The sequence below is a fragment of the Oncorhynchus mykiss genome, unplaced genomic scaffold (genome assembly GCF_013265735.2).
Source record: "Oncorhynchus mykiss isolate Arlee unplaced genomic scaffold, USDA_OmykA_1.1 un_scaffold_218, whole genome shotgun sequence".
NCBI lineage: Eukaryota > Metazoa > Chordata > Actinopteri > Salmoniformes > Salmonidae > Oncorhynchus > Oncorhynchus mykiss.
The window spans coordinates 72,501-212,500 of NW_023493687.1; the positions used below are offsets into that span (position 1 = coordinate 72,501).

Sequence of the window (140,000 nt, forward strand, 5' to 3'; positions counted from 1 at the left end):
CCCCCCCCCTTCCCCCATCAGTACAGACAGCAGTAGATCACCCTAGGTGTTGGGCCTTAAGGTACAGCACCCCCCCCCCCCTTCCCCCATCAGTACAGACAGCAGTAGATCACCCTAGGTGTTGGGCCTTAAGATACAGCCCCCCCCCCCCCTTCCCCCATCAGTACAGATAGCAGTAGATCACCCTAGGTGTTGGGCCTTAAGGTACAGCACCCCCCCCCCCCCCCACCCCCATCAGTACAGACAGCAGTAGATCACCCTAGGTGTTGGGCCTTAAGGTACAGCACCCCCCCCCCCCACCCCCATCAGTACAGACAGCAGTAGATCACCCTAGGTGTTGGGCCTTAAGATACAGCACCCCCCACCCCCACCCCCCCCCCACCCACCCCCATCAGTACAGACAGCAGTAGATCACCCTAGGTGTTGGGCCTTAAGGTACAGCACCACCCCCCCCCCCCCCACCCCCATCAGTACAGACAGCAGTAGATCACCCTAGGTGTTGGGCCTTAAGATACAGCACCCCCCACCCCCCACCCCCCTCCCCCATCAGTACAGATAGCAGTAGATCACCCTAGGTGTTGGTCCTTAAGGTACAGCACTCCCATCAGTACAGACAGCAGTAGATCCAGATCCACTGAGAAAAGACAAAACTCTCATGAGCAGATGTGTCTCTCCCCCTCTGGTCAAACAGAGTTACAGTACTGGGATAGATTCATCTTTCAGTCGTAAGGTTGTTAAATGAGGTTAAACAACACTGATCTAGGTCACTCGGAAAAAAGGCAATTAATTGTGAGAAAGATGGTCCCTGAAGGACAACAGAGAGACAGAGACAGGAACTTAGAGGTTGGGAGATACAACTGGGTCACTTGACAGAGACAGTGTCCTTTATTCAGAGACCACTGGCCACTGGTAAAAAATAAATTACAAATCAGTGACTGAACAATGTTTTTCACGTTTTTAGATCAAGTTTGAGAAGAGTCACAATATTGTTGCAGAGTTTGAAAGGTGAAGGAGCACAACATCCTGAAACCGGGCATAGTGTAGTGTTATGTAGTGTTATGTAGTGTTATCTAGTGTGTTATGTAGTGTTATGTAGTGTTATGTAGTGTGTTATGTAGTGTTATGTAGTGTTATGTAGTGTTATCTAGTGTGTTATGTAGTGTTATCTAGTGTGTTATGTAGTGTTATCTAGTGTGTTATGTAGTGTTATGTAGTGTGTTATGTAGTGTTATCTAGTGTGTTATGTAGTGTTATCTAGTGTGTTATGTAGTGTTATCTAGTGTGTTATGTAGTGTTATCTAGTGTTATCTAGTGTGTTATGTAGTGTTATGTAGTGCTATCTAGTGTGTTATGTAGCGTTATGTAGTGTTATGTAGTGTTATCTAGTGTGTTACAGTGCCTTGCGAAAGTATTCGGCCCCCTTGAACTTTGCAACCTTTTGCCACATTTCAGGCTTCAAACATAAAGATATAAAACTGTATTTTTTTGTGAAGAATCAACAACAAGTGGGACACAATCATGAAGTGGAACGACATTTATTGGATATTTCAAACTTTTTTAACAAATCAAAAACTGAAAAATTGAGCTAAGCTAAGGACCCTGGGACTAAACACCTCCATCTGCAACTTGATCCTGGACTTCCTGACGGGCCCCCCCTCTTTCTTTCTTTCTTTCTTTCTTTCTTTCTTTCTTTCTTTCTTTCTTTCTTTCTTTCTTTCTCTCTCTCTCTCTCGGAGGACCTGAGCCCTAGGACCATGCCTCAGGACTACCTGACATGATGACTCCTTGTTGTCCCCAGTCCACCTGGCTGTGCTGACTTGTTGCACCCTCGACAACCACTGTGATTATTATTATTTGACCATGCTGGTCATTTATGAACATTTAAACATCTTGTCCATGTTCTGTTATAATCTCCACCCGGCACAGCCAGAAGAGGACTGGCCACCCCTCATAGCCTGGTTCCTCTCTGGGTTTCTTCCTAGGTTCTGGCCTTTCTAGGGAGTTTTTCCTAGCCACCGTGCTTCTACATCTGCATTGCTTGCTGTTTGGGGGTTTTAGGCTGGGTTTCTGTACAGCACTTTGAGATATCAGCTGATGTACGAAGGGCTATATAAATACATTTGATTTGATTTGAAAATGTCAGTGAAGGCACTTGCCAGTTGGTCAGAGCATGCTCGGAGTACACTTCCTGGTAATCTGTCTGGCCCTGCAGCCTTGTGAATGTTGAGCTGTTTAAAGGTCTTACTCACACAGTCGTCCGGAACAGCTGATGCTCTCATGCATGCCTCAGTGTTGCTTGCCTCGAAGCGAGCATAGAAGTGATTTAGCTCATCTGGTAGGCTCGTGTCACTGGGCAGCTCGCGGCTGTGCTTCCCTTTGTAGCCCATAATAGTTCACAAGCCCTGCCACATCCGACGAGCGTCAGAGCTGGTGTAGTAGGATTCGATCTTAGTCCTGTATTTGCTGGGCTGAAGAGACTGAGATTCAAAAACCCATTTGCTGGACTGAAGAGACTGAGATTCAGAAACCCATTCGCTGGGCTGAAGAGACTGAGATTCAGAAACCCATTCGCTGGGCTGAAGAGACTGAGATTCAGAAACCCATTCGCTGGGCTGAAGAGACTGAGATTCAGAAACCCATTCGCTGGACTGAAGAGACTGAGATTCAGAAACCCATTCGCTGGACTGAAGAGACTGAGATTCAGAAACCCATTCGCTGGACTGAAGAGACTGAGATTCAGAAACCCATTCGCTGGACTGAAGAGACTGAGATTCGGAAACCCATTCGCTGGACTGAAGAGACTGAGATTCAGAAACCCATTCGCTGGACTGATGAGATTCATGTGTTTGTACCATGCTTTGTGTTGCTGACATGTTGTGTTGCTGACATGTTGTGTTGCTACTATGCTGTGTTTTCAAGTGTTGCTCCCATGTGTTCTCTTTATGTAGTGTTGATGTGTGTTTTCATGTTGTGTTGCTGACATGTTGTGTTGCTACTATGCTGTGTTTTCAAGTGTTGATCCCATGTGTTCTCTTAATGTTGATGTGTGTTTTGTCCTATATTTTATTGTTTAATCCCCCGTCCCCGCAGGAGGCCTTTTGCCCTTTTGGTAAGCCGTCATTGTAAATAATAATTTGTTCTTAACTGACTTGCCTGGTTAAATGAAGGTTACATAAAGGTTAAATCAATACAAATACAACGCCAGCCCCGGGCTACATGATCTGTGTCAGTGTGCGTGAGTGTCTTTCTCTGTTTTCCTCCCTACCTCCACTGCACCTGATCTGTCTTTTTCTCACGGGCACAGACACAGGCACAGACACAGACACAGACACAGACACAGGCACAGACACAGGCACAGGCACAGGCACAGGCACAGGCACAGGCACAGGCACAGGCACTGACACTGACACTGACACTGACACTGACACTGACACTGACACTGACACAGGCACAGGCACAGGCACAGGCACAGGCACAGGCACAGGCACAGGCACAGGCACTGACACTGACACTGACACTGACACTGACACTGACACTGACACAGACACAGACACAGACACTGGACCAGCAGAAACAAATCAATCGGTTAATTTCACACATTTATCAGCTTTGGCCTCAAACTCCCTTTTGTTGGTCTCTCAACTTTTTGATGATGTGCTTTTGACTTCGAATGTGAATTTGCGCCACCTTAACTAGGCCACCAATGGTCAGCCACCTCAGCTCGGCCACCATTGGTCAGCCACCTCAGCTCGGCCACCATTGGTCAGCCACCTCAGCTCGGCCACCATTGGTCAGCCACCTCAGCTCGGCCACCAATGGTCAGCCACCAATGGTCAGCCACCTCAGCTCGGCCACCAATGGTCAGGCACCAATGGTCAGCCACCTCAGTACCACCTCAGCTCGGCCACCATTGGTCAGCCAAATGCTCAATACAGATCATTATTACAGAGAACAGAGAAATTGCGCAAAAATCCTTAATACAACTTTTTTTTAAACCAAATATATATATATTTTTCGACCAGCCCACCTCAGTCCAAGATGGTCCAGCCCACCTCAGTCCAAGATGGTCCAGCCCACCTCAGTCCAAGATGGTCCAGCCCACCTCAGTCCAAGATGGTCCAGCCCACCTCAGTCCAAGATGGTCCAGGCCCTCTGACAACGGCCAATCAGCCCACCTCAGTCCAAGATGGTCCAGCCCACCTCAGTCCAAGATGGTCCAGGCCCTCTAACATTTGGCAGAATTGCCAAACGGCCAATCGGCCCATGTCCTGAAATCCGTTTTCCTTCCCTTTAATCAATTCTCAGAAATGTAGTACAAATATGTTCCACTAGGTGGCAGAATATCCCTGAAAACAACTTGTCATCCCCCCAGAGAGCGGTCCTGTCCATCCACTTACTGTAGTATCAAAACTCTCTGGCTCAGACGTAAAAGCATTTACACACTGTGATTCGCTCATGTTAGGATGTCTCACCTTGTGTTAGGATCTAACTGATCTACCATCGGCAGCATCCTGGCTCAGAGCATCCCTAAAGATGCAGGCTATTGGTCAATAATTTTTTAATTTCACCTTTATTTAACCAGGTATTTATATATATATATATATATATATATATATATAACACCCTAACCCTTTATTTAACCAGGTAGGCCAGGTGAGAACAAGTTCTCATTTACAACTGGCCCTACTTCAACGAGTCGGAGGAACAGGACGTACTACTCACCCTGGACCAGGACCTTAATCCCAGAGACTCGGAAACAGAAAAATGAACTGGAATATCTGGTGTTTGTTGAAGTCGTGTCTGAATAAGGACATGGATAATATACATCTAGCTGGGTTTCTCTACGCATCGGCAGGACAGAACGGCAACGTCAGGTAAGCTCAACGGAGGAGGTGTGTGTGTGTCTCTTTGTTAACAACAGCTGGTGTGTGAGCTCTAATATTAAGGAAGTCTCGAGGTGCTGCTCGCCCGAGGTAGAGTATCTCATGATAAGCTGTAGACTTTCGTAGCTGTCTACTTACCACCATAAAGTGATGCTGGCACTAAGATCTAATTGGACGAGCTGTATAAGGCCATAAGCGAATGAGAAAAGGCTCATCCAGAAGTGAGCTCCTAGTGGCCGGTGTTTTTGACGCAAGAAAACAGAAATACCATTTTTTTTTTAGGTATTTACCTCATTTCAACCAACACGTCACCTGTGCAATTAGAGGCGAAAAAACTTGAGACCACCTTTACTCCAAACACAGAAATGCGTAGAAATCTCTCCCTCGCACTCAATTTGGCAAATCTGACCATAACTTTAACGTCCTGATTCCTGCTTACAAGCAAAAACTCAAACAGGAAGTACCATTCAATATGGAAGTGGTTCAATGAAGTGGATGCTAAGCTACAGGACTGTTTCGCTAGCATAGACTGGAATATGTTGCGGGATTCCACCGTTAACATCGAAGACGTCGACCCCAGAGTGACCGTACGTACATATCCCAACCAGAAGCCATGGATTACAGGCAACATCCGCACCAAGTTAAAGGCCATAGAGCTGCCGCTTTAAAGGAGCGGGACACAAATCCAGACGCTGATAAGAAATCCCGCTATGCCCTCCGACGAACCATCAAACAGGCAAAGCATCAATACAGGACTAAGATCGAATCCTACTACACCGACTCTGACTCTCGTCGGATGTGGCAGGACGTGCAAACTATCACGGATTACAAAGGGAGACCCAGCCTCCCGGGTGGCGCAGTGGTTAAGGGCGCTGTACTGCAGCGCCAGCTGTGCCATCAGAGTCTGGGTTCGCGCCCAGGCTCTGTCGTAACCGGCCGCGACCGGGAGGTCCGTGGGGCGACGCACAATTGGCCTAGCGTCGCCCGGGTTAGGGAGGGCTTGGTCGGTAGGGGTGTCCTTGTCTCATCGCGCACCAGCGACTCCTGTGGCGGGCTGGGCGCAGTGTACGGTGTTTCCTCCGGCGCATTGGTGCGGCTGGCTTCCGGGTTGGATGTGCGCTGTGTTAAGAAGCAGTGCGGCTTGGTTGGGTTGTGTATCGGAGGACGCACAACTTTCAACCTTCGTCTCTCCCGAGCCCGTACGGGAGTTGTAGCGATGAGACAAGATAGTAGCTACTACAACAATTGGATACCACGAAATTGGGGAGAAAAAGGGGTAAATAAACGAGAAAAAAAAACAGAAAAAAAAACAGGGAGACCCAGCCGTGAGCTGCCAAGTGACGCTAGCCTACCAGACTAGCTAAATGCTCATAATATATCATAACATAACATACGAATTGTAATTCAGAACATATCCTACTAAATGGATGATGGACATCCACAAATGAATAGATACGATATGAAGCATAACAAATCTACCCCTGAGTCCAGGTTGGGCTAAGGCCTGAGGCCCACCCGCCATGTGCATCAGGAAACACAGGTATAGATCTCTAAACACCAGGCTCCGTGTAACCTTCTAAACACCAGGCCCCGTGTAACCTCCTAAACACTAGGCCCTGTGTAACCTAAACACTAGGCCCTGTGTAACCTAAACACTAGGCCCTGTGTAACCTAAACACCAGGCCCTGTGTAACCTAAACACTAGGCCCTGTGTAACCCCCTAAACACCAGGCCCTGTGTAACCCCCTAAACACCAGGCCCTGTGTAACCCCCTAAACACCAGGCCCTGTGTAGCCTACAGACAGACACCCAGTTGGGTCACACCTCTCTAGGGCAGAGTTTAGGACTGGCAACATCATTCATCAAAGTTATTTTGGCAGAGTACTGGAAGACACTGAGACTGACATAATGCATCTGCTTCATACAACTCTATGAATCTGTGCCAGTCATTTCTCTCTCCAGTAATTTCCTTTCAGACCAGTGAAGTGTGAGAACCCCTCCCCCCTGAGTCTGAGGTGATAGAGAGTATTCTATATCTCCTCTGTCTCCCTCCCACCCATGAGACAACCTGTCTCCCTACCATCCATGAGACAATCTGTCTCCCTACCACCCAGGAGACAATCTGTCTCCCTACCATCTAGGAGACAATCTGTCTCCCTACCATCTAGGAGACAATCTGTCTCCCTCCCATCTAGGAGACAATCTGTCTCCCTCCCATCTAGGAGACAATCTGTCTCCCTCCCATCCATGAGACAATCTGTCTCCCTACCATCCATGAGACAATCTGTCTCCCTCCCATCCAGGAGACAATCTGTCTCCTTCCCATCCATGAGACAATCTGTCTCCCTCCCATCCATGAGACAATCTGTCCCCCTCCCATCCAGGTGACAATCTGTCCCCCTCCCATCCAGGTGACAATCTGTCTCCCTCCCATCCATGAGACAATCTGTCTCTCTATACAGTCCCTATACAGCCCCTATACAGCCCTTATACAGCCCCTATACAGCCCTTATACAGTCCCTATACAGCCCCTATACAGTCAGATAAAGTGTTATAGCAGATAAAGTGTTATTATAGCAGATAAAGTGTTGTTATAGCAGATAAAGGTGTGTTATAGCAGATAAAGTGTTATAGCAGATAAAGTGTTGTGTTATTATAGCAGATAAAGTGTTATAGCAGATAAAGGTGTGTTATAGCAGATAAAGTGTTATAGCAGATAAAGTGTTCTAGCAGATAAAGTGTTATAGCAGATAAAGTGTTCTAGCAGATAAAGTGTTGTTATAGCAGATAAAGTGTTCTAGCAGATAAAGTGTTGTTATAGCAGATAAAGTGTTCTAGCAGATAAAGTGTTGTTATAGCAGATAAAGTGTTGTTATAGCAGATAAAGGTGTGTTATAGCAGATAAAGTGTTGTTATAGCAGATAAAGTGTTGTTATAGCAGATAAAGTGTTATAGCAGATAAAGTGTTGTTATAGCAGATAAAGTGTTGTAGCAGATAAAGTGTTGTTATAGTAGATAAAGTGTTGTTATAGCAGATAAAGTGTTCTAGCAGATAAAGTGTTGTTATAGCAGATAAAGTGTTGTTATAGCAGATAAAGTGTTATAGCAGATAAAGAGTTGTTATAGCAGATAAAGTGTTGTAGCAGATAAAGTGTTGTTATAGCAGATAAAGTGTTGTAGCAGATAAAGTGTTGTTATAGCAGATAAAGTGTTCTAGCAGATAAAGTGTTGTTATAGCAGATAAAGTGTTGTTATAGCAGATAAAGTGTTCTAGCAGATAGTGTTGTTATAGCAGATAAAGGTGTGTTGTGTACTGGACAAATACCTTACTCTAAGTCATTCCCAAACACTATCAACCTATGAAAACGTGACAGTGACAATGACAGAAAATGTAAAAACAGCTGTCTTCCTGGGGGTGTACGTGAACACATTTGAATGAGATATCGGGTAGGAGAAGAGGGTAGGAGAGAAGAGGGTAGGAGAAGAGGGTAGGAGAGGAGGGTAGGAGAAGAGGGTAGGAGAGAGGGCAGGAGAAGAGGGTAGGAGAGAGGGCAGGAGAGAGGGTAGGAGAGAGGGTAGGAGAAGAGGGTAGGAGAGAGGGCAAGAGAAGAGGGTAGGAGAGAGGGCAGGAGAGGAGGGTAGGAGAAGAGGGTAGGAGAAAGGGTAGGAGAAGAGGGTAGGAAAAGAGGATAGGAGAGAGGGTAGGAGAGAGGGTAGGAGTAGAGGGCAGGAGAGGAGGGTAGGAGAGAGGGTAGGAGAGAGGGTAGGAGAAGAGGGTAGGAGAAGAGGATAGGAGAGAGGGTAGGAGAAGAGGATAGGAGAAGAGGGTAGGAGGGAGGGTATGAGAGAGGGTAGGAGAAGAGGGTAGGAGAAGAGGGTAGGAGAGAGGTTAGGAGAGGAGGGTAGGAGAGAGGGTAGGAGAAGAGGGTAGGAGAGAGGGTAGGAGAGAGGGTAGGAGAGAGGGTAGGAGAAGAGGGTAGGAGAAGAGGGTAGGAGAGAGGGTAGGAGAAGAGGGTAGGAGAGAGGGTAGGAGAGAGGGTAGAAGAAGAGGGTAGGAGAAGAGGGTAGGAGAGAGGGTAGGAGAGAGGGTAGGAGAGAGGTTAGGAGAAGAGGGTAGGAGAGAGGGTAGGAGAAGAGGGTAGGAGAGAGGGTAGGAGAAGAGGGTAGGAGAGAGGGTAGGAGAAGAGGGTAGGAGAGAGGGTAGGAGAAGAGGGTTGGAAGAATATTAATTCCACACATTCCAGTGGCTGCTTCGATAAGCTCCTATGTGTTTCCATGGTGACATAATGGCCATGTTTCCATGGTGACATAATGGCCATGTTCTGATGTAGGTCTCTATTTAAACAGCATGTAATGAAATCCTCCTCAATGCTGTGACTATTTCTCACTAGTTGGGTCTTCATTTACAACGTTAAAAGGACTGATGAGGAGTTAGAGCTGCTGATTGGCTGCTGTTTAAACCCTTAAATGGGTTCCTATTCGTCGTTGTTCCCACTTTGATGTAATCCTGTGTGCCAGGGGTGTCGTGATGAAGAGGGTGTCACGACCTGCTGAGGAACATGTCTGTCCGCCTCCTGCCAAACACTTCAAACCAGAAATCAGGAAGAGAGGTGGGTATCAGAACTTCCTCATCTCTCTCCTGTCTACACCACTACAGGGAACATCAGTCATGTCTCCTGTCTACAGGAAACATCAGTCACGTCTCCTGTCTACAGGGAACATCAGTCATGTCTCCTGTCTACAGGGAACATCAGTCATGTCTCCTGTCTACAGGGAACATCAGTCATGTCTCCTGTCTACAGGGAACATCAGTCATGTCTCCTGTCTACAGGGAACATCAGTCATGTCTCCTGTCTACATCACTGCAGGGAACATCAGTCATGTCTCCTGTCTACAGGGAACATCAGTCATGTCTCCTGTCTACAGGGAACATCAGTCACGTCTCCTGTCTACAGGGAACATCAGTCATGTCTCCTGCCTACAGGGAACGTCAGTCACGTCTCCTGTCTACAGGGAACGTCAGTCACGTCTCCTGTCTACAGGGAACATCAGTCATGTCTCCTGTCTACACCACTTCAGGGAACATCAGTCATGTCTCCTGTCTACAGGGAACATCAGTCACGTCTCCTGTCTACAGAGAACATCAGTCACGTCTCCTGTCTACAGGGAACATCAGTCATGTCTCCTGTCTACAGGGAACATCAGTCATGTCTCCTGTCTACAGGGAACATCAGTCACGTCTCCTGTCTACAGGGAACATCAGTCATGTCTCCTGTCTACAGGGAACATCAGTCATGTCTCCTGTCTACAGGGAACATCAGTCATGTCTCCTGTCTACAGGGAACATCAGTTATGTCTCCTGTCTACAGGGAACATCAGTCATGTCTCCTGTCTACATCACTACAGGGAACATCAGTCATGTCTCCTGTCTACAGGGAACATCAGTTATGTCTCCTGTCTACAGGGAACATCAGTCATGTCTCCTGTCTACAGGGAACATCAGTCATGTCTCCTGTCTACAGGGAACATCAGTCACGTCTCCTGTCTACAGGGAACATCAGTCACGTCTCCTGTCTACAGGGAACATCAGTCATGTCTCCTGTCTACAGGGAACATCAGTCACGTCTCCTGTCTACAGGGAACATATGTCACGTCTCCTGTCTACAGGGAACATCAGTCATGTCTCCTGTCTACAGGGAAAATCAGTCACGTCTCCTGTCTACAGGGAACATCAGTCATGTCTCCTGTCTACAGGGAACATCAGTCACGTCTCCTGTCTACAGGGAACATCAGTCATGTCTCCTGTCTACAGGGAACATCAGTCATGTCTCCTGTCTACAGGGAACATCAGTCATGTCTCCTGTCTACAGGGAACATCAGTCATGTCTCCTGTCTACAGGGAACATCAGTCATGTCTCCTGTCTACAGGGAACATCAGTCATGTCTCCTGTCTACAGGGAACATCAGTCATGTCTCCTGTCTACAGGGAACATCAGTCATGTCTCCTGTCTACAGGGAACATCAGTCATGTCTCCTGTCTACAGGGAACATCAGTCATGTCATGCACTATATAGGGAATAGGGCCCTGGTCTAAAGCAGTGCACTATATAGGGAATAGGGCCCTGGTCTAAAGCAGTGCACTATATAGGGAATAGGGCTCTGACTGACTGTTTTCTCTTTCTGACTGACTTCTCTACAGAGGCTATGTTCAGTTTCCAGAAAATAAAAAAATATTTATTCAATGAAGAGTAGAAGGACAGTATATATATATACCTCTCAATACAGAGTCATTTAGACAGATCCTAGGACCTCTCAATACAGAGGACCTCCTGTCATTTAGACAGATCCTAGGACCTCTCAATACAGACGACCTCCTGTCATTTAGACAGATCCTAGGACCTCTCAATACAGAGGACCTCCTGTCATTTAGACAGATCGTAGGACCTCTCAATACAGAGGACCTCCTGTCATTTAGACAGATCCTAGGACCTCTCAATACAGAGGACCTCCTGTCATTTAGACAGATCCTAGGACCTCTCAATACAGAGGACCTCCTGTCATTTAGACAGATCCTAGGACCTCTCAATACAGAGGACCTCCTGTCATTTAGACAGATCCTAGGACCTCTCAATACAGCGGACCTCCTGTCATTTAGACAGATCCTAGGACCTCTCAATACAGAGGACCTCCTGTCATTTAGACAGATCCTAGGACCTCTCAATACAGCGGACCTCCTGTCATTTAGACAGATCCTAGGACCTCTCAATACAGCGGACCTCCTGTCATTTAGACAGATCCTAGGACCTCTCAATACAGAGGACCTCCTGTCATTTAGACAGATCCTAGGACCTCTCAATACAGAGGACCTCCTGTCATTTAGACAGATACTAGGACCTCTCAATACAGCGGACCTCCTGTCATTTAGACAGATCCTAGGACCTCTCAATACAGAGGACCTCCTGTCATTTAGACAGATCCTAGGACCTCTCAATACAGAGGACCTCCTGTCATTTAGACAGATCCTAGGACCTCTCAATACAGAGGACCTCCTGTCATTTAGACAGATCCTAGGACCTCTCAATACAGAGGACCTCCTGTCATTTAGACAGATCCTAGGACCTCTCAATACAGCGGACCTCCTGTCATTTAGACAGATCCTAGGACCTCTCAATACAGAGGACCTCCTGTCATTTAGACAGATCCTAGGACCTCTCAATACAGAGGACCTCCTGTCATTTAGACAGATCCTAGGACCTCTCAATACAGCGGACCTCCTGTCATTTAGACAGATCCTAGGACCTCTCAATACAGCGGACCTCCTGTCATTTAGACAGATCCTAGGACCTCTCAATACAGAGGACCTCCTGTCATTTAGACAGATCCTAGGACCTCTCAATACAGCGGACCTCCTGTCATTTAGACAGATCCTAGGACCTCTCAATACAGCGGACCTCCTGTCATTTAAACAGATCCTAGGACCTCTCAATACAGCGGACCTCCTGCCATTTAGACAGATCCTAGGACCTCTCAATACAGAGGACCTCCTGTCATTTAGACAGATCCTAGGACCTCTCAATACAGAGGACCTCCTGTCATTTAGACAGATCCTAGGACCTCTCAATACAGCGGACCTCCTGTCATTTAGACAGATCCTAGGACCTCTCAATACAGAGGACCTCCTGTCATTTAGACAGATCCTAGGACCTCTCAATACAGAGGACCTCCTGTCATTTAGACAGATCCTAGGACCTCCTGTCATTTAGACAGATCCTAGGACCTCTCAATACAGAGGACCTCCTGTCATTTAGACAGATCCTAGGACCTCTCAATACAGCGGACCTCCTGTCATTTAGACAGATCCTAGGACCTCTCAATACAGAGGACCTCCTGTCATTTAGACAGATCCTAGGACCTCTCAATACAGAGGACCTCCTGTCATTTAGACAGATCCTAGGACCTCTCAATACAGCGGACCTCCTGTCATTTAGACAGATCCTAGGACCTCTCAATACAGAGGACCTCCTGTCATTTAGACAGATCCTAGGACCTCTCAATACAGAGGACCTCCTGTCATTTAGACAGATCCTAGGACCTCTCAATACAGAGGACCTCCTGTCATTTAGACAGATCCTAGGACCTCTCAATACAGCGGACCTCCTGTCATTTAGACAGATCCTAGGACCTCTCAATACAGAGGACCTCCTGTCATTTAGACAGATCCTAGGACCTCTCAATATAGAGGACCTCCTGTCATTTAGACAGATCCTAGGACCTCTCAATACAGCGGACCTCCTGTCATTTAGACAGATCCTAGGACCTCTCAATACAGAGGACCTCCTGTCATTTAGACAGATCCTAGGACCTCTCAATACAGAGGACCTCCTGTCATTTAGACAGATCCTAGGACCTCCTGTGTTGTATGAAATCCTAGTCAGAGTCAGATATTTAGAGTCGGGCCAACTTTTATAATGTTTTTTTATATTGTTGTAATTCTAGATAGTCAGTTCCGTATCATTGTTTAAATATTCTCCATGTCATGTTAATGGGGAGACAATATGGCCGCCGTAGAATGTTCTATGTCATGTTAATGGGGAGACAATATGGCCGTCGTAGAATGTTCTATGTCATGTTAATGGGGAGACAATATGGCCGTCGTAGAATGTTCTATGTCATGTTAATGGGGAGACAATATGGCCGCCGTAGAACGTTCTATGTCATGTTAATGGGGAGACAATATGGCCGCCGTAGAACGTTCTATGTCATGTTAATGGAGAGACAATATGGCCGCCGTAGAACGTTCTATGTCATGTTAATAGGGAGACAATATGGCCGCCGTAGAATGTTCTATGTCATGTTAATGGAGAGACAATATGGCCGCCGTAGAACGTTCTATGTCATGTTAATAGGGAGACAATATGGCCGCCGTAGAATGTTCTATGTCATATTAATGGGGAGACAATATGGCCGCCGTAGAACGTTCTATGTCATGTTAATGGGGAGACAATATGGCCGTCGTAGAATGTTCTATGTCATGTTAATGGGGAGACAATATGGCCGCCGTAGAACGTTCTATGTCATGTTAATGGGGAGACAATATGGCCGCCGTAGAACGTTCTATGTCATGTTAATGGTGAGACAATATGGCCGCCGTAGAACGTTCTATGTCATATTAATGGGGAGACAATATGGCCGCCGTAGAACGTTCTATGTCATGTTAATGGGGAGACAATATGGCCGCCGTAGAACGTTCTATGTCATATTAATGGGGAGACAATATGGCCGCCGTAGAACGTTCTATGTCATGTTAATGGGGAGACAATATGGCCGCCGTAGAACGTTCTATGTCATGTTAATGGTGAGACAATATGGCCGCCGTAGAACGTTCTATGTCATGTTAATGGGGAGACAATATGGCCGCCGTAGAACGTTCTAGTGTGTGTGCATCATAACGCAGGAACCTCAATGTCCCATCTAAACTCTTTGCCCTGGCCTATCTGTTATTAGTGAGTAGTTGGAACCAACAAACACGAGACTTGGAAAAAGAAGACACGATATCCGAAAAATTCGCGCAGAAAACTCGCAGCTTTAATTCTTGCATTTTAAAGTTGACCAAAAAAAAAAAAAAAAAAATCCTGTGTAAAAACAACTACAAGACTAAATACAGGACACCAATACAAAATCTACAAAATCCAAAGGGTTACAAACATTTTGTTCTACAGATCATTTGACAGTATAAATTTATACAATACTGTGTGTGTTTATTTGGCACATGACCACATGACACCATGGTTTATTTATTTCTGACAGAAATGTTACATCCGACAGCTAAAAACAATATAGAAATACATTGAAAAGCCATTCCAATGTGAAAATCATTGCAGTAGTTGTGATCCTCAGTTATTTTTTTTTAAAAATGTACTTTCTTTACAAAACAGCAGTTATTAGAAAAAAATAAAAACATTCCAAGATTTGTCCAATGAACACGAAGCCAACTGAAACCACTGGTTTTAGGCCCTGATCTGGGGCCTCAGTTACATTCAATTAACAGGAGACGGAAGGGTCGGTTTAATGGGGTTCCTGACTGAGCAACTGGTTTAGGCCCTGATCTGGGGCCTCAGTTACATTCAATTAACAGGAGATGGAAGGGTCGGTTTAATGGGGTTCCTGACTGAGCAACTGGTTTTAGGCCCTGATCTGGGGCCTCAGTTACATTCAATTAACAGGAGACGGAAGGGTCGGTTTAATGGGGTTCCTGACTGAGCAACTGGTACGGTATAACTGATCCAGGAACTGGTGCAGGACTGAACGCTGGGGGGGGGGGGTGGAGAACGCCTGTGAGCTCTGAGAGGATGTCCAATATTGTATGTAGTGTATATATGGAGATGACTCATACACTATACGTTACATACTCTGTGTGTGTGTGTGTGTGTGTGTGTGTGTGTGTGTGTGTGTGTGTGTGTGTGTGTGTGTGTGTGTGTGTGTGTGCACTACATGACCAAAAATAAGTGGACTCCTGCGAGTCAAACATCTCATTCCAAAAATCATTGGCATCAATATGGAGTTGGTTCCCCCCCTTTGCTGCTATAACAGCCTCCACTCTTCTGGGAAGGCTTTCCACTAGATGTTGGAACATTGCTGCGGGGACTTGAGCCTATTCAGTCAGCCACAAGAGCATTAGTGAGGTCGGGCCCTGATGTTGGGCGATTAGGCCTGGCTCGCAGTTTGTGTTCCAATTCATCCCCATGGTTTTCGATGGAGTTGAGATCAGGACTCTGTGCAGGCCAGTCAAGTTCTTCCACACCGATCTCGACAAACCATTTCTGTATGGACCTCGCTTTGTGCACGGGGGCATTGTCATGCTGAAACAGGAAAGGGCCTTCCCCAAACTGTTGCCACAAAGTTGGAAGCACAGAATCATCTATAATGTCATTGTATGCTGTAGTGTTAAGATTTCCCTTCACTGGAATTAAGGGGCCGGAACCATGAAAAACAGCCCCAGACCATTATTCCTCCTCCACCAAACTTTACAGTTGGCACTATGCATTGGGGCAGGTAGTGTCCTCCTGGCATCCGCCAAACCCAGATTCGTTCTTCGGTCTACCAGATGGTGAAGCGTGATTCATCACTCCAGAGAACGTGTTTCCACTGATCCAGAGTGCTGGATGGCGGGGAGCTTTACACCACTCTAGCCGACGCCTGGTATTAGGCGTGGTGATCTGAGGCTTGTGTGCGGCTGCTCGGCCATGGAAACCCATTTCATGAGGCTCTCGGCGAACAGTTATTGTGCTGATGTTGCTTCCAGAGGCAGTTTGGAACTCGGTAGTGGAGGGTTGCAACCGAGGACAGATTATTTCCCGTTCTGTGAGCTTGTGTTGCCTACCACTTCGTGGCTGAGCCGTTGTTGCTCCTAGACGTTTCCACTTCACAATAACAGCACTTACAGTTGACAGGGGAAGCTCTATCAGGGCAGAAATTTGCCGAACTGGCTTGTTGGAAAGGTGGCATCCTGTGACGGTGCCACGTTGAAAGCGCTTCAGTAAGGTCATTCAACTGTCAATGTTTGTCTATGGAGATTGCATGGCTGTGTGCTCGATTTTATACACCTGTCAGCAACAGTGTTGCTGAAATAGACAAATCCACTAATTTGAAGGGGTGTCCACATACTTTTGTAATATATAGACACACACACACACAGAGTCATTAAAACTCATTTTTCAACCACTCCACAAATGTCCTGTTAACAAACTATAGTTTGTCCTTCTGGAAGGTTCTCCCATCTCTGCAGCACTCCACCAATGAGGCCTTTATGGTAGAGAGGCCAGACGGAAGCCACTTTTCAGTAAAAGGCACATGACAGCCCGCTTTGAGTTTGCCAAAAGGACTCTGAGAAAATGAGAAACAAGATTCTCTGGTCTGACGAAACCAAGATTGAACTCTTTGGCCTGAATGCCAAGCGTCATGTCTGGAGGAAACCTGGCACCATCCTTACAGTGAAGCATGGTGGTGGCAGTATCATGCTGTAGGGATGTTTTTCAGTGGCAGGGACTGGGAGACTAGTCAGAATGGAGGGAAAGATGAACAGAGCAAAGTACAGAGAGATCCTTGATGAAAACCTGCTCCACAGCGCTCAGGACCTCAGACTGGGATGAAGTTTCACCTTCCAACAGGACAACAACCCTAAGCACACAGACAAGACAGCGTAGGAGGGTCTTCGGGACAAGTGACTGTCCTTGACGAGCTCAGCGAGAGCCTGGACTTGAACCCGATCGAACATCTCTGGAGAGACCTGAAAATATCTGTGCAGCGACACTCCCCATCCAACCTGACAGAGCCTGAGAGGATCTGCAGAGAAGAATGGGAGAAACTCCCCAAATACAGGTGTGCCAAGCTTGTAGCATCATACCCAAGAAGACCAGAGGCTGTAATCGCTGCCAAAGGTTCTACAACAAAGTACTGAGTAAAGGGTCTAAATACAGTTTTAAAAATGTCTAAAAACCTGTTTTTGCTTTGTCGCTATGGGGTTGCGTTGTCGCTATGGGGTTGTGCTGTCGCTATGGGGTTGCGTTGTCGCTATGGGGTTGCGCTGTCGCGAAGGGGTTGCGCTATCGCGAAGGGGTTGCGCTGTCGCGAAGGGGTTGCGGCCTAGGAACAGTGGGTTCAGGGGCAGAACGACAGATTTGTACCTTGTCAGCTCGGGGGTTTGAACTTGCAACCTTCCGGTTACTAGTCCCACGCTCTAACCACTAGGCTACCCTGCCATTGGTCAGTGGCAAGGCTTGAGCTGGTCATAGGAGCTGCTGTCTCTACAAAGCTTTGCTGCTGTCGACAAACCAGAGGAAAAAGTTGGTTCTCCGTAATAACACAGTGACTTTCACAACATCACTGGGCGGGAGGCCACAAGCTCGTCCATCACCACTGAAAACCATCAGCACATGAACACACACATGCACCATACGAACAGGAACCTGCTCCAAAACAAAGCCCCTCCTTTTAAAATAAACCCCTCCCCCCCAGATTGAAACGTGTTCAACATGTCCCAGTCGAAACATCTAAAATTAAATGTGCCGTTGTTTCTCTTCACAACATCACTGGGCGGGAGGCCACAAGCCCCTCCTTTTAAAATAAACCCCTCCCCCCAGATTGAAACGTGTTCAACCTTTCTGTTTCCTACTTTTAGGAGAGGGATCTCGTTCAACTTATTAACAGCCCATAACCGAAGGCTGTGAACAAATGTCTTGAAGGATCTGCTTAAAGGATCATTCTAACATTTTAAATGCACATTTCCATTTTAAAGTCTTTAAAAAAAAATTTTTTTACAAAACAAAAGTATTTAAGAGAAACATGTCAAAAATAACCACGTAGTTAACATCAATAACCACATTATCTGTGACAGGAAGTGTCCCAAAAGGGCCCTATTCCCTATATAGTGCACTACGGCAGACCAGAACCCACCCTATTCCCTATATAGTGCACTACTTTAGACCAGAACCCACCCTATCCCCTATATAGTGCACTACTGCAGACCAGAACCCACCCTATCCCCTATATAGTGCACTACTTTAGACCAGAACCCACCCTATCCCCTATATAGTGCACTACTGCAGACCAGAACCCACCCTGTCCCCTATATAGTGCACTACTTTAGACCAGAACCCACCCTATCCCCTATATAGTGCACTACTTTAGACCAGAACCCACCCTATCCCCTATATAGTGCACTACTTTAGACCAGAACCCACCCTATCCCCTATATAGTGCACTACTTTAGACCAGAACCCACCCTATCCCCTATATAGTGCACTACTTTAGACCAGAACCCACCCTATCCCCTATATAGTGCACTACTGCAGACCAGAACCCACCCTATCCCCTATATAGTGCACTACTTTAGACCAGAACCCACCCTATCCCCTATATAGTGCACTACTTTAGACCAGAACCCACCCTATTCCCTATATAGTGCACTACTATAGACCAGGGCCCATAGAGCTCTGGTCTCTGTAGTCTGCAGTAGTGCACTATATAGGGAATAGGGCCCTGGTCTAAAGTAGTGATCTATATAGGGAATAGGGCCCTGGTCTGCAGTAGTGCACTATATAGGGAATAGGGTGCCCTTTGGGACACTTCCCCTGGGGACAGTCCTCTTCCTTTAATTCACTAGAGGTACTTCAAACCATCACTAAAGGCCTTTAACAGTATCTGCATAGTACGATATGGAGACCCCATATTTAACTTGAGTCTGAAAAATACCAGCACAAATATCAATTCAAAATATTACAACTAAAACACAAGTGTATCAAGCTTGAAAAACACACCCACATATACATCCACATACTAACAGTAAAATAACTCAAAACAATTCTCTCTCATTCCCTCTCTCTCTCTCATTCCCCCCCTCTCTCTCTCTCATTCCCTCCCTCTCTCTCTCTCATTCCCTCTCTCTCTCTCTCTCATTCCCTCTCTCTCATTCCCTCTCTCTCTCATTCTCTCTCTCTCTCATTCCCTCCCTCTCTCATTCCCTCTCTCTCTCTCTCTCATTCCCTCTCTCTCATTCCCTCTCTCTCTCTCATTCCCTCTCTCTCTCTCTCTCTCATTCCCTCTCTCTCTCTCATTCCCTCTCTCTCTCTCATTCCCTCTCTCTCTCTCATTCCCTCTCTTTCTCTCTCTCTCATTCCCTCTCTCTAACTGTTTACGATACACACAAGAGCTAGGAGGACCTAGTTGAGGGCAGTGGGTGTGTCCAGTACGGAGCGTTGAGAACCAAACAGAGAGTCCAGTTTACAGCCTTAAAACAGGATGGTATACATCTCAAACTGCATCCTATTCCCTACGTAGTGCACTACTGCAGACCAGGGCCTACCGGGCTTAAGGTACTGCTATACAGGGAATAGGGTGTGATTTGGGATGTAAACCCTAGGACTTATCGAATACACGGCGAGTGGACTGGATCACATCATGACTGGGATCATGAGAGCCTGGAGATGTTGTCAGGTTGCTGCTGGGAGTGGTTAGAGGAGGAGGAGTCTGGAGAACATGGCTGGCTCTCATTGGCCCGTTGTCTTCAGTGTCATCATTTGAAGGCTTGTCTTCTTCATCAGTTTGCTCCAAAGGTGGAGGGGGGGAGGGGCTATTTGGATTCACCCAAATAAACACTGGAAATAGAATGACAAAGACTGGTTAGTGGAGGTAACAGACTGGTTGGTGGATGTAACAGACTGGTTGGTGGAGGTAACAGACTGGTTAGTGGAGGTTGGTGGATGTAACAGACTGGTTAGTGGAGGTAACAGACTGGTTGGTGGAGGTAACAGACTGGTTAGTGGAGGTAACAGACTGGTTAGTGGAGGTTGGTGGATGTAACAGACTGGTTAGTGGATGTAACAGACTGGTTAGTGGAGGTAACAGACTGGTTAGTGGAAGTTAGTGGATGTAACAGACTGGTTAGTGGAGGTTGGTGGATGTAACAGACTGGTTAGTGGAGGTTGGTGGACGTAACAGACTGGTTGGTGGACGTAACAGACTGGTTAGTGGAGGTTGGTGGATGTAACAGACTGGTTAGTGGAGGTTGGTGGATGTAACAGACTGGTTAGTGGAGGTTGGTGGATGTAACAGACTGGTTAGTGGAGGTTGGTGGATGTAACAGACTGGTTAGTGGAGGTTGGTGGATGTAAGAGACTGGTTAGTGGAGGTTGGTGGATGTAAGAGACTGGTTAGTGGAGGTTGGTGGATGTAAGAGACTGGTTAGTGGAGGTTGGTGGATGTAACAGACTGGTTAGTGGAGGTTGGTGGATGTAAGAGACTGGTTAGTGGAGGTTGGTGGATGTAAGAGACTGGTTAGTGGAGGTTGGTGGATGTAACAGACTGGTTAGTGGAGGTTGGTGGATGTAACAGACTGGTTAGTGGAGGTAACAGACTGGTTAGTGGAGGTTGGTGGACGTAACAGACTGGTTAGTGGAGGTAACAGACTGGTTAGTGGAGGTAACAGACTGGCTAGTGGAGGTTGGTGGACGTAACAGACTGGTTAGTGGAGGTAACAGACTGGTTAGTGGAGGTAACAGACTGGTTAGTGGAGGTTGGTGGATGTAACAGACTGGTTAGTGGAGGTTAGTGGATGTAACAGACTGGTTAGTGGAGGTTGGTGGACGTAACAGACTGGTTGGTGGACGTAACAGACTGGTTAGTGGAGGTAACAGACTGGTTAGTGGAGGTTGGTGGACGTAACAGACTGGTTAGTGGAGGTAACAGACTGGTTAGTGGAGGTAACAGACTGGCTAGTGGAGGTTGGTGGACGTAACAGACTGGTTAGTGGAGGTAACAGACTGGTTAGTGGAGGTAACAGACTGGTTAGTGGAGGTTGGTGGATGTAACAGACTGGTTAGTGGAGGTTAGTGGATGTAACAGACTGGTTAGTGGAGGTTGGTGGACGTAACAGACTGGTTGGTGGACGTAACAGACTGGTTAGTGGAGGTTGGTGGACGTAACAGACTGGTTAGTGGAGGTTGGTGGATGTAACAGACTAGTTAGTGGAGGTTGGTGGATGTAAGAGACTGGTTAGTGGAGGTTGGTGGATGTAACAGACTGGTTAGTGGAGGTTGGTGGATGTAAGAGACTGGTTAGTGGAGGTTGGTGGATGTAACAGACTGGTTAGTGGAGGTTGGTGGATGTAAGAGACTGGTTAGTGGAGGTTGGTGGATGTAACAGACTGGTTAGTGGAGGTTGGTGGACGTAACAGACTGGTTAGTGGAGGGTGGTGGATGTAACAGACTGGTTAGTGGAGGTTAGTGGATGTAACAGACTGGTTAGTGGAGGTTGGTGGATGTAACAGACTGGTTAGTGGAGGTTGGTGGATGTAACAGACTGGTTAGTGGAGGTTGGTGGATGTAAGAGACTGGTTAGTGGAGGTTGGTGGATGTAACAGACTGGTTAGTGGAGGTTGGTGGATGTAAGAGACTGGTTAGTGGAGGTTGGTGGATGTAAGAGACTGGTTAGTGGAGGTTGGTGGATGTAACAGACTGGTTAGTGGAGGTTGGTGGATGTAACAGACTGGTTAGTGGAGGTTGGTGGATGTAACAGACTGGTTGGTGGATGTAACAGACTGGTTAGTGGAGGTTGGTGGATGTAACAGACTGGTTAGTGGAGGTTGGTGGATGTAACAGACTGGTTAGTGGAGGTTGGTGGATGTAACAGACTGGTTAGTGGAGGTAACAGACTGGTTAGTGGAGGTAAAAGACTGGTTAGTGGAGGTTGGTGGACGTAACAGACTGGTTAGTGGAGGTAAAAGACTGGTTAGTGGAGGGTGGTGGGTGTAACAGACTGGTTAGTGGAGGTTGGTGGATGTAACAGACTGGTTAGTGGAGGTTGGTGGATGTAACAGACTGGTTAGTGGATGTAACAGACTGGTTAGTGGAGGTTGGTGGACGTAACAGACTGGTTAGTGGAGGTAACAGGCTGGTTAGTGGAGGTTGGTGGATGTAACAGACTGGTTAGTGGAGGATGGTGGATGTAACAGACTGGTTAGTGGAGGTAACAGACTGGTTAGTGGAGGTTGGTGGATGTATCAGACTGGTTAGTGGAGGTTGGTTGATGTAACAGACTGGTTAGTGGAGGTAACAGACTGGTTAGTGGAGGTTAGTGGATGTAACAGACTGGTTAGTGGAGGTTGGTGGATGTAACAGACTGGTTAGTGGAGGTAACAGACTGGTTAGTGGAGGTTGGTGGAGGTAACAGACTGGTTAGTGGAGGTTGGTGGACGTAACAGACTGGTTAGTGGATGTAACAGACTGGTTAGTGGAGGTTGGTGGATGTAACAGACTGGTTAGTGGAGGTTGGTGGATGTAACAGACTGGTTAGTGGATGTTGGTGGATGTAACAGACTGGTTAGTGGAGGTTAGTGGATGTAACAGACTGGTTAGTGGAGGTTGGTGGATGTAACAGACTGGTTAGTGGAGGTTGGTGGATGTAACAGACTGGTTAGTGGAGGTTGGTGGATATAACAGACTGGTTAGTGGAGGTTGGTGGATGTAACAGACTGGTTAGTGGAAGTTGGTGGATGTAACAGACTGGTTAGTGGAGGTTGGTGGACGTAACAGACTGGTTAGTGGAGGTTGGTGGACGTAACAGACTGGTTAGTGGAGGTAACAGACTGGTTAGTGGAGGTTTGTGGATGTAACAGACTGGTTAGTGGAAGTTGGTGGATGTAACAGACTGGTTAGTGGAGGTTGGTGGAGGTAACAGACTGGTTAGTGGAGGTTAGTGGAGGTAACAGACTGGTTAGTGGAGGTTAGTGGATTTAACAGACTGGTTAGTGGAGGTTGGTGGAGGTAACAGACTGGTTAGTGGAGGGTGGTGGATGTAACAGACTGGTTAGTGGAGGTTGGTGGATGTAACAGACTGGTTAGTGGAGGTTGGTGGAGGTAACAGACTGGTTGGTGGATGTAACAGACTGGTTAGTGGAGGTTGGTGGATGTATCAGACCGGTTAGTGGAGGGTGGTGGATGTAACAGACTGGTTAGTGGAGGTTGGTGGATGTAAGAGACTGGTTAGTGGAGGGTGGTGGATGTAACAGACTGGTTAGTGGAGGTTGGGGGATGTAACAGACTGGTTAGTGGAGGTAACAGACTGGTTGGTGGATGTATCAGACTGGTTAGTGGAGGTAACAGACTGGTTGGTGGATGTAACAGACTGGTTAGTGGAGGTTGGTGGATGTAACAGACTGGTTAGTGGAGGTTGGTGGAGGTAACAGACTGGTTAGTGGAGGTTAGTGGAGGTAACAGACTGGTTAGTGGAGGTTAGTGGATTTAACAGACTGGTTAGTGGAGGTTGGTGGAGGTAACAGACTGGTTAGTGGAGGGTGGTGGATGTAACAGACTGGTTAGTGGAGGTTGGTGGATGTAACAGACTGGTTAGTGGAGGTTGGTGGAGGTAACAGACTGGTTGGTGGATGTAACAGACTGGTTAGTGGAGGTTGGTGGAGGTAACAGACTGGTTGGTGGATGTAACAGACTGGTTAGTGGAGGTTGGTGGATGTATCAGACTGGTTAGTGGAGGGTGGTGGATGTAACAGACTGGTTAGTGGAGGTTGGTGGATGTAAGAGACTGGTTAGTGGAGGGTGGTGGATGTAACAGACTGGTTAGTGGAGGTTGGGGGATGTAACAGACTGGTTAGTGGAGGTAACAGACTGGTTGGTGGATGTATCAGACTGGTTAGTGGAGGTAACAGACTGGTTGGTGGATGTAACAGACTGGTTAGTGGAGGTTGGTGGATGTAACAGACTGGTTAGTGGAGGTTGGTGGATGTAACAGACTGGTTAGTGGAGGGTGGTGGATGTAACAGACTGGTTAGTGGAGGTTGGTGGATGTAACAGACTGGTTAGTGGAGGTTGGTGGATGTAACAGACTGGTTAGTGGAGGTTGGCGGATGTAACAGACTGGTTAGTGGAGGTTGGTGGATGTAACAGACTGGTTAGTGGAGGTTGGTGGATGTAACAGACTGGTTAGTGGAGGTTGGTGGACGTAACAGACTGGTTAGTGGAGGTAACAGACTGGTTAGTGGAGGTTGGTGGAGGTAACAGACTGGTTAGTGATCCACACAGCACGAGGGGGTCTTCGATCTCACACTAAGGGGTGAGACATACACAGGAATGAAACGAACAGGAAACCTAAATGAATAGAGTGTAGCCTCACATTGTCTTGACCCCCAAGGTAGGGCGGTTTAGAACTGCCCAGCGCTGCTGGGGTCACACTGTAACAGACGCACGATGGAGGGGTCACTTTTAGCCCCTTTAATGAACTCTTCCAGAGACAGTTTACCTGGAGAAACACAACAGGAGACAGTCAGGTTAGATTCACCTTTAATGAACCCCCTTAGAGACAGTTTACCTGGAGAAACACAACAGGAGACAGTCAGGTTAGATTAACCTTTAATGAACCCCCTTAGAGACAGTTTACCTGGAGAAACACAACAGGAGACAGTCAGGTTAGATTAACCTGTAATGAACTCTTCCAGAGACAGTTTACCTGGAGAAACACAACAGGAGACAGTCAGGTTAGATTAACCTTTAATGAACTCTTCCAGAGACAGTTTACCTGGAGAAACACAACAGGAGACAGTCAGGTTAGATTAACCTGTAATGAACCCCCTTAGAGACAGTTTACCTGGAGAAACACAACAGGAGACAGTCAGGTTAGATTAACCTTTAATGAACTCTTCCAGAGACAGTTTACCTAGAGAAACACAACAGGAGACAGTCAGGTTAGATTAACCTGTAATGAACCCCCTTAGAGACAGTTTACCTGGAGAAACACAACAGGAGACAGTCAGGTTAGATTAACCTTTAATGAACTCTTCCAGAGACAGTTTACCTGGAGAAACACAACAGGAGACAGTCAGGTTAGATTAACCTTTAATGAACCCCCTTAGAGACAGTTTACCTGGAGAAACACAACAGGAGACAGTCAGGTTAGATTAACCTTTAATGAACCCCCTTAGAGACAGTTTACCTGGAGAAACACTAGACATGAGTATATATCATTATCAAATAGAGACCTCGACGTTTGGACAACAATCTGAAAACCATTGAGTAAGTAGGTCCCCAACTGGTGGAAACCCTAGAAATCAGATGTGGGATTATTAACAGGTGGTAACCCTAGTAGTCAGATGTGGGATTATTAACAGGTGGTAACCCTAGTAGTCAGATGTGGGATTATTAACAGGTGGGATTATTGACAGGTGGTAACCCTAGAAGTCAGATGTGGGATTATTAACAGGTGGGATTATTAACAGGTGGTAACCCTAGAAGTCAGATGTGGGATTATTAACAGGTGGTAACCCTAGTAGTCAGATGTGGGATTATTAACAGGTGGGATTATTAACAGGTGGTAACCCTAGAAGTCAGATGTGGGATTATTAACAGGTGGGATTATTAACAGGTGGGATTATTAACAGGTGGTAACCCTAGAAGTCAGATGTGGGATTATTAACAGGTGGTAACCCTAGTAGTCAGATGTGGGATTATTAACAGGTGGGATTATTAACAGGTGGTAACCCTAGAAGTCAGATGTGGGATTATTAACAGCTGGTAACCCTAGTAGTCAGATGTGGGATTATTAACAGGTGGGATTATTAACAGGTGGTAACCCTAGAAATCAGATATGGGATTATTAACAGGTGGGAATATTAACAGGTGGTAACCCTAGAAGTCAGATGTGGGATTATTAACAGGTGGGATTATTAACAGGTGGGATTATTAACAGGTGGTAACCCTAGAAGTCAGATGTGGGATTATTAACAGGTGGTAACCCTAGTAGTCAGATGTGGGATTATTAACAGGTGGTAACCCTAGTAGTCAGATGTGGGATTATTAACAGGTGGGATTATTAACATGTGGTAACCCTAGTAGTCAGATGTGGGATTATTAACAGGTGGGATTATTAACATGTGGTAACCCTAGAAATCATGTGGGATTATTAACATGTGGTAACCCTAGTAGTAAAATGTGGGATTATTAACAGGTTGTAGTCCTAGAAGTCAGATGTGGGATTATTAACAGGTGGTAACCCTAGTAGTCAGATGTGGGATTATTAACACGTGGTAACCCTAGTAGTCAGATGTGGGATTATTAACAAGTGGTAACCCTAGTAGTCAGATGTGGGATTATTAACAGGTGGGATTATTAACATGTGGTAACCCTAGTAGTCAGATGTGGGATTATTAACAGGTGGTAACCCTAGTAGTCAGTTGTGGGATTATTAACAGGTGGGATTATTAACAGGTGGTAACCCTAGTAGTCAGATGTGGGATTATTAACAGGTGGTAACCCTAGAAGTCAGATGTGGGATTATTAACAGGTGGTAACCCTAGTAGTAAGATGTGGGATTATTAACAGGTGGTAACCCTAGTAGTCAGATGTGGGATTATTAACATGTGGGATTATTAACAGGTGGTAACCCTAGTAGTCAGATGTGGGATTATTAACAGGTGGGATTATTAACAGGTGGGATTATTAACATGTGGTAACCCTAGTAGTCAGATGTGGGATTATTAACAGGTGGGATTATTAACAGGTGGGATTATTAACAGGTAACCCTAGTAGTCAGATGTGGGATTATTAACAGGTAACCCTAGTAGTCAGATGTGGGATTATTAACAGGTGGGATTATTAACAGGTGGGATTATTAACATGTGGTAACCCTAGTAGTCAGATGTGGGATTATTAACAGGTGGGATTATTAACAGGTGGGATTATTAACAGGTAACCCTAGTAGTCAGATGTGGGATTATTAACAGGTAACCCTAGTAGTCAGATGTGGGATTATTAACAGGTGGTAACACAGTATCCACATGTTCATATCGTCATACCATCCTTCTCATCCCAGGATTTAGGGTATTACCGGTTTAGCACAGAAGGGGGCGCTGAAAAGCCCACTGGGCCTCTATTACCAGAATGCTAACCAAATTACCACAAACTAATAGCAAAATCACATTGACGCTGTTAGCTAAATGCTAACAAGCGAAAAAGTACATAAACGAATTGCAAAGACAAACAAATCCCTCTCATAAAGTTATACAAGCATAGTTAGTAGTTACCGGATGTAAAGATATACAAGCATAGCTAGTAGTTACCGGATGTAAAGATATACAAGCATAGTTAGTAGTTACCGGATGTAGAGTTAAACAAGCATAGTTAGTAGTTACCGGATGTAGAGTTATACAAGCATAGTTAGTGTACATCCGGTAACACTAACACGGTATACCCTATACCAGTACACTAACACGGTATACCCTATACCAGTACACTAACACGGTATACCCTATACCCTATACCAGTACACTAACACAGTATACCCTATACCAGTACACTAACACGGTATAGCCTATACCAGTACACTAACACGGTATACCCTATACCCTATACCAGTACACTAACACAGTATACCCTATACCAGTACACTAACACGGTATACCCTATACCAGTACACTAACACGGTATACCCTATTCCCTATACCAGTACACTAACACGGTATACCCTATACCAGTACACTAACACGGTATACCCTATACCAGTACACTAACACGGTATACCCTATACCAGTACACTAACACGGTATAGCCTATACCAGTACACTAACACGGTATACCCTATACCCTATACCAGTACACTAACACGTTATACCCTATACCAGTACACTAACACGGTATACCCTATACCAGTACACTAACACGGTATACCCTATACCAGTACACTAACACGGTATACCCTATACCAGTACACTAACACGGTATACCCTATACCAGTACACTAACACGGTATAGCCTATACCAGTACACTAACACGGTATACCCTATACCCTATACCAGTACACTAACACGTTATACCCTATACCAGTACACTAACACGGTATACCCTATACCAGTACACTAACACGGTATACCCTATACCAGTACACTAACACGGTATACCCTATACCAGTACACTAACACAGTATACCCTATACCAGTACACTAACACGGTATAGCCTATACCAGTACACTAACACGGTATACCCTATACCCTATACCAGTACACTAACACGTTATACCCTATACCAGTACACTAACACGGTATACCCTATACCAGTACACTAACACGGTATACCCTATACCAGTACACTAACACGGTATACCCTATACCAGTACACTAACACGGTATACCCTATACCAGTAAACTAACACGGTATACCCTATACCAACACACTAACACGGTATACCCTATACCAGTACACTAACACGGTATACCCTATACCAGTACACTAACACGGTATACCCTATACCAGTAAACTAACACGGTATACCCTATACCAACACACTAACACGGTATACCCTATACCAGTACACTAACACGGTATACCCTATACCAGTACACTAACACGGTATACCCTATACCAGTACACTAACACGGTATACCCTATACCAACACAATTACACGGTATACCCTATACCAGTACACTAACACGGTATACCCTATACCAACACACTAACACGGTATACCCTATACCAGTACACTAACACGGTATACCCTATACCAGTACACTAACACGGTATACCCTATACCAGTACACTAACACGGTATACCCTATACCAGTATACTAACACGGTATACCCTATACCAGTACACTCCCTCTATCGGCTGCCACTGTAGGCTGTAATGTGTGTATGAGATGAGATGTACCGTCTCTGTTGGTGTCCATCTGTCTGAAGATCTTCTCTGTTCTCTTCTCTGGAGTAGACTCATCCTCTGGCATCTTCATCACAGACGACACCATCTTATAGATCGCCTGGAGAATAAACACACAGACACCATCTTATAGATCACCTGGAGAATTAAACACACAGACACCATCCTATAGATCACCTGGAGAATTAAACACACAGACACCATCTTATAGATCACCTGGAGAATAAACACACAGACACCATCTTATAGATCACCTGGAGAATTAAACACACAGACATCCTGGAGAATTAAACACACAGACACCATATTTTAGATCACCTGGAGAATTAAACACACAGACACCATCTTATAGATCACCTGGAGAATTAAACACACAGACACCATCTTATAGATCACCTGGAGAATTAAACACACAGACACCATCTTATAGATCACCTGGAGAATTAAACACACAGACACCATCTTATAGATCACCTGGAGAATTAAACACACAGACACCATTTTATAGATCACCTGGAGAATTAAACACACAGACACCATCTTATAGATCACCTGGAGAATTAAACACACAGACACCATCTTATAGATCACCTGGAGAATTAAACACACAGACATCCTGGAGAATTAAACACACAGACACCATCTTATAGATCACATGGAGAATTAAACACACAGACACCATCTTATACCCTGAACAAAAATATAAACACAACATGTAAAGTGTTGGTCTCATGAGCTGAAATAAAAGATCCCAGAAATGTAAAAAAAAAATAAAAAAAAATGGAGTGATAATATTTTTGTTCAGTATAGATGTCTACAAATAACAATGAATCTCTAAATGTTCCATGATGATAAAATGAGATCTTCACTCTGCAACACGGTCTGGAAGGTTCTATTGGAGGAATATGGTCTGGAAGGTTCTATTGGAGGAATATGGTCTGGAAGGTTCTATTGGAGGAATATGGTCTGGAAGGTTCTATTGGAGGAATATGGTCTGGAATGTTCTATTGGAGGAATATGGTCTAGAAGGTTCTATTGGAGGAATATGGTCTAGAAGGTTCTATTGGAGGAATATGGTCCAGACTACGGCTCTGCAACACGGTCTGGAAGGTTCTATTGGAGGAATATGGTCTGGAAGGTTCTATTGGAGGAATATGGTCTGGAAGGTTCTATTGGAGGAATATGGTCTGGAAGGTTCTATTGGAGGAATATGGTCTGGAAGGTTCTATTGGAGGAATATGTTCTGGAATGTTCTATTGGAGGAATATGGTCTGGAAGGTTCTATTGGAGGAATATGGTCTGGAATGTTCTACTGGAGGAATATGGTCTGGAAGGTTCTATTGGAGGAATATGGTCTGGAAGGTTCTATTGGAGGAATATGGTCTGGAAGGTTCTATTGGAGGAATCTGGTCTGGAAGGTTCTATTGGAGGAATAAGGTCTGGAAGGTTCTATTGGAGGAATATGGTCTGGAAGGTTCTATTGGAGGAATATGGTCTGGAAGGTTCTATTGGAGGAATATGGTCTGGAAGGTTCTATTGGAGGAATATGGTCTGGAAGGTTCTATTGGAGGAATATGGTCTGGAATGTTCTATTGGAGGAATATGGTCTGGAATGTTCTATTGGAGGAATATGGTCTGGAAGGTTCTATTGGAGGAATATGGTCTGGAAGGTTCTATTGGAGGAATATGGTCTGGAAGGTTCTATTGGAAGAATATGGTCCGGGCCACGGCTTTGCCAGTGATAATGGCATTGTCAAGAAATACTTGAATCCTTAGTCAATTATTTTTCTCTAAGTCTTTCTCTGCTAGATACATGGCCATAGGAAAGTCTTTAGAGTAAATGACCTGTTGAAACAGTACATGTAGCAGAGGGACTGTCTGCCAGCGAGCTGGGAGCTCGGACTGGTCTGGGACTGGGAGCTAGGACTGGTCTGGGACTGGGAGCTATGACTGGTCTGGGACTAGGAGCTATGACTGGTCTGGGACTGGGAGCTAGGACTGGTCTGGGACTGGGAGCTAGGACTGGTCTGGGACTGTCTGCCAGCGGGCTGGGAGCTCGATCTGGTCTGGGACTGGGAGCTAGGACTGGTCTGGGACTGGGAGCTAGGACGGAGCTAGGACTGTTCGGGGACGGAGCTAGGACTGAGCTAGGACTGGTCTGGGACTGTCTGCCAGCGGGCTGGGAGCTAGGACTGGTCTGGGACTGTCTGCCAGCGGGCTGGGAGCTCAAACTGGTCTGGGACTGTCTGCCAGAGGGCTGGGAGCTAGGACTGGTTTGGGACTGGGAGCTAGGACTGGTCTGGGACTGGGAGCTCGGACTGGTCTGGGACTGGGAACTCGGACTGGTCTGGGACTGGGAACTCGGACTGGTCTGGGACTGGGAACTCGGACTGGTCTGGGACTGGGAACTCGGACTGGTCTGGGACTGGGAACTCGGACTGGTCTGGGACTTGGAACTCGGACTGGTCTGGGAGTGTCTCCCAGCGGGCTGGGAGCTAGGTCTGGTCTGGGACTGTCTCCCAGCGGGCTGGCAGCTCTAACTGGTCTGGGACTGTCTGCCAGCGGGATGGGAGCTCCAGCATCTCAGACATGCTCATGCATCTGTTCCCATCCAGGTCGTGCATACCGTGCCTACAAATAACTCACACCAGAACTACAAATCCCAGCTCTCTGTTCCTGCCTCACCTGTACGATCTCCAGCATCTCAGACTTGCTGATGTATCCGTTCCCGTCCAGGTCGTACATGCTGAAGGCCCACTTCAATTTCTGCTCCAGCTTGCCCCGCGACGTGACGCTCAGAGCGATGATGAACTCCCGGAAGTCTATCGTCCCGTCCCCGTTGGCGTCGAAGGTGCGGAAGACGTGCTCTGCGAACTTGGAGGCGTCTCCGTAAGGGAAGAAGTTACCGTAGATCTTCTTAAACTCCTCCATGGAGAGGTTCCCGCTGGGGCAGTCCCTCAGGAAGCCCTTATACCACTCCTGAATCTCATGCTCTGTGAAGTCCGTGCTCTCCAGCAGATCCTGCATCACCTCAGGGCGGAGTTTGCTGTTCTGCTTCCCCATGACTGGTGGTTACTATAGTAACAGCTGGAAGAGAGAGAGAGAGAGGGGAAACAGAAGCTGAGAAAAGGAGAGGAAGATGTCCACTAGTACTGAAGACCATGATGATAACAGCTAACAGAAAGAACAACATGTTGGCTGTATGTTGACGGCTGTACAGAGAAATTAGAGATGCACATCCTACAAGACACAGGAGAAGAAAAAGGACCCACAACGTATGTTTGGTTGTTTGCATATCACATAAAGCTTCATTAGAAGACTACTTAGTTATCAGAGCAGCAAAGTAAGCAGACAGAACAGTATCTCTCTACTGCTATGCAACCAAACCGCCTGTATCCTTCTAAGGTACCCTCATTGTGGAACGAGGGAGAAGTGTACATCACTGTGCCCAGGAGTCTTCACATGCTCAAATATAACCAAACATATTGTTCTGTCTGAAGTGATGGAATATTCCATGCAGAAAGACAGACAGACACAAATATGTCCATGTACTGAACGTAAGGCTGTAGAAAACACCTGGAGACAGACACTACTGAACCTACGGCTGTAGAAAACACCTGGAGACAGACACTACTGAACGTAAGGCTGTAGAAAACACCTGGAGACAGACACTACTGAACCTACGGCTGTAGTAAACACCTGGAGACAGACACTACTGAACCTACGGCTGTAGAAAACACCTGGAGACAGACACTACTGAACCTACGGCTGTAGAAAACACCTGGAGACAGACACTACTGAACGTATGGCTGTAGAAAACACCTGGAGACAGACACTACTGAACCTACGGCTGTAGAAAACACCTGGAGACAGACACTACTGAACGTATGGCTGTAGAAAACACCTGGAGACAGACACTACTGAACCTACGGCTGTAGAAAACACCTGGAGACAGACACTACTGAACCTACGGCTGTAGAAAACACCTGGAGACAGACACTACTGAACCTACGGCTGTAGAAAACACCTGGAGACAGACACTACTGAACCTACGGCTGTAGAAAACACCTGGAGACAGACACTACTGAACGTATGGCTGTAGAAAACACCTGGAGACAGACACTACTGAACGTACGGCTGTAGTAAACACCTGGAGACAGACACTACTGAACCTACGGCTGTAGAAAACACCTGGAGACAGACACTACTGAACGTACGGCTGTAGTAAACACCTGGAGACAGACACTACTGAACCTACGGCTGTAGAAAACACCTGGAGACAGACACTACTGAACGTAAGGCTGTAGAAAACACCTGGAGACAGACACTACTGAACGTATGGCTGTAGAAAACACCTGGAGACAGACATTACTGAACGTAAGGCTGTAGAAAACACCTGGAGACAGACACTACTGAACCTACGGCTGTATAAAACACCTGGAGACAGACACTACTGAACCTACGGCTGTAGAAAACACCTGGAGACAGACACTACTGAACGCTAGCTTGCCTAGAGAACACCTAGACACAGACACTACTGAAGGCTAGCTTGCCTAGAGAACATACTGAGTGGACTTGATAAAGGTGCTGTGATCATACTACAGAACTATAACAGTTGACAGAGCGATGAGTCATACTACAGAACTATAACAGTTGACAGAGCGATGAGTCATACTACAGAACTATAACAGTTGACAGAGCGATGAGTCATACTACAGAACTATAACAGTTGACAGAGCGATGAGTCATACTACGGAACTATAACAGTTGACAGAGCGATGAGTCATACTACGGAACTATAACAGTTGACAGAGCGATGAGTCATACTACGGAACTATAACAGTTGACAGAGCGATGAGTCATACTACAGAACTATAACAGTTGACAGAGCGATGAGTCATACTACAGAACTATAACAGTTGACAGAGCGATGAGTCATACTACAGAACTATAACAGTTGACAGAGCGATGAGTCATACTACAGAACTATAACAGTTGACAGAGCGATGAGTCATACTACAGAACTATAACAGTTGACAGAGCGATGAGTCATACTACAGAACTATAACAGTTGACAGAGCGATGAGTCATACTACAGAACTATAACAGTTGACAGAGCGATGAGTCATACTACAGAACTATAACAGTTGACAGAGCGATGAGTCATACTACAGAACTATAACAGTTGACAGAGCGATGAGTCATACTACAGAACTATAACAGTTGACAGAGCGATGAGTCATACTACAGAACTATAACAGTTGACAGAGCGATGAGTCATACTACAGAACTATAACAGCTGACAGAGCGATGAGTCATACTACAGAACTATAACAGTTGACAGAGCGATGAGTCATACTACAGAACTATAACAGCTGACAGAGCGATGAGTCATACTACAGAACTATAACAGTTGACAGAGCGATGAGTCATACTACGGAACTATAACAGTTGACAGAGCGATGAGTCATACTACAGAACTATAACAGTTGACAGAGCGATGAGTCATACTACAGAACTATAACAGTTGACAGAGCGATGAGTCATACTACAGAACTATAACAGCTGACAGAGCGATGAGTCATACTACAGAACTATAATAGTTGACAGAGCGATGAGTCATACTACAGAACTATAACAGCTGACAGAGCGATGAGTCATACTACAGAACTATAACAGTTGACAGAGCGATGAGTCATACTACGGAACTATAACAGTTGACAGAGCGATGAGTCATAAGTCACCACTAAAAGCTACCTGGCTCCTTCCTCCTCAAATTCACAAAATCCACCACTTCAGTGCAAGACACCACTTCATAACAAACTCAACTTCACAAAGCTCATAGGTCCTTTATCGCTCAAGAGAAACAAGACACACTAAGTTCCGCACCAAACCCAACTTCATCAAGTTCCTAAGTGATTTCCGGATGGAGACGGGCCTTACACAGTGCAGCTCTAGAGAAGGGCTGGTAGATCGTCTACTATGTACCAGACAGAGCTGAGGCCTTACACAGTGCAGCTCTAGAGAAGGGCTGGTAGATCGTCTACTATGTACCAGACAGAGCTGAGGCCTTACACAGTGCAGCTCTAGAGAAGGGCTGGTAGATCGTCTACTATGTACCAGACAGAGCTGAGGCCTTACACAGTACAGCTCTAGAGAAGGGCTGGTAGATCGTCTACTATGTACCAGACAGAGCTGAGGCCTTACACAGTGCAGCTCTAGAGAAGGGCTGGTAGAACGTCTACTATGTACCAGACAGAGCTGAGGCCTTACACAGTGCAGCTCTAGAGAAGGGCTGGTAGATCGTCTATTATGTACCAGACAGAGCTGAAGCCTTACACAGTACAGCTCTAGAGAAGGGCTGGTAGATCGTCTACTATGTACCAGACAGAGCTGAGGCCTTACACAGTGCAGCTCTAGAGAAGGGCTGGTAGAGCGTCTAAGCTGAGGCCTTACACAGTGCAGCTCTAGAGAAGGGCTGGTAGATCGTCTAAGCTGAGGCCTTACACAGTGCAGCTCTAGAGAAGGGCTGGTAGAGCGTCTAAACTGAGGCCTTACACAGTGCAGCTCTAGAGAAGGGCTGGTAGAGCGTCTAAGCTGAGGCCTTACACAGTGCAGCTCTAGAGAAGGGCTGGTAGAGCGTCTAAACTGAGGCCTTACACAGTGCAGCTCTAGAGAAGGGCTGGTAGAGCGTCTAAGCTGAGGCCTTACACAGTGCAGCTCTAGAGAAGGGCTGGTAGAGCGTCTAAGCTGAGGCCTTACACAGTGCAGCTCTAGAGAAGGGCTGGTAGAGCGTCTAAGCTGAGGCCTTACACAGTGCAGCTCTAGAGAAAGGCTTGAATGTAGTTTGCATACACTTAGGTTGGAGTCATTTAAACTCGTTTTTCAACCACTCCACATATTTCTTGTTAACAAACTATAGTTTTGGCAAGTCGGTTAGGACATCTACTTTGTGCATTACACAAGAGTAATTTTTCCAAGAATTGTTTACAGACAGATTATTTAATTTATAATTCACTGTGTCACAATTCCAGTGGGTCAGAAGTTTACATACTAAGTTGACTGTGCCTTAAAACAGCTTGGAAAATTCCAGAAAATTATGTCACGGCTTTAGAAGCTTCTGATAGGCTAATTGACATAATTTGAGTCAATTGGAGGTGAACCTGTGGATGTATTTCAAGGCCTACCTTCAAACTCAGTGCCTCATTGCTTGACAAATCAAAAGAAATCAGCCAAGACCTCAGAAAAATAACTGTAGACCTCCACACGTCTGGTTCATTCAATTTCCTGAAGGTACCACGTTCATCTGTACAAACAATAGTTACGCAAGTCTAAACACCATGGGACCACATTCCACATTCTTAAAATAAAGTGGTGAGCCTAACTGACCTAAGACAGGGAATTTTTACTAGGATAATATGTCAGGAATTGTGAAAAACTGTCTGAAGGTGAATGTAAACTTCCGACTTCCAACTGTATGAACCAGACAGCTGCGGAGTAGAGGAGTCTGTCCTCAGGAGAATGTGTTCATCCTCCTCTCAGCGGCCGGAAAGTCTGTCTCATATCACAACGTCTCTGACGTTTCCTACTTTCCAAAAAAAATAGACCCTTTTACGTGGTATCCAATTGGTAGTAGTTACAGTCTTGTCTCATCGCTGCAACTCCAGTACGGACTCGGGAGAGGCGAAAGTCGAGAGCCGTGCGTTCTCCGAATCACAACCGAACCAAGCTTCTTGACACAATGCCCACTTAATCCGGAAGCCAGCCGCACCAATGTGTCGGAGGAAATACCGTACACCTGGCGACCGTGTCAGCGTGCCCGGCCCGCCAACAGTCGCTAGTTAGTGCGCGATGGGAAAAGGACATTCCTGCCGGCCAAACCCTCCCCTAACCCAGACAACGCTGGGCCAAACCCTCCCCTAACCCAGACAACGCTGGGCCAAACCCTCCCCTAACCTGGATGACGCTGGGCCAAACCCTCCCCTAACCCAGACGACACTGGGCCAAACCCTCCCCTAACCCGGACGACGCTGGGCCAAACCCTCCCCTAACCCGGACGACGCTGGGCCAAACCCTCCCCTAACCTGGATGACGCTGGGCCAAACCCTCCCCTAACCCAGACGACACTGGGCCATACCCTCCCCTAACCCGGACGACGCTGGGCCAAACCCTCCCCTAACCTGGATGACGCTGGGCCAAACCCTCCCCTAACCCGGACGACACTGGGCCAAACCCTCCCCTAACCTGGATGACGCTGGGCCAAACCCTCCCCTAACCCGGACGACGCTGGGCCAAACCCTCCCCTAACCCGGATGACGCTGGGCCAAACCCTCCCCTAACCCAGACGACGCTGGGCCAAACCCTCCCCTAACCCGGACGACACTGGGCCAAACCCTCCCCTAACCCAGACAACGCTGGGCCAAACCCTCCCCTAACCCGGACGACGCTGGGCCAAACCCTCCCCTAACCCAGACGACGCTGGGCCAAACCCTCCCCTAACCCAGACGACGCTGGGCCAAACCCTCCCCTAACCCGGACGACGCTGGGCCAAACCCTCCCCTAACCCGGACGACGCTGGGCCAAACCCTCCCCTAACCCGGACGACGCTGGGCCAAACCCTCCCCTAACCCGGACGACGCTGGGCCAAACCCTCCCCTAACCAGGACGACGCTGGGCCAAACCCTCCCCTAACCCGGACGACGCTGGGCCAATTGTGCGCCGCCCCATGGGTTTCCTGCTCGCGGCCGGCTGGACTCAAACCCAGAATCTCTAGAGGCACAGCGATGTCTTAAGACCACTGAGCCACTCGGGAGGCCCTCTCTGACAATTACTGCAACAGGAAGTGAGTTCCCCCCCCCCCTCTCTCTCTCTGTGAGGTCAGGTGTCTCTCTCTGTGAGGTCAGGTGTCTCTCTCTGTGAGGTCAGCTCTCTCTCTCTGTGAGGTCAGGTCTCTCTCTCTGTGAGGTCAGGTCTCTCTCTCTGTGAGGTCAGGTCTCTCTCTCTGTGAGGTCAGGCCTCTCTCTCTGTGAGGTCAGGCCTCTCTCTCTGTGAGGTCAGGTCTCTCTCTCTGTGAGGTCAGGTCTCTCTCTCTGTGAGGTCAGGTCTCTCTCTCTGTGAGGTCAGGTCTCTCTCTGTGAGGTCAGGTCTCTCTCTCTGTGAGGTCAGGTCTCTCTCTCTGTGAGGTCAGGTCTCTCTCTGTGAGGTCAGGTCTCTCTCTGTAAGGTCAGGTCTCTCTCTGTGAGGTCAGGTCTCTCTCTCTGAGGTCAGGTGTCTCTCTGTGAGGTCAGGTCTCTCTCTCTGAGGTCAGGTGTCTCTCTGTGAGGTCAGGTGTCTCTCTGTGAGGTCAGGTCTCTCTCTGTGAGGTCAGGTCTCTCTCTGTGAGGTCAGGTCTCTCTCTGTGAGGTCAGGTCTCTCTCTCTGAGGTCAGGTGTCTCTCTGTGAGGTCAGGTCTCTCTCTGTGAGGTCAGGTCTCTCTCTGTGAGGTCAGGTCTCTCTCTGTGAGGTCAGGTCTCTCTCTCTGAGGTCAGGTGTCTCTCTGTGAGGTCAGGTCTCTCTCTCTGAGGTCAGGTGTCTCTCTGTGAGGTCAGGTCTCTCTCTGTGAGGTCAGGTCTCTCTCTGTGAGGTCAGGTCTCTCTCTGTGAGGTCAGGTCTCTCTCTGTGAGGTCAGGTCTCTCTCTCTGAGGTCAGGTGTCTCTCTGTGAGGTCAGGTCTCTCTCTGTGAGGTCAGGTCTCTCTCTGTGAGGTCAGGTCTCTCTCTGTGAGGTCAGGTCTCTCTCTGTGAGGTCAGGTGTCTCTCTCTGAGGTCAGCTCTCTCTTTCTGTGAGGTCAGCTCTCTCTCTCTGTGAGGTCAGCTCTCTCTCTCTGTGAGGTCAGCTCTCTCTCTCTGTGAGGTCAGTTCTCTCTCTCTGTGAGGTCAGGTCTCTCTCTCTGTGAGGTCAGGTCTCTCTCTCTGTGAGGTCAGGTCTCTCTCTCTGTGAGGTCAGGTCTCTCTCTGTGAGGTCAGGTCTCTCTCTGTGAGGTCAGGTCTCTCTCTGTGAGGTCAGGTCTCTCTCTCTGTGAGGTCAGGTCTCTCTCTGTGAGGTCAGGTCTCTCTCTGTGGTCAGGTCTCTCTCTGTGAGGTCAGGTCTCTCTCTGTGAGGTCAGGTCTCTCTCTGTGAGGTCAGGTCTCTCTCTGTGAGGTCAGGTGTCTCTCTGTGAGGTCAGGTCTCTCTCTGTGAGGTCAGGTCTCTCTCTGTGAGGTCAGGTCTCTCTCTGTGAGGTCAGGTGTCTCTCTGTGAGGTCAGGTGTCTCTCTGTGAGGTCAGGTGTCTCTCTGTGAGGTCAGGTCTCTCTCTCTGAGGTCAGGTGTCTCTCTCTGTGAGGTCAGGTCTCTCTCTGTGAGGTCAGGTCTCTCTCTGTGAGGTCAGGTCTCTCTCTGTGAGGTCAGGTCTCTCTCTGTGAGGTCAGGTCTCTCTCTGTGAGGTCAGGTCTCTCTCTCTGAGGTCAGGTCTCTCTCTCTGAGGTCAGGTGTCTCTCTGTGAGGTCAGGTCTCTCTCTGTGAGGTCAGGTCTCTCTCTCTGTGAGGTCAGGTCTCTCTCTGTGGTCAGGTCTCTCTCTGTGAGGTCAGGTCTCTCTCTGTGAGGTCAGGTCTCTCTCTGTGAGGTCAGGTCTCTCTCTGTGAGGTCAGGTCTCTCTCTGTGAGGTCAGGTGTCTCTCTGTGAGGTCAGGTGTCTCTCTGTGAGGTCAGGTCTCTCTCTGTGAGGTCAGGTGTCTCTCTGTGAGGTCAGGTGTCTCTCTGTGAGGTCAGGTGTCTCTCTGAGGTCAGGTCTCTCTCTGTGAGGTCAGGTCTCTCTCTCTGAGGTCAGGTGTCTCTCTGTGAGGTCAGGTCTCTCTCTGTGAGGTCAGGTCTCTCTCTGTGAGGTCAGGTCTCTCTCTGTGAGGTCAGGTCTCTCTCTCTGAGGTCAGGTCTCTCTCTCTGAGGTCAGGTCTCTCTCTCTGAGGTCAGGTCTCTCTCTGTGAGGTCAGGTCTCTCTCTGTGAGGTCAGGTCTCTCTCTGTGAGGTCAGGTGTCTCTCTCTGTGAGGTCAGCTCTCTCTTTCTGTGAGGTCAGCTCTCTCTCTCTGTGAGGTCAGGTCTCTCTCTCTGTGAGGTCAGTTCTCTCTCTCTGTGAGGTCAGGTCTCTCTCTCTGTGAGGTCAGGTCTCTCTCTCTGTGAGGTCAGGTCTCTCTCTCTGTGAGGTCAGGTCTCTCTCTCTGTGAGGTCAGGTCTCTCTCTGTGAGGTCAGGTCTCTCTCTGTGAGGTCAGGTCTCTCTCTCTGTGAGGTCAGGTCTCTCTCTGTGAGGTCAGGTCTCTCTCTGTGAGGTCAGGTCTCTCTCTCTCTGTGGTCAGGTCTCTCTCTGTGAGGTCAGGTCTCTCTCTGTGAGGTCAGGTCTCTCTCTGTGAGGTCAGGTCTCTCTCTGTGAGGTCAGGTCTCTCTCTGTGAGGTCAGGTCTCTCTCTGTGAGGTCAGGTGTCTCTCTGTGAGGTCAGGTGTCTCTCTGTGAGGTCAGGTCTCTCTCTGTGAGGTCAGGTCTCTCTCTGTGAGGTCAGGTCTCTCTCTGTGAGGTCAGGTCTCTCTCTGTGAGGTCAGGTGTCTCTCTGTGAGGTCAGGTGTCTCTCTGTGAGGTCAGGTGTCTCTCTGAGGTCAGGTGTCTCTCTGAGGTCAGGTCTCTCTCTGTGAGGTCAGGTGTCTCTCTGTGAGGTCAGGTCTCTCTCTGTGAGGTCAGGTCTCTCTCTGTGAGGTCAGGTCTCTCTCTGTGAGGTCAGGTCTCTCTCTGTGAGGTCAGGTCTCTCTCTGTGAGGTCAGGTCTCTCTCTGTGAGGTCAGGTCTCTCTCTGTGAGGTCAGGTCTCTCTCTGTGAGGTCAGGTCTCTCTCTCTGAGGTCAGGTGTCTCTCTCTGAGGTCAGGTGTCTCTCTGTGAGGTCAGGTCTCTCTCTGTGAGGTCAGGTCTCTCTCTGTGAGGTCAGGTCTCTCTCTGTGAGGTCAGGTCTCTCTCTCTGAGGTCAGGTGTCTCTCTGTGAGGTCAGGTGTCTCTCTGTGAGGTCAGGTCTCTCTCTGTGAGGTCAGGTCTCTCTCTGTGAGGTCAGGTCTCTCTCTGTGAGGTCAGGTCTCTCTCTGTGAGGTCAGGTCTCTCTCTGTGAGGTCAGGTCTCTCTCTCTGAGGTCAGGTCTCTCTCTCTGAGGTCAGGTCTCTCTCTCTGAGGTCAGGTCTCTCTCTGTGAGGTCAGGTCTCTCTCTCTGAGGTCAGGTGTCTCTCTGTGAGGTCAGGTGTCTCTCTGTGAGGTCAGGTCTCTTTCTGTGAGGTCAGGTCTCTCTCTGTGAGGTCAGGTCTCTCTCTGTGAGGTCAGGTCTCTCTCTGTGAGGTCAGGTCTCTCTCTGTGAGGTCAGGTCTCTCTCTGTGAGGTCAGGTCTCTCTCTGTGAGGTCAGGTCTCTCTCTCTGAGGTCAGGTGTCTCTCTGTGAGGTCAGGTCTCTCTCTGTGAGGTCAGGTCTCTCTCTGTGAGGTCAGGTCTCTCTCTGTGAGGTCAGGTCTCTCTCTCTGAGGTCAGGTGTCTCTCTGTGAGGTCAGGTCTCTCTCTGTGAGGTCAGGTGTCTCTCTGTGAGGTCAGGTCTCTCTCTGTGAGGTCAGGTCTCTCTCTGTGAGGTCAGGTCTCTCTCAATTCAACTCCATTCAAAAGGTCTTTATTGGCATGGGAAACTAATTATACATACAAAAGTATGTGGACACAGAGACAGGAGAGGAGACATGGACAGGGACAGGAGACATGGACAGAGAGAGGAGACATGGACAGGGAGAGGAGACATGGACAGGGAGAGGAGACATGGACAGGGAGAGGAGACATGGACAGGGAGAGGAGACATGGACAGGGAGAGGAGACATGGACAGGGAGAGGAGACATGGACAGAGAGAGGAGACATGGACAGAGAGAGGAGACATGGACAGGGAGAGGAGACATGGACAGGGAGAGGAGACATGGACAGGGAGAGGAGACATGGACAGGGAGAGGAGACATGGACAGGGAGAGGAGACATGGACAGAGACAGGAGAGGAGACATGGACAGAGAGAGGAGACATGGACAGGGAGAGGAGACATGGACAGGGAGAGGAGACATGGACAGGGAGAGGAGACATGGACAGGGAGAGGAGACATGGACAGGGAGAGGAGACATGGACAGGGAGAGGAGACATGGACAGAGACAGGAGAGGAGACATGGACAGAGAGAGGAGACATGGACAGGGAGAGGAGACATGGACAGGGAGAGGAGACATGGACAGAGACAGGAGAGGAGACATGGACAGAGACAGGAGAGGAGACATGGACAGGGAGAGGAGACATGGACAGGGAGAGGAGACATGGACAGGGAGAGGAGACATGGACAGGAGACATGGACAGGGAGAGGAGACATGGACAGGGAGAGGAGACATGGACAGGGAGAGGAGACATGGACAGGGAGAGGAGACATGGACAGGGACAGGAGACATGGACAGGGAGAGGAGACATGGACAGAGACAGGAGACATGGACAGGGAGAGGAGACATGGACAGGGAGAGGAGACATGGACAGGGACAGGAGACATGGACAGGGACAGGAGACATGGACAGGGAGAGGAGACATGGACAGGGAGAGGAGACATGGACAGGGAGAGGAGACATGGACAGGGAGAGGAGACATGGACAGAGACAGGAGACATGGACAGGGAGAGGAGACATGGACAGGGACAGGAGACATGGACAGGGAGAGGAGACATGGACAGGGAGAGGAGACATGGACAGGGAGAGGAGACATGGACAGGGAGAGGAGACATGGACAGGGAGAGGAGACATGGACAGGGAGAGGAGACATGGACAGGGAGAGGAGACATGGACAGGGAGAGGAGACATGGACAGAGACAGGAGAGGAGACATGGACAGGGAGAGGAGACATGGACAGAGACAGGAGAGGAGACATGGACAGAGACAGGAGAGGAGACATGGACAGAGACAGGAGAGGAGACATGGACAGAGACAGGAGAGGAGACATGGACAGAGACAGGAGAGGAGACATGGACAGAGACAGGAGTCATGCTGTCCATCACACAGGACACCCGTTAGGATCTCTCCACCTCCCCTAGAGAGACAGGACACCCGTTAGGATCTCTCCACCTCCCCTAGAGAGACAGGACACCCGTTAGGATCTCTCCACCTCCCCTAGAGAGACAGGACACCCGTTAGGATCTCTCCACCTCCCCTAGAGAGACAGGACACCCGTTAGGATCTCTCCACCTCCCCTAGAGAGACAGGACACCCGTTAGGATCTCTCCACCTCCCCTAGAGAGACAGGACACCCGTTAGGATCTCTCCACCTCCCCTAGAGAGACAGGACACCCGTTAGGATCTCTCCACCTCCCCTAGAGAGACAGGACACCCGTTAGGATCTCTCCACCTCCCCTAGAGAGAGACACTCAGCATTCTGGAGACCTTTAAACTGCCGCCTGGTTCTCTCAGTAGTTGCCATGGAAACCTCCAGCACAGACTAGAGACCATTGATAAGCTGTAAAAACACCCTGAGAGAGAGGGGAGATGGAGGGAGGAAAAATGGAGAGATGGGAGGGAGGAGATATGGAGGGAGGGGGTATGGAAGGAGAAAGGAGGGAGGAAGGAGATATGTAGGGAACGGAGGAGATATGGAGAGAAGGGAGGGGGTATGGGAGGAGAAAGGAGGGAACGGAGGAGATATGGAGGGAGGGGGTATGGGAGGAGAAAGGAGGGAACGGAGGAGAGTGAGGGGAGAAGAGTGAGGGCTGCTGGTTAGTGGGGTGTGTGTGATTAACCTGAGAGAGGGGGGGGGGGGGGGCTGGTGGTTAGTGGGGTGTGTGTGTGTGTGTGTGATTGACCTGAGAGAGTGAGGGGAGAAGAGTGAGGGCTGATGGTTAGTGGGGTGTGTGTGATTGACCTGAGAGAGGGGGGGGGGGTGGGGGGGGGGGGGGCTGGTGGTTAGTGGGGTGTGTGTGATTGACCTGAGAGAGGGGGGGGGGGGGGCTGGTGGTTAGTGGGGTGTGTGTGATTGAACTGAGAGGGGGAGAAGAGTGAGGGCTGGTGGTTAGTGGGGTGTGTGTGATTGACCTGAGAGAGGGGGGGAGGGGGGGGGGGGGGGCGCTGGTGGTTAGTGGGGTGTGTGTGATTGACCTGAGAGAGTGAGGGGAGAAGAGTGAGAGCTGGTGGTTAGTGGGGTGTGTGTGATTGACCTGAGAGGGGGGGAGGGGGGTAGCTGGCTTTAGCCTGGCTAAAAGGACAGCCTATAGATCATATGAAGGACCCAAGCCACAACACTGCCTCCACAGCTGAGGAGAGGATGATACAGGGGTCGACATGTCCAGGTAAGAAACAGCACGGTGACAACAGCACGGTGACAACAGCACGGTGACATCACCACAACAGCACGGTGACAACAGCACGGTGACAACAGCACGGTGACAGCAGCACGGTGACAACAGCACGGTGACAACAGCACGGTGACAACAGCACGGTGACATCACCACAACAGCACGGTGACAACAGCACAGTGACATGGTGACAACAGCACGGTGACAACAGCACGGTGACAACAGCACGGTGGCATCACCACAACAGCATGGTGACAACAGCACGGTGACATGGTGACAACAGCACGGTGACATGGTGACAACAGCACGGTGACATCACCACAACAGCACGGTGACAACAGCACGGTGACAACAGCACGGTGACATGGTGACAACAGCACGGTGACAACAGCACGGTGACATGGTGACAACAGCACGGTGACAACAGCACGGTGACATGGTGACAACAGCACGGTGACAACAGCACGGTGACATGGTGACAACAGCACGGTGACAACAGCACGGTGACATCACCACGACAGCACGGTGACAACAGCACGGTGACAACAGCACGGTGACATGGTGACAACAGCACGGTGACAACAGCACGGTGACATGGTGACAACAGCACGGTGACATGGTGACAACAGCACGGTGACATGGTGACAACAGCACGGTGACATGGTGACAACAGCACGGTGACATGGTGACAACAGCACGGTGACATGGTGACAACAGCACGGTGACATGGTGACAACAGCACGGTGACATGGTGACAACAGCACGGTGACATGGTGACAACAGCACGGTGACAACAGCACGATGACATCACCACAACAGCACGGTGACAACAGCACGGTGACAACAGCCCGGTGACAACAGCCCGGTGACAACAGCCCGGTGACAACAGCACGGTGACATCACCACAACAGCACGGTGACAACAGCACGGTGACAACAGCACGGTGACAACAGCCCGTGACAACAGCCCGTGACAACAGCCCGTGACAACAGCCCGTGACAACAGCATGGTGACAACAGCACGGTGACATCACCACAACAGCACAGTGACAACAGCACGGTGACAACAGCACGGTGACAACAGCACGGTGACAACAGCACGGTGAAAGCCAGAGCGTATCACAAGGAGACGCCCCTTTAGGAAAAAGGCATTGCTACAACACGTAGACCGGCTACAACACGTAGACCGGCTACAACATGCTTACCGGCTACAACACGTAGACCGGCTACAACATGCTTACCGGCTACAACACGTAGACCGGCTACAACACGTAGACTTTTTGGACATGGACGGTAAGACACCTCATATTTCAGCTTAGAGGAAAATTGATTGAGACAACAAAGCTCCAGACCCCCCCCCCCCCCCCCCCCCTCCTCCTTGCCTACTACGACAGCTGCTCTGTGGGGGAATGACCTGCTCCCCCCCCACCTCCCCCTCTCCTACTACGACAGCTGCTCTGTGGGGGAATGACCTGCTACCCCCCCACCTCCCCCTCTCCTACTACGACAGCTGCTCTGTGGGGGAATGTCCTGCTCCCTTAAGACTCAGAAATAACCGGATGTATCTGGTTTTCAGGGACGGTATCTTCAGCTTCCGTTTCCCCTGAAAACCGGATGTGGGGACTCCGCTCAGGGGTTTCTGTTATGCCTGCCACTCTGGGATAAGCTGTAAACACTCACATAGAAGATGAGGAGAGGGGAAAGGACGAAGAGGACGAGAGGGAGGAGGAAGAAGAGAGGGAGGACGAAGAGGACGAGAGGGAGGAGGTGAAAGAGGACAAGCAGGAGGAAGAGGAGGAGCGGGAGAAAGAGGAGGAGGACGAAGAGGAGGAGGAAGAGGACGAGGAGAGGGAAGAGGAGAGGGAAGAGGGAGTAGGAGAGGGAGGACGAAGAGGAGGAGCAGGAGGAAGAGGAGCAAGACACTCCCCAGGCCCACTCTACTGTACCCACCCCTGCCTAACCCACCCTGCCTAACCCACCCTGCCTAACCCACCCTGCCTAACCCACTCTGCCTAACCCACCCTGCCTAACCCACCCTGCCTAACCCACCCTGCCTAACCCACCCTGCCTAAACCACCCTGCCTAACCCACCCTGCCTAACCCACCCTGCCTAACCCACCCTGCCTAACCCACCCTGCCTAACCCACTGTATTACAGTCTACAGTATTTTAGTCAATGCCACTGACATTGCTGGTCCTAATATTCATATATTTTTAAAATTCCATTCTTTTACTTTTAGATGTGTGAATTGTTGTGAATTGTTAGATACTACTGTACTGTTGGAGCTAGGAACACAAGCATTTAGTTAGATACTACTGTACTGTTGGAGCTAGGAACACAAGCATTTAGTTAGATACTACTGCACTGTTGGAGCTAGGAACACAAGCATTTAGTTAGATACTACTGTACTGTTGGAGCTAGGAACACAAGCATTTAGTTAGATACTACTGTACTGTTGGAGCTAGGAACACAAGCATTTAGTTAGATACTACTGTACTGTTGGAGCTAGGAACACAAGCATTTAGTTAGATACTACTGTACTGTTGGAGCTAGGAACACAAGCATTTAGTTAGATACTACTGTACTGTTGGAGCTAGGAACACAAGCATTTAGTTAGATACTACTGTACTGTTGGAGCTAGGAACACAAGCATTTAGTTAGATACTACTGTACTGTTGGAGCTAGGAACACAAGCATGTAGTTAGATATTACTGTACTGTTGGAGCTAGGAACACAAGCATTTAGTTAGATACTACTGCACTGTTGGAGCTAGAAACACAAGCATTTCACTTTTAGTAGCCTGACAATCCCCTGCCACTAGCAGGTAAGTAGCCTGACAATCCCCTGCCACTAGCGGGTAAGTAGCCTGACAATCCCCTGCCACTAGGGGGTAAGTAGCCTGACAATCCCCTGCCACTAGCAGGTAAGTAGCCTGACAATCCCCTGCCACTAGCAGGTAAGTAGCCTGACAATCCCCTGCCACTAGCAGGTAAGTAGCCTGACAATCCCCTGCCACTAGCAGGTAAGTAGCCTGACAATCCCCTGCCACTAGCAGGTAAGTAGCCTGACAATCCCCTGCCACTAGCAGGTAAGTAGCCTGACAATCCCCTGCCACTAGCAGGTAAGTAGCCTGACAATCCCCTGCCACTAGCAGGTAAGTGGCCTGACAATCCCCTGCCACTAGCAGGTAAGTGGCCTGACAATCCCCTGCCACTAGCAGGTAAGTAGCCTGACAATCCCCTGCCACCAGGAGGTAAGTAGCCTGACACTCCCATGCCACTAGCAGGTAAGTAGCCTGACAATCCCCTGCCACTAGCAGGTAAGTAGCCTGACAATCCCCTGCCACTAGCAGGTAAGTAGCCTGACAATCCCCTGCCACTAGCAGGTAAGTAGCCTGACAATCCCCTGCCACTAGCAGGTAAGTAGCCTGACAATCCCGCCACTAGCAGGTAAGTAGCCTGACAATCCCCTGCCACTAGCAGGTAAGTAGCCTGACAATCCCCTGCCACTAGCAGGTAAGTAGCCTGACAATCCCCTGCCACTAGCAGGTAAGTAGCCTGACAATCCCCTGCCACTAGCAGGTAAGTGGCCTGACAATCCCCTGCCACTAGCAGGTAAGTGGCCTGACAATCCCCTGCCACTAGCAGGTAAGTAGCCTGACAATCCCCTGCCACTAGCAGGTAAGTGGCCTGACAATCCCCTGCCACTAGCAGGTAAGTAGCCTGACAATCCCCTGCCACTAGCAGGTAAGTAGCCTGACAATCCCCTGCCACTAGCAGGTAAGTAGCCTGACAATCCCCTGCCACTAGCAGGTAAGTAGCCTGACAATCCCCTGCCACTAGCAGGTAAGTGGCCTGACAATCCCCTGCCACTAGCAGGTAAGTGGCCTGACAATCCCCTGCCACTAGCAGGTAAGTAGCCTGACAATCCCCTGCCACTAGCAGGTAAGTGGCCTGACAATCCCCTGCCACTAGCAGGTAAGTGGCCTGACAATCCCCTGCCACTATCAGGTAAGTGGCCTGACAATCCCCTGCCACTAGCAGGTAAGTAGCCTGACAATCCCCTGCCACTAGCAGGTAAGTGGCCTGACAATCCCCTGCCACTATCAGGTAAGTGGCCTGACAATCCCCTACCACTAGCAGGTAAGTAGCCTGACAATCCCCTGCCACTAGCAGGTAAGTGGCCTGACAATCCCCTGCCACTAGCAGGTAAGTAGCCTGACAATCCCCTGCCACCAGGAGGTAAGTGGCCTGACAATCCCCTGCCACTAGCAGGTAAGTAGCCTGACAATCCCCTGCCACTAGCAGGTAAGTAGCCTGACAATCCCCTGCCACTAGCAGGTAAGTAGCCTGACAATCCCCTGCCACTAGCAGGTAAGTAGCCTGACAATCCCCTGCCACTAGCAGGTAAGTAGCCTGACAATCCCCTGCCACTAGCAGGTAAGTAGCCTGAGTTGGGTGTTTGCCAGAGACTGGCCCATTGGGAGGGGTTCAACAACTAAAGGATCTGAATCAGTGTTGAAAAGGAGTCAACAACTAGAAGATCTGAATCAGTGTGTAAAAGGAGTCAACAACTAGAGGACCTGAATCAGTGTTTAAAAGGAGTCAACAACTAGAGGATCTGAATCAGTGTTTAAAAGGAGTCAACAACTAGAGGATATGAATCAGTGTTTAAAAGGAGTCAACAACTAGAGGATCTGAATCAGTGTTTAAAAGGAGTCAACAACTAGAGGATCTGAATCAGTGTTGAAAAGGAGTCAACAACTAGAGGATCTGAATCAGTGTTTAAAAGGAGTCAACAACTAGAGGATCTGAATCAGTGTTGAAAAGGAGTCAACAACTAGAGGATCTGAATCAGTGTTTAAAAGGAGTCAACAACTAGAGGATCGGAATCAGTGTTGAAAAGGAGTCAACAACTAGAGGATCTGAATCAGTGTTGAAAAGGAGTCAACAACTAGAGGATCTGAATCAGTGTTTAAAAGGAGAAAGGAGTCAACAACTAGAGGATCTGAATCAGTGTTTAAAAGGAGTCAACAACTAAAGGATCTGAATCAGTGTTTAAAAGGAGTCAACAACTAGAGGATCTGAATCAGTGTTTAAAAGGAGTCAACAACTAGAGGATCTGATTCAGTGTTTAAAAGGAGTCAACAACTAGAGGATCTGAATCAGTGTTGAAAAGGAGTCAACAACTAGAGGATCTGAATCAGTGTTGAAAAGGAGTCAACAACTAGAGGATCTGAATCAGTGTTTAAAAGGAGTCAACAACTAGAGGATCTGAATCAGTGTTTAAAAGGAGTCAACAACTAGAGGATCTGAATCAGTGTTGAAAAGGAGTCAACAACTAGAGGATCTGAATCAGTGTGTAAAAGGAGTCAACAACTAGAGGATCTGAATCAGTGTGTAAAAGGAGTCAACAACTAAAGGATCTGAATCAGTGTTGAAAAGGAGTCAACAACTAGAGGATCTGAATCAGTGTGTAAAAGGAGTCCCACCAGAACAGACACGCGTCACTCCCTCCAACATGGCTTCAGCCTATTGTCTAACAACATGTTCGGTTTGATGCCTCTCCTAGAACAGCTTCTGCTCGATGAGCCCGCTACAGGTTCTAACGGCGTTCCGTTCAGCCGTGTCTCTAAAAAGGGGCCTGCTCCTTCGTCACGTTGCCGCGGCAACAGACTCGGCACGCACAACCAGCCTGTTATTGATACAGAAGAAGAGGAACAACAATAAATCAAACGAGGAAAGAAAATATCAAAAAGAAAAGACATTTTCCTCAACGAATCATCCAACTAAAACTAGAAACCTCACAACGTTGTCGCTGGATTACTGCCAGATTACACCACAAGGTATTTGTTGACCAAAGTAGCTATTTCTGTAGCGTAAAAGAGCAACAGTTTTGCAGGAGGTTCTGTACCAGTCCTGAGTCAAATACACGTGTTACCGCCTTCAAATACACGAGGTACCCCCCCCCCCCCCGCCCTCTCCTCACATGCAGGAAATCACTGTACTGGTCAGACTAGTGGCTGCATCATGTAGGAGGAGGTCAGTGTGTTTGGAGGAGCCTCTGCAGTCTACAGGAGGGTTGGGGATCAGTGTGCCTGCAGGAGGGCTGGGGGTCAGTGTGTTTAGAGGAGGGCTGGGGGTCAGTGTGTTTGGAGGAGCCTCTGCAGTCTACAGGAGGGCTGGGGGTCAGTGTGTTTGGAGGAGCCGCTGCAGTCTACAGGAGGGCTGGGGGTCAGTGTGCCTGCAGGAGCCTCTGCAGTCTACAGGAGGGCTGGGGGTCAGTGTGTTTGGAGGAGCCTCTGCAGTCTACAGCAGGGGGGGAGGGGGGCGTGACTAATGTGTTGGTTCCCTTGTGAGGTTCCTTAAATCCATCAGCAGGCAATTGGCAGGAAGGAGGAATGTCTAACCCCTCCCAGGGCTCGGCAGAGAGGAGAGGAGAGGGACAGCCAGACAGCCCTCTCCAACTCATCAGGACAGACAAACAGCCCTCTCCAACTCATCAGGACAGACAGCCAGCCCTCTCCAACTCATCAGGACAGACAGCCAGCCCTCTCCAACTCATCAGGACAGACAGACAGCCCTCTCCAACTCACCAGGACAGACAGACAGCCCTCTCCAACTCACCAGGACAGACAGCCAGCCCTCTCCAACTCATCAGGACAGGCAGCCAGCCCAACTCATTAGTTGAGTGTACTGCAGCAGCATACCCATGCTGGTATAAAGAGGGGCTCCAGGGACATGCCCTGCAGCCCTGGGGTCCAAACGAACACAGCCCCACTTCCTGTGGTCAGACAGAAATATAGCAACAGGATATGACATAATGGAAAATAACAAACAAAGAGAAAGTAGCATCAGGACAAGGAAACAGGAAGTCAGGGGTCGAGCTGACTCGTCTACCGCTGTTATCATACCATCTGAATACAGCCACAGACCACTCCTTTCTGAAACGGAGGGAAACATTCAAACATGGCTCCTGAAATGTTTCCATGACAGAGCAGCAGTCAGATGTCTTCATCAGGTCTTCATCCTCCTCTGAAACAGAGCAGCAGATGTCTTCATCAGGTCTTCATCCTCTTCATCGTCCTCTGAAACAGAGCAGCAGATGTCTTCATCAGGTCTTCATCCTCTTCATCGTCCTCTGAAACAGAGCATCAGATGTCTTCACCAGGTCTTCATCCTCCTCTGAAACAGAGCAGCAGATGTCTTCATCAGGTCTTCATCCTCCTCTGAAACAGAGCAGCAGTCAGATGTCTTCATCAGGTCTTCATCCTCTTCATCCTCCTCTGAAACAGAGCAGCAGATGTCTTCATCAGGTCTTCATCCTCCTCTGAAACAGAGCAGCAGATGTCTTCATCAGGTCTTCATCCTCCTCTGAAACAGAGCAGCAGATGTCTTCATCAGGTCTTCATCCTCTTCATCCTCCTCTGAAACAGAGCAGCAGATGTCTTCATCAGGTCTTCATCCTCTTCATCCTCCTCTGAAACAGAGCAGCAGATGTCTTCATCAGGTCTTCATCCTCTTCATCCTCCTCTGAAACAGAGCAGCAGATGTCTTCATCAGGTCTTCATCCTCCTCTGAAACAGAGCAGCAGATGTCTTCATCAGGTCTTCATCCTCCTCTGACTTCCTGATACAGTAACTCTGGAGGAGCAGGACAGGCCTAATGTGGACAATCAGCTGTAGACACAGACAGGGACTGGCATGGTTCTCTCTCAACACAATGCCTCGTAGTAACAGACACAGACAGGGACCGGCATGGTTCTCTCTCAACACAATGCCTCGTAGTAACAGACACAGACAGGGACCGGCATGGTTCTCTCAACACAATGCCTCGTAGTAACAGACACAGACAGGGACTGGCATGGTTCTCTCTCAACACAATGCCTCGTAGTAACAGACACAGACAGGGACCGGCATGGTTCTCTCAACACAATGCCTCGTAGTAACAGACACAGACAGGGACTGGCATGGTTCTCTCTCAACACAATGCCTCGTAGTAACAGACAGGGACTGGCATGGTTCTCTCTCAACACAATGCCTCGTAGTAACAGACACAGACAGGGACTGGCATGGTTCTCGCTCAACACAATGCCTCGTAGACACAGACAGGGACTGGCATGGTTCTCTCTCTCAACACAATGCCTCGTAGTAACAGACAGGGACTGGCATGGTTCTCTCTCAACACAATGCCTCGTAGTAACAGACAGGGACTGGCATGGTTCTCTCTCAACACAATGCCTCGTAGTAACAGACACAGACAGGGACTGGCATGGTTCTCGCTCAACACAATGCCTCGTAGACACAGACAGGGACTGGCATGGTTCTCTCTCTCAACACAATGCCTCGTAGTAACAGACACAGACTGGCATGGTTCTCTCTCAACACAATGCCTCGTAGTAACAGACAGGGACTGGCATGGTTCTCTCTCTCAACACAATGCCTCGTAGTAACAGACACAGACAGGGACTGGCATGGTTCTCTCTCAACACAATGCCTCGTAGACACAGACAGGGACTGGCATGGTTCTCTCTCAACACAATGCCTCGTAGACACAGACAGGGACTGGCATGGTTCTCTCTTTACACAATTCCTCGCAGTAACAGACACAGACAGGGACTGGCATGGTTCTCTCTCAACACAATGCCTCGTAGTAACAGACAGAGACTGGCATGCTTCTCTCTTAACACAATTCCTTGCAGTAACAGACACAGACAGGGACTGGCATGGTTCTCTCTCAACACAATGCCTCGTAGTAACAGACAGGGACTGGCATGGTTCTCTCTCAACACAATGCCTCGTAGACACAGACACAGACTGGGACCGGCATGGTTCTCTCTCAACACAATGCCTCGTAGTAACAGACAGTTGTTTGACCAGACTGCCACCCTGATAATTATTCACACCACTCTCTCAGGGCTTCCCAGCAGGTTAAGACAGAACGGATGACCCAGCACGATGACCCACTCTGAGTGGTGATAATTCCCTCAGGGGAGCTGACTGGGATCCAATCAGCACGCCTGATAATTCCCTCAGGGGAGCAGAGGTTCCTATGGTTCTATGCAAACTCAAGTCCTTCCACAGAGGCTAAATGAGGTTCCTATGGTTCTATGCAGAGGTTCCTATGGTTCTATGCAAACATTATACTAAAACCGGTGACAGTCTATGAGTCCGGGGGAAGTGAAACAACCCCAGAGAGGTCACAGGTCATCAACGCTCACCAAGCAAGGAGTTTTTCTATGGAGATCAATGAGTGTCGAATTTACTTAACAAAAGAAAAGGTTAATTTGGGACGTGTGACTTCTCTGATGGAATAGAAGGTCCGTAGTGATTAGGTTGTTATCAGTGTACTGATATACGTAGGACACGTCACATCCCTACACTATCTGGGAGTTGTTCCGTAGTGATTAGGTTGTGGCATCCCAACACTATCTGGGAGTTGTTCCGTAGTGATTAGGTTGTTATCAGTGTACTGGTATACGTAGGACACGTGACATCCCAACACTATCTGGGAGTTGTTCCGTAGTGATTAGGTTGTGGCATCCCAACACTATCTGGGAGTTGTTCCGTAGTGATTAGGTTGTGACATCCCAACACTATCTGGGAGTTGTTCCGTAGTGATTAGGTTGTGGCATCCCAACACTATCTGGGAGTTGTTCTGTAGTGATTAGGTTGTGACATCCCAACACTATCTGGGAGTTGTTCCGTAGTGATTAGGTTGTGGCATCCCTACACTATCTGGGAGTTGTTCTGTAGTGATTAGGTTGTTATCAGTGTACTGGTATACGTAGGACACGTGACATCCCAACACTATCTGGGAGTTGTTCCGTAGTGATTAGGTTGTGGCATCCCAACACTATCTGGGAGTTGTTCCGTAGTGATTAGGTTGTGGCATCCCAACACTATCTGGGAGTTGTTCCGTAGTGATTAGGTTGTGGCATCCCAACACTATCTGGGAGTTGTTCCGTAGTGATTAGGTTGTTATCAGTGTACTGGTATACGTAGGACACGTGACATCCCAACACTATCTGGGAGTTGTTCCGTAGTGATTAGGTTGTGGCATCCCAACACTATCTGGGAGTTGTTCCGTAGTGATTAGGTTGTTATCAGTGTACTGATATACGTAGGACACGTGACATCCCAACACTATCTGGGAGTTGTTCCGTAGTGATTAGGTTGTTATCAGTGTACTGATATACGTAGGACACGTGACATCCCAACACTATCTGGGAGTTGTTCCGTAGTGATTAGGTTGTTATCAGTGTACTGATATACGTAGGACACGTGACATCCCAACACTATCTGGGAGTTGTTCTGTAGTGATTAGGTTGTGACATCCCAACACTATCTGGGAGTTGTTCCGTAGTGATTAGGTTGTGACATCCCAACACTATCTGGGAGTTGTTCCGTAGTGATTAGGTTGTGGCATCCCAACACTATCTGGGAGTTGTTCCGTAGTGATTAGGTTGTTATCAGTGTACTGGTATACGTAGGACACGTGACATCCCAACACTATCTGGGAGTTGTTCCGTAGTGATTAGGTTGTGGCATCCCAACACTATCTGGGAGTTGTTCCGTAGTGATTAGGTTGTTATCAGTGTACTGATATACGTAGGACACGTGACATCCCAACACTATCTGGGAGTTGTTCCGTAGTGATTAGGTTGTTATCAGTGTACTGATATACGTAGGACACGTGACATCCCAACACTATCTGGGAGTTGTTCTGTAGTGATTAGGTTGTGACATCCCAACACTATCTGGGAGTTGTTCCGTAGTGATTAGGTTGTGGCATCCCAACACTATCTGGGAGTTGTTCCGTAGTGATTAGGTTGTGACATCCCAACACTATCTGGGAGTTGTTCCGTAGTGATTAGGTTGTGGCATCCCAACACTATCTGGGAGTTGTTCTGTAGTGATTAGGTTGTTATCAGTGTACTGGTATACGTAGGACACGTGACATCCCAACACTATCTGGGAGTTGTTCCGTAGTGATTAGGTTGTTATCAGTGTACTGGTATACGTAGGACACGTGACATCCCAACACTATCTGGGAGTTGTTCCGTAGTGATTAGGTTGTGGCATCCCAACACTATCTGGGAGTTGTTCCGTAGTGATTAGGTTGTGACATCCCTACACTATCTGGGAGTTGTTCCGTAGTGATTAGGTTGTGGCATCCCAACACTATCTGGGAGTTGTTCCGTAGTGATTAGGTTGTTATCAGTGTACTGGTATACGTAGGACACGTGACATCCCAACACTATCTGGGAGTTGTTCCGTAGTGATTAGGTTGTGGCATCCCAACACTATCTGGGAGTTGTTCCGTAGTGATTAGGTTGTGGCATCCCAACACTATCTGGGAGTTGTTCCGTAGTGATTAGGTTGTGGCATCCCAACACTATCTGGGAGTTGTTCCGTAGTGATTAGGTTGTGGCATCCCAACACTATCTGGGAGTTGTTCCGTAGTGATTAGGTTGTGGCATCCCAACACTATCTGGGAGTTGTTCCGTAGTGATTAGGTTGTGGCATCCCAACACTATCTGGGAGTTGTTCCGTAGTGATTAGGTTGTGGCATCCCTACACTATCTGGGAGTTGTTCCGTAGTGATTAGGTTGTGACATCCCAACACTATCTGGGAGTTGTTCCGTAGTGATTAGGTTGTTATGAGTGTACTGGTATACGTAGGACACGTGACATCCCAACACTATCTGGGAGTTGTTCCGTAGTGATTAGGTTGTTATCAGTGTACTGGTATACGTAGGACACGTGACATCCCAACACTATCTGGGAGTTGTTCCGTAGTGATTAGGTTGTTATCAGTGTACTGGTATACGTAGGACACGTGACATCCCTACACTATCTGGGAGTTGTTCCGTAGTGATTAGGTTGTTATCAGTGTACTGGTATACGTAGGACACGTGACATCCCTACACTATCTGGGAGTTGGTCCGTAGTGATTAGGTTGTTATCAGTGTACTGGTATACGTAGGACACGTGACATCCCTACACTATCTGGGAGTTGGTCCGTAGTGATTAGGTTGTTATCAGTGTACTGGTATACGTAGGACACGTGACATCCCTACACTATCTGGGAGTTGTTCCGTAGTGATTAGGTTGTTATCAGTGTACTGGTATACGTAGGACACGTGACATCCCTACACTATCTGGGAGTTGGTCCGTAGTGATTAGGTTGTGGCATCCCAACACTATCTGGGAGTTGTTCCGTAGTGATTAGGTTGTTATCAGTGTACTGGTATACGTAGGACACGTGACATCCCAACACTATCTGGGAGTTGTTCCGTAGTGATTAGGTTGTGACATCCCAACACTATCTGGGAGTTGTTCCGTAGTGATTAGGTTGTGGCATCCCAACACTATCTGGGAGTTGTTCCGTAGTGATTAGGTTGTGACATCCCAACACTATCTGGGAGTTGTTCCGTAGTGATTAGGTTGTGACATCCCAACACTATCTGGGAGTTGTTCCGTAGTGATTAGGTTGTGGCATCCCAACACTATCTGGGAGTTGTTCCGTAGTGATTAGGTTGTTATCAGTGTACTGGTATACGTAGGACACGTGACATCCCAACACTATCTGGGAGTTGTTCCGTAGTGATTAGGTTGTGGCATCCCAACACTATCTGGGAGTTGTTCCGTAGTGATTAGGTTGTGGCATCCCAACACTATCTGGGAGTTGTTCCGTAGTGATTAGGTTGTGGCATCCCAACACTATCTGGGAGTTGTTCCGTAGTGATTAGGTTGTGGCATCCCAACACTATCTGGGAGTTGTTCCGTAGTGATTAGGTTGTTATCAGTGTACTGGTATACGTAGGACACGTGACATCCCAACACTATCTGGGAGTTGTTCCGTAGTGATTAGGTTGTGGCATCCCAACACTATCTGGGAGTTGTTCCGTAGTGATTAGGTTGTGACATCCCAACACTATCTGGGAGTTGTTCCGTAGTGATTAGGTTGTGGCATCCCAACACTATCTGGGAGTTGTTCTGTAGTGATTAGGTTGTGGCATCCCAACACTATCTGGGAGTTGTTCCGTAGTGATTAGGTTGTGGCATCCCAACACTATCTGGGAGTTGTTCCGTAGTGATTAGGTTGTGGCATCCCAACACTATCTGGGAGTTGTTCCGTAGTGATTAGGTTGTGGCATCCCAACACTATCTGGGAGTTGTTCCGTAGTGATTAGGTTGTGGCATCCCAACACTATCTGGGAGTTGTTCTGTAGTGATTAGGTTGTGGCATCCCAACACTATCTGGGAGTTGTTCCGTAGTGATTAGGTTGTGGCATCCCAACACTATCTGGGAGTTGTTCTGTAGTGATTAGGTTGTTATCAGTGTACTGGTATACGTAGGACACGTGACATCCCAACACTATCTGGGAGTTGTTCTGTAGTGATTAGGTTGTGGCATCCCAACACTATCTGGGAGTTGTTCCGTAGTGATTAGGTTGTGGCATCCCAACACTATCTGGGAGTTGTTCCGTAGTGATTAGGTTGTTATCAGTGTACTGGTATACGTAGGACACGTGACATCCCAACACTATCTGGGAGTTGTTCCGTAGTGATTAGGTTGTGGCATCCCAACACTATCTGGGAGTTGTTCCGTAGTGATTAGGTTGTGGCATCCCAACACTATCTGGGAGTTGTTCCGTAGTGATTAGGTTGTTATCAGTGTACTGATATACGTAGGACACGTGACATCCCAACACTATCTGGGAGTTGTTCCGTAGTGATTAGGTTGTTATGAGTGTACTGGTATACGTAGGACACGTGGCATCCCAACACTATCTGGGAGTTGTTCCGTAGTGATTAGGTTGTTATCAGTGTACTGGTATACGTAGGACACGTGACATCCCAACACTATCTGGGAGTTGTTCCGTAGTGATTAGGTTGTGACATCCCAACACTATCTGGGAGTTGTTCCGTAGTGATTAGGTTGTGGCATCCCAACACTATCTGGGAGTTGTTCTGTAGTGATTAGGTTGTGACATCCCAACACTATCTGGGAGTTGTTCCGTAGTGATTAGGTTGTTATCAGTGTACTGATATACGTAGGACACGTGACATCCCAACACTATCTGGGAGTTGTTCCGTAGTGATTAGGTTGTGGCATCCCAACACTATCTGGGAGTTGTTCTGTAGTGATTAGGTTGTTATCAGTGTACTGATATACGTAGGACACGTGACATCCCAACACTATCTGGGAGTTGTTCCGTAGTGATTAGGTTGTTATCAGTGTACTGATATACGTAGGACACGTGGCATCCCAACACTATCTGGGAGTTGTTCCGTAGTGATTAGGTTGTGGCATCCCAACACTATCTGGGAGTTGTTCCGTAGTGATTAGGTTGTTATCAGTGTACTGATATACGTAGGACACGTGACATCCCAACACTATCTGGGAGTTGTTCCGTAGTGATTAGGTTGTTATCAGTGTACTGATATACGTAGGACACGTGACATCCCAACACTATCTGGGAGTTGTTCCGTAGTGATTAGGTTGTTATCAGTGTACTGATATACGTAGGACACGTGACATCCCAACACTATCTGGGAGTTGTTCCTGCCATCACACGCGTAATCAGCCTCATTGGCTAGAACGGTCCCACCTGACCTGGCCTCCTCCCGACTGCCTTCCATTACTTTGCATTGTTAGAGCGGCCAATGGAGGGTCTGGTCAATATAATGGATCATCTGAGGCCAGGCTGAGGATAGGCTGCTAGGCTGAGGCTAGGCTGAGGCTAGGCTGAGGATAGGCTGAGGATAGGCTGAGGATAGGCTGAGGATAGGCTGAGGATAGGCTGAGGCTGAGGATAGGCTGAGGCTAGGCTGAGGCTGAGGATAGGCTGAGGCTAGGCTGAGGATAGGCTGAGGATAGGCTGAGGCTGAGGATAGGCTGAGGATAGGCTGAGGCTGAGGATAGGCTGAGGATAGGCTGAGGCTAGGCTGAGGCTGAGGATAGGCTGAGGATAGGCTGAGGATAGGCTGAGGATAGGCTGAGGATAGGCTGAGGCTGAGGATAGGCTGAGGATAGGCTGAGGCTGAGGATAGGCTGAGGATAGGCTGAGGATAGGCTGAGGCTGAGGATAGGCTGAGGATAGGCTGAGGCTAGGCTGAGGCTGAGGATAGGCTGAGGATAGGCTGAGGATAGGCTGAGGCTGAGGATAGGCTGAGGTCAGACTCTACAGCTGTAGTCTCTGTGTTGTAGCAGACAAAACACCCTGGTTTTCAAACCGGTCAATAACTTTATTTTTCTGGTGGGAACAGTGGAAGTGGTTCCGTTCAGAAGGAACCGGTTCAGAATAATAATTCTGGTGGGAACAGTGGAAGTGGTTCTGTTCAGAAGGAACCGGTTCAGAATAATAATTCTGGTGGGAACAGTGGAAGTGGTTCCGTTCAGAAGGAACCGGTTCAGAATAATAATTCTGGTGGGAACAGTGGAAGTGGTTCCGTTCAGAAGGAACCGGTTCAGAATAATAATTCTGGTGGGAACAGTGGAAGTGGTTCTGTTCAGAAGGAACCGGTTCAGAATAATAATTCTGGTGGGAACTGTGGAAGTGGTTCCGTTCAGAAGGAACCGGTTCAGAATAATAATTCTGGTGGGAACTGTGGAAGTGGTTCCGTTCAGAAGGAACCGGTTCAGAATAATAATTCTGGTGGGAACTGTGGAAGTGGTTCCGTTCAGAAGGAACCGGTTCAGAATAATAATTCTGGTGGGAACTGTGGAAGTGGTTCCGTTCAGAAGGAACCGGTTCAAAATAATAATTCTGGAGGGAACGGTGGAAGTGGTTCTGTTCAGAAGGAACCGGTTCAGAATAATAATTCTGGAGGGAACGGTGGAAGTGGTTCCGTTCAGAAGGAACCATCTAAAGCCTCTAGTCATCGTGACAGCGAGAGCTGCTTTTCAGAACACAGAAAGCAGAGCAGACAACAGCATTCAGACATGTACCACAGCCAGAGTCCTCTCTCTGCTGAACAAATAACCCCTCTTCCATATCACCCCCCAAACAACAGCTGCTTCCACTGATAGTGTTGCAAGGTTCAACTCTGTGAGGCTGCATCCTTATATGTCATTTACTGCATGTATTCTGACCAGGGCCCCACAGGGGCGGCATTCTGGACCGAACCCGCGGCCTCGAAAAAGCTGCCATTATTTCAGGTCCAATCACGGGAGAGTGTTTTCAGAGAGAGTGGGTGATTCACAGAGTGCCTCTGGTGAACCTCAAAACAACCTAAAATCAGTATTTCCCATAAACCTGTCTTAGTTTCAGCTCAAGCTGAGCTGAAGAGCGGTCAGGGTTGGTGTTGTGAATGTCTTTCTGCGGTGATACAACGCTGGATGCTACCATTAGGATAGATGGTAAACTGACACCATTAGGAGAGATGGTAAACTGACACCATTAGGAGAGATGGTAAACTGACACCATTAGGAGAGATGGTAAACTGACACCATTAGGAGAGATGGTCAACTGACACCATTAGGAGAGATGGTCAACTGACACCATTAGGGGGGATGGTCAACTGACACCATTAGTGAGAGATGGTCAACTGACACCATTAGGAGAGATGGTCAACTGACACCATTAGGAGAGATGGTCAACTGACACCATTAGGAGAGATGGTCAACTGACACCATTAGGAGAGATGGTAAACTGACACCATTAGGAGAGATGGTAAACTGACAACATTAGGAGAGATGGTAAACTGACAACATTAGGAGAGATGGTAAACTGACACCATTAGGAGAGATGGTAAACTGACACCATTAGGAGAGATGGTAAACTGACACCATTAGGAGAGATGGTAAACTGACACCATTAGGAGAGATGGTAAACTGACAACATTAGGAGAGATGGTAAACTGACAACATTAGGAGAGATGGTAAACTGACACCATTAGGAGAGATGGTAAACTGACACCATTAGGAGAGATGGTCAACTGACACCATTAGGAGAGATGGTCAACTGACACCATTAGGAGAGATGGTAAACTGACACCATTAGGAGAGATGGTAAACTGACACCATTAGGAGAGATGGTAAACTGACACCATTAGGAGAGATGGTAAACTGACACCATTAGGAGAGATGGTAAATTGACACCATTAGGAGAGATGGTAAACTGACACCATTAGGAGAGATGGTAAACTGACACCATTAGGAGAGATGGTAAACTGACACCATTAGGAGAGATGGTAAACTGACAACATTAGGAGAGATGGTAAACTGACACCATTAGGAGAGATGGTCAACTGACACCATTAGGAGAGATGGTCAACTGACACCATTAGGAGAGATGGTCAACTGACACCATTAGGAGAGATGGTAAACTGACACCATTAGGAGAGATGGTAAACTGACACCATTAGGAGAGATGGTAAACTGACACCATTAGGAGAGATGGTCAACTGACACCATTAGGAGAGATGGTCAACTGACACCATTAGGGGGGATGGTCAACTGACACCATTAGTGAGAGATGGTCAACTGACACCATTAGGAGAGATGGTCAACTGACACCATTAGGAGAGATGGTCAACTGACACCATTAGGAGAGATGGTCAACTGACACCATTAGGAGAGATGGTAAACTGACACCATTAGGAGAGATGGTAAACTGACACCATTAGGATAGATGGTCAACTGACACCATTAGGAGAGATGGTAAACTGACACCATTAGGAGAGATGGTCAACTGACACCATTAGGAGAGATGGTAAACTGACACCATTAGGAGAGATGGTCAACTGACACCATTAGGAGAGATGGTCAACTGACACCATTAGGGGGGATGGTCAACTGACACCATTAGTGAGAGATGGTCAACTGACACCATTAGGAGAGATGGTCAACTGACACCATTAGGAGAGATGGTCAACTGACACCATTAGGAGAGATGGTAAACTGACACCATTAGGAGAGATGGTAAACTGACACCATTAGGAGAGATGGTAAACTGACAACATTAGGAGAGATGGTAAACTGACAACATTAGGAGAGATGGTAAACTGACACCATTAGGAGAGATGGTAAACTGACACCATTAGGAGAGATGGTAAACTGACACCATTAGGAGAGATGGTAAACTGACACCATTAGGAGAGATGGTAAACTGACACCATTAGGAGAGATGGTAAACTGACAACATTAGGAGAGATGGTAAACTGACAACATTAGGAGAGATGGTAAACTGACACCATTAGGAGAGATGGTAAACTGACACCATTAGGAGAGATCGTCAACTGACACCATTAGGAGAGATGGTCAACTGACACCATTAGGAGAGATGGTAAACTGACACCATTAGGAGAGATGGTAAACTGACACCATTAGGAGAGATGGTAAACTGACACCATTAGGAGAGATGGTAAACTGACACCATTAGGAGAGATGGTCAACTGACACCATTAGGAGAGATGGTAAACTGACACCATTAGGAGAGATGGTAAACTGACACCATTAGGAGAGATGGTAAACTGACACCATTAGGAGAGATGGTAAACTGACAACATTAGGAGAGATGGTAAACTGACACCATTAGGAGAGATGGTCAACTGACACCATTAGGAGAGATGGTCAACTGACACCATTAGGAGAGATGGTCAACTGACACCATTAGGAGAGATGGTCAACTGACACCATTAGGAGAGATGGTAAACTGACACCATTAGGAGAGATGGTAAACTGACACCATTAGGAGAGATGGTAAACTGACACCATTAGGAGAGATGGTCAACTGACACCATTAAGAGAGATGGTAAACTGACACCATTAGGAGAGATGGTCAATGTCTTTACATCCAGTCTTAGTACAGCGCCGGACACACAGAGACGTATCAGAGGGGATCAGTACTCCTCCTCTGGGGACTGTGACTGTCATGTTAAATTAAACTGGAGAAGAAAGCAGGGAAAAACCGTCAAGAGATATCGGATTGGATTCACAGAGAGACACGAGCTATCTACTTCCACCTACGCATCAACCACCCACCTGGAACGACACACACACACACACACACACACACACACACACACACACACACACACACACACACACACACACCGAGGTTGGTCTATGAGATGTGTGTATTCTGGCTGAGGACAGAGGACTGATATAACACAATGGCAGCCTTGTGTCACCATGGTAATCTCCTCCCTCTGATCAGGGAGACAAGTCCTAAACCATTTCTGACTGGTCTCTCTGTGTCTCTCAGCTTTAGGACCAGGCAGCTTGTTTCTCTCTCTGTGTTTTTCAGTCTCTGATCAGCTTCAGGACCAGCCCACTGGCCTGTGTCCCTCCCTGCTGTTAGTCTCTCTGATCAGCTGACTGGCCTGTGTCCCTCCCTGCTGTTAGTCTCTCTGATCAGCTGACTGGCCTGTGTCCCTCCCTGCTGTTAGTCTCTCTGATCAGCTGACTGGCCTGTGTCCCTCCCTGCTGTTAGTCTCTCTGATCAGCTGACTGGCCTGTGTCCCTCCCTGCTGTTAGTCTCTCTGATCAGCTTCAGGACCAGCCGACTGGCCTGTGTCCCTCCCTGCTGCTCCTCTGTAGCTCTGACAAAACTTGTGTCATTTTTCCTCTGAGAGGACAACTCCCCGCTGGCCAGTGCATGCTAGACCAACCCAGCTGAGCACACACACAAACACACACACACACACACACACACAGAGCCCCAACCCACCGACACACACCCCTATCTCCCCAAACAGGGGAGAATCAATGAGAGTGAGACATTGTGGGGAGGGTAAAGAGAGTGAGTCATTGTGGGGGGGTAAAGAGTCATTGTGGGGGGGTAAAGAGAGTGAGTCATTGTGGGAGGGGTATAGAGAGTGAGTCATTGTGGGGGGAGGGTAAAGAGTCATTGTGAGGGGGTAAAGAGTCATTGTGGGGGGGTAAAGAGAGTGAGTCATTGTGGGGAGGGTAAAGAGTCATTGTGGGGAGGGTAAAGAGTCATTGTGGGGGGGTAAAGAGAGTGAGTCATTGTGGGGGGGTAAAGAGAGTGAGTCATTGTGGGGGGGTAAAGAGTCATTGTGGGGGAGGGTAAAGAGTCATTGTGGGGGGGTAAAGAGTCATTGTGGGGAGGGTAAAGAGAGTGAGTCATTGTGGGGGGGTAAAGAGTCATTGTGGGGGAAGGGTAAAGAGTCATTGTGGGGGGGTAAAGAGTCATTGTGGGGAGAGTAAAGAGTCATTGTGGGGGGGTAAAGAGAGTGAGTCATTGTGGGGGGGTAAAGAGAGAGTCATTGTGGGGGGGTAAAGAGTCATTGTGGGGAGGGTAAAGAGAGTGAGTCATTGTGGGGGGGTAAAGAGAGAGTCATTGTGGGGGGGTAAAGAGTCATTGTGGGGAGGGTAAAGAGAGTGAGTCATTGTGGGGGGGTAAAGAGAGAGTCATTGTGGGAGGGTAAAGAGAGTGAGTCATTGTGGGAGGGGTATAGAGAGTGAGTCATTGTGGGGGGGTAAAGAGTCATTGTGGGGAGGGTAAAGAGAGTGAGTCATTGTGGGGGGCCAAAATCCCTGCTGCAGTGTGTGCAAACCTGGTCAAGAACTACAGGAAATGTATGATCTCTGTAATTGCAAACAAAGGTTTCTGTACCAAATATAAAGTTTTGCTTTTCTGATGTATCAAATACTTATGTCATGCAATAAAATGCAAATGAATTACTTAAAAATCACACCATGTGACTTTCTGGATTTTTGTTTTAGATTCCGTGTCTCACAGTTGAAGTGTACCTATGATAAAAATTACAGACCTCTACATGCTTTGTAAGTAGGAAAACCTGCAACATCAGCAGTGTATCAAATACTTGTTCTCCCCACTGTATCTACCCACAACATATATCTACAACATATACCCACAACATATATACCCCCCCCCCCCACAGCTTTATTACAGGCCACACTGTTTCTAACCGTCTTCATCTGCCCCGTAGAAACAACAGCACCAGCAACAACAACAGAAGGGATCAGCTCTGTAGAAGCCTGGGTCTGTACTGTGTCAATGGTAGGTTACGGAGGGGGGGGGGGGGGACTCTTTGGGGAGATGCACCTACTGCTCACCTCTTGGCAACAGCACAATGGTGATGTTATTACAGACACTGACCCTGTCTCTCTCAGCTCATTCACCGTCAAGCCACTAACAGCTCGTCTGATCACAGACAAATCACCTTGTTCCTCAAAAAGAACAGACATGGAAACAACCAGATATTCACAGCCCAGTCAGCTGTACAACATCAGACATTCACAGCCCAGTCAGCTGTACAACATCACAGCCCAGTCAGCTGTACAACATCAGACATTCACAGCCCAGTCAGCTGTACAACATCAGACATTCACAGCCCAGTCAACTGTACAACATCAGACATTCACAGCCCAGTCAGCTGTACAACACCACAGCCCAGTCAGCTGTACAACATCAGACATTCACAGCCCAGTCAGCTGTACAACACCACAGCCCAGTCAGCTGTACAACATCAGACATTCACAGCCCAGTCAGCTGTACAACACCACAGCCCAGTCAGCTGTACAACACCACAGCCCAGTAAGCTGTACAACACCACAGCCCAGTCAGCTGTACAACACCACAGCCCAGTCAGCTGTACAACACCACAGCCCAGTCAGCTGTACAACACCACAGCCCAGTCAGCTGTACAACACCACAGCCCAGTCAGCTGTACAACATCAGTAGATTAATACAGATTCATACAGATTAATACAGATGGAGATTCATACAGATGGAGATCCATACAGATGGGACCAAAACAGCACAGAGAAAAACCAGAAAGCAACCTGGAACCAAAATATCCAAACCCTCTTAGAGAACTTTCTGGATAGCACATCCACAGTGAAGAAGGCATCAATATGGCAGAACATCAACTATATATTCAGACCACATCCACTCACAGTGAAGAAGGCATCAATCTAGCAGAACAAAACATTAAACCTTGACGTGGGTTAACTAACTGGTCTAGGAACAGTGGGGTTAACTGGTCTAGGAACAGTGGGGTTAACTGGTCTAGGAACAGTGGGTTAACTAACTGGTCTAGGAACAGTGGGTTAACTGGTCTAGGAACAGTGGGTTAACTGGTCTAGGAACAGTGGGTTAACTGGTCTAGGAACAGTGGGTTAACTGGTCTAGGAACAGTGGGGTTAACTGGTCTAGGAACAGTGGGTTAACTGGTCTAGGAACAGTGGGTTAACTAACTGGTCTAGGAACAGTGGGTTAACTGGTCTAGGAACAGTGGGTTAACTGGTCTAGGAACAGTGGGTTAACTAACTGGTCTAGGAACAGTGGGTTAACTGGTCTAGGAACAGTGGGTTAACTGCCCTGTTCAGGGGCAGAACAACAGATTTGTACCTTGTCAGCTAGGGGATTTGATCTAGCAACCTTTCGGTTACAAGTCCAACGCTCTAACCACTAGGCTACCTGCCGCCCCAGATACAGAGAGAGATACATACAGAGAAAGAGATGCATACAGAGAGACTGAGATAGAGAGAGATCAATCTCCAAGTTAACCCCTCTGCTTCTCCCTCCAAAGGGCCTTTTCATGCCTGTGCAGAGACAGAGATACATACAGAGAGACAGAGATACAGACAGACAGAGATACACACAGAGAGACTGAGATAGAGAGAGATCAATCTCCAAGTTAACCCCTTTGCTTCTCCCTCCAAAGGGCCTCTTCATGCCTGTGCAGAGACAGAGAGCTTGTATTTCCACAGCCCGGTTTCACAACAGGAAGAGGCTCCGTTGTGACTGCAGTGAGTGGCCCGTTTCAAATCGACACATTTGGAGCTGGTTAAACTGGAGTGAAAGAGATGAACCGACCAAAAGTGTCACTTGTTTCTCCCGTCGTTAGTCAACCGTTGTTTACTGTCCATCTAAGTAACCCTCTTTAAAAACGTCTCGTGGGAAACATACACTTCAATGAGGTGAGCTCACACGTTCCTGTGTCGTCCAGACAGCGACACACAGACAGCTGGACAGTGACATGTCATCATCACGAACGTGCATTACCCATAGAGAAACAGCAGCGTTACATTCCACTGGGAGATGAGGGCTTTTAGCGGAGGATTATCATCATTATCATCTCAAACTACCTCAACATCATCTCAGAGGATTAGCATCATTATCATCTCAAACTACTTCAATATCATCTCAGAGGATTATCATCATTATCATCTCAAACTACCTCAACATCATCTCAGAGGATTGTCATCATTATCATCTCAAACTACCTCAATATCATCTCAGAGGATTATCATCATTATCATCTCAAACTACCTCAATATCATCTCAGAGGATTATCATCATTATCATCTCAAACTACCTCAATATCGTCTCAGAGGATTAGTCCCCAGGTCAACAGTCTACATCCTCAACTACCTCAATATCATCTCAGAGGATTAGACCCCAGGTCAACAGTCTACATCCTAAACTACCTCAATATCATATCAGAGGAATAGACCCCAGGTCAACAGTCTACATCCTAAACTACCTCAATATCATAGAGGAATGGAACCAGCTCATCAGTCTACATCCTAAATGACCTCAACGTCATCTCAGAGGATTAGACCCCAGGTCAACAGTCTACATCCTAAACTACATCAATATCATAGAGGAGGATTAGACCCCAGGTCATCAGTCTACATCCTAAACTACCTCAACATCATCTCAGAGGATTAGACCCCAGGTCAACAGTCTACATCCTAAACTACCTCAACATCATAGAGGATTAGACCCCAGGTCACCAGTCTACATCCTAAACTACCTCATCAGAGGAATGGACCCAGCTCATCAGTCTATATCCTAAACTACCTCATCATCAGAGTAATGGTCCCAGCTCATCAGTCTACATCCTAAACTACCTCATCAGAGGAATGAACCCAGCTCATCAGTCTATATCCTAAACTACCTCATCATCAGAGTAATGGACCCAGTTTATCAGTCTACATTCTAAACTACCTCATCAGAGTAATGGACCCAGCTCATCAGTCTATATCCTAAACTACCTCATCATAGAGGAATGGACTCAGTCTACATCCTAAACTACTTCAATATCATCTCAGAGGATTAGACCCCAGGTCAACAGTCTACATCCTAAACTACCTCAATATCATCTCAGAGGATTAGACCCCAGGTCAACAGTCTACATCATAAACTACCTCAATATCATCTCTGAGGATTAGACCCCAGGTCAACAGTCTACATCCTAAACTACCTCAATATCATCTCAGAGGATTAGACCCCAGGTCAACAGTCTACATCATAAACTACCTCATCAGAGGAATGGACCCAGCTCATCAGTCTACATCCTAAATGACCTCAATATCATCTCAGAGGATTAGACCCCAGGTCATCAGTCTACATCCTAAACTACCTCATCATCTCAGAGGATTAGACCCCAGGTCACCAGTCTACATCCTAAACTACCTCATCAGAGGAATGGACCCAACTCATCAGTCTACATCCTAAACTACCTCATCATCAGAGTAATGGACCCAGCTCATCAGTCTACATCCTAAACTACCTCATCATCAGAGTAATGGACCCAGTCTATATCCTTAATTACCTCATCATCAGAGTAATGGTCCCAGCTCATCAGTCTACATCCTAAACTACCTCATCATCAGAGTAATGGACCCAGCTCATCAGTCTACATCCTAAATTACCTCATCATCAGAGTAATGGACCCAGCTCATCAGTCTACATCCTAAATTACCTCATCATCAGAGGAATGGACCCAGCTCATAAGTCTACATCCTAAACTACCTCATCATCAGAGTAATGGACCCAGCTCATCAGTCTACATCCTAAACTACCTCATCATCAGAGTAATGGTCCCAGCTCATCAGTCTACATCCTAAACTACCTCATCATCAGAGTAATGGACCCAGTTCATCAGTCTATATCCTAAACTACCTCATCATCAGAGTAATGGACCCAGTTCATCAGTCTACATCCTAAACTACCTCAGAGGAATGGACCCAGCTCATCAGTCTACATCCTAAACTACCTCATCATCAGAGTAATGGACCCAGCTCATCAGTCTACATCCAAAACTACCTCATCATAGAGGAATGGACCCAGTCTACATCCTAAACTACCTCATCATCAGAGTAATGGACCCAGCTCATCAGTCTACATCCAAAACTACATCAGAGGAATGGACCCAGCTCATCAGTCTACATCCAAAACTACCTCATCAGAGTAATGGACCCAGTCTACATCCTAAACCTCCTAATCATCAGAGTAATGGACCCAGCTCATCAGTCTATATCCTTAATTACCTCATCATCAGAGTAATGGACCCAGCTCATCAGTCTACATCCTAAACTACCTCATCATAGAGGAATGGACCCAGTCTACATCCAAAACTACATCATCAGAGTAATGGTCCCAGCTCATCAGTCTACATCCTAAACTACCTCATCATCAGAGTAATGGACCCAGCTCATCAGGCTACATCCTAAACTGCCTCATCATCAGAGTAATGGTCCCAGCTCATCAGTCTATATCCTAAACTACCTCATCAGAGTAATGGACCCAGCTCATCAGTCTACATCCTAAACTACCTCATCATCAGAGTAATGGACCCAGTCTATATCCTAAACTACCTCATCATCAGAGTAATGGTCCCAGCTCATCAGTCTACATGCTAAACTACCTCAGAGTAATGGACCCAGTTCATCAGTCTACATCCTAAACTACCTCATCATCAGAGTAATGGACCCAGTCTACATCCTAAACTACCTCATCATCAGAGTAATGGTCCCAGCTCATCAGTCTACATCCTAAACTACCTCATCAGAGTAATGGACCCAGCTCATCAGTCTACATCCTAAACTACCTCAGCAGAGTAATGGACCCAGCTCATCAGTCTACATCCTAAACTACCTCATCAGAGTAATGGTCCCAGCTCATCAGTCTACATCCTAAACTACCTCATCATCAGAGTAATGGACCCAGCTCATCAGTCTACATCCTAAACTACCTCATCAGAGTAATGGACCCAGCTCATCAGTCTACATCCTAAACTGCTGTACTAAGTTGACTACAACAGAGAGGGAGAACAAGAGGAAAAGATAAAGCGAGGGAGAAGAGAACATGTCTTCCTCTCCCCCCCCCCCCCCCCCCCCTCTCTCTAACCCCAGCCCCATGTCGTGTCTGTAGAGGAGATATGTAACCCCCCCCCCCTCTTTATCTCTGGTCCCCACAGGCTGTTGGATTCTCTCCCTCCCTCCCTCCCTCCCTCTCTTCCTCTCCCTCCCTCTCTTCCTCCCCACACCAACTTAAAACCCCATTCCCTCCTCTGAGGCAGCTGCTTGCCCCCTGTACTCCCCCCTCTAACCTCAGCCCTCCAGCCCCAACCTCAGCCCCAACCTCAAGCCCTCCGGGAGCATTACTCCTACACCACAGTCCTCCGGGAGCATTACTCCTACACCACAGTCCTCCGGGAGCATTACTCCTACACCACAGTCCTCCGGGAACCTTACTCCTACACCACAGTCCTCCGGGAGCCTTACTCCTACACCACAGTCCTCCAGGAGCATTACTCCTACACCACAGTCCTCCAGGAGCATTACTCCTACACCACAGTCCTCCAGGAGCATTACTCCTACACCACAGTCCTCCAGGAGCATTACTCCTACACCACAGTCCTCCGGGAACCTTACTCCTACACCACAGTCCTCCGGGAGCCTTACTCCTACACCACAGTCCTCCAGGAGCATTACTCCTACACCACAGTCCTCCAGGAGCATTACTCCTACACCACAGTCCTCCAGGAGCATTACTCCTACACCACAGTCCTCCAGGAGCATTACTCCTACACCACAGTCCTCCAGGAGCATTTACTCCTATACCACAGTCCTCCAGGAGCATTACTCCTACACCACAGTCCTCCAGGAGCATTACTCCTACACCACAGTCCTCCAGGAGCATTACTCCTACACTACAGTCCTCCAGGAGCATTACTCATACACCACAGCATTTTACTCATACATTACTTCTAACCCTAACCCCCTCTCTCCAACAGTATTCTAACCCCCTCTAACCAACAGTATTCTAACCCCCTCTATCCAACAGTATTCTAACCCTAACCCCCTCTCTCCAACAGTATTCTAACCCCCTCTATCCAACAGTATTCTAACCCCCTCTATCCAACATTATTCTAACCCCCTCTATCCAACAGTATTCTAACCCCCTCTATCCAACAGTAATCTAATCCCCTCTATCCAACAGTATTCTAACCCCCTCTAACCAACAGTATTCTAATCCCCTCTATCCAACAGTATTCTAACCCCCTCTATCCAACAGTATTCTAACCCCCTCTATCCAACAGTATTCTAACACCCTCTAACAGTATTCTAATCTCCCTCGAACCAACAGTATTCTAACCCCCTCTAACCAACAGTATTCTAACCCCCTCTAACCAACAGTATTCTAACCCCCTCTATCCAACAGTATTCTAACCCCCTCTATCCAATAGTATTCTAACCCCCTCTAACCAACAGTATTCTAATCCCCTCTAACCAGCAGTATTCTAACCCTAACCCCCTCTATCCAACAGTATTCTAACCCCCTCTAACCAACAGTATTCTAATCCCCTCTATCCAACAGTATTCTACAACCCTCTAACAGTATTCTAACCCCCTCTAACAGTATTCTAACCCCCTCTAACAGTATTCTAACCCCCTCTAACAGTATTCTAACCCCCTCTAACAGTATTCTAACAGTATTCTAACCCCCTCTAACAGTATTCTAACCCCCTCTAACAGTATTCTAACTCCTCAGTCTCTGGACTCATGGGAAAGTAACATTTCATAACCCTTCACAGTTCCTTACTCAAACCAACACAATGCAAATGTTCTGCCGACTGTTGCCTGTGGTCAATCCTGCAGCTCTCACAACATTGCAAAAGCCATATGAGAAGTGTGTGTTGCCGAGATTAAAATAATATAGCAAATCATTTAAAACAGAAACAACCGGTTTCACAAAAAGACGAGACCAGAGATCTTACCTCACCTGGTGTGTAGTAACGTAGGTCTGTTAACAGTCCATAATCCAACAGGTCCTATGTTTGCAGAGTGTCAGCTACAGGCAGCAGTGACAACAGGAGAGGATCTAGCTGACAGAACAGAGAAAGAGGCTCGACGAGACACCAGGCAGAAGTGACAACAACTAGCGACTTCCCAACACCCAAGAAGAAGAAGAGACTCTCACAAGCCCCCACAGCTGCTAACTGAAATGTCTGAGCAAAGCTGTTCACCCAAACTCTGCCTCCTCTCCTCTCTGACGTCAAACCCCCGGTGGGGTCACATGACACGGTTCTATGAAAGGCGTTGCCCTGGTAACAGTAGAACACAGGGAGGGGCGGGAGCTACTGCTGAAAGCGTTTTCAATAGGTCGTCTATAACACAGCAGCAGCCAGGGCTGGGAAATACACTCTACAAGTCTTGTCAGCAGCACAGAGAGACGACAGACACGTGTTAACATCAACCCTGCAGAGTTTCAAAGGTCTCCTTTTAAACTGGACAACAGAGCTGAGTCACCTGGAAAAAGAGGGAAGGGGGTTTGGGTTTAGGTCACTCCATTTTCCATACTATACGCAGTCTGATCTTCTCAGCTAACTACTGAACCACACGCAGTCTGATCTTCTCAGCTAACTACTGAACAACACGCAGTCTGATCTTCTCGGCTAACTACTGAACCACACGCAGTCTGATCTTCTCAGCTCACTACTGAACCACACGCAGTCTGATCTTCTCAGCTAACTACTGAACCACACGCAGTCTGATCTTCTCGGCTAACTACTGAACCACACGCAGTCTGATTTTCTCAGCTAACTACTGAACCACACGCAGTCTGATCTTCTCAGCTAACTACTGAACCACACGCAGTTTGATCTTCTAGGCTAACTACTGGTGAGGGGTCGGGACATGCCTGAACTACAGACCCAACACTGGCTGTTCATGTAGAGGTACTGCTGCCAGACACCGGTCTGGTCCTGGGACATGCCTGAACTACAGCCCAACACTGGCTATTCATGTAGAGGTACTGCTGCCAGACACCGGTCTGGTCCTGGGACATACCTGAACTACAGCCCAACACTGGCTATTCATGTAGAGGTACTGCTGCCAGACACCGGTCTGGTCCTGGGACATACCTGAACTACAGCCCAACACTGGCTATTCATGTAGAGGTACTGCTGCTAGACACTGGTCTGGTCCTGGGACATACCTGAACTACAGCCCAACACTGGCTATTCATGTAGAGGTACTGCTGCTAGACACTGGTCTGGTCCTGGGACATGCCTGAACTACAGCCCAACACTATTCATGTAGAGGTACTGCTGCTAGACACTGGTCTGGTCCTGGGACATGCCTGAACTACAGCCCAACACTGGCTATTCATGTAGAGGTACTGCTGCTAGACACTGGTCTGGTCCTGGGACATGACTGAACTACAGCCCAACACTGGCTATTCATGTAGAGGTACTGCTGCCAGACACCGGTCTGGTCCTGGGACATGACTGAACTACAGCCCAACACTGGCTATTCATGTAGAGGTACTGCTGCCAGACACTGGTCTGGTCCTGGGACATGACTGAACTACAGCCCAACACTGGCTATTCATGTAGAGGTACTGCTGCCAGACACTGGTCTGGTCCTGGGACATGACTGAACTACAGCCCAACACTGGCTATTCATGTAGAGGTACTGCTGCTAGACACTGGTCTGGTCCTGGGACATGACTGAACTACAGCCCAACACTGGCTATTCATGTAGAGGTACTGCTGCCAGACACTGGTCTGGTCCTGGGACATGACTGAACTACAGCCCAACACTGGCTATTCATGTAGAGGTACTGCTGCTAGACACTGGTCTGGTCCTGGGACATGACTGAACTACAGACCCAACACTGGCTGTTCATGTAGAGGTACTGCTGCTAGACACTGGTCTGGTCCTGGGACATGACTGAACTACAGCCCAACACTGGCTATTCATGTAGAGGTACTGCTGCCAGACACCGGTCTGGTCCTGGGACATGACTGAACTACAGCCCAACACTATTCATGTAGAGGTACTGCTGCCAGACACTGGTCTGGTCCTGGGACATGACTGAACTACAGCCCAACACTGGCTATTCATGTAGAGGTACTGCTGCTAGACACCGGTCTGGTCCTGGGACATGACTGAACTACAGCCCAACACTGGCTATTCATGTAGAGGTACTGCTGCCAGACACCGGTCTGGTCCTGGGACATGACTGAACTACAGACCCAACACTGTTCATGTAGAGGTACTGCTGCTAGACACCGGTCTGGTCCTGGGACATGACTGAACTACAGACCCAACACTGTTCATGTAGAGGTACTGCTGCTAGACACCGGTCTGGTCCTGGGACATACCTGAACTACAGCCCAACACTGGCTATTCATGTAGAGGTACTGCTGCCAGACACCGGTCTGGTCCTGGGACATGACTGAACTACAGCCCAACACTGGCTATTCATGTAGAGGTACTGCTGCTAGACACCGGTCTGGTCCTGGGACATACCTGAACTACAGCCCAACACTATTCATGTAGAGGTACTGCTGCTAGACACCGGTCTGGTCCTGGGACATACCTGAACTACAGCACAACACTGGCTATTCATGTAGAGGTACTGCTGCCAGACACCGGTCTGGTCCTGGGACATACCTGAACTACAGCACAACACTGGCTATTCATGTAGAGGTACTGCTGCCAGACACCGGTCCTGGTGAGGGGTTGGGACATGACTGAACTACAGCCTCCGATTGGCTTTCTAAAACCACAGGGATCTCGTCCTCCGATTGGCTTTCTAAAACCACAGGGATCTCGTCCTCCGATTGGCGTTCTAAAACCACAGGGATCTCGTCCTCCGATTGGCTTTCTAAAACCACAGGGATCTCGTCCTCCGATTGGCTTTCTAAAACCACAGGGATCTCGTCCTCCGATTAGCTTTCTAAAACCACAGGGATCTCGTCCTCCGATTGGCTTTCTAAAACCACAGGGATCTCGTCCTCCGATTGGCTTTCTAAAACCACAGGGATCTCGTCCTCCGATTGGCGTTCTAAAACCGCTGGGATCTCGTCCTCCGATTGGCTTTCTAAAACAAATACTGTATGTTGGTGTTGTCTACCCCAGACAGCTACATGTTGGTGTTGTCTACCCCAGACAGCTACATGTTGGTGTTGTCTACCCCAGACAGATACATGTTGGTGTTGTCTACCCCAGACAGCTACATGTTGGTGTTGTCTACCCCAGACAGATACATGTTGGTGTTGTCTACCCCAGACAGCTACATGTTGGTGTTGTCTACCCCAGACAGCTACATGTTGGTGTTGTCTACCCCAGACAGCTACATGTTGGTGTTGTCTACCCCAGACAGCTACATGTTGGTGTTGTCTACCCCAGACAGCTACATGTTGGTGTTGTCTACCCCAGACAGATACATGTTGGTGTTGTCTACCCCAGACAGCTACATGTTGGTGTTGTCTACCCCAGACAGCTACATGTTGGTGTTGTCTACCCCAGACAGATACATGTTGGTGTTGTCTACCCCAGACAGCTACATGTTGGTGTTGTCTACCCCAGACAGCTACATGTTGGTGTTGTCTACCCCAGACAGCTACATGTTGGTGTTGTCTACCCCAGACAGCTACATGTTGGTGTTGTCTACCCCAGACAGCTACATGTTGGTGTTGTCTACCCCAGACAGCTACATGTTGGTGTTGTCTACCCCAGACAGATACATGTTGGTGTTGTCTACCCCAGACAGATACATGTTGGTGTTGTCTACCCCAGACAGCTACATGTTGGTGTTGTCTACCCCAGACAGATACATGTTGGTGTTGTCTACCCCAGACAGATACATGTTGGTGTTGTCTACCCCAGACAGATACATGTTGGTGTTGTCTACCCCAGACAGCTACATGTTGGTGTTGTCTACCCCAGACAGCTACATGTTGGTGTTGTCTACCCCAGACAGCTACATGTTGGTGTTGTCTACCCCAGACAGATACATGTTGGTGTTGTCTACCCCAGACAGCTACATGTTGGTGTTGTCTACCCCAGACAGCTACATGTTGGTGTTGTCTACCCCAGACAGCTACATGTTGGTGTTGTCTACCCCAGACAGCTACATGTTGGTGTTGTCTACCCCAGACAGATACATGTTGGTGTTGTCTACCCCAGACAGATACATGTTGGTGTTGTCTACCCCAGACAGCTACATGTTGGTGTTGTCTACCCCAGACAGATACATGTTGGTGTTGTCTACCCCAGACAGCTACATGTTGGTGTTGTCTACCCCAGACAGCTACATGTTGGTGTTGTCTACCCCAGACAGCTACATGTTGGTGTTGTCTACCCCAGACAGCTACATGTTGGTGTTGTCTACCCCAGACAGCTACATGTTGGTGTTGTCTACCCCAGACAGCTACATGTTGGTGTTGTCTACCCCAGACAGCTACATGTTGGTGTTGTCTACCCCAGACAGATACATGTTGGTGTTGTCTACCCCAGACAGATACATGTTGGTGTTGTCTACCCCAGACAGCTACATGTTGGTGTTGTCTACCCCAGACAGCTACATGTTGGTGGTGTCTACCCCAGACAGATACATGTTGGTGTTGTCTACCCCAGACAGATACATGTTGGTGTTGTCTACCCCAGACAGCTACATGTTGGTGTTGTCTACCCCAGACAGCTACATGTTGGTGTTGTCTACCCCAGACAGATACATGTTGGTGTTGTCTACCCCAGACAGATACATGTTGTCTACCCCAGACAGCTACATGTTGGTGTTGTCTACCCCAGACAGATACATGTTGGTGTTGTCTACCCCAGACAGATACATGTTGGTGTTGTCTACCCCAGACAGCTACATGTTGGTGTTGTCTACCCCAGACAGCTACATGTTGGTGTTGTCTACCCCAGACAGATACATGTTGGTGTTGTCTACCCCAGACAGATACATGTTGGTGTTGTCTACCCCAGACAGATACATGTTGGTGTTGTCTACCCCAGACAGATACATGTTGGTGTTGTCTACCCCAGACAGATACATGTTGGTGTTGTCTACCCCAGACAGCTACATGTTGGTGTTGTCTACCCCAGACAGCTACATGTTGGTGTTGTCTACCCCAGACAGATACATGTTGGTGTTGTCTACCCCAGACAGATACATGTTGGTGTTGTCTACCCCAGACAGATACATGTTGGTGTTGTCTACCCCAGACAGATACATGTTGGTGTTGTCTACCCCAGACAGATACATGTTGGTGTTGTCTACCCCAGACAGCTACATGTTGGTGTTGTCTACCCCAGACAGATACATGTTGGTGTTGTCTACCCCAGACAGATACATGTTGGTGTTGTCTACCCCAGACAGCTACATGTTGGTGTTGTCTACCCCAGACAGCTACATGTTGGTGTTGTCTACCCCAGACAGCTACATGTTGGTGTTGTCTACCCCAGACAGCTACATGTTGTCTACCCCAGACAGCTACATGTTGGTGTTGTCTACCCCAGACAGATACATGTTGGTGTTGTTGGCTCAGGGGTTTCTGGGACACGCTGCTTTCAAACAATACACAAAACAAAAGAGTGATGGCACTTCAGGCGGGGGGATATTTTGGGGTCAACCCCCCTCTCTGTCCCCATCCCCCTACCCAGAGACTGTGTATAGGGACAACTATAGAACCGCTACTTCCATATAAGTGATTTGAATAGAAGAATAGCATCTGTTGGCCTGCTGAATAGAGGGAATGGGGCCAGGGCAGAGGGGTGAGGAAGGAGAGAGACAGAGAAAAAAGGAGGGAAAATGCTTGTTAAAGGCCATACTAGGACAAATGAGAGAGCTTCCTGCTACTCTGCTGGAACAGCTGGACAGAAATAGGACCAGGCAGAGCGGGGCTCCCGGACCAGGCAGAGAGGGGCTCCCGGACCAGGCAGAGAGGGGCTCCCGGACCAGGCAGAGAGGGGCTCCCGGACCAGGCAGAGCGGGGCTCCCGGACCAGGCAGAGCGGGGCTCCCGGACCAGGCAGAGCGGGGCTCCCGGACCAGGCAGAGCGGGGCTCCCGGACCAGGCAGAGCGGAGCTCCCGGACCAGGCAGAGCGGGGCTCCCGGACCAGGCAGAGCGGGGCTCCCGGACCAGGCAGAGCGGGGCTCCCGGACCAGGCAGAGCGGGGCTCCCGGACCAGGCAGAGCGGGGCTCCCGGACCAGGCAGAGCGGGGCTCCCGGACCAGGCAGAGCGGGGCTCCCGGACCAGGCAGAGCGGGGCTCCCGGACCAGGCAGAGCGGGGCTCCCGGACCAGGCAGAGCGGGGCTCCCGGACCAGGCAGAGCAGGGCTGCTGCTGGGATTAAATGGATCTGAAGATCCAGAGACAGTGGGAACTGCAGAGAGATAAAGACTAGAGACAGAGGGAACTGCAGAGAGAGATAAACGCTAGAGACAGTGGGAACCGCAGAGAGAGATAAAGGCTAGAGACAGTGGGAACTGCAGAGAGAGATAAAGGCTAGAGACAGTGGGAACTGCAGAGAGATAAAGACTAGAGACAGTGGGAACTGCAGAGAGAGATAAAGGCTAGAGACAGTGGGAACTGCAGAGAGAGATAAAGGCTAGAGACAGTGGGAACTGCAGAGAGAGATAAACGCTAGAGACAGTGGGAACCGCAGAGAGAGATAAAGGCTAGAGACAGTGGGAACTGCAGAGAGAGATAAAGGCTAGAGACAGTGGGAACTGCAGAGAGATAAAGACTAGAGACAGTGGGAACTGCAGAGAGAGATAAAGGCTAGAGACAGTGGAAACCGCAGAGAGAGAGAGATAAAGACTAGAGACAGTGGAAACCGCAGAGAGAGAGAGATAAAGACTAGAGACAGTGGGAACTGCAGAGAGAGATAAAGACTAGAGACAGTGGGAACTGCAGAGAGATAAAGGCTAGAGACAGTGGAAACCGCAGAGAGATAAAGACTAGAGACAGAGGGAACTGCAGAGAGAGATAAAGACTAGAGACAGTGGGAACCGCAGAGAGAGATAAAGGCTAGAGACAGTGGGAACTGCAGAGAGAGATAAAGGCTAGAGACAGTGGGAACTGCAGAGAGAGATAAAGGCTAGAGACAGTGGGAACTGCAGAGAGAGATAAAGGCTAGAGACAGTGGGAACTGCAGAGAGATAAAGACTAGAGACAGTGGGAACTGCAGAGAGAGATAAAGACTAGAGACAGTGGGAACTGCAGAGAGATAAAGGCTAGAGACAGTGGAAACCGCAGAGAGATAAAGACTAGAGACAGAGGGAACTGCAGAGAGAGATAAAGACTAGAGACAGTGGGAACCGCAGAGAGAGATAAAGGCTAGAGACAGTGGGAACTGCAGAGAGAGATAAAGGCTAGAGACAGTGGGAACTGCAGAGAGAGATAAAGGCTAGAGACAGTGGGAACTGCAGAGAGATACAGGCTAGAGACAGTGGGAACTGCAGAGAGAGATAAAGGCTAGAGACAGAGGGAACTGCAGAGAGAGATAAAGGCTAGAGACAGTGGGAACTGCAGAGAGAGATAAAGGCTAGAGACAGTGGGAACTGCAGAGAGATAAAGGCTAGAGACAGTGGGAACTGCAGAGAGATAAAGGCTAGAGACAGTGGGAACTGCAGAGAGATAAAGGCTAGAGACAGTGGGAACTGCAGAGAGAGATAAAGGCTAGAGACAGTGGGAACTGCAGAGAGATAAAGGCTAGAGGCAGTGGGAACTGCAGAGAGATAAAGGCTAGAGACAGTGGGAACTTTAGAGAGAGATAAAGGCTAGAGACAGTGGGAACTGCAGAGAGAGATAAAGGCTAGAGACAGTGGGAACTGCAGAGGGATAAAGGCTAGAGACAGTGGGAACTGCAGAGAGATAAAGGCTAGAGGCAGTGGGAACTGCAGAGAGAGATAAAGACTAGAGACAGTGGGAACTGCAGAGAGAGATAAAGGCTAGAGACAGTGGGAACTGCAGAGAGAGATAAAGGCTAGAGACAGTGGGAACTGCAGAGAGATACAGGCTAGAGACAGTGGGAACTGCAGAGAGAGATAAACGCTAGAGACAGTGGGAACCGCAGAGAGAGATAAAGGCTAGAGACAGTGGGAACTGCAGAGAGATACAGGCTAGAGACAGTGGGAACTGCAGAGAGAGATAAAGACTAGAGACAGTGGGAACTGCAGAGAGAGATAAAGGCTAGAGACAGTGGGAACCGCAGTGCGAGAGAGGGAGAGATTAAGTAGAGCTATTAGAGAGAGATGGAGACATCTCCTGTTTCTCCAAGCTAGGTCACCCACGCTGTTTGCTTTCATATCCCAGCATGCAGTATAGGTCTGTAGTCTGAATGGGAGAGACACGGAGAACCTACGGTGGTGATTGGTGAATATAACCTCTGAGGGAGGGATTGGAGAGACAGGGAGGGCAGAGAGAGATAGAGAGAAAGAGGTCTGGCACAGTGACACAACAGGACGTTACAACCTGTGACGTTCTACTGGTCTCATATGCCACGGACTGCTGCTGGGGGGGTGGCAAGGACTGGCAGGGCCGTTGTGCCCTCTAACGCCCTCATCGCTAAGCCCGTCTCCCCCAGCCTGTTGCCAAGACACGCTTGTCGTTCTATCTGCCTGCTTCAGCTGGCAGGCAGCGCTGTCCGTCTCAGTCCTAGCAGGTAGCTGTGTCTCTGTCCAAGTCGCGGTAAGACACTGAACGATAGAATGTTCTCACTGATTAACTGGCATTTCCTGCATCCAGAAACCAGAAGTGTGAGAGACGGAGGTTTATACAGCCTGCTGTTCACAATAGCAGCTTGGTATAAATGGGATATTTGAGTGCCAAGAATGTGAGATTATTAAAAGATATTGAAAACATCAGCCATAATCTGGTTTTGTCCTCTTCAGGGAAGACTTCACAATAAAGGTTACTGTAGAGATTACAGCAGATTTTACTGTAGAGGTTACAGCAGATTTTACTGTAGAGATTACAGCAGATTTTACTGTAGAGATTACAGCAGATTTTACTGTAGAGATTACAGCAGATTTTACTGTAGAGATTACAGCAGATTTTACTGTAGAGATTACAGCAGATCTTACTGTAGAGATTACAGCAGATTTTACTGTAGAGATTACAGCAGATCCAGACTGAAGGTTACTGTAGAGATTACAGCAGATCTTACTGTAGAGATTACAGCAGATTTTACTGTAGAGATTACAGCAGATCCAGACTGAAGGTTACTGTAGAGATTACAGCAGATCTTACTGTAGAGATTACATCAGATTTTACGGTAGAGATTACAGCAGATACAGACTGAAGGTTACTGTAGAGATTACAGCAGATCTTACTGTAGAGATTACAGCAGATACAGACTGGAGGTTACTGTAGAGATTACAGCAGATTTTACTGTAGAGATTACAGAAGATCATACTGTAGAAATTACAGCAGATCTTACTGTAGAGATTACAGCAGATCTTACTGTAGAGATTACAGCAGATCCAGACTAAAGGTTACTGTAGAGATTACAGCAGATGGTCTGCATAGTGATATCTCCTGGTATGTAGCTGGGGGGGGGGGGGGGGGGGGGGGTGCTGGTCTGCAGTGTGATATATCCTGGTATGTAGCTGGGGGGGGCTGGTCTGCAGTGTGATATCTCCTGGTATGTAGCTGGGGGGGGGGGGGGGGGGGGGCTGGTCTGTAGTGTGATATCTCCTGGTATGTAGCTGGGAGGGGTCTGGTCTGCAGCGTGATATCTCCTGGTATGTAGCTGGGGGGGCTGGTCTGTAGTGTGATATCTCCTGGTATGTAGCTGGGGGGGGGGGACTGGTTTGTAGTGTGATATTTCCTGGTATGTAGCTGTGGGGGGACTGGTTTGTAGTGTGATATCTCCTGGTATGTAGCTGGGAGGGGTCTGGTCTGCAGCGTGATATCTCCTGGTATGTAGCTGGGGGGGTTGGTCTGTAGTGTGATATTTCCTGGTATGTAGCTGGGGGGGCTGGTCTCCATAGTGATATCTCCTGGTATGTAGCTGGGGGGGGCTGGTCTCCATAGTGATATCTCCTGGTATGTAGCTGGGGGGGGCTGGTCTGTAGTGTGATATTTCCTGGTATGTAGTTGGGGGGGCTGGTCTCCATAGTGATATCTCCTGGTATGTAGCTGGGGGGGCTGGTCTCCATAGTGATATCTCCTGGTATGTAGCTGGGGGGGCTGGTCTCCATAGTGATATTTCCTGGTATGTAGCTGGGGGGGCTGGTCTCCATAGTGATATCTCCTGGTATGTAGCTGGGGGGGGCTGGTCTCCATAGTGATATCTCCTGGTATGTAGCTGGGGGGGCTGGTCTCCATAGTGATATCTCCTGGTATGTAGCTGGGGGGGCTGGTCTCCATAGTGATATCTCCTGGTATGTAGCTGGGGGGGCTGGTCTCCATAGTGATATCTCCTGGTATGTAGCTGGGGGGGCTGGTCTCCATAGTGATATCTCCTGGTATGTAGCTGGGGGGGGGCTGGTCTCCATAGTGATATCTCCGGGTATGTAGCTGGGGGGGCTGGTCTCCATAGTGATATCTCCTGGTATGTAGCTGGTGGGCTGGTCTCCATAGTATTATCTCCTGGTATGTAGCTGGGGGGGCTGGTCTCCATAGTGATATCTCCTGGTATGTAGCTGGGGGGGCTGGTCTCCATAGTGATATCTCCTGTTATGTAGCTGGGGGTGGGGGGGCTGGTCTCCATAGTGATATCTCCTGGTATGTAGCTGGGGGGGCTGGTCTCCATAGTGATATCTCCTGTTATGTAGCTGGGGGGGGGGGGGGGGCTGGTCTCCATAGTGATATCTCCTGGTATGTAGCTGGGGGGGCTGGTCTCCATAGTGATATCTCCTGGTATGTAGCTGGGGGGGGGGGGGGGGGGGGGGGGGGGCTGGTCTCCATAGTGATATATCCTGGTATGTAGCTGGGGGGGGCTGGTCTCCATAGTGATATCTCCTGGTATGTAGCTGGGGGGGCTGGTCTCCATAGTGATATCTCCTGGTATGTAGCTGGGGGGGCTGGTCTCCATAGTGATATCTCCTGGTATGTAGCTGGGGGGGGGCTGGTCTCCATAGTGATATCTCCTGGTATGTAGCTGGGGGGGGGGGGGGGGCTGGTCTCCATAGTGATATCTCCTGGTATGTAGCTGGGGGGGGGGGCTGGTCTCCATAGTGATATCTCCTGGTATGTAGCTGGGGGGGGGGGGGGGGGCTGGTCTCCATAGTGATATCTCCTGGTATGTAGCTGGGGGGGCTGGTCTCCATAGTGATATCTCCTGTTATGTAGCTGGGGGGGGCTGGTCTCCATAGTGTAATATCCTGTTATGTAGCTGGGGGGGTGGGGGGGGGGGGGCTGGTCTCCATAGTGATATCTCCTGTTATGTAGCTGAAGGGGGGGCTGGTTTGTCTCAGGGCCTCGATGTTTATCGTGTTGCAGTGAATAAAACCCAGTGTGTTTCCCAAATTGAACCCTATTCCCTTCTACCCTGGTCTAAAGTAGTGCACTATAAAGACCTATTCCCTTCTACCCTGGTCTAAAGTAGTGCACTATAAAGACCTATTCCCATAGGGCTCTGGTCTAAAGTAGTGCACTATAAAGACCTATTCCCATAGGGCTCTGGTCTAAAGTAGTGCACTATAAAGACCTATTCCCATAGGGCTCTGGTCTAAAGTAGTGCACTATAAAGACCTATTCCCATAGGGCTCTGGTCTAAAGTAGTGCACTATAAAGACCTATTCCCATAGGGCTCTGGTCTAAAGTAGTGCACTATAAAGACCTATTCCCATAGGGCTCTGGTCTAAAGTAGTGCACTATAAAGACCTATTCCCATAGGGCTCTGGTCTAAAGTAGTGCACTATAAAGACCTATTCCCATAGGGCTCTGGTCTAAAGTAGTGCACTATAAAGACCTATTCCCATAGGGCTCTGGTCTAAAGTAGTGCACTATAAAGACCTATTCCCATAGGGCTCTGGTCTAAAGTAGTGCACTATAAAGACCTATTCCCATAGGGCTCTGGTCTAAAGTAGTGCACTATAAAGACCTATTCCCATAGGGCTCTGGTCTAAAGTAGTGCACTATAAAGACCTATTCCCATAGGGCTCTGGTCTAAAGTAGTGCACTATAAAGCCCTATTCCCATAGGGCTCTGGTCTAAAGTAGTGCACTATAAAGCCCTATTCCCATAGGGCTCTGGTCTAAAGTAGTGCACTATAAAGACCTATTCCCATAGGGCTCTGGTCTAAAGTAGTGCACTATAAAGACCTATTCCCATAGGGCTCTGGTCTAAAGTAGTGCACTATAAAGACCTATTCCCATAGGGCTCTGGTCTAAAGTAGTGCACTATAAAGACCTATTCCCACAGGGCTCTGGTCTAAAGTAGTGCACTATAAAGACCTATTCCCATAGGGCTCTGGTCTAAAGTAGTGCACTATAAAGACCTATTCCCATAGGGCTCTGGTCTAAAGTAGTGCACTATAAAGACCTATTCCCATAGGGCTCTGGTCTAAAGTAGTGCACTATAAAGACCTATTCCCATAGGGCTCTGGTCTAAAGTAGTGCACTATAAAGACCTATTCCCACAGGGCTCTGGTCTAAAGTAGTGCACTATAAAGACCTATTCCCATAGGGCTCTGGTCTAAAGTAGTGCACTATAAAGACCTATTCCCATAGGGCTCTGGTCTAAAGTAGTGCACTATAAAGACCTAGGGCTCTGGTCTAAAGTAGTGCACTATAAAGACCTATTCCCATAGGGCTCTGGTCTAAAGTAGTGCACTATAAAGACCTATTCCCATAGGGCTCTGGTCTAAAGTAGTGCACTATAAAGACCTATTCCCATAGGGCTCTGGTCTAAAGTAGTGCACTATAAAGGGAAGAGGGAGCCATTTGGATCAGGATGAAGAATAGGTCTCAACAGGATATATTTCACACACTGCTTCCTTTAACTAGAATAAAAACAGACAGAAAGACAGGGAGCTTTCCTAAACCATCAGCCCTGTAACATTCAGCCTGCTAAGAGAGGTTTCCTGAACCATCAGCCCTGTAACATTCAGCCTGCTAAGAGAGGTTTCCTGAACCATCAGCCCTGTAACATTCAGCCTGCTAAGAGAGGTTTCCTGAACCATCAGCCCTGTAACATTCAGCCTGCTAAGAGAGGTTTCCTGAACCATCAGCCCTGTAACATTCAGCCTGCTAAGAGAGGTTTCCTGAACCATCAGCCCTGTACGGACTAACATTCAGCCTGCTAAGAGAGGTTTCCTAAACCATCAGCCCTGTAACATTCAGCCTGCTAAGAAAGGTTTACTGAACCATCAGCCCTGTAACATTCAGCCTGCTAAGAGAGGTTTCTTGAACCATCAGCCCTGTAACATTCAGCCCTGCTAAGAGAGGTTTCCTGAACAATCAGCCCTGTAACATTCAGCCTACTAAGAGAGGTTTCCTGAACCATCAGCCCTGTAACATTCAGCCTGCTAAGAGAGGTTTCCTAAACCATCAGCCCTGTAACATTCAGCCTGCTAAGAGAGGTTTCCTGAACCATCAGCCCTGTAACATTCAGCCTGCTAAGAGAGGTTTCCTGAACCATCAGCCCTGTAACATTCAGCCTGCTAAGAGAGGTTTCCTGAACCATCAGCCCTGTAACATTCAGCCTGCTAAGAGAGGTTTCCTGAACCATCAGCCCTGTAAAATTCAGCCTGCTAAGAGAGGTTTCTTGAACCATCAGCCCTGTAACATTCAGCCTGCTAAGAGAGGTTTCCTGAACCATCAGCCCTGTACGGACTAACATTCAGCCTGCTAAGAGAGGTTTCCTGAACCATCAGCCCTGTAACATTCAGCCTGCTAAGAAAGGTTTACTGAACCATCAGCCCTGTAACATTCAGCCTGCTAAGAGAGGTTTCTTGAACCATCAGCCCTGTAACATTCAGCCCTGCTAAGAGAGGTTTCCTGAACCATCAGCCCTGTAACATTCAGCCTACTAAGAGAGGTTTCCTGAACCATCAGCCCTGTAACATTCAGCCTGCTAAGAGAGGTTTCCTAAACCATCAGCCCTGTAACATTCAGCCTGCTAAGATAGGTTTCCTGAACCATCAGCCCTGTAACATTCAGCCTGCTAAGAGAGGTTTCCTGAACCATCAGCCCTGTAACATTCAGCCTGCTAAGAGAGGTTTCCTGAACCATCAGCCCTGTAACATTCAGCCTGCTAAGAGAGGTTTCCTGAACCATCAGCCCTGTAAAATTCAGCCTGCTAAGAGAGGTTTCTTGAACCATCAGCCCTGTAACATTCAGCCTGCTAAGAGAGGTTTCCTGAACAATCAGCCCTGTACGGACTAACATTCAGCCTGCTAAGAGAGGTTTCCTGAACCATCAGCCCTGTAAAATTCAGCCTGCTAAGAGAGGTTTCCTAAACCATCAGCCCTGTAACATTCAGCCTGCTAAGAGAGGTTTCCTGAACCATCAGCCCTGTAACATTCAGCCTGCTAAGAGAGGTTTCCTGAACCATCAGCCCTGTAACATTCAGCCTGCTAAGAGAGGTTTCCTAAACCATCAGCCCTGTACAGACTAACATTCAGCCTGCTAAGAGAGGTTTCCTGATCCATCAGCCCTGTAACATCCAGCCTGCTAAGAGAGGTTTCCTGATCCATCAGCCCTGTAACATTCAGCCTGCTAAGAGAGGTTTCCTGAACCATCAGCCCTGTAACATTCAGCCTGCTAAGAGAGGTTTCCTGAACCATCAGCCCTGTAACATTCAGCCTGCTAAGAGAGGTTTCCTGAACCATCAGCCCTGTACAGACTAACATTCAGCCTGCTAAGAGAGGTTTCCTGATCCATCAGCCCTGTAACATCCAGCCTGCTAAGAGAGGTTTCCTGATCCATCAGCCCTGTAACATTCAGCCTGCTAAGAGAGGTTTCCTGAACCATCAGCCCTGTACAGACTAACATTCAGCCTGCTAAGAGAGGTTTCCTAAACCATCAGCCCTGTAACATTCAGCATGCTAAGAGAGGTTTCCTGAACCATCAGCCCTGTAACATTCAGCCTGCTAAGAGAGGTTTCCTGAACCATCAGCCCTGTAACATTCAGCCTGCTAAGGGAGGTTTCCTGAACCATCAGCCCTGTACGGAATGTAACATTTATCCCCAGAGTCATACATAAAAAATAAATAAATAACGGAACCAACCGATACCATGGTAACGCACGGACCGATACCATGGTAACGCACAAGACCGATACCATGGTAACGCACGGACCGATACCATGGTAACGCACAAGACCGATACCATGGTAACGCACGGTGTGCGTGCAACAGGTAGGAGCAGGAGAAAACAGGAAATCAGAGCTTCAAATAAACTGGAGAAAGATGCAGAGAAAAGGCTGCAATAAGAATCAGAGGAGTTACAGCCGTTTACCACATCATCGATTACAAATCATTGATTACCAATCATCGATTACTTCCAACGTGGTCATGATTAGAGAGATGGCAGAATAGGATAACAGGACTCGTCCCTCTCTGGGGTAGACAACAGGACTCGTCCCTCTCTGGGGTAGACAACAGGACTCGTCCCTCTCTGGGGTAGACAACAGGACTCGTCCCTCTCTGGGGCAGACAACAGGACTCGTCCCTCTCTGGGGCAGACAACAGGACTCGTCCCTTTCTGGGGTAGATATATCATAGCTACTCAGAGGACGTGAGACACCAGTCTCACCACTCTGTTGTAGAGGACGTGAGACACCAGTCTCACCACTCTGTTGTAGCGGACGTGAGACACCAGTCTCACCACTCTGTTGTAGAGGACGTGAGACACCAGTCGTGCAGTGTGGGTGTCATGAAGACACAGAAACAGACTGGACGGGCCCCAGCTTGGCACCAGTCGTGAAGACACAGAAACAGACTGGACGGGCCTCAGCTTGGCACCAGTCGTGTAGACACAGAAACAGACTGGACGGGCCTCAGCTTGGCACCAGTCGTGTAGACACAGAAACAGACTGGACGGGCCTCAACTTGGCACCAGTCGTGAAGACACAGAAACAGACTGGACGGGCCTCAGCTTGGCACCAGTCGTGTAGACACAGAAACAGACTGGACGGACCTCAGCTTGGCACCAGTCGTGTAGACACAGAAACAGACTGGATGGGCCTCAGCTTGGCACCAGTCGTGTAGACACAGAAACAGACTGGATGGGCCTCAGCTTGGCACCAGTCGTGTAGACACAGAAACAGACTGGACGGGCCTCAGCTTGGCACCAGTCGTGTAGACACCTACATCTGCTCTCTTTCAGTCTCTTTCCTTCTTCCTCCATCCCTCTCTTTCCATCTCCTTCCCCCCCTCCATCTCACCCCTCCATATTACTTGCGGACCGTCACGATTCTCCTCCCACTGGATCCATCGCTCCAGGCTGCTGTCAGCACTCCTACTCTCCATGTGGTGCACTGTCTATTATGTACAGTACGGAGCTGTCACACACACACTGTCTATTATGTACAGTACGGAGCTGTCACACACAGTCTATTATGTACAGTACGGAGCTGTCACACACAGTCTATTATGTACAGTACGGAGCTGTCTCACACACACACACACACACACACACACAAGTGAAGAATCACTCCATCCATGATTGAAGTTCGCAACGAAATCTGAATGCGAGTGTCTGCGTGAGTCACGACTGAGAAAACATTCTAACACAAACCGGGTCAAACTGAACGACCATCAACAGAAGGAGGAGACTGATACTGTATCTGATGAGCTGAGGAACAGACGTCCATCTACAGGAGAGGAGACTGATACTGTATCTGATGAGCTGAGGAACAGAACGTCCATCTACAGGAGAGGAGACTGATACTGTATCTGATGAGGAACAGAACGTCTATCAACAGGAGAGGAGACTGATACTGTATCTGATGAGGAACAGAACGACCATCTACAGGAGAGGAGACTGATACTGTATCTAATGAGGAACAGAACGACCATCTACAGGAGAGGAGACTGATACTGTATCTGATGAGGAACAGAACGACCATCAACAGGAGAGGAGACTGATACTGTATCTGATGAGGAACAGATGTCCATCAACAGGAGAGGAGACTGATACTGTATCTGATGAGGAACAGAACGTCCATCAACAGGAGAGGAGACTGATACTGTATCTGATGAGGAACAGAACGTCCATCTACAGGAGAGGAGACTGATACTGTATCTGATGAGGAACAGAACGTCCATCTACAGGAGAGGAGACTGATACTGTATCTGATGAGGAACAGAACGACCATCAACAGGAGGAGCCCTTGTAGTCCCGGGCCAGGCTTTGGCCCATGGACCCTTGTGGTCCTCACGTTTACCCCCCCTGGTCTAGTCTGTTACAGGTGTAGTTTACCCCCCCTGGTCTAGTCTGTTACAGGTGTAGTTTACCCCCCCTGGTCTAGTCTGTTACAGGTGTAGTTTACCCCCCCGGTCTAGTCTGTTACAGGTGTAGTTTACCCCCCCCGGTCTAGTCTGTTACAGGTGTAGTTTACCCCCCCCGGTCTAGTCTGTTACAGGTGTAGTTTACCCCCCCCGGTCTAGTCTGTTACAGGTGTAGTTTACCCCCCCCGGTCTAGTCTGTTACAGGTGTAGTTTACCCCCCCCGGTCTAGTCTGTTACAGGTGTAGTTTACCCCCCCCGGTCTAGTCTGTTACAGGTGTAGTTTACCCCCCCCGGTCTAGTCTGTTACAGGTGTAGTTTACCCCCCCGGTCTAGTCTGTTACAGGTGTAGTTTACCCCCCCCGGTCTAGTCTGTTACAGGTGTAGTTTACCCCCCCCGGTCTAGTCTGTTACAGGTGTAGTTTACCCCCCCCGGTCTAGTCTGTTACAGGTGTAGTTTACCCCCCCCGGTCTAGTCTGTTACAGGTGTAGTTTACCCCCCCCGGTCTAGTCTGTTACAGGTGTAGTTTACCCCCCCCGGTCTAGTCTGTTACAGGTGTAGTTTAACCCCCCCTAGTCTAGTCTGTTACAGGTGTAGTTTACCCCCCCCGGTCTAGTCTGTTACAGGTGTAGTTTACCCCCCCCGGTCTAGTCTGTTACAGGTGTAGTTTAACCCCCCCTAGTCTAGTCTGTTACAGGTGTAGTTTACCCCCCCCGGTCTAGTCTGTTACAGGTGTAGTTTACCCCCCCCGGTCTAGTCTGTTACAGGTGTAGTTTACCCCCCCCGGTCTAGTCTGTTACAGGTGTAGTTTACCCCCCCCGGTCTAGTCTGTTACAGGTGTAGTTTACCCCCCCCGGTCTAGTCTGTTACAGGTGTAGTTTACCCCCCCCCCCAGTCTAGTCTGTTACAGGTGTAGTTTACCCCCCCCCGGTCTAGTCTGTTACAGGTGTAGTTTACCCCCCCCCGGTCTAGTCTGTTACAGGTGTAGTTTATCCCCCCTAGTCTAGTCTGTTACAGGTGTAGTTTACCCCCCCCCCCAGTCTAGTCTGTTACAGGTGTAGTTTACCCCCCCCCCCAGTCTAGTCTGTTACAGGTGTAGTTTACCCCCCCCCCCAGTCTAGTCTGTTACAGGTGTAGTTTACCCCCCCCCGGTCTAGTCTGTTACAGGTGTAGTGTACCCCCCCCCCCCAGTCTAGTCTGTTACAGGTGTAGTTTACCCCCCCCCCCCCAGTCTAGTCTGTTACAGGTGTAGTTTACCCCCCCCCCCAGTCTAGTCTGTTACAGGTGTAGTTTACCCCCCCCCCCCAGTCTAGTCTGTTAAAGGTGTAGTTTACCCCCCCTAGTCTAGTCTGTTACAGGTGTAGTTTACCCCCCCCCCCAGTCTAGTCTGTTAAAGGTGTAGTTTACCCCCCCTAGTCTAGTCTGTTACAGGTGTAGTTTACCCCCCCCGGTCTAGTCTGTTACAGGTGTAGTTTACCCCCCCTAGTCTAGTCTGTTACAGGTGTAGTTTACCCCCCCCGGTCTAGTCTGTTACAGGTGTAGTTTACCCCCCCCGGTCTAGTCTGTTAAAGGTGTAGTTTACCCCCCCTGTACTAGTCCGTTACAGGTGTAGTTTACCCCCCCCGGTCTAGTCTGTTACAGGTGTAGTTTACCCCCCCCCCCCCAGTCTAGTCTGTTACAGGTGTAGTTTACCCCCCCCGGTCTAGTCTGTTAAAGGTGTAGTTTACCCCCCCTGTACTAGTCCGTTACAGGTGTAGTTTACCCCCCCCCCCCCCTGGTCTAGTCTGTTACAGGTGTAGTTTACCCCCCCCCCCCCCCAGTCTAGTCTGTTAAAGGTGTAGTTTACCCCCCCTGTACTAGTCCGTTACAGGTGTAGTTTACCCCCCCCCCCCCCTGGTCTAGTCCGTTACAGGTGTAGTTTACCCCCCCCCCCTGGTCTAGTCTGTTACAGGTGTAGTTTACCCCCCCCGGTCTAGTCTGTTAAAGGTGTAGTTTACCCCCCCCCCCCCCCCCCGGTCTAGTCTGTTACAGGTGTAGTTTACCCCCCCCCCCCCCCCCTGGTCTAGTCTGTTACAGGTGTAGTTTACCCCCCCCCCAGTCTAGTCTGTTACAGGTGTAGTTTACCCCCCCCCCCCCCCCCCCAGTCTAGTCTGTTACAGGTGTAGTTTACCCCCCCCCAGTCTAGTCTGTTACAGGTGTAGTTTACCCCCCCCCCCCCCCCTGGTCTAGTCTGTTACAGCTGTAGTTTACCCCCCCCGTGGTCTAGTCTGTTACAGGTGTAGTTTACCCCCCCCCCCCCCCCCCGGTCTAGTCTGTTACAGGTGTAGTGTACCCCCCCCCCCCCTGGTCTAGTCTGTTACAGGTGTAGTTTACCCCCCCCCCCAGGTCTAGTCTGTTACAGGTGTAGTTTACCCCCCCTGGTCTAGTCTGTTACAGGTGTAGTTAACCCCCCCCAGGTCTAGTCTGTTACAGGTGTAGTTTACCCCCCCCTCCCCCTGGTCTAGTCTGTTACAGGTGTAGTTTACCCCCCCGGTCTAGTCTGTTACAGGTGTAGTTTACCCCCCCTGGTCTAGTCTGTTACAGGTGTAGTTAACCCCCCCCAGGTCTAGTCTGTTACAGGTGTAGTTTACCCCCCCCCCCCCGGTCTAGTCTGTTACAGGTGTAGTTTACCCCCCCCCCCCCCCTGGTCTAGTCTGTTACAGGTGTAGTTAACCCCCCCCAGGTCTAGTCTGTTACAGGTGTAGTTTACCCCCCCCCCCCCCCCTGGTCTAGTCTGTTACAGGTGTAGTTTACCCCCCCCCCCCCCCCGGTCTAGTCTGTTACAGGTGTAGTTTACCCCCCCCCCCTGGTCTAGTCTGTTACAGGTGTAGTTTACCGTCCCCCCCCGGTCTAGTCTGTTCCAGGTGTAGTTTACCCCCCCTGGTCTAGTCTGTTACAGGTGTAGTTAACCCCCCCCCCCCGTGGTCTAGTCTGTTACAGGTGTAGTTTACCCCCCCCGGTCTAGTCTGTTACAGGTGTAGTTTACCCCCCCTGGTCTAGTCTGTTACAGGTGTAGTTTACCCCCCCCCCCCCCGGTCTAGTCTGTTACAGGTGTAGTTTACCCCCCCCCCCCTGGTCTAGTCTGTTACAGGTGTAGTTTACCGTCCGTCCCCGGTCTAGTCTGTTCCAGGTGTAGTTTACCCCCCCTGGTCTAGTCTGTTACAGGTGTAGTTAACCCCCCCCCCCGTGGTCTAGTCTGTTACAGGTGTAGTTTACCCCCCCCGGTCTAGTCTGTTACAGGTGTAGTTTACCCCCCCTGGTCTAGTCTGTTACAGGTGTGGTTTACCCCCCCTGGTCTAGTCTGTTACAGGTGTAGTTTACCCCCCCTGGTCTAGTCTGTTACAGGTGTAGTTTACCCCCCCTGGTCTAGTCTGTTACAGGTGTGGTTTACCCCCCCCAGGTCTAGTCTGTTACAGGTGTAGTTTACCCCCCCTGGTCTAGTCTGTTACAGGTGTGGTTTACCCCCCCTGGTCTAGTCTGTTACAGGTGTAGTTTACCCCCCCTGGTCTAGTCTGTTACAGGTGTAGTTTAACCCCCCCCCCTGCTCTAGTCTGTTACAGGTGTAGTTTACCTCCCCCTGGTCTAGTCTGTTACAGGTGTAGTTTACCCCCCCGGTCTAGTCTGTTACAGGTGTAGTTTACCCCCCCTGGTCTAGTCTGTTACAGGTGTAGTTTACCCCCCCTGGTCTAGTCTGTTACAGGTGTAGTTTACCCCCCCTAGTCTAGTCTGTTACAGGTGTAGTTTACCCCCCCTGGTCTAGTCTGTTACAGGTGTAGTTTACCTCCCCGGTCTAGTCTGTTACAGGTGTAGTTTACCCCCCTGGTCTAGTCTGTTACAGGTGTAGTTTACCCCCCCGGTCTAGTCTGTTACATACCAGTGAACTCAAAGCACTCCCAAGCAGACTGTCATACTGTATATGGAGAGAAGGGGAGATGGAATCTGATGGCGTTTGACCTTTGACCTGGGCTCTGTGCAGCATTTGGAGAGTCTTTAAGTGCTGCAGTGTGTGTGGGGGAGAGGCTGCAGGCTCAGGACGAGGACTGACCGGGCTCCACAGGCCTCCTAGTGATGCTAAGCAGCTGTTGTATGGGATCGGTCACCAAGAGGCCGACAAACACAGCTAGCATCCCAAACAGCACCCTCTTCCCTATATAGGGCACTAGATAGCACCCAAAACAGTCTATCCCAGCCAGGAACAAGATCCTCCCAGCTATAGTCTATCCCAGCCAGGAGCAAGATCCTCCCAGCTACAGTCTATCCCAGCTAGTCTATCCCAGCCAGGAACAACACCCTCCCAGCTACAGTCTATCCCAGCTACAGTCTATCCCAGCCAGGAACAACAGGCTATGGCTTCACGTGTGCTTGGCCAGGACCACAAGGGTCCGTGGGCCGAAGCTTGGCCCGGGACCATGAAATTGATCAAATCATTTAATACCCCATAATGACAAAGCAAAAAGAGGTTTTTAGAAAAAAAAAATATATATATATATATCACATTTACATAAGTATTCAGACCCTTTACTTAGTACTTTGTTGAAGCACCTTTGGCAGCGATTACAGCCTCTGGTCTTCTTGGGTATGACGCTACAAGCTTGGCACACCTGTATCTGGGGAGTTTCTCCCATTCTTCTCTGAAGATCCTCTCAAGCTCTGTTAGGTTGGATGGGGAGCGTCGCTGCACAGCTATTTTCAGGTCTCTCCAGAGATGTTTAGATCGGGTTCAAGTCCAGCCTCTGGCTGAGCCACTCAAGGACATTCGGAGGCTTGTACCGAAGCCACTCCTGCGTTGCCTTGGTGCTTAGGGTTGTTGTCCTGTTGGAAGGTGAACCTTCGTCCCAGTCTGAGGTCCTGAGCGCTGTGGATCAAGGATCTCTGTACTTTGCTCACTTCATCTTTCCTCTGTTCATCTTTGCCTCAATCCTGACTAGTCTCCCAGTCCCTGCCACTGAAAAACATCCCCACAGCATGATGCTGCCACCACCATGCTTCACCGTACGGGTGGTGCCAGGTTTCCTCCAGACATGACGCTTAGCATTCAGACCAAAGAGTTCAATCTTGGTTTCATCAGACCAGAGAATCTTGTTTCTGGTCTGAGAGTCTTTAGGTGCCTGTTTATGTCATTATGAGGTCTTGTGTGTAGATTGCTGATAATATTATATATTTAATCAATTTTCAAATAAGACTAACATAAAATGTGGAAAAAGTCAAGGGGTCTGAATATTTCCCGAATGCACTGTATCATAGGCTAGGTAACTAACGTTATACTGTACCTAAAGTCAATCTGGTTGCCTCTCCTCAATCTTCGCTAGGTAACTAACGTTATACTGTACCTAAAGTCAATCTGGTTGCCTCTCCTCAATCTTCGCTAGGTAACTAACGTTATACTGTACCTAAAGTCAATCTGGTTGCCTTTCCTCAATCTTCGCTAGCTAACTAACGTTATACTGTACCTAAAGTCAATCTGGTTGCCTTTCCTCAATTTTCGCTAGGTAACTAACGTTATACTGTACCTAAAGTCAATCTGGTTGCCTTTCCTCAATCTTCGCTAGGTAACTAACGTTATACTGTCCCTAAAGTCAATCTGGTTGCCTTTCCTCAATCTTCGCTAGCTAACTAACGTTATACTGTACCTAAAGTCAATCTGGTTGCCTTTCCTCAATCTTCGCTAGGTAACTAACGTTATACTGTACCTAAAGTCAATCTGGTTGCCTTTCCTCAATCTTCGCTAGGTAACTAACGTTATACTGTACCTAAAGTCAATCTGGTTGCCTTTCCTCAATCTTCGCTAGGTAACTAACGTTATACTGTACCTAAAGTCAATCTGGTTGCCTCTCCTCAATCTTCGCTAGGTAACTAACGTTATACTGTACCTAAAGTCAATCTGGTTGCCTCTCCTCAATCTTTGCTAGGTAACTAACGTTATACTGTACCTAAAGTCAATCTGGTTGCCTCTCCTCAAGTGTAGAGTGTAGAGGCGGCAGGGTAGCCTAGTGGTTAGAGTGTAGAGGCGGCAGGGTAGCCTAGTGGTTAGAGTGTAGAGGCGGCAGGGTAGCCTAGTGGTTAGAGTGTAGAGGCGGCAGGGTAGCCTAGTGGTTAGAGTGTAGAGGCGGCAGGGTAGCCTAGTGGTTAGTGTGTAGAGGCGGCAGGGTAGCCTAGTGGTTAGAGTGTAGAGGCGGCAGGGTAGCCTAGTGGTTAGAGTGTAGAGGCGGCAGGGTAGTCTAGTGGTTAGAGTGTCGAGGCGGCAGGGTAGCCTAGTGGTTAGAGTGTAGAGGCGGCAGGGTAGCCTAGTGGTTAGAGTGTAGAGGCGGCAGGGTAGCCTAGTGGTTAGAGTGTAGAGGCGGCAGGGTAGCCTAGTGGTTAGAGTGTTGGACTAGTAACCGAAAGGTTGCAAGTTCAAATCCCCGTGCTGACAAGGTAAAAATCTGTCGTTCTGCCCATGGCATCAGTCCAAAACAACACTATGAGGAAACATGCAACCCATGAATAGTTTAACTACTGGATGACTAAATTCAGGCAGGAAGTAGGCTGTAATATTGGTGGCATACTTTTCCTAATATATCACACATAAGCCATTTGGGGTTTACTACCTTTTTATTTGGGCGTTTTTATTGTTCAGAGATGTGGCGGGTCGTCTCTTCGTTTCTCAGGACTTTCTCCTGCTAACTGTTTCAAACGTCCCAACTGAATTTGGTAAAAGGGCTTTTATGTACTCTGCGCCATCGTCTTGGAACGCCTCACAAAATACTTTTAAAACTGGAAGAACTTGTTCCTGATTGGTGTTTTTAAATCACTGATGAAGGATTTTGAGGCCGATTCCCTGACCTGTCAATGTTTCTAATTTGCTGTTTTATACTCTTGTGAATTCAATGGTTTTTACTAGATTACTTGTAGTTTTTCATGTTGTCTGTCTGTATTTTTTTGTAAATGACTTGGTGCTGCCTATCTTGGCCAGGACGCTCTTGAAAAAGAGATTTTAAATCTCAATGAGCCCTTCCTGGTTAAATAAAGGTCAAATAATAACTTAATACATAACCTGAGCAGCGTTTAAATTCTTCTTGTCCTTCCTTCTGACCTATCAACTCTTTTTTCCCCCATCGGTCCATTATGTCATAACTCAGCCCTTTAACTCTAGAGTCTGAGAGTCTCTAGAGTCTGAGAAGGAAGCTCTGAAAGCTCAGTGTGACTATTTCCACAGCAGGACCAGCCTATATGTTTATTATACAAACACAATAACACAAGGAGAAGCTCATAACCGCCGTGCCTGGACGGAACTCTGTCTGGCGGCTGTTGCTAAGCAGCGAGAGCTCCGTGGGCGAATAGAGAATGTCAGAGAGAAGTGAAAGCTCTAGAACGTTCTGGATGAATGTGCTGCTGCTGGATTCTATGGAGCAGTGGTCACCAACTGGTCCATCGCCAAGACATTCCCTAGTGGATCGTCTAACTTTTCTGTAAAAAAAAAAACTGAACAAAAATGGTAAAGCCTTGTGTATCTATTTCTATTTTATTCCTCTGGGGCTTCGTCCTCATTGTGGTTTTACAGACGTGTTTCATACGTCTTATGTACACACTTTAGTTGAATATTTATGAAATGTAGATTGTTATATTTGGAAGCACTTATGCGTTTCTCCTTGGCCTCCAACCCCTTTCGATGAGTGGAACGGATGTGGGCGGGGCTAGGTCTATATAAGGGTGCACATTTTATTTTTTTAAATCACAACATTTCTGACGAAGGCCGTGAGGCCGATACGTAAAGCTTATTAAAGACCAGTGACACCATCAAGACCAGTGATACCATCAAGACCAGTGATACCATCAAGACCAGTGATACCATCAAGACCAGTGACACCATCAAGACCAGTGATACCATCAAGACCAGTGATACCATCAAGACCAGTGATACCATCAAGACCAGTGACACCATCAAGACCAGTGATACCATCAAGACCAGTGATACCATCAAGACCAGTGATACCATCAAGACCAGTGATACCATCAAGACCAGTGACACCATCAAGACCAGTGATACCATCAAGACCAGTGATACCATCAAGACCAGTGATACCATCAAGACCAGTGATACCATCAAGACCAGTGACACCATCAAGACCAGTGACACCATCAAGACCAGTGATACCATCAAGACCAGTGATACCATCAAGACCAGTGATACCATCAAGACCAGTGACACCATCAAGACCAGTGATACCATCAAGACCAGTGACACCATCAAGACCAGTGATACCATCAAGACCAGTGATACCATCAAGACCAGTGACACCATCAAGACCAGTGACACCATCAAGACCAGTGATACCATCAAGACCAGTGATACCATCAAGACCAGTGACTCCATCAAGACCAGTGATACCATCAAGACCAGTGACACCATCAAGACCAGTGATACCATCAAGACCAGTGACACCATCAAGACCAGTGACACCATCAAGACCAGTGATACCATCAAGACCAGTGACACCATCAAGACCAAGGTTAGGGGTTAGGGGTAGGGTTAGGGTTTAGGGGTTAGGGGTAGGGTTAGGGTTTAGGGGTTAGGGGTAGGGGTAGGGGTTAGGGGTTAGGGGTAGGGGTAGGGGTAGGGGTTAGGGTTAGGGTTAGGGGTAGGTGCACCTGATTTAAACTGCCCTGCGCGCCGGGGAGGCAACCGGTTCACATTTTGAATAATTTTATGTGTCTGAAGGTACAAACTCTAACCTCCTGGCGGGCCCGCATAACTAAATCAAGTGCTCTATTGGCCTCCCGCTGGCCAATCGGATGGCTCAGATTACCGTATCCGCAGTAAGTTGAATCTGTGAGATTCTTCCACTCAGAGCTGTCAACACGTGCCTTCGTCCTTCTTCCACTCAGAGCTGTCAACACGTGCCTTCGTCCTCCTCCCACTCAGAGCTGTCAACACGTGCCTTCGTCCTCCTCCCACTCAGAGCTGTCAACACGTGCCTTCGTCCTCCTCCCACTCAGAGCTGTCAACACGTGCCTTCATCCTCCTCCCACTCAGAGCTGTCAACACGTGCCTTCGTCCTTCTTCCACTCAGCCAGCATCATTGGTGGAAAGGGAGAATGGAGGGATGTTGAGAGGCGGACCCTAACATAACTCCTTGTTACACCAGTCACTAGAGCAGCTGTAATCCTCCCCAGCTCCTTGTTACACCAGTCACTAGAGCAGCTGTAATCCTCCCAGCTCCTTGTTACACCAGTCACTAGAGCAGCTGTAATCCTCCCCAGCTCCTTGTTACACCAGTCACTAGAGCAGCTGTAATCCTCCCCAGCTCCTTGTTACACCAGTCACTAGAGTAGCTGTAATCCTCCCCAGCTCCTTGTTACACCAGTCACTAGAGCAGCTGTAATCCTCCCCAGCTCCTTGTTACACCAGTCACTAGAGCAGCTGTAATCCTCCCCAGCTCCTTGTTACACCAGTCACTAGAGCAGCTGTAATCCTCCCCAGCTCCTTGTTACACCAGTCACTAGAGCAGCTGTAATCCTCCCCAGCTCCTCCCACACAACAGGGATGAATCTATGAGAACAATACCCTCTCTAACACTATAAATATATCTGTTTATTAGACAACTAACAAACAACCAAAAGATGCAGTGGAAAAGTAGAGTGTGTTGGCAGTTATCCTTCCGCTAGCCGGTGCTTTGATGTCAGTGTCACGGTCTCTCACACCGTTTAGCTAAGAGGCCCAGTGTCCCGGTCTCTCACACCGTTCAGCTAAGAGGCCCCAGTGACCCGGTCTCTCACACCGTTTAGCTAAGAGGCCCAGTGTCCCGGTCTCTCACACCGTTCAGCTAAGAGGCCCCAGTGACCCGGTCTCTCACACCGTTCAGCTAAGAGGCCCAGTGACCCGGTCTCTCACACCGTTCAGCTAAGAGGCCCAGTGTCCCGGTGTCTCACACCGTTCAGCTAAGAGGCCCAGTCTCTCACACCATTCAGCTAAGAGGCCCAGTGTCCCGGTCTCTCACACCGTTCAGCTAAGAGGCCCAGTGACCCGGTCTCTCACACCGTTCAGCTAAGAGGCCCAGTGACCCGGTCTCTCACACCGTTCAGCTAAGAGGCCCAGTGACCCGGTCTCTCACACCGTTCAGCTAAGAGGCCCAGTGACCCGGTGTCTCACACAGAGCCGGGAGTCTACAGTCTGCTGGTTATAGATCAGGCTGATGGGTAACCTAAATGATGAAGTCTACAGTCTGCTGGTTATAGATCAGGACAACAGGCTGATGGGTAACCTAAATGATGAAGTCTACAGTCTGCTGGTTATAGATCAGGCTGATGGGTAACCTAAATTATTAAGTCTACAGTCTGCTGGTTATAGATCAGGACAACAGGCTGCTGGGTAACCTAAATGATGAAGTCTACAGTCTGCTGGTTATAGATCAGGCTGATGGGTAACCTAAATGATGAAGTCTACAGTCTGCTGGTTATAGATCAGGCTGATGGGTAACCTAAATGATTAAGTCTACAGTCTGCTGGTTATAGATCAGGACAACAGGCTGATGGGTAACCTAAATGATGAAGTCTACAGTCTGCTGGTTATAGATCAGGCTGATGGGTAACCTAAATGATGAAGTCTACAGTCTGCTGGTTATAGATCAGGCTGATGGGTAACCTAAATGATTAAGTCTACAGTCTGCTGGTTATAGATCAGGACAACAGGCTGATGGGTAACCTAAATGATGAAGTCTACAGTCTGCTGGTTATAGATCAGGCTGATGGGTAACCTAAATGATGAAGTCTACAGTCTGCTGGTAATAGATCAGGCTGATGGGTAACCTAAATGATGAAGTCTACAGTCTGCTGGTTATAGATCGGGCTGATGGGTAACCTAAATGATGAAGTCTACAGTCTGCTGGTTATAGATCAGGCTGATGGGGAACCTAAATGATGAAGTCTACAGTCTGCTGGTTATAGATCAGGACAACAGGCTGATGGGTAACCTAAATGATGAAGTCTACAGTCTGCTGGTTATAGATCAGGACAACAGGCTGATGGGTAACCTAAATGATTAAGTCTACAGTCTGCTGGTTATAGATCAGGCTGATGGGGAACCTAAATGATGAAGTCTACAGTCTGCTGGTTATAGATCAGGCTGATGGGGAACCTAAATGATGAAGTCTACAGTCTGCTGGTTATAGATCAGGACAACAGGCTGATGGGGAACCTAAATGATGAAGTCTACAGTCTGCTGGTTATAGATCAGGAAAACAGGCTGATGGGGAACCTAAATGACAGATGTGCGGTTTGAAGAACACAGTGGACTAGAAAAGTCCAGCCTCCGCAGCAGAACAACACACAGAATCAGAATATATTTCTAACAGCGAAGTAGTAGAGTCTCAGAGGAGAGACGGGCCAAACCCACAGCTTGGTGGTTAACAGATCTGTCTTCTCCTTACCTGGTGGAACTCTGGGATACCGTCAGGACTGCAGGGGAGATGGGTCTTCTCTCTGGGACTGCAGGGGAGATGGGTCTTCTCTCTGGGACTGCAGGGGAGATGGGTCTTCTCTCTGGGACTGCAGGGGAGATGGGGTCTTCTCTCTGGGACTGCAGGGGAGATGGGTATTCTCTCTGGGACTGCAGGGGAGATGGGTCTTCAGGGGAGATGGGTCTTCTCTGGGACTGCAGGAGAGATGGGTCTTCTCTGGGACTGCAGGGGAGATGATAATGACCCTGTCAGGCAGACTGATAAGTTACCAATAATCCTGTCAGGCAGACTGATAAGATACCAATGACCATGTCAGGCAGACTGATAAGCTACCAATAACCCTGTCAGGCAGACTGATAAACTACCAATAACCCTGTCAGGCAGACTGATAAACTACCAATAACCCTGTCAGGCAGACTGATAAACTACCAATGACCCTGTCAGGCAGACTGATAAGTTACCAATAACCCTGTCAGGCAGACTGATAAGTTACCAATGACCCTGTCAGGCAGACTGATAAGTTACCAATGACCCTGTCAGGCAGACCGATAATGATAAGTTACCAATAACCCTGTCAGGCAGACTGATAAACAACCAATAACCCTGTCAGGCAGACTGATAATGATAAGTTACTAATGACCCTGTCAGGCAGACTGATAAGTTACCAACAACCCTGTCAGGCAGACTGATAAGTTACCAACAACCCTGTCAGGCAGACTGATAAGTTACCAATGACCCTCGTCGGGCAGAATAATAAGTTACCAATAACCCTCGTCAGGCAGACTGATAAATTACTAATAACCCTGTCAGGCAGACTGATAATGATAAGCTACCAATAACCCCGTCAGGCAGACTGATAAGTTACCAATGACCCTGTCAGGCAGACTGATAAGCTACCAATAACCCTGTCAGGCAGACTGATAAGCTACCAATAACCCTGTCAGGCAGACTGATAAGTTACCAATAACCCTGTCAGGCAGACTGATAAACTACCAATGACCCTGTCAGGCGGACTGATAAGTTACCAATGACCCTGTCAGGCAGACTGACAAACTACCAATGACCCTGTCAGGCAGACTGATAAGTTACCAATGACCCTGTCAGGCAGACCGATAATGATAAGTTACCAATGACCCTTGTCGGGCAGACTGATAAGTTACCAATGACCCTCGTCAGGCAGACTAAGTTACCAATGACCCTGTCAGGCAGACTGATAAGTTACCAATAACCCCGTCAGGCAGACTGATAAGTTACCAATAACCCTGTCAGGCAGACTGATAATGATAAGTTACCAATAACCCCGCCAGGCAGACCGATAATGATAAGTTACCAATGACCCTGTCAGGCAGACTGATAAGTTACCAATAACCCTGTCAGGCAGACTGGTAAGTTACTAATGACCCTGTCAGGCAGACTGATAATGATAAGCTACCAATAACCCCGCCAGGCAGACTGATAAGTTACCAATGACCCTTGTCAGGCAGACTGATAAGTTACCAATGACCCTGTCAGAAAGACTGATAAGTTACCAATAACCCTGTCAGGCAGACTGATAATGATAAGTTACCAATAACCCCGCCAGGCAGACCGATAATGATAAGTTACCAATGACCCTGTCAGGCAGACTGATAAGTTACCAATAACCCTGTCAGGCAGACTGGTAAGTTACTAATGACCCTGTCAGGCAGACTGATAATGATAAGCTACCAATAACCCCGTCAGGCAGACCGATAATGATAAGTTACCAATAACCCCGTCAGGCAGACCGATAATGATAAGTTACCAACAACCCTGTCAGGCAGACTGATAAGTTACCAACAACCCTGTCAGGCAGACTGATAAGTTACCAATAACCCTGTCAGGCAGACTGATAAGTTACCAACAACCCTGTCAGGCAGACTGATAAGTTACCAACAACCCTGTCAGGCAGACTGATAAGTTACCAATGACCCTTGTCGAGCAGACTGATAAGTTACCAATAACCACGTCAGGCAGACCGATAATGATAAGTTACCAATAACCCCGTCAGGCAGACCGATAATGATAAGTTACCAATAACCCTGTCAGGCAGACTGATAAGTTACCAATGACCCTCGTCGGGCAGACTAATAAGTTACCAATAACCCTCGTCAGGCAGACTGATAAATTACTAATAACCCTGTCAGGCAGACTGATAATGATAAGCTACCAATAACCCCGTCAGGCAGACTGATAAACTACCAATGACCCTGTCAGGCGGACTGATAAGTTACCAATTACCCTGTCAGGCAGACTGATAAACTACCAATGACCCTGTCAGGCAGACCGATAATGATAAGTTACCAATGACCCTTGTCAGGCAGACTGATAAGTTACCAATGACCCTGTCAGGCAGATCGATAATGATAAGTTACCAATGACCCTCGTCAGGCAGACTAAGTTACCAATGACCCTGTCAGGCAGACTGATAAGTTACCAATAACCCCGTCAGGCAGACTGATAAGTTACCAATAACCCTGTCAGGCAGACTGATAATGATAAGTTACCAATAACCCTGTCAGGCAGACTGATAAGTTACCAATAACCCTGTCAGGCAGACTGATAATGATAAGTTACCAATAACCCCGTCAGGCAGACTGATAAGTTACCAATAACCCTGTCAGGCAGACTGATAATGATAAGTTACCAATAACCCCGTCAGGCCGGGTCAGGCTACGACAGGAGGACAGGAGGACAGGGACGGCCGGGGGCATTCGTATTGTGCCGCTAGAGGTGAAATTCAGGAGGACAGGGACGGCCGGGGACATTCGTATTGTGGACAGGAGGACAGGAGGACAGGGACGGCCAGGGGCATTCGTATTGTGGACAGGAGGACAGGAAGACAGGAGGACAGGGACAGCCGGGGGCATTCGTATTGTGCCGCTAGAGGTGAAATTCTTGGACCGGCGCAAGACGGACGAAAGCAGTTGCCAAGAATGTTTTCATTAACCAACCAACCCCAGTCAAAAATCACAGCAACGGCAAGAAAAGATAGGTGAGCCTATACTAGTTTGTAGCTGACTGATGCCCTGTGGTGACACTGCTTAGAGGTATCACTGTAGCTGACTGGTGCCCTGTGGTGACACTGCTTAGAGGTGACAGGAAGAGAGGTATCACTGTAGCTGACTGATGCCCTGTGGTGACACTGCTTAGAGGTGACAGGCAGAGAGGTATCACTGTAGCTGACTGATGCCCTGTGGTGACACTGCTTAGAGGTGACAGGCAGAGAGGTAGCTGACTGGTGCCCTGTGGTGACACTGCTTAGAGGTGACAGGCAGAGAGGTATCACTGTAGCTGACTGGTGCCCTGTGGTGACACTGCTTAGAGGTGACAGGAAGAGAGGTAGCTGACTGATGCCCTGTGGTGACACTGCTTAGAGGTGACAGGAAGAGAGGTATCACTGTAGCTGACTGGTGCCCTGTGGTGACACTGCTTAGAGGTGACAGGCAGAGAGGTAGCTGACTGGTGCCCTGTGGTGACACTGCTTAGAGGTGACAGGCAGAGAGGTATCACTGTAGCTGACTGGTGCCCTGTAGGGACACTGCTTAGAGGTGACAGGAAGAGAGGTAGCTGACTGATGCCCTGTGGTGACACTGCTTAGAGGTGACAGGAAGAGAGGTATCACTGTAGCTGACTGATGCCCTGTGGTGACACTGCTTAGAGGTGACAGGAAGAGAGGTATCACTGTAGCTGACTGATGCCCTGTGGTGACACTGCTTAGAGGTGACAGGAAGAGAGGTATCACTGTAGCTGACTGATGCCCTGTGGTGACACTGCTTAGAGGTGACAGGAAGAGAGGTATCACTGTAGCTGACTGATGCCCTGTGGTGACACTGCTTAGAGGTGACAGGAAGAGAGGTATCACTGTAGCTGACTGATGCCCTGTGGTGACACTGCTTAGAGGTGACAGGCAGAGAGGTATCACTGTAGCTGACTGGTGTTGAGGAGCAAATGGCTGGACACCTGTGTGTCTAATGAAACAGAGAAACAGATGAGATCTGGCAGCATACAATCCGAGGTGACACCCTGCCTGTGTCCCAGGTGGCACCCTATTATAAATAGAGCACTACTGACCTGAGCCTGGCCAAAAGTAGTGCACTACATAGGGAATAGTGTGCATTTGGGATGTCAACCTTTTAAAACACTCCTGTTAAATAATGAACCATCCCAGCCCCTACTGTCTCCATCTGCTTAGACAACCAGGTGGATAACGAACCATCCCAGTACCTACTGTCTCCATCTGCTTAGACAACCAGGTGGATAATGACCCATCCCAGTACCTACTGTCTCCATCTGCTTAGACAACCAGGTGGATAATGACCCATCCCAGCCCCTACTGTCTCCATCTGCTTAGAGTTAAACAACCAGGTGGATAACTAACCATCCCAGCCCCTACTGTCTCCCTCTGCTTAGACAACCAGGTGGATAATGACCCATCCCAGCCCCTACTGTCTCCATCTGCTTAGACAACCAGGTGGATAACGAACCATCCCAGTACCTACTGTCTCCCTCTGCTTAGACAACCAGGTGGATAATGACCCATCCCAGTCCCTACTGTCTCCATCTGCTTAGACAACCAGGTGGATAATGACCCATCCCAGTCCCTACTGTCTCCATCTGCTTAGACAACCAGGTGGATAATGACCCATCCCAGTCCCTACTGTCTCCATCTGCTTAGAGTTAAACAACCAGGTGGATAATGACCCATCCCAGTACCTACTGTCTCCATCTGCTTAGACAACCAGGTGGATAATGACCCATCCCAGTACCTACTGTCTCCATCTGCTTAGAGTTAAACAACCAGGTGGATAATGACCCATCCCAGTACCTACTGTCTCCATCTGCTTAGACAACCAGGTGGATAACGAACCATCCCAGTACCTACTGTCTCCATCTGCTTAGACAACCAGGTGGATAATGACCCATCCCAGTACCTACTGTCTCCATCTGCTTAGACAACCAGGTGGATAATGACCCATCCCAGCCCCTACTGTCTCCATCTGCTTAGAGTTAAACAACCAGGTGGATAACTAACCATCCCAGCCCCTACTGTCTCCCTCTGCTTAGACAACCAGGTGGATAATGACCCATCCCAGCCCCTACTGTCTCCATCTGCTTAGAGTTAAACAACCAGGTGGATAACTAACCATCCCAGCCCCTACTGTCTCCCTCTGCTTAGACAACCAGGTGGATAATGACCCATCCCAGCCCCTACTGTCTCCATCTGCTTAGACAACCAGGTGGATAATGACCCATCCCAGTACCTACTGTCTCCATCTGCTTAGAGTTAAACAACCAGGTGGATAATGACCCATCCCAGTACCTACTGTCTCCATCTGCTTAGACAACCAGGTGGATAACGAACCATCCCAGTACCTACTGTCTCCATCTGCTTAGACAACCAGGTGGATAATGACCCATCCCAGTACCTACTGTCTCCATCTGCTTAGACAACCAGGTGGATAATGACCCATCCCAGCCCCTACTGTCTCCATCTGCTTAGAGTTAAACAACCAGGTGGATAACTAACCATCCCAGCCCCTACTGTCTCCCTCTGCTTAGACAACCAGGTGGATAATGACCCATCCCAGCCCCTACTGTCTCCATCTGCTTAGAGTTAAACAACCAGGTGGATAACTAACCATCCCAGCCCCTACTGTCTCCCTCTGCTTAGACAACCAGGTGGATAATGACCCATCCCAGCCCCTACTGTCTCCATCTGCTTAGACAACCAGGTGGATAACGAACCATCCCAGTACCTACTGTCTCCCTCTGCTTAGACAACCAGGTGGATAATGACCCATCCCAGTCCCTACTGTCTCCATCTGCTTAGACAACCAGGTGGATAATGACCCATCCCAGTACCTACTGTCTCCATCTGCTTAGACAACCAGGTGGATAATGACCCATCCCAGTCCCTACTGTCTCCATCTGCTTAGACAACCAGGTGGATAATGACCCATCCCAGTCCCTACTGTCTCCATCTGCTTAGAGTTAAACAACCAGGTGGATAATGACCCATCCCAGTACCTACTGTCTCCATCTGCTTAGACAACCAGGTGGATAATGACCCATCCCAGTCCCTACTGTCTCCATCTGCTTAGACAACCAGGTGGATAATGACCCATCCCAGTCCCTACTGTCTCCATCTGCTTAGAGTTAAACAACCAGGTGGATAATGACCCATCCCAGTCCCTACTGTCTCCCTCTGCTTAGACAACCAGGTGGATAATGACCCATCCCAGTCCCTACTGTCTCCATCTGCTTAGACAACCAGGTGGATAATGACCCATCCCAGTCCCTACTGTCTCCATCTGCTTAGACAACCAGGTGGATAATGACCCATCCCAGTCCCTACTGTCTCCATCTGCTTAGACAACCAGGTGGATAATGACCCATCCCAGTCCCTACTGTCTCCCTCTGCTTAGAGTTAGACAACCAGGTGGATAACGACCCATCCCAGCCCCTACTGTCTCCATCTGCTTAGAGTTAAACAACCAGGTGGATAACTAACCATCCCAGTACCTACTGTCTCCATCTGCTTAGACAACCAGGTGGATAATGACCCATCCCAGTCCCTACTGTCTCCATCTGCTTAGACAACCAGGTGGATAATCACCCATCCCAGTCCCTACTGTCTCCCTCTGCTTAGACAACCAGGTGGATAATGACCCATCCCAGTCCCTACTGTCTCCCTCTGCTTAGACAACCAGGTGGATAACGAACCATCCCAGTCCCTACTGTCTCCATCTTCTTAGACAACCAGGTGGATAATGACCCATCCCAGTCCCTACTGTCTCCCTCTGCTTAGACAACCAGGTGGATAATGACCCATCCCAGTCCCTACTGTCTCCCTCTGCTTAGACAACCAGGTGGATAATGAACCATCCCAGCCCCTACTGTCTCCCTCTGCTTAGAGTTAAACAACCAGGTGGATAACGAACCATCCCAGTACCTACTGTCTCCATCTGCTTAGAGTTAAACAACCAGGTGGATAATGACCCATCCCAGCCCCTACTGTCTCCCTCTGCTTAGACAACCAGGTGGATAATGAACCATCCCAGCCCCTACTGTCTCCCTCTGCTTAGAGTTAAACAACCAGGTGGATAACGAACCATCCCAGTACCTACTGTCTCCATCTGCTTAGTGTTAAACAACCAGGTGGATAATGACCCATCCCAGTCCCTACTGTCTCCATCTGCTTAGAGTTAAACAACCAGGTGGATAATGACCCATCCCAGCCCCTACTGTCTCCATCTGCTTAGACAACCAGGTGGATAATGACCCATCCCAGCCCCTACTGTCTCCCTCTGCTTAGAGTTAAACAACCAGGTGGATAACGAACCATCCCAGCCCCTACTGTCTCCCTCTGCTTAGAGTTAAACAACCAGGTGGATAATGACCCATCCCAGCCCCTACTGTCTCCATCTGCTTAGAGTTAAACAACCAGGTGGATAACGAACCATCCCAGTACCTACTGTCTCCCTCTGCTTAGACAACCAGGTGGATAATGACCCATCCCAGTCTCTACTGTCTCCATCTGCTTAGAGTTAAACAACCAGGTGGATAATGACCCATCCCAGTACCTACTGTCTCCATCTGCTTAGAGTTAAACAACCAGGTGGATAATGACCCATCCCAGCCCCTACTGTCTCCCTCTGCTTAGAGTTAAACAACCAGGTGGATAATGACCCATCCCAGTACCTACTGTCTCCATCTGCTTAGAGTTAAACAACCAGGTGGATAATGACCCATCCCAGCCCCTACTGTCTCCCTCTGCTTAGAGTTAAACAACCAGGTGGATAATGACCCATCCCAGTACCTACTGTCTCCATCTGCTTAGACAACCAGGTGGATAATGACCCATCCCAGTACCTACTGTCTCCATCTGCTTAGAGTTAAACAACCAGGTGGATAATGACCCATCCCAGTACCTACTGTCTCCATCTGCTTAGACAACCAGGTGGGACACCACTACAGAACACTCTGCTATGAGAACAACATGGCATATTAAGCATTTAGCTAGCTAGAACCAAAGACTATCTATTATATTGACTATAACCTTGTCCCCCAGGGCTAACTGCGCCTGGGCGGAAGTGTCTGGGAACGAGACTAGCCCAAATTAAAAGGCCCAAGTGGTTGACATCTTTGCAGACAACCCCAGTTTGACTTTTAACAGGTTATCATCAAATCATGTGTCAACCCTCTTAACAACAACCTGCCGTGGTGGAACACGTCCTTGAGTAACAGTAACCTTAATAGAAAATGTCTCAATTAAAAGTCACCCAGTAAAAAACTAATTGAGTAAATGTCCAAAAAGTATTTGTTTTAAAATATACTTAAGTATCAGGAAGAGAGGTATTAGACTACCCTGGGACGGCAGGGTAGGCTAGTGGTTAGAGTGTAGAGGAGGCAGGGCAGCCTAGTGGTTAGAGTGTAGAGGAGGCAGGGCAGCCTAGTGGTTAGAGTGTAGAGGAGGCAGGGCAGCCTAGTGGTTAGAGTGTAGAGGAGGCAGGGTAGCCTAGTGGTTAGAGTGTAGAGGAGGCAGGGTAGCCTAGTGGTTAGAGTGTAGAGGCGGCAGGGTAGCCTAGTGGTTAGAGTGTAGAGGTGGCAGGGTAGCCTAGTGGTTAGAGTGTAGAGGTGGCAGGGTAGCCTAGTGGTTAGAGTGTAGAGGTGGCAGGGTAGCCTAGTGGTTAGAGTGTAGAGGTGGCAGGGTAGCCTAGTGGTTAGAGTGTAGAGGAGGCAGGGTAGCCTAGTGGTTAGAGTGTAGAGGAGGCAGGGTAGCCTAGTGGTTAGAGTGTAGAGGTGGCAGGGTAGCCTAGTGGTTAGAGTGTAGAGGTGGCAGGGTAGCCTAGTGGTTAGAGTGTAGAGGAGGCAGGGTAGCCTAGTGGTTAGAGTGTAGAGGTGGCAGGGTAGCCTAGTGGTTAGAGTGTAGAGGAGGCAGGGTAGCCTAGTGGTTAGAGTGTAGAGGTGGCAGGGTAGCCTAGTGGTTAGAGTGTAGAGGAGGCAGGGTAGCCTAGTGGTTAGAGCGTTGGACTAGTAACCGGAAGGTTGCAAGTTCAAACCCCAGAGCTGACAATGTAAAAATCTGTCGTTCTGCCCCTGAACAGGCCAGTTAACCCACTGTTCCTAGACCAGTTAACCCACTGTTCCTAGACCAGTTAACCCACTGTTCCTAGACCAGTTAACCTACTGTTCCTAGACCAGTTAACCCACTGTTCCTAGACCAGTTAACCCACTGTTCCTAGACCAGTTAACCCACTGTTCCTAGACCAGTTAACCCACTGTTCCTAGACCGTCATTGAAAATAAGAATTTGTTCTTAACTGGTTTAAGGATAAATAAAAACGTTCCTTATATTAAACAAACCGGACGGTCCGAAGTTATTTACAGATATCCAGGAGCCCAGTCCAACATCATTTACAAATGTTTAGTGAGTCCTCCAGATCAGAGACAGGATGACCAGGGACGTTTTCCTGATAACTGCAGGAAATGGACCGTTTTCTTGTCCTGCTAATAAGCACTCAAAAATGACGGAGTAAAAAGTAGTAAAAAGTACATTAATTTCTTTAGGAATGTAACGTTAGTGGAGTAAAAGTTGTAAAAAAATATACAATTAAAGTACAGATATCCCCCCCCCCCCCCCCCGCGCGCAAAAAACTACTTAGCCAAGAAGTACTTTAAAGTATTGTTAGTTAAGTACTTTATAACACTGCCAACTTGGTAATAAATAACGCTATCTGAACTGTTCAGTCACAACCACCTGTTGGTGACTGGATGTGTGTTTGGACAGTCTGCAGACTCACTGTCAACACTGGCCTTAACAGCCTGTTATTTACCCATGTGTCTCCACTACTCAACCTGTTGGTGACTGGATGTGTGTTTGGACAGTCTGCAGACTCACTGTCAACACTGGCCTTAACAGCCTGTTATTTACCCATGTGTCTCCACTACTCAACCTGTTGGTGACTGGATGTGTGTTTGGACAGTCTGCAGACTCACCGTCAACACTGGCCTTAACAGCCTGTTATTTACCGATGTGAATGTGTCTCCACTACTCAACCTGTTAACTAACTCTGCTCTAACTTACCCATATCACATACTGAACAGAGCGGCTTGGAACAACGTGTTGGACATAATAAGCATAGCTGGCTAACGTTTACAGTATTTAGTTAGCCAGCCAGCTAGTACCGTTAGCAAGTAGCCAGATGTTATGGATCTTTAGAAATCAATAACGTTACTCAAAATTGTGAGTTATCATGGAAATAAAATAACTTCAGTTACCTGTGTTTTGATTGTTGACAAATAAAATAGCTTGTTGACAAATGTTCAAATGAAAAGAGCGTGCTAATGTTAGCTCGGTCGGAGAAAACTAAAATCCAGACTCACCAGTTGAAATTCTGAAAACTTACGAAACGTCACTGTGGCTTGAACGCGACACGTCTTCGTCAAAAGAGCCAATTCTTCGGAAACTGGGAGGGGAAACACACTTCAACAGGACATAAAACATGTGGCTTCACAAAAGTGACACATTTGAGTGTTGCCAACTCGTGTTAGTTTGCATGGCCATGAAAAAAAGTTGGACGCCTCGTATTGGTGACGTCACATCGGAGGGTTTGTACTTTGATGCCGCGTTCACATCAACTGGGAACTCGAAAATCTCCGAATTCCGACGTTCACGACAAAATGGGAACTCCGGGAGAAAAGAAGAAAAAAATCTCCAGACAAGGGAAAATCTTTTCAAACCGTCGTCCAATTCTAAATCGGGAACTCACTGACGTCACGAATGCACGTCGTATGTTTCCGAGTTCCCAGTTTTCCAGAAAGCACTATGAGCTTGAGAACATGCAGAGAAGGCATTGCCAGATGCGTCACTATAACCCAGAAAGTTAAACCACACTGGAAGCCAAATTTGAAATGGAATACATTTGAAGACGTGGATAAAATCGCATTTAAATGTACTTTCGGGAAGGTTTGTGGCCACCATTCATTTAATACAATTAAATATATACATCAGACGGTATTGGGAGCTATTTCATAGTTTCCCCCCATTTCAATCTTATAGTGACCCTGGTTTGGCGTTACTATTATAGGAGGAGCAGACCATCCGATATGCCCATAAATATGATATGAAACCTGGAATAAAAATGTTTAGAGGACCAGTGTTTCTATAGAGAAACAAACCTCACGTCTGTGCAGTTTGCAAGCTGTGTTGTTAGACTCCATTGTATCGTTGTTTCTTCTTTAGAGAACACTGGTGAGCAACAACATCATTTTACTTCACCGCCACAACAACAAAAAAAAAACACCCTGCTACATGTATTCAATATACACCATTTCAAATCTGACTCCCCGTGCGGTTTTACTTCCGGGCTACTATGACGCAGGTGGCAGTTCCTTGTCAATATGTCGCGAGGTGCTGACGGCTCTCTCTGTGATTTAATGGTGTCTGCTTCCCCCTAGCGGTTAATATAATACACTACAGATTGGTATTTTCTTTGACCAGCTGGCGGTGATAAAGTGCTATGCTACTTTCTCTAACGATCAGTACCAAAGATTATAACGCGATATGCACCAGAGGAGGCTGGTGGGGGAAGCTATAGGAGGAAGTGTTCACTGGATGGTAATTAGCACATCCAGCATATGGAAACCACATGTTTGATCTGTTACATTCATTCCATTCCAGACATTTCAATGAACCCGTCCTCCTATAGCCCCTCCCACTAGCCACCACTGATTATGCACCTGATATTCACCTACCTCCGTACTCATATAGGATGAACTAGACTCCAAAACATCCACACAATACCGTACGTCTTATCTCACGATGTGGGTCTCTGGGAACGGTCTGAAGGGAGTTTTATTAAGGACGTAGGAAACGCAATGAAACAGCGTTATGAATACAGATTATAGTTTTTATTTGAAGAAAATCCTGGACACGGAATGAATAGAAGCAGCACAGGATGCTCATAATGTGTTCTGGATTTACAGATAAACAGGATGCTCATAATGTGTTCTGGATTTACAGATAAACAGGATGCTCATAATGTGTTCTGGATTTACAGATAAACAGGATGCTCATAATGTGTTCTGGATTTACAGATAAACAGGATGCTCATAATGTGTTCTGGATTTACAGATAAACAGGATGCTCATAATGTGTTCTGGATTTACAAATAAACAGGATGCTCATAATGTGTTCTGGATTTACAGATAAACAGGATGCTCATAATGTGTTCTGGATTTACAGATAAACAGGATGCTCATAATGTGTTCTGGATTTACAAATAAACAGGATGCTCATAATGTGTTCTGGATTTACAGATAAACAGGATGCTCATAATGTGTTCTGGATTTACAGATAAACAGGATGCTCATAATGTGTTCTGGATTTACAGATAAACAGGATGCTCATAATGTGTTCTGGATTTACAAATAAACAGGATGCTCATAATGTGTTCTGGATTTACAGATAAACAGGATGCTCATAATGTGTTCTGGATTTACAAATAAACAGGATGCTCATAATGTGTTCTGGATTTACAGATAAACAGGATGCTCATAATGTGTTCTGGATTTACAAATAAACAGGATGCTCATAATGTGTTCTGGATTTACAGATAAACAGGATGCTCATAATGTGTTCTGGATTTACAAATAAACAGGATGCTCATAATGTGTTCTGGATTTACAGATAAACAGGATGCTCATAATGTGTTCTGGGTTTACAGATAAACAGGATGCTCATAATGTGTTCTGGATTTACAGATAAACAGGATGCTCATAATGTGTTCTGGATTTACAGATAAACAGGATGCTCATAATGTGTTCTGGATTTACAGATAAACAGGATGCTCATAATGTGTTCTGGATTTACAAATAAACAGGATGCTCATAATGTGTTCTGGATTTACAGATAAACAGGATGCTCATAATGTGTTCTGGATTTACAAATAAACAGGATGCTCATAATGTGTTCTGGATTTACAGATAAACAGGATGCTCATAATGTGTTCTGGATTTACAAATAAACAGGATGCTCATAATGTGTTCTGGATTTACAGATAAACAGGATGCTCATAATGTGTTCTGGATTTACAAATAAACAGGATGCTCATAATGTGTTCTGGATTTACAGATAAACAGGATGCTCATAATGTGTTCTGGGTTTACAGATAAACAGGATGCTCATAATGTGTTCTGGATTTACAGATAAACAGGATGCTCATAATGTGTTCTGGATTTACAGATAAACAGGATGCTCATAATGTGTTCTGGATTTACAAATAAACAGGATGCTCATAATGTGTTCTGGATTTACAGATAAACAGGATGCTCATAATGTGTTCTGGATTTACAGATAAACAGGATGCTCATAATGTGTTCTGGGTTTACAGATAAACAGGATGCTCATAATGTGTTCTGGATTTACAAATAAACAGGATGCTCATAATGTGTTCTGGATTTACAGATAAACAGGATGCTCATAATGTGTTCTGGGTTTACAGATAAAGAAATACGGATGATATTCCATTAATCCATTAATCCATTAATTTACATTAACCCAAATGATCCCATATATTGTAGTCTATCCCCTAAACAATTGATTAATGTCGATCATACTAATGAAACCATAGCCAGAGTTCAGGTTTTGCTAATTAAAATGTTTTTTTTGGGGGGGGGGGGACTACAGACTACAGCTCTGTTATTGCCCACATATACGATCGCTAATTACTCCCTAATACAACATTCAAGTGATGCAGTAAAAGGAAAATACTTGAGAATTGTATTTAAAATAAATCATAAATAATAATAAAAAAAACACAAAAACCTTAGATATGATTTATTTAAGACTTTTTCTGTATTTGATTTGACTCATCACAACATAGCTGGCTCTATAGCTGGTTCTATAGCTGGTTCTATAGCTGGCTCTATAGCTGGCTCTATAGCTGGTTCTATAGCTGGTTCTATAGCTGGCTCTATAGCTGGCTCTATAGCTGGTTCTATAGCTGGTTCTATAGCTGGTTCTATAGCTGACTCTATAGCTGGTTCTATAGCTGACTCTATAGCTGGTTCTATAGCTGGTTCTATAGCTGACTCTATAGCTGGTTCTATAGCTGGTTCTATAGCTGACTCTATAGCTGGCTCTATAGCTGGTTCTATAGTTGGTTCTATAGATTGTCCTGAGACAGAGCACCAACACCTGAGATAGAGACTACGACATGCCCCACAGCACCAACACCTGAGACAGAGACTATGACATGCCCCAGAGCACCAATACCTGAGATAGAGACTACGACATGCCCCAGAGCACCAACACCTGAGATAGAGACACCTGAGATAGAGACTATGACATGCCCCAGAGCACCAACACCTGAGATAGAGACTACGACACACCCAAGAGCACCAACACCTGAGATAGAGACTACGACACACCACAGAGCACCATCACCTGAGATAGAGACTACGACATGCCACAGAGCACCAACACCTGAGATAGAGACTACGACACACGACAGAGCACCATCACCTGAGATAGAGACTACGACATGCCACAGAGCACCAACACCTGAGATAGAGACACCTGAGACAGAGACTACGACACGCCCCAGAGCACCATCACTTGAGATGGAGACTACGACATGCCACAGAGCACCATCACCTGAGATAGAGACTACGACATGCCACAGAGCACCAACACCTGAGATAGAGACACCTGGGACAGAGACTACGACACACCACAGAGCACCATCACCTGAGATAGAGACTACGACATGCCACAGAGCACCAACACCTGAGATAGAGACTATGAGACACCACAGAGCACCATCACCTGAGATAGAGACTACGACATGCCACAGAGCACCAACACCTGAGATAGAGACTACGACACACCACAGAGCACCAACACCTGAGATAGAGACTACGACACACCACAGAGCACCAACACCTGAGACAGAGACTACGACACGCCCCAGAGCACCAACACCTGAGATAGAGACACCTGAGACAGAGACTACGACACGCCCCAGAGCACCAACACCTGAGATAGAGACACCTGAGACAGAGACTACGACATGCCCCAGAGCACCAACACCTGAGATAGAGACACCTGAGATAGAGGCTACGACATGCCCCAGAGCACCAACACCTGAGATAGAGACTACGACATGCCGCAGAGCACCAACACCTGAGATAGAGACTACAACATGCCCCAGAGCACCAACACCTGAGATAGAGGCTACGACATGCCCCAGAGCACCAACACCTGAGATAGAGACTACGACATGCCCCAGAGCACCAACACCTGAGATAGAGACACCTGAGATAGAGGCTACGACATGCCCAAGAGCACCAACACCTGAGATAGAGACTACGACACACCACAGAGCACCAACACCTGAGATAGAGACACCTGAGATAGAGGCTACGACATGCCCCAGAGCACCAACACCTGAGATAGAGGCTACGACATGCCCCAGAGCACCAACACCTTAGATAGAGACTACGACATGCCCCATAGCACCAATACCTGAGACAGAGACTACGACATGCCCCAGAACACCAACACCTGAGATAGAGGCTACGACACGCCCCAGAGCACCAACACCTGAGATAGAGACTACGACATGCCACAGAGCACCAACACCTGAGACAGAGACTACGACATGCCCCAGAGCACCAACACCTGAGATAGAGGCTACGACATGCCCCAGAGCACCAACACCTGAGATAGAGACTACGACACACCACAGAGCACCATCACCTGAGATAGAGACACCTGAGATAGAGACTACTACACGCAGGCAGAGCACCAACACCTGAGATAGAGACTACGACACACCCAAGAGCACCAACACCTGAGATAGAGACTACGACACGCCCCAGAGCACCAACACCTGAGATAGAGACTATGACATGCCCCAGAGCACCAACACCTGAGATAGAGGCTACGACATGCCCCAGAGCACCAACACCTGAGATAGAGACTACAACACACCACAGAGCACCATCACCTGAGATAGAGACACCTGAGATAGAGGCTACGACATGCCCCAGAGCACCAACACCTGAGATAGAGGCACCTGAGATAGAGGCTACGACATGCCCCAGAGCACCAACACCTGAGATAGAGACTACGACACACCACGGAGCACCAACACCTGAGATAGAGACACCTGAGATAGAGGCTACGACATGCCCCAGAGCACCAACACCTGAGATAGAGGCTACGACATGCCCCAGAGCACCAACACCTGAGATAGAGACTACAACATGCCGCAGAGCACCAACACCTGAGATAGAGACTACGACATGCCCCAGAGCACCAACACCTGAGATAGAGACTACGACATGCCGCAGAGCACCAACACCTGAGATAGAGGCTACGACATGCCCCAGAGCACAACTACCTGAGATAGAGACACCTGAGATAGAGACTACGACATGCCCCAGAGCACCAACACCTGAGATAGAGACTACGACATGCCGCAGAGCACCAACACCTGAGATAGAGACTACTTCCCAAATGGCACCCTGCCCCCTATATAGCTTAGTGCACTACCAGGGCCCATAGGGCTCTGGTCAAAAGTAATGCTACGCACAGTGCACGGTATGGGAGGAACCTGTCAGCTTTTTAATTAACAGTCATTTCCTGTGTCTTCACAGCCTGCTGCAGGCCTCACCCAAACCGTCAATCAGAGCAGGGGGGGGGGGGGGGGGAGAACGATCGGGGAGCAAGGAAGCAAATGGAACGCCTGAGAAGAAGAACAGAGAAATATATAGCAAGGAATGAAATGGAACGCCTGAGGAGAAGAACAGAGAAACAATATCATGCTGAAGTTTCTCCTGGTAGACATTTATCTAAATAGAGTGTCTTAATGAACGTGCCTGCTGCACTTATTATTCTTAATACTAAAATAATAACTCATACTGAAAGACAGAGGAGGTCAGTTTTAACAGAGCTCCAGGGGACTGTCTCAGTCTCAGGTCAGTCTTAACAGAGCTCCAGGGGACTGTCTCAGTCTCAGGTCAGTTTTAACAGAGCTCCAGGGGACTGTCTCTGTCTCAGGTCAGTTTTAACAGAGCTCCAGGGGACTGTCTCTGTCTCAGGTCAGTTTTAACAGAGCTCCAGGGGACTGTCTCAGTCTCAGGTCAGTCTTAACAGAGCTCCAGGGGACTGTCTCAGTCTCAGGTCAGTTTTAACAGAGCTCCAGGGGACTGTCTCTGTCTCAGGTCAGTTTTAACAGAGCTCCAGGGGACTGTCTCTGTCTCAGGTCAGTTTTAACAGAGCTCCAGGGGACTGTCTCAGTCTCAGGTCAGTTTTAACAGAGCTCCAGGGGACTGTCTCAGTCTCAGGTCAGTTTTAACAGAGCTCCAGGGGACTGTCTCTGTCTCAGGTCAGTTTTAACAGAGCTCCAGGGGACTGTCTCTGTCTCAGGTCAGTTTTAACAGAGCTCCAGGGGACTGTCTCAGTCTCAGGTCAGTTTTAACAGAGCTCCAGGGGACTGTCTCTGTCTCAGGTCAGTTTTAACAGAGCTCCAGGGGACTGTCTCAGTCTCAGGTCAGTTTTAACAGAGCTCCAGGGGACTGTCTCAGTCTCAGGTCAGTTTTAACAGAGCTCCAGGGGACTGTCTCAGTCTCAGGTCAGTTTTAACAGAGCTCCAGGGGACTGTCTCAGTCTCAGGTCAGTTTAAACAGAGCTCCAGGGGACTGTCTCTGTCTCAGGTCAGTTTAAACAGAGCTCCAGGGGACTGTCTCTGTCTCAGGTCAGTTTTAACAGAGCTCCAGGGGACTGTCTCAGTCTCAGGTCAGTTTTAACAGAGCTCCAGGGGACTGTCTCAGTCTCAGGTCAGTTTTAACAGAGCTCCAGGGGACTGTCTCAGTCTCAGGTCAGTTTTAACAGAGCTCCAGGGGACTGTCTCTGTCTCAGGTCAGTTTTAACAGAGCTCCAGGGGACTGTCTCAGTCTCAGGTCAGTTTTAACAGAGCTCCAGGGGAGTGTCTCAGGTCAGTTTTAACAGAGCTCCAGGGGACTGTCTCTGTCTCAGGTCAGTTTTAACAGAGCTCCAGGGGACTGTCTCAGTCTCAGGTCAGTTTTAACAGAGCTCCAGGGGAGTGTCTCAGGTCAGTTTTAACAGAGCTCCAGGGGACTGTGTAACCTCTTTCTAATAATCTCTCTCTGATTACCTCTTTCTGATAACCTCTGATAACCTCTCTCTGATAACCTCTAATAATTTCTCGCTGATAACCTCTCTCTGATAACCTCTAATAATCTCTCTCTGATAAACTCTCTCTGATAACATTTCTCTGATAACCTCTAATAATCTCTCTCTGATAACCTCTCTCTGATAACCTCTCTCTAATAACCTCTCTCTGATAACCTCTAATAACCTATCTCTGATAATCTCTCTCTGATAACCTCTCTCTGATAATCTCTCTCTAATAATCTCTCTCTAATAATCTCTCTCTGATAACCTCCAATAACCTCTCTCTGATAACCTCTGATAATCTCTCTCGGATAACCTCTCTCTGATAATCTCTGATAACTTCTCTTTGATAATCACTCTCTAATAATCTCTCTCTAATAACCTCTCTCTGATAACCTCTCTCTGATAACCTCTCTCTGATAACCTCTCTCTGATAATCCCTCTCTAATAATCTCTCTCTAATAACCTCTCTCTGATAACCTCTCTCTGATAACCTCTAATAACCTCTCTCTGATAACCTCTCTCTAATAACCTCTCTCTGATAACCTCTAATAACCTATCTCTGATAATCTCTCTCTGATAACCTCTCTCTGATAATCTCTCTCTAATAATCTCTCTCTAATAATCTCTCTCTGATAACCTCCAATAACCTCTCTCTGATAACCTCTGATAATCTCTCTCGGATAACCTCTCTCTGATAATCTCTGATAACTTCTCTTTGATAATCACTCTCTAATAATCTCTCTCTAATAACCTCTCTCTGATAACCTCTCTCTGATAACCTCTCTCTGATAACCTCTCTCTGATAATCCCTCTCTAATAATCTCTCTCTAATAACCTCTCTCTGATAACCTCTCTCTGATAACCTCTAATAACCTCTCTCTGATAATCTCTCTCTGATAACCTCTCTCTTATAACCTGTTGAAACCGAACAGTGGTTCTCTGGGATCTGATTGATTTCATGACTCTTATGTTCATTTAAATGGTAGCAAAGAGACATGACTCTTATGTTCATTTAAATGGTAGCAGCACAGAGACATGACTCTCACGTTCATTTAAATGGTAGCACAGAGACATGACTCTCACGTTCATTTAAATGGTAGCACAGAAACATGACTCTTATGTTCATTTAAATGGTAGCACAGAGACATGACTCTTATGTTCATTTAAATGGTAGCACAGAGACATGACTCTTATGTTCATTTAAATGGTAGCACAGAGACATGACTCTTATGTTCATTTAAATGGTAGCACAGAGACATGACTCTTATGTTCATTTAAATGGTAGCACAGAGACATGACTCTTATGTTCATATAAATGGTAGCACAGAGACATGACTCCACCGTATATAAACGGTTCATGTTCTAATGACGTTGTTAACCTGTTTATTACAGCAATAAGGCACCTCAGGGGTTTGGGGTATATGGGTCATATGTCCCACCCACCTAAGGCCTTATTAATAAATACGTGTGGAAAATAAATAGGTTTTCATTTTCCCTTAAAAGCACAGAATTCATTCTATGTGGATTAGATTTTACATTTGGTGAAATAATGACCACAATAACACCGGCATTGTGTGACATCACTCTGTGGGTAAAATGCTGTCCTTCACACACTTCTGTCCACATTATGCAGCGTCCCCTCCCCTCCCTCCTCTCCTCTCCTCTCCTCTTCTCTTCTCTTCTCTTCTCTTCTCTTCTCTTCTCTTCTCTTCTCTTCTCTTCTCTTCTCTTCTCCTCTCCTCTCCTCTCCTCTCCTCTCCTCTCCTCTCCTCTCCTCTCCTCAGCACCATTTAATCCGAATGCAGCAGAGAGGAAGCGTTGACATCAACCCAAACTTTGACGGGCCTGTGAGGATTGCCAATTAATTCCATTCTACCAGCTAGCCAATTAGTGATTCTGTGTTTACTTTAGAGTTGTTGAACACACTGATCAGGGGGAAGCCAGGGGGGGTGGGGGGGTGACAGGGGGTGGGGGGGCTAGGGGACATAAGGGGGACAGGGGGAGGTTGGGAGGAGGCTGGGGGGGGGGGGGCAGGGGGAGGTTGGGAGGAGGCTGGACATGACTGGGGGGACAGGGGGAGGTTTGGGGAGTCAAGGGGAGAGAGGGGGGACATGGGGAGGTTGGGAGGAGGCCTGAGAGAGAAAGGGGGAGACTAGGTTCATGAATAATTCCTCCTAAAGACGTTGGGCACCTCGGCTTCCTCTCTCCTCTACTGCAGCACAGGAAGAGGAAGTGAGAGGAGGTGTTTAACGTGGGGAAGGCAGGTATTTTTCACCCCATATTAAACAGCAGCAGCACCGTGACTCAGGTGTCATAGTCTAATAGGTCCTCTGGGACAGGTGGTGCGAGCAGAACAGGAAATGATGCTGCTTCTACACAATACAGTATCAACACTACTGACACCTTGCTCTCAGCGCTGAGCTGAGACACTACGGTGCTGTGCAGAGGCGAAGACAAGGGGAATATTACTGGAAACAATTACAGTTCTACCTGAGACCAGTTGTTTTGCTTACTTACCAAAGTTACGGAGTGAGTGTGTGTGTGTGTGTGTGTGTGTGTGTGTGTGTGTGTGGTTTATGAATAAACACAGTATAGATTTAATAATAATCTGTTATCGCCAACTAGAAATATGCTTATTCATTATTTCCAAACAAAATTAAATAATACCTTTTTTTTTTTTTTTTTAAATATACTTGACTGAAATGAAATGTTACTTTGAAGTTAAACCATTTAACTTTCCATCTTTAAGTCTATTATTATTATTATATTATATATATATATTATAGAAATGGAGACGGGTATTAAACAGTTTAACTCAACTAGGATATGAGTCAATGAGTAACACACACTGTCAACGTCATCTGCCTTTTACCATCCTTTTATTCTCCATGTTGGTGAGGTCGGGGTGTGACTAGGGTGGGTTATCTAGGTTATTATATATCTATGTTTGGCCTGGTATGGTTCCCAATCAGAGGCAGCTGTTTATCGTTGTCTCTGATTGGGGGGGGGGGGATCATATTTAGGCAGCCCTTTTCCCACTGGGTTTTTGTGGGGTCTTGTTTGTTTGTGTGGAGATGCCAGTGAGCACTGCATTTGACTTCACGTTTAATTTTTCTTCTGTATTTGTTTTGGTGAGTTTCTTTAATTAAACATGTGGAACTCTACACACGCTGCGCCTTGTTCTGTTAATTCTACAAACGACCGTGAAAGTTATTAATATATAAAGAACAAACTCCTACCAGCGAAGCTAAATCACAGCCTGACAACTGACCTGTTTTTTATTATTAACTTTTAAACAATTCATTTAAAAGTATTTATGTTTAAGTCACTGTGCTCTTACTAAAGTAAAAGCCTTACAATACAACTGGTGATTTGGTTCCCATAGAAATGCTTTTCATTCCACTTAAATTAACAGACTTATTTGCATTAAATAACAGAAAAAAATTCATGTTTTGAGGGGGAAAAATGATGCGAAAATTGCGATTGAAATATAATTAGTAAATTAGTAGATGACAACGTTCTGAGCAGCTGTTCTAAGGCCTCATAAAAACAATGAACCTGGTAGAGAGAATGACCTTTAATACCCAATAACTAACTGGGTAATCAATGAACCTGGTAGTGAGAATGACCTTTAATACCCAATAACTGGGTATGCAAACAGCTTGAGGTGAATAAAGAGGTCAACTGAAATCCGTACCGTAGACACTGAACACACGAGAATAAAGAGGTCAACTGAAACCCGTACCGTAGACACTGAACACATTGAGAATAAAGAGGTCAACTGAAATCCGTACCGTAGACACTGAACACACGAGAATAAAGAGGTCAACTGAAACCCGTACCGTAGACACTGAACACACGAGAATAAAGAGGTCAACTGAAATCCGTACCGTAGACACTGAACACACGAGAATAAAGAGGTCAACTGAAATCCGTACCGTAGACACTGAACACACGAGAATAAAGAGGTCAACTGAAACCCGTACCGTAGACACTGAACACACGAGAATAAAGAGGTCAACTGAAATCCATTCTGTAGACACTGAACACACGAGAATAAAGAGGTCAACTGAAACCCGTACCGTAGACACTGAACACATTGAGAATAAAGAGGTCAACTGAAATCCGTACTGTAGACACTGAACACATTGAGAATAAAGAGGTCAACTGAAATCCGTACCGTAGACACAAGAATAAAGAGGTCAACTGAAATCCGTACCGTAGACACTGAACACACAAGAATAAAGAGGTCAACTGAAATCCGTACCGTAGACACTGAACACACGAGAATAAAGAGGTCAACTGAAATCCGTACCGTAGACACTGAACACACGAGAATAAAGAGGTCAACTGAAGTCCGTACCGTAGACACTGAACACACGAGAATAAAGAATAAAGAGGTCAACTGAAATCCGTACCGTAGACACTGAACACACGAGAATAAAGAGGTCAACTGAAATCCGTACCGTAGACACTGAACACACGAGAATAAAGAGGTCAACTGAAATCCGTACCGTAGACACTGAACACACGAGAATAAAGAGGTCAACTGAAATCTGTACTGTAGACACTGAACACACGAGAATAAAGAGGTCAACTGAAATCCGTACTGTAGACACTGAACACATTGAGGATAAAGAGGTCAACTGAAATCAGTACCGTAGACACTGAACACACGAGAATAAAGAGGTCAACTGAAATCCATTCTGTAGAGCGGTTGTATGGTCTGCAGAGCCCAGGGTATTGGAGAATGTGTTGTATGGTCTACAGAGCCCAGGGTATTGGAGAATGTGTTGCCCGGCCTACAGAGCCCAGGGTATTGGAGAATGTGTTGTATGGTCTGCAGAGCCCAGGGTATTGGAGAATGTGTTGTATGGTCTGCAGAGCCCAGGGTATTGGAGAATGTGTTGTATGGTCTACAGAGCCCAGGGTATTGGAGAATGTGTTGTATGGCCTGCAGAGCCCAGGGTATTGGAGAATGTGTTGTATGGTCTACAGAGCCCAGGGTATTGGAGAATGTGTTGTATGGTCTACAGAGCCCAGGGTATTGGAGAATGTGTTGTATGGTCTGTAGAGCCCAGGGTATTGGAGAATGTGTTGTATGGTCTACAGAGCCCAGGGTATTGGAGAATGTGTTGTATGGCCTGCAGAGCCCAGGGTATTGGAGAATGTGTTGTATGGCCTGCAGAGCCCAGGGTATTGGAGAATGTGTTGTATGGTCTACAGAGCCCAGGGTATTGGAGAATGTGTTGTATGGTCTACAGAGCCCAGGGTATTGGAGAATGTGTTGTATGGTCTGTAGAGCCCAGGGTATTGGAGAATGTGTTGTATGGTCTACAGAGCCCAGGGTATTGGAGAATGTGTTGCCCGGCCTGCAGAGCCCAGGGTATTGGAGAATGTGTTGTATGGTCTGCAGCCTAATATAACAGTGATGAAGTCATTAATTCAGCTGATTAAGTTGGCCTTTGGGTTAAAGAAGAATCTTATCCATCTCCCTTTGAGATGTAACAGGGGGAGCAGAGGAGAGGGAACAGCCAGCTAATTAGCACAGACAAGCAGGGGGGGGCGGAGGAGGAGAGGGAACAGCCAGCTAATTAGCACAGACAAGCAGGGGGGGGGGAAGGAGGGGGGAACAGAAAGGTGGTTTGACTGAACTATTAATGAGGCATGTTTGCCATCATGCCGCCTGCCAGGCGAGACGTTCCTTCTCTCAGAGGCGAGGCGAAGCGAAGCTACCTTTGAGCCAAAGCAACGCTACTTAATGATGTGAGACTGGAGAGAGAGAGAGAGAGAGGGGAGAAGTTTAGGGTGAGATGTCAGTTTCCTTTCTGACTAATGAGCTTGTTGTTGGATGCAAAGAAAGAAAGAAAGAAAGAAAGAAAGAGAGAGAGAAGAGTAGGAAGTAAACAGGTTTGGTTCTGGCCCCGTCTTCCTCCGAGCAAGATGCTGCTGTGGTACATCAATGACTTGGTAAACATCAGAGGGCAGGAATGGCTTTGTAGCGTTTCTAAGAGAATAACATCTCCTGGCATTATCTCGTCTGATTTCCTCTCAGAGCACCACTGTTGTAGGTAGGTCAGAGAATATTAAAACATTTCCCCTGATACAGTATGTAGGTAGGTCAGAGAATATTAAAACATTTCCCCTGATACAGTATGTAGGTAGGTCAGAGAATATTAAAACATTTCCCCTGATACAGTATGTAGGTAGGTCAGAGAATATTAAAACATTTCCCCTGATACAGTATGTAGGTAGGTCAGAGAATATTAAAACATTTCCCCTGATACAGTATGTAGGTAGGTCAGAGAATATTAAAACATTTCCCCTGATACAGTATGTAGTTAGGTCAGAGAATATTAAAACATTTCCCCTGATACAGTATGTAGGTAGGTCAGAGAATATTAAAACATTTCCCCTGATACAGTATGTAGGTAGGTCAGAGAATATTAAAACATTTCCCCTGATACAGTATGTAGGTAGGTCAGAGAATATTAATACATTTCCCCTGATACAGTATGTAGGTAGGTCAGAGAATATTAAAACATTTCCCCTGATACAGTATGTAGGTAGGTCAGAGAATATTAAAACATTTCCCCTGATACAGTATGTAGGTAGGTCAGAGAATATTAATACATTTCCCCTGATACAGTATGTAGGTAGGTCAGAGAATATTAAAACATTTCCCCTGATACAGTATGTAGGTAGGTCAGAGAATATTAAAACATTTCCCCTGACACAGTATGTAGGTAGGCAGAGAATATTAATACATTTCCCCTGATACAGTATGTAGGTAGGTCAGAGAATATTAAAACATTTCCCCTGATACAGTATGTAAGTAGGTCAGAGAATATTAAAACATTTCCCCTGATACAGTATGTAGGTAGGTCAGAGAATATTAAAACATTTCCCCTGACACAGTATGTAGGTAGGTCAGAGAATATTAAAACATTTCCCCTGATATCTAGGGTGGTCTAAGTACCTCTCCCTGACACAGTACTGTATCTAGGGGTGGTCTGAGTACCTCTCCCTGACACAGTACTGTATCTAGGGGTGGTCTGAGTACCTCTCTCTGACACAGTACTGTATCTAGGGGTGGTCTGAGTACCTTTCTCTGACACAGTACTGTATCTAGGGGTGGTCTGAATACCTCTCTCTGAATATTCAGGGTATTCCCTGAACACCTCTCCTCCCTACCCACCAGAGCTTCTCTCATAATCTGCTCTCGAGGGACACACTGACCTGCATGACTTCCATTCAGCCTGGATTGTCTGGTTTGGTGTAAATCTAGCAGAAGAACAGGCAGGAAGTGTGTGATGGAGGCAAGAGTCAAGGTCTTCTGAGAAGGACTAGAATACGCAGATGGAGAATTTAATGAAGAATAGGCACAGAAACATTTTGATAATGAAGTCTTTAAAGTTAGCTATAGATTGGGCTCTGGGTTTGGGCTATTATTTTAACATGACCTATATCACAATGAATTGATATATTGATGAGATGTTTTTACTGTGGTTGATAATATATAGTAGAAGGTTGTAGAAGCCTGGGAGAGATGGGTTGTTTATCAAGGTAGTACTTCACTTCTGTTACATTACCCCTGTAATCAAATCATTGATGGAGAAGGTTGTCCATAAATAAGACTGTCAATTTAGAGAGAGAGAGAGAGAGATAGATATATACAGTATATATATATATATATATATATATATATATATATATATATAGAGAGAGAGAGATATAGATGTATATATATATAGAGAGAGAGATATAGATATATACAGTATATATATATATATATATATATATATATATATATATATATATATATATATACAGTGGGGGGGGGGGGGAGTATTTAGTCAGACACCAATTGTGCAAGTTCTCCCACTTAGATGAGAGAGGCCTGTAATTTTCATCATAGGTACACTTCAACTATGACAGACAAAATGAGAAAAAAATTCCAGAAAATCACATTGTAGGATTTCTAATGAATTTATTTGCAAATTATGGTGGAAAATAAGTATTTGGTCAATAACAAAAGTTTATCTCAATACTTTGTTATATACCCTTTGTTGGCAATGACAGAGGTCAAACGTTTTCTGTAAGTCTTCACAAGGTTTTCACACACTGTTGCTGGTATTTTGGCCCATTCCTCCATGCAAATCTCCTCTAGAGTAGTGATGTTTTGGGGTTGTTGCTGGGCAACACAGACTTTCAACTCCCTCCAAAGATTTTCTATGGGGTTGAGATCTGGAGACTGGCTAGGCCACTCCAGGACCTTGAAATGCTTCTTACGAAGCCACTCCTTCGTTGCCCGGGCGGTGTGTTTGGGATCATTGTCATGCTGAAAGACCCAGCCACGTTTCATCTTCAATGCCCTTGCTGATGGTAGGCTTTGTTACTTTGGTCCCAGCTCTCTGCAGGTCATTCACTAGGTCCCCCCGTGTGGTTCTGTGATTTTTGCTCACCGTTCTTGTGATCATTTTGACCCCACGGTGTGAGATCTTGCGGAGATTATCAGTGGTCTTGTGTCTTCCATTTCCTAACAATTGCTCCCACAGTTGATTTCTTCAAACCAAGCTGCTTACCTATTGCAGATTCAGTCTTCCCAGCCTGGTGCAGGTCTACAATTTTGTTTCTGGTGTCCTTTGACAGCTCTTTGGTCTTGGCCATAGTGGAGTTTGGAGTGTGACTGTTTGAGGTTGTGGACAGGTGTCTTTTATACTGATAACAAGTTCAAACAGGTGCCATTAATACAGGTAACGAGTGGAGGACAGAGGAGCCTCTTAAAGAAGAAGTTACAGGTCTGTGAGAGCCAGAAATCTTGTTTGTTTGTAGGTGACCAAATACTTATTTTCCACCATAATTTACAAATAAATTCATTAGAAATCCTACAATGTGATTTTCTGGAGTTTTTTTTCTCATTTTGCCTGTCATAGTTGAAATGTACCTATGATGAAAATTACAGGCCTCTCTCATCTTTTTAAGTGGGAGAACTTGCACAATTGGTGGCTGACTAAATACTTTTTTGCCCCACTGTATATATATATATATATATATATATATATATATATATATATAGAGAGAGAGATATATATATATATATATATATATATATATGTATATATAGATATAGATATAGATATAGATACAGTACATATTGCTTTATCTTGGCCAGGTCACAGTTGTAAATGAGAACTTGTTCTCAACTAGCCTACCTGGTTAAATAAAGGTGAAAGATATATAGATATAGACAGTATAGAGAGTGGGGGGGGGGGGGGGGGGTATTTGAGAAAAGAGATGATCTCTGTAATGGAAGAAGCCCTTCTCGCTCCATCAGAGTCTCTTCAATAACAAACCCCCAGGGTGAGGCTGCCAGACCGCTGCTCAATGAGAGGTCACTGGAGGAAAAGAGACAGGAAGAGGAGGATGGAGACTAAGGGTGGAGGCTGCCAGACCGCTGCTCAATGAGAGGTCACTGGAGGAAAAGAGACAGGAAGAGGATGATGGAGACTAAGGGAAGAGGCTGCCAGACCGCTGCTCTCACTGCTCAATGAGAGGTCACTGGAGGAAAAGAGACAGGAAGAGGAGGATGGAGACTAAGGGTGGAGGCTGCCAGACCGCTGCTCAATGAGAGGTCACTGGAAGAAAAGAGACAGGAAGAGGAGGATGGAGACTAAGGGAAGAGGCTGCCAGACCGCTGCTCTCACTGTTCAATGAGAGGTCACTGGAGGAAAAGAGACAGGAAGAGGAGGATGGAGACTAAGGGTGGAGGCTGCCAGACCGCTGCTCAATGAGAGGTCACTGGAAGAAAAGAGAGAGGAAGAGGAGGCTGGAGACTAAGGGAAGAGGCTGCCAGACCGCTGCTCTCACTGTTCAATGAGAGGTCACTGGAAGAAAAGAGACAGGAAGAGGAGGATGGAGACTAAGGGTGGAGGCTGCCAGACCGCTGCTCAATGAGAGGTCACTGGAAGAAAAGAGAGAGGAAGAGGAGGATGGAGACTAAGGGAAGAGGCTGCCAGACCGCTGCTCTCACTGTTCAATGAGAGGTCACTGGAGGAAAAGAGACAGGAAGAGGAGGATGGAGACTAAGGGAAGAGGCTGCCAGACCGCTGCTCTCACTGTTCAATGAGAGGTCACTGGAGGAAAAGAGACAGGAAGAGGAGGATGGAGACTAAGGGAAGAGGCTGCCAGACCGCTGCTCTCACTGTTCAATGAGAGGTCACTGGAAGAAAAGAGAGAGGAAGAGGAGGATGGAGACTAAGGGAAGAGGCTGCCAGACCGCTGCTCTCACTGCTCAATGAGAGGTCACTGGAAGAAAAGAGAGAGGAAGAGGAGGATGGAGACGAAGGGAAGAGGCTGCCAGACCGCTGCTCTCACTGTTCAATGAGAGGTCACTGGAAGAAAAGAGAGTTGAAGAGGAGGATGGAGACTAAGGGAAGAGGCTGCCAGACCGCTGCTCTCACTGTTCAATGAGAGGTCACTGGAAGAAAAGAGAGAGGAAGAGGAGGATGGAGACGAAGGGAAGAGGCTGCCAGACCGCTGCTCTCACTGTTCAATGAGAGGTCACTGGAAGAAAAGAGAGAGGAAGAGGAGGATGGAGACGAAGGGAAGAGGCTGCCAGACCGCTGCTCTCACTGTTCAATGAGAGGTCACTGGAAGAAAAGAGAGAGGAAGAGGAGGCTGGAGACTAAGGGAAGAGGCTGCCAGACCGCTGCTCTCACTGTTCAATGAGAGGTCACTGGAAGAAAAGAGAGAGGAAGAGGAGGCTGGAGACTAAGGGAAGAGGCTGCCAGACCGCTGCTCTCCCTGTTCAATGAGAGGTCACTGGAAGAAAAGAGAGAGGAAGAGGAGGATGGAGACTAAGGGAAGAGGCTGCCAGACCGCTGCTCTCCCTGTTCAATGAAAGGTCACTGGAAGAAAAGAGAGAGGAAGAGGAGGCTGGAGACTAAGGGAAGAGGCTGCCAGACCGCTGCTCTCACTGTTCAATGAGAGGTCACTGGAAGAAAATAGAGAGGAAGAGGAGGATGGAGACTAAGGGAAGAGGCTGCCAGACCGCTGCTCTCACTGTTCAATGAGAGGTCACTGGAAGAAAAGGGAGAGGAAGAGGAGGATGGAGACTAAGGGAAGAGGCTGCCAGGCCGCAGCTCTCACTGTAGAATGAGAGGTCACTGGAAGAAAAGAGAGAGGAAGAGGAGGATGGAGACGAAGGGAAGAGGCTGCCAGCTCTGTTGATGGGCCAGCTCTGCTGATGGGCCAGCTCTGCTGATGGGCCAGCTCTTTTGCTGGGCCAGCTCTGCTGATGGGCCAGCTCTGTTGATGGGCCAGCTCTGTTGATGGGCCAACACTGCTGATGGGCCAGCTCTGCTGATGGGCCAGCTCTGTTGATGGGCCAGCTCTGTTGATGGGCCAACTCTGCTGATGGGCCAGCTCTGCTGATGGGCCAGCTCTGCTGATGGGCCAGCTCTGTTGATGGGCCAGCTCTGTTGATGGGCCAACTCTGCTGATGGGCCAGCTCTGCTGATGGGCCAGCTCTGTTGATGGGCCAGCTCTGTTGATGGGCCAGCTCTGCTGATGGGCCAGCTCTGCTGATGGGCCAACTCTGCTGATGGGCCAGCTCTGCTGATGGGCCAGCTCTGTTGATGGGCCAGCTCTGCTGATGGGCCAGCTCTGCTGATGGGCCAGCTCTGTTGATGGGCCAGCTAGACACGAGGATAAAGGCTTCCGTCAATCAGCCAGTCAGTCAGCCAGTGAGTCAGCCAGTCAGCCAGTCAACAAGTCAGTCAATCAGCCAGTCAGCCAGCAAGTCAATCAGTCAGCTAGCCAGTCAGCCAGTCAGTCAATCAGCCAGTCAGTAAGTCAGCCAGTCACTCAACCTCAGTCAATCTACCAGTCAGTCAGCCAGTCAGCCAATCAGCCAGTCAACAAGTCAGTCAATCAGCCAGTCAGCCAGCCAGTCAAACAGTCAGCCAGTCAGTCAGCCAGTCAGCCAGTCAGTCAGCCAGTCAGCCAGCCAGTCAATCAGTCAGTCAGCCAGTCAGTCAGTTTTTCAGTCAGCCAGTCAGTCAGTCAGTCAGTCATCCAGTCATCCAGTCAATCAACCTGTCAGCCAGCCAGTCAGCGAGTCAGCCAGTCAGCCAGCCAGTCAGCCAGTCAGCCAGTAAGCCAGTCAGTCAATCAACCTGTCAGCCAGTCAGTCAGCCAGTCAGTCAGTCAATCAACCAGTCAGCCAGACAGTCAGCCAGTCAGCCAGTCAGTCAGCCAGTCAGCCAGTCAGCCAGTCAGTCAGCCAGTCAGCCAGTCAGTCAATCAACCAGACAGCCAGTCAGCCAGTCAGCCAGTCAGACAGTCAGTCAGCCAGTCAGCCAGTCAGTCAGTCAGTCAGTCAGTCAGTCAGTCAGCCAGTCAGGGAGTCAGTCAGCTAGTCAGTCAATCAGTCAGTCAGCCAGTCAGCCAGTCAGGCAGCCAGTCAGGCAGTCAGTCAGGCAGTCAGGCAGCCAGTCAGTCAGCCAGTCAGCCAGCCAGCCAGCCAGGCAGTCAGGCACTCAGGCAGCCAGTCAGCCAGTAATTCAGTCAACTAGCCAGGCAGCCAGCCAGTCAGTCAGCCAGTCAGCCAGTCATTCAGTCAACCAGCCTCCCTATGTTACTGTTTCCTCATGTCTCCTCATGTCTCCTCATGTTTCTGCATGTTTCCTCATGTTTCCTCATGTCCCCCCATGTCTCCTCATGTCTCCTCATGTCCCCCCATGTCTCATCATGTCTCCTCATGTCCCCCCATGTCTCCTCATGTCTCCTCATGTTCTCCCATGTCTCCTCATGTCTCCTCATGTTCTCCCATGTCTCCTCATGTCTCCTTGAGTTCCCCCGTGTCTCCTCATGTCCCACCATGTCTCCTCAAATCCCCCCATGTCTCCTCATGTCCCCCATGTCTCCTCATGTCCCCCATGTCTCCTCATGTCCCACCATTTCTCCTCATGTCTCCTCATGTTCTCCCATGTCTCCTCATGTCTCCTCATGTCCCCCCATGTCTCCTCATGCCCCCCCATGTCTCCTCATGTCCCCCCATGTCTCCTCATGTCCCCCCATGTCTCCTCAAATCCCCCCATGTCTCCTCATGTCTCCTCATGTTCTCCCATGTCTCCTCATGTCTCCTCATGTCCCCCATGTCTCCTTATGTCCCCCCATGCCTCCTCATGTCCCCCCATGTCTCCTCAAATCCCCCCATGTCTCCTCATGTCCTCCCATGTCTCCTCATGACCCCTGCTGTCTTTCAGCGTGTCCAACAGTGGCCTGTTCCAACCCAGACCTGTTGTGTCTGCTAGAAGGAGGAACATTAGAGAGATGAGGGACACTAGAGAGAGAAGGGACACTAGAGAGAGAAGGGACACTATAGAGAGTAGTGAACCTGGGTACTGCCTTCAATAAACACTCAATATATAAACAGTCAGCTAGACAGACTGTTGGGATGTAAGAGTGTTATCCTCTTCTGTTCCAGAACCCTTCTGTTCCAGAACCCTTGTTTCAGAACCCTTCTGTTCCAGAACCCTTGTTCCAGAACCCTTGTTTCAGAACCCTTCTGTTCCAGAACCCTTGTTTCAGAACCCTTCTGTTCCAGAACCCTTCTGCTCCAGAACCCTTCTGTTCCAGAACCCTTCTGTTCCAGAACCCTTGTTTCAGAACCCTTCTGTTCCAGAACTCTTGTTTCATAACCCTTCTGTTCCAGAAACTCTTGTTCCAGAACCCTTCTGTTCCAGAACCCTTCTGTTCCAGAACCCTTCTGTTCATGAACCCTTGTTCCAGAACCCTTCTGTTCCAGAACCCTTCTGTTCCAGAACCCTTGTTTCAGAACCCTTCTGTTCCAGAACTCGTTGTTTCAGAACCCTTCTGTTCCAGAACTCTTGTTCCAGAACCCTTCTGTTCCAGAACCCTTCTGTTCCAGAACCCTTGTTTCAGAACCCTTCTGTTCCAGAACCCTTCTGTTTCAGAACCCTTCTGTTCCAGAACCCTTGTTTCAGAACCCTTCTGTTCCAGAACCCTTGTTTCAGAACCCTTCTGTTCCAGAACCCTTGTTTCAGAACCCTTCTGTTCCAGAACCCTTCTGTTTCAGAACCCTTCTGTTCCAGAACCCTTGTTTCAGAACCCTTCTGTTCCAGAACCCTTCTGTTTCAGAACCCTTGTTCCAGAACCCTTCTGTTCCAGAACCCTTCTGTTCCAGAACCCTTGTTTCAGAACCCTTCTGTTCCAGAACCCTTGTTTCAGAACCCTTCTGTTCCAGAACCCTTCTGTTCCAGAACCCTTGTTTCAGAACCCTTCTGTTCCAGAACGCTTGTTCCAGAACCCTTCTGTTCTAGAACCCTTGTTTCAGAACCCTTCTGTTCCAGAACTCTTGTTCCAGAACCCTTCTGCTCCAGAACCCTTCTGCTCCAGAACTCTTCTGCTCCAGAACCCTTGTTCCAGTCTGTCTGGAGAGCCCATGAGGAGAGCTGATACAGACTGTTCCAGATCCACTTCTGGCCCCGTACCAGAGGAAACAAACAACATCTATGGATGAAAAGATATCAAATGAAAACCGTTTGGCGAAGTTTTGTGTTTCCCTGTAAGATTCACTATCCTTCCTCATTAAAATTCACCATGCCAATTAGGATTTATATTTCTGTGGTAGATTTAAAACCACATCAAAGGAGATATTTATTAACATTCAACTTTTACTCATTTTTACACCAATTATCCACACCTTCAGTTACAGTAATGAATTTGAGGTTACTGAATGAAAAATCCACCATCTTCAAACAGAGTCACTACAGGAGCAGCTACAGGAGCAGCTTCTTCATGTTGTCTGAGCTCAGAGTCCCTACAGGAGCAGCTTCGTCATGTTGTCTGAACTCAGAGTCATTACAGGAGCAGCTTCATCATGTTGTCTGAGCTCAGAGTCACTACAGGAGCAGCTACAGGAGCAGCTTCATCATGTTGTCTGAGCTCAGAGTCACTACAACAGCAGCTTCATGATGTTGTCTGAGCTCAGAGTCACTACAGGAGCAGCTACAGGAACAGCTTCATCATGTTGTCTGAGCTCAGAGTCACTACAGGAGCAGCTTCATCATGTTGTCTGAACTCAGAGTCACTACAGGAGCAGCTTCATGATGTTGTCTGAGCTCAGAGTCACTACAGGAGCAGCTACAGGAACAGCTTCATCATGTTGTCTGAGCTCAGAGTCACTACAGGAGCAGCTTCATCATGTTGTCTGAACTCAGAGTCACTACAGGAGCAGCTTCATCTTGTTGTCTGAACTCAGAGTCACTACAGGAGCAGCTTCATCATGTTGACCTGAACTCAGAGTCACTACAACAGCAGCTTCATCATGTTGTCTGAACTCAGTCACTACAACAGCAGCTTCATCATGTTGTCTGAACTCAGAGTCACGACAACAGCAGCTTCATCATGTTGTCTGAGCTCAGAGTCACTACAGGAGCAGCTTCATCATGTTGTCTGAACTCAGAGTCACTACAGGAGCAGCTTCATCATGTTGACCTGAACTCAGAGTCACTACAGGAGCAGCTTCATCATGTTGTCTGAGCTCAGAGTCACTACAGGAGCAGCTTCATCATGTTGACCTGAACTCAGAGTCACTACAGGAGCAGCTTCATCATGTTGTCTGAGCTCAGAGTCACTACAGGAGCAGCTTCATCATGTTGTCTGAGCTCAGAGTCACTACAGGAGCAGCTACATCATGTTGTCTGAACTCAGAGTCACTACAGGAGCAGCTTCATCATGTTGACCTGAACTCAGAGTCACTACAACAGCAGCTTCATCATGTTGTCTGAACTCAGAGTCACTACAACAGCAGCTTCATCATGTTGACCTGAACTCAGAGTCACTACAACAGCAGCTTCATCATGTTGTCTGAACTCAGAGTCACTACAACAGCAGCTTCATCATGTTGACTTGAACTCAGAGTCACGACAACAGCAGCTTCATCATGTTGTCTGAGCTCAGAGTCACTACAGGAGCAGCTTCATCATGTTGTCTGAACTCAGAGTCACTACAGGAGCAGCTTCATCATGTTGTCTGAACTCAGAGTCATTACAGGAGCAGCTTCATCATGTTGTCTGAACTCAGAGTCATTACAGGAGCAGCTTCAGCTTGTTGTCTGAACTCAGAGTCACTACAGGAGCAGCTTCATCATGTTGACCTGACCTCAGAGTCACTACAACAGCAGCTTCATCATATTGTCTGAACTCAGTCACTACAACAGCAGCTTCATCATGTTGTCTGAACTCAGAGTCATGACAACAGCAGCTTCATCATGTTGTCTGAGCTCAGAGTCACTACAGGAGCAGCTTCATCATGTTGTCTGAACTCAGAGTCACTACAGGAGCAGCTACAGGAGAAGCTTCATCATGTTGCCTGAGCTCAGAGTCACTACAGGAGCAGCTTCATCATGTTGTCTGAACTCAGAGTCACTACAGGAGCAGCTACAGGAGAAGCTTCATCATGTTGTCTGAGCTCAGAGTCACTACAGGAGCAGCTTCATCATGTATTCTGAACTCAGAGTCACTACAGGAGCAGCTTCATCATGTTGTCTGAGCTCAGAGTCACTAGAACAGCAGCTTCATCATGTTGTCTGAACTCAGAGTCACGACAACAGCAGCTTCATCATGTTGTCTGAGCTCAGAGTCACTACAGGAGCAGCTTCATCATGTTGTCTGAGCTCAGAGTCACTACAGGAGCAGCTACAGGAGCAGCTTCATCATGTTGTCTGAGCTCAGAGTCACTACAACAGCAGTTTCATCATGTTGTCTGAGCTCAGAGTCACTACAGGAGCAGCTAAAGGAGCAGCTTCATCATGTTGTCTGAGCTCAGTCACTACAGGAGCAGCTTCATCATGTTGTCTGAGCTCAGAGTCACTACAGGAGCAGCTACATCATGTTGTCTGAGCTCAGAGTCACTACAGGAGCAGCATCATCATGTTGTCTGAACTCAGAGTCACTACAGGAGCAGCTACATCATGTTGTCTGAGCTCAGAGTCACTACAGGAGCAGCATCATCATGTTGTCTGAACTCAGAGTCACTACAACAGCAGCATCATCATGTTGTCTGAACTCAGAGTCATTACAGGAGCAGCTACAGGAGCAGCTTCTTCATGTTGTCTGAGCTCAGAGTCACTACAGGAGCAGCTACATCATGTTGTCTGAGCTCAGAGTCACTACAGGAGCAGCATCATCATGTTGTCTGAACTCAGAGTCATTACAGGAGCAGCTACATCATGTTGTCTGAGCTCAGAGTCACTACAGGAGCAGCATCATCATGTTTTCTGAGCTCAGAGTCACTACAACAGCAGCATCATCATGTTGTCTGAACTCAGAGTCACGACAACAGCAGCTTCATCATGTTGTCTGAGCTCAGAGTCACTACAGGAGCAGCTTCATCATGTTGTCTGAACTCAGAGTCACTACAGGAGCAGCTTCATCATGTTGTCTGAACTCAGAGTCACTACAGGAGCAGCTACAGGAGAAGCTTCATCATGTTGTCTGAGCTCAGAGTCACTACAGGAGCAGCTTCATCATGTTGTCTGAACTCAGAGTCACTACAGGAGCAGCTACAGGAGAAGCTTCATCATGTTGTCTGAGCTCAGAGTCATTACAGGAGCAGCTTCATCATGTTGTCTGAACTCAGAGTCATTACAGGAGCAGCTTCAGCTTGTTGTCTGAACTCAGAGTCACTACAGGAGCAGCTTCATCATGTTGTCTGAGCTCAGAGTCACTACAACAGCAGTTTCATCATGTTGTCTGAGCTCAGAGTCACTACAGGAGCAGCTAAAGGAGCAGCTTCATCATGTTGTCTGAGCTCAGTCACTACAGGAGCAGCTTCATCATGTTGTCTGAGCTCAGAGTCACTACAGGAGCAGCTACATCATGTTGTCTGAGCTCAGAGTCACTACAGGAGCAGCATCATCATGTTGTCTGAACTCAGAGTCACTACAGGAGCAGCTACATCATGTTGTCTGAGCTCAGAGTCACTACAGGAGCAGCATCATCATGTTGTCTGAACTCAGAGTCACTACAACAGCAGCATCATCATGTTGTCTGAACTCAGAGTCATTACAGGAGCAGCTACAGGAGCAGCTTCTTCATGTTGTCTGAGCTCAGAGTCACTACAGGAGCAGCTACATCATGTTGTCTGAGCTCAGAGTCACTACAGGAGCAGCATCATCATGTTGTCTGAACTCAGAGTCACTACAGGAGCAGCTACATCATGTTGTCTGAGCTCAGAGTCACTACAGGAGCAGCATCATCATGTTTTCTGAGCTCAGAGTCACTACAACAGCAGCTTCATCATGTTGTCTGAGCTCAGAGTCACTACAGGAGCAGCTTCATCATGTTGTCTGAACTCAGAGTCACTACAGGAGCAGCTTCATCATGTTGTCTGAACTCAGAGTCACTACAGGAGCAGCTACAGGAGAAGCTTCATCATGTTGTCTGAGCTCAGAGTCATTACAGGAGCAGCTTCATCATGTTGTCTGAACTCAGAGTCATTACAGGAGCAGCTTCAGCTTGTTGTCTGAACTCAGAGTCACTACAGGAGCAGCTTCATCATGTTGACCTGACCTCAGAGTCACTACAACAGCAGCTTCATCATATTGTCTGAACTCAGAGTCACTACAACAGCAGCTTCATCATGTTGTCTGAACTCAGAGTCACGACAACAGCAGCTTCATCATGTTGTCTGAGCTCAGAGTCACTACAGGAGCAGCTTCATCATGTTGTCTGAACTCAGAGTCACTACAGGAGCAGCTACAGGAGAAGCTTCATCATGTTGTCTGAGCTCAGAGTCACTACAGGAGCAGCTTCATCATGTATTCTGAACTCAGAGTCACTACAGGAGCAGCTTCATCATGTTGTCTGAGCTCAGAGTCACTACAACAGCAGCTTCATCATGTTGACCTTAACTCAGAGTCACGACAACAGCAGCTTCATCATGTTGTCTGAGCTCAGAGTCACTACAGGAGCAGCTACAGGAGCAGCTTCATCATGTTGTCTGAGCTCAGAGTCACTACAGGAGCAGCTTCATCATGTTGTCTGAGCTCAGAGTCACTACAGGAGCAGCTACAGGAGCAGCTTCATCATGTTGTCTGAGCTCAGAGTCACTACAGGAGCAGCTTCATCATGTTGTCTGAGCTCAGTGTCACTACACTACAGGAGCAGCTTCATCATGTTGTCTGAACTCAGAGTCATTACAGGAGCAGCTACAGGAGCAGCTTCTTCATGTTGTCTGAGCTCAGAGTCACTACAGGAGCAGCTTCATCATGTTGTCTGAACTCAGAGTCATTACAGGAGCAGCTACAGGAGCAGCTTCATGATGCTATCTGAACTCAGAGTCACTACAACAGCAGTTTCATCATGTTGTCTGAGCTCAGAGTCACTACAGGAGCAGCTAAAGGAGCAGCTTCATCATGTTGTCTGAGCTCAGTCACTACAGGAGCAGCTTCATCATGTTGTCTGAGCTCAGAGTCACTACAGGAGCAGCATCATCATGTTGTCTGAACTCAGAGTCACTACAGGAGCAGCTACATCATGTTGTCTGAGCTCAGAGTCACTACAGGAGCAGCTTCATCATGTTGTCTGAGCTCAGTGTCACTACACTACAGGAGCAGCTTCTTCATGTTGTCTGAGCTCAGAGTCACTACAGGAGCAGCTTCATCATGTTGACTGAACTCAGAGTCACTACAGGAGCAGCTTCTTCATGTTGTCTGAGCTCAGAGTCACTACAGGAGCAGCTTCATCATGTTGTCTGAACTCAGAGTCACTACAGGAGCAGCTACATCATGTTGTCTGAGCTCAGAGTCACTACAGGAGCAGCATCATCATGTTGTCTGAACTCAGAGTCACTACAGGAGCAGCTACATCATGTTGTCTGAGCTCAGAGTCATTACAGGAGCAGCTTCATCATGTTGTCTGAGCTCAGAGTCACTACAACAGCAGCATCATCATGTTGTCTGAACTCAGAGTCACTACAACAGGAGCATCATCATGTTGTCTGAACTCAGAGTCATTACAGGAGCACCTTCTTCAGGGAATCCACATGGATAATGTAGGTTCATTATCAACGTAGGTTCATTATCCATGTAGGTTCATTATCCATGTAGGTCACCTATCCATGTAGGTTTCCTATCCATTTAGGTTCATTATCCATGTCGGTTCCCTATCAATGTATGTTCATTATCCATGTAGGTCACCTGTCCATGTATGTTCATTATCCATGTAGGTCACCTATCCATGTAGGTCACCTATCCATGTAGGTTCATTATCCATGTAGGTTCATTATCCATGTAGGTTTCCTATCCATGTAGGTTCATTATCCACGTAGGTTAATTATCCATGTATGTTTCCTATCC

General features: G+C 47.8%; 1 protein-coding gene and 4 long non-coding RNA genes across 18 annotated transcripts; 4 read left to right on the top strand and 1 right to left on the bottom strand.

Annotated features, from left to right (window-relative positions):
• Nucleotides 1–19,445: 19,445 nt before the first annotated feature.
• Nucleotides 19,446–112,750, bottom strand: ncalda (neurocalcin delta a). Of its 12 annotated transcripts, none has more exons than XM_036973029.1 (7): nt 111,790–112,255; nt 101,354–101,605; nt 72,489–72,587; nt 31,779–32,180; nt 29,088–29,193; nt 24,564–24,689; nt 19,446–20,035 (listed from the first exon to the last, which is right to left on the bottom strand). In XM_036973029.1, the coding sequence occupies exons 4-6, from the start codon at nt 32,154–32,156 to the stop codon at nt 24,592–24,594; spliced, it is 582 nt and encodes a 193-aa protein (XP_036828924.1). In that variant the 5' UTR covers nt 32,157–32,180; nt 72,489–72,587; nt 101,354–101,605; nt 111,790–112,255; the 3' UTR covers nt 19,446–20,035; nt 24,564–24,591. The 12 variants fall into 12 exon arrangements, with proteins under 12 accessions (XP_036828924.1, XP_036828930.1, XP_036828931.1 ...); XM_036973034.1 differs by lacking the exon at nt 111,790–112,255 and adding an exon at nt 112,585–112,750 and having other exon boundaries at nt 19,447–20,035; nt 72,484–72,587; XM_036973027.1 differs by having other exon boundaries at nt 19,447–20,035; nt 72,484–72,587; nt 111,790–112,254.
• On the top strand, nt 20,952–22,431 carry LOC118947914. The gene is made up of 3 exons (XR_005042055.1): nt 20,952–21,066; nt 21,234–21,347; nt 22,404–22,431. It is a non-coding gene; the product is annotated as an uncharacterized LOC118947914 (long non-coding RNA).
• Nucleotides 53,645–54,623, top strand: LOC118947912. The gene is made up of 3 exons (XR_005042052.1): nt 53,645–54,137; nt 54,230–54,305; nt 54,444–54,623. It is a non-coding gene; the product is annotated as an uncharacterized LOC118947912 (long non-coding RNA).
• On the top strand, nt 54,707–56,228 carry LOC118947911. 2 transcript variants are annotated; one of them, XR_005042050.1, is made up of 5 exons: nt 54,707–54,793; nt 54,886–55,205; nt 55,390–55,587; nt 55,680–55,755; nt 56,200–56,228. It is a non-coding gene; the product is annotated as an uncharacterized LOC118947911 (long non-coding RNA). The 2 variants fall into 2 exon arrangements; XR_005042051.1 differs by having other exon boundaries at nt 55,390–55,541.
• LOC118947913 lies at nt 57,944–58,876 on the top strand. 2 transcript variants are annotated; one of them, XR_005042053.1, is made up of 3 exons: nt 57,944–58,291; nt 58,414–58,779; nt 58,826–58,876. It is a non-coding gene; the product is annotated as an uncharacterized LOC118947913 (long non-coding RNA). The 2 variants fall into 2 exon arrangements; XR_005042054.1 differs by having other exon boundaries at nt 57,944–58,093; nt 58,292–58,779.
• Nucleotides 112,751–140,000: the final 27,250 nt, after the last annotated feature.

Excerpts from the sequence above, each read along its gene's own strand:
- ncalda (XM_036973035.1), bottom strand. The coding sequence starts at position 32,156 with ATGGGGAAGCAGAACAGCAAACTCCGCCCTGAGGTGATGCAGGATCTG. Across the intron at positions 29,194-31,778 it reads AGATGCTGGAGATCGTACAG|GCGATCTATAAGATGGTGTC; the intron begins GTGAGGCAGGAA and ends TTTATTCTCCAG. Across the intron at positions 24,690-29,087 it reads GATGGACACCAACAGAGACG|GTAAACTGTCTCTGGAAGAG; the intron begins GTACATCTCATC and ends GTGTTTCTCCAG.